Below are 122500 nucleotides of genomic sequence, written 5' to 3' on the forward strand. Positions count from 1 at the left end.
TCGTCTTACAAGCTGTTAAATACCATGATTACATACACACAATGCAGTGTACCAGTGGTAAACAATAAACAGGCAGATGCGGTGGTTAGAGCAGACGCTCCTATAACATTCGCCGTCTGCATTTTTTTACTACAGGTAGTGCAGACAGGCAGTGGTTATCGTTCCTAGCGCAGCTAACAGCAGACTCACTTGCAATTATCGTTCCTAGAGTAGCTAACAGCAGACTGACTTGCAAAATTGCCTCTACATAAATTGTGAGCTAACGCTCACAACTAAAAAAACAATAGTATTTATATCAGTAAAGTTGAGTCTTTTCTTGAACCATTTTGCATATATAAGTATTTGGAATGTTTGCAGTGATTTGCATTCATACATGATTCAGCAATTCACTTGAATCATGTGGCAAATCTCGTTCAAAATAGTATCGTATCAACGTCAGTTAAAAGATTCAGGGAGTCACACCTGACAGAAATATCACTTTAACTAGCTTATAATAATTACCACTTAAAAAATAAAGATGTATTTACTAATACAATACTTTTGTGGTGTAAGTTTTACATGCTTTATCAGCATATAAAAAGATTCGTTTCTGTCATGTTTTTGTCTAAGTTCTGATGGCTCATATTGTTCGGTGCTGGGAGCCGTTACATCCAACATCGTATGGCAGTTTTAATTTACGACCAAATTTTGGAGACTGAACATACAAAAGCTGTTAATCAATATGCATTCAAAATATAAAACATATGTGAGAAAAAAAGTAAATGAATAGTTATACGAAACAAGAGCTGTCACCATAGGATGGCATATGCCCCCTATAAACGCTTTGATAGAAGCTATGAGCATTTTTCGAAACCTAAACGCAAATTTTAAACCTAAACGCGGACCCTAAGTTCAAGGTCAAGGGGTAAAACTTTGAGTGCGTATGAAAAGGCCTTGCCCATATACACATGCATACCAAATATGAAGGTTATATCTGAAGGGACATGGAAGTTATGAGCATTGTTCGAAACCTAAACGCAGATTTCGAAACCTAAACGCGGACCCTAAGTTCAAGGTCAAGGTCACAGGGGTAAAAACTTTTGTGCGTATAGAAAGGCATTGTCCATGTACACATGCATACCAAATATGAAGGTTATATCTCAAGGGACATACAAGTTATGAGCATTTTTCGAAACCTTAACAAAGATTTCGAAACCTAAACGCGGACCCTAAGTTCAAGGTCAAGGCCACAGGGGATAACATGTGTGTGCGTATGGAAAGGCCTTGTCCATATACACATGCATACCAAATATGAAGGTCACATGTCAAGGGACTTAGAAGTTTTGATCATTTTTCGAAACCTAAACGCAAAGTGTGACGGAAAGACGGACAGACAGACGGACGGACAGTGCGATCACTATATGCCCTCCTTCAGGGGCATAATAATTATAGTATTATTATTTAGTGTTTAGTCAAATTGTTTCTTTGAAACATGTATCGTATTTTAAATGTGTCGTACGATCGTTGATGAAACGGACCCCAGTTTTGGTAATTGTGCTCTCGACTTAAATTCAATATCAACAAAGGTTAATACGGGTTGCTCTCTTGATATTACTTCCGCAGTTTCGAAATGTGTTTATTAACTTCGCCCTAACACCAAAGGTTTTGCTCACGGTAACAGCGAAATTGACGTAATGATTAATAACAACACGTGCTAAATGCTACATTGTTAAATGCCAAACAAGCTACAAGTACAAGTAAATTTCACGAAATAAAACATGCTAATCTGTTAGACTGGGTATGAATAAAACATAATTGTGTTTGACGATTTTAGTAGAGACCAACTACTCATTATTTTCGCGAAAGAAAAGACATACTTATTACGATTCAATTTGATTGGACAGACTATTTATGTTTTTGGCATCGTTAACGTTTTTGTAACAAATATTTGTACTACCTAAAAGAGTACGTCTACATTTACATTAACAACGTTCACTGTATATACAGACTCTTTGACGTTTTCGATTATAAGTATAAAGAATTCGCGAATTTATTCAGGAATCTAAACATAACGTCCCTAATCAGAGGGCCCTTATTCCTTAAAAAGGTTTAAGGTTTTTTCTACTATAAATGTCAGTTTCATGATTATTTTATAAAATAAACGTTCTAAAAGGATATTTCACTGTATGCGGCCTTTGGCCTTTTTTAGAATTTAATATTTTATAGATAAACAAGAGCGTTGCAGTAGCAGTAGTAGAAGACGTAGTAATAGTAGCAGTAGCAGTAGCAGAAGTAATAGTAGTAGAAGAAGAAGTAGTAGTAGTAGCAGTAGTAGCAGTAGCAGCAGTAGTAGTAGTAGAAGTAGTAGTAGAAGTAGTAGAAGAAGAAGTAGTAGTAGCAGTAGCAGCAGCAGCATCAGTAGTAATAGAAGTAGAAGTAGTAGTAATAGACGTAGTAGTAGCAGCGGCGGTGGTGGTGGCGGTGTTGGAAGTTGTATCAGTAGTATTAGTAGAAGTAGTAGTGATAGTTGTAGAAGTAGTAGTAGAAGTAGTAGTAGTAGTAGTAGTAGTAGTAGTAGTAGTAGTAGTAGTAGTAGTAGTAGAAGTAGAAGTAGTAGTAGTAGAAGTAGTAGTAGTAGAAGTAGTAGTAGTAGTAGTAGAAGTAGTAGTAGTAGTAGTAGTAGTACAAGTAGTAGTAGTAGTAGTAGTAGTAGTAGTAGTAGTAGTAGTAGTAGTAGTAGTAATAGTAGTAGAAGTAGTACAAGTAGCAGTTGTTAATAATTAGTAGTAGTAGTAAAAGTTGTTGTTGTGGTAATAAAAGTAGTAGTAGTAGTAGTAGTAGTAGTAGTAGTAGTAGTAGTAGAAGTAGTAGTAGTAGTAGCAGCAGCAGCAGCAGCAGTAGCAGCAGCAGAAGCAGTAGCAGTAGCAGTAGTAGTAGTAGTAGTAGTAGTAGAAGTTGTAGTAGCAGTAGTTGTAGTAGTAGTAGTAGTAGAAGTAGTAGTAGAAGTAGTAGTAGAAGTAGTAGTAGTAGTAGTGGTAGTAGTAGTAGTAGTAGTAGTAGTAGTAGTAGTAGTAGTAGTAGTAGTAGTAGTAGTAGTAGTAGAAGTAGTAGTAGTAGTAGTAGTAGTAGTAGTAGTAGTAGTAGACTAGCATAGTAGTAGTAGTAGTAGTAGTAGTAGTAGTAGTAGTAGTAGTAGTAGTAGTAGTAGTAGTAGTAGTAGTAGTAGTAGTAGTAGTAATAGTAGTAGCAGTGGTAGTAGTCGTAGTAGAAGTAGTAGTACAAGTAGTAGTAATAGTAGTTATAGTAGTAGTAGTTGTTGTTGTTCATCTCGTTTTTCAAAAATGCATAATTATAAGACTGTTTACATGGAAATAAAAAATATATTTAGAAATTAGTTTCACAATATGTCATTAAATTGAATTAATAGGCAAATACTTGCACATTCACACAGGAAATGTTAATACTGTGGGACCATTTGCCAGCAAGGAAAGTGTGGATCTTTTGGAGGAGTGTCTGAAATGCGGACTTTATAATCACTGTGCGTCAAAATGTTTATCTGGCAAATTTAAAACAAACACGCACTCATGAACGTAACAGACCAGTTTACATTTCAAGCCCAGAGAATGACATTGAAGGCTTGACATTAAATAACACTTTTAAAATTCAATCGAAAAAAACTCTCCTTTTAACAGTTTATAATCAATTTATTGCCATGGCAATGGAAACATTTTTTAGGAGATTGATCACTGTTTATCTTCAAAACTAGATACTTAACCAACGGTTTAGCAAAGTTTCTATTTTATATAAACAGGTTTCCACGATGTCTGTATTTGATAGCGCACTTTAAAAATCATTATGTAATGCTAAACAAAACTCCCAGTGAGAGGTATAGGTTATCTTAAATGATTAAGATAATAACAGTTTGAATACGTATGTACGACTTAAAATGCACATGGTGCATTTCTCAGTGTAGAGAAAGTTGTACATATGGATTCAAGCGTTTATATACCCATTAACTATGCTTTTGATCAAATGTAATACAAGTATCATTGTTTCCTTCGGTTTAAGCGAACTGTGTTATGTTAATGTATATATCGGTGGATTTAGTGAAGTTTGTATATGGTATTATTTCTCGTGCATCGCGCATGGCGGTTCTTTAAAGCAACATGAGCAACTTCGTATGTCATTGTTGCAGACTAGCACCATTGTTCAAAATAGCAGGATGATGATGAAACAATAGAGGTGTTCCGGGACTGGGAAGGTTGACCACCCACATATTTTAATTGTTGTGTCACATCTAATGCTTATCAATTCTTTGAAGTTTCGACACTCCGAATATGGTCATGGCATTTCCGGAACTCCAAATTTGGTAAGGGGTATATTTAGAAGTGGTTGCTTGGGCTAATACTAGAATTCGATTGGTCAAAACGATGTAATTTGCATGGTTTTATTTAGAATTAGTTAACGTCCATTCTATACATAGATGGTGACGTCACTACGTTGTTGTCAGTAAGACCGGTGTGTACACAATGGTTTACGTCCGATTGAAACGATGCCCAAGCCCGCAGAACACGTTAAGACTCTGAAACAAGTGGGTCGTGTTTCTCATTAACGAAATATAAAATTTTGGGGGCAAGTCACTGCAATACACACGTCACGTGTACACCTTTATTTCGTCTACATAAACAGTTTCGCCGACGACGACGACATGAACAAGTACTACGTCGACAATGACGTCTACGACGATTTTGGCAACGATGACAAATGCGAAGACTATGACGAATATGACGATTACAAATACGTTCTAATTGACGTTTATGACGGTTATCTGTAATTAACAATGCTAATGAAAAGTATAACAAGAGCACCGCCTTGCGGGTGCAGACCGCTCATCTATTTTCTTTTTAAAGGTGAAGGGACTCTCAATTTCAATCACAAAGGAGGGAGGGGTGGAGTGAAGAGGGATGTATAGTGTGGGGTGTGGACATTTATTACATTATCTTCCAAAAATGCGAAAAAAAAGGGGGGGTGGGATGGGGGGTGGGTGGGGGGGGGGAGGAGATTCTTGGGTGTGATGATTGGACGGTATTTCAAAAATAAAATAATAAAAATAAATATTTGTGTTTTTTTAACCGTTTCAAAAGAATTTTTTATGGGGGGTGGGGTGGGGGGGGGGTATAGTGTGAGGGTGTTGAGGTCATTTGTGAGATAATCTTTAAAAAAAAATAGGGGGGGATTCGGCGGGGGAGGGGGGGGGAGGGGGGGAGGGCACGGGGATGGTTTGGGTGGAGTCTATTGTGGTATGTCAGGTAAGAGTAGTTTTGTCAAAATATCAATCAAATCTAATCATAAATAAAGAAGTTATGGCAATTTTAGCAAAATTTAATAATTTGACCTTGAGAGTCAATGTCATTCAAGGTCAAGGTAAAGTTCAACTTGCCAGGTACAGTAACCTCATGATAGCATGAAAGTATTTGAAGTATGAAAGCAATAGCCTTGATACTTTCGAAGTAATGTGGATCGAAACACAAAATTTAACCATATATTCAAAGTTACTAAGTCAAAAAAGGGCCATAATTCCGTAAAAATGACAACCAGAGTTATGCAACTTGTCCTTTTACTGTACCCTTATGATAGTCTGCGAGTGTTCCAAGTATGAAAGCAATATCTATGATACTTTAGGGGTAAAGTGGACCAAAACACAAAACTTAACCAAATTTTCAATTTTCTAAGTATAAAGGGCCCATAATTCCGTCCAAATGCCAGTCAGAGTTACATTACTTTGCCTGCACAGTCCCCTTATGATAGTTAATAAGTGTTGCAAGTATGAAAGCAATAGCTTTGATACTGTAGGAATACAGTGGATCTAAACACAAAACTTTACCAAATTTTCAATTTTCTAAGTATAAAAAGGGCACATAATTCTGTCAAAATGCCAGTCAGAGTTACATAACTTTGCCTGCACAGTCCCCTTATGATAGTTAGTTGGTGTTGCAAGTATGAAAGCAATAGCTTTGATACTTAAGGAATAAAATGGACCTAAACACAAAACTTAACCAAAATTTTCAATTTTGTAAGTATTAAAAGGGCACATAATTCTGTCAAAATGCACGCCAGAGATATCTAACTTTGCCTGCCCAGTCCACCCATGATGGTAAGTGTACCAAGTTTGAATGCAATAGCATTGATACTTTCTGAGAAAAATGGACCTAAACGCAAAACTTAACCGGACGCTGACGCCAACGCTGACGCCAAGGTCATGACAATAGCTCATATTTTTTTTTCAAAAAATAGATGAGCTAATAAGCGACAATATTTCATGCAGAATCTAAAAACATGTGCATAATAATAACATATAATATTATGAAAATTACACAACATTGCTCTCAACTGATACAGTAACACATAATTGAAATGAAAACTATATTACATTCACAAATGACTGTGTGGTTTCCCTTTACCCTTATTACAGAGTTCATTAATCAGACTTAAATAGTTACTCAAACCAAAAATGTATCAATTAATTGTCATACATGCGAAAAACAAAGACACGAATAAGCCTGTGTATTCACGCTGTCTAATCATTATCAGCGTCTTTGTTTCCGCTGCATCATTACTAGAAATTACAAATTAAAAAGCAATCATTGTAGTTCCGAAGATTTATATGTATGCATAGTTGACATTACATGTATTATGTCCAATTGTCGTGAAATGGTGCCTCATATTGTGAAAATAGGGTATATAGCTTCATGTTGTCTATGCTTTTGTAAAGTGCTATTATCGGAATGCAATCAAATCATATTTAATTGTTTACGTTCTATAATACTTCTTTAAATTTGTGTCAATTTACGTTTGCCATTCTCTTTTATCGTGTTATCCTTTTCACGCTAAGTTTCTTTTTATTTGTTTTGTTATAAAAAAAATCATTCTGATGTTGCAATTTTCATTGACTACATGTAAGTTAAGGTTATTTACTATATATTTAATGTATACATTTGATATTTGCATGTACAATGCGTATTTATATACTCCATAACAGTGATTTATATTGATTGTTGTAATTGTTGTTTGGCGAAATAACATAACAGTGGTTTATATTGATTGCTGTAATTGTTGTTTGGCGAAATAAATTAGCATTTTCACATCTTTCTGTTTAAAATCCATTATATACTGTTCACGAACCGGATTTCCAACCACATCCAAACATAAACCAGACTGCAAATTCAGTTACGACGACAACACTTGCTAGTCTAAAGGCTAGACATTTTGGAATTTCACTATCTAAGTAGCTAAAACAAATATCTTGCTGGACGTTCATGTAGCGAAAAACAATTATCAACTAATCAGCCTGCGTGGTAGCACACAATTTTAAGTACATGTATTAGCACGTTTTCTCATGACGCATGGCAAAGAAATCTGCACGTAGATCAATACATAATCAATATATTTATTTGTAATAACAGCCGTACGGCTAGACAGTCCCAATAGGAAAGGCTACACGTACAGAGCCCTACGACTAGCCAATATAGGCAAGTCGTCTGCTGCAGACAGGCAGCGGTAATCGTCCCTTTCAGTGTAAGTTGTGGTTCTTGCCGTACATAAGGCTTCTAAGCACATACTGCTTTGAAAAATATGCTTTGTAAATTTAGCAGGCCGCTAACGCAACCAACTAAAAAACAGCTGTATTTGCTTATGCAGAATTACCAACATAAGTTATCATCCCCCGCCAAAGGTGAAGAGTATTGTTCTGACGTTGTCCGTCTGGCTGTCACATTTTTCCACCCGGATCTAATAAATGAAATTTCATTTAACTTAATAATAAATGCGCATCATAATACTGCGGTGGTGCACGTGTAAATGTTGTTGTAATGACCTGGTAACTCAAGAGTAATGCCCCCTTATTTGACTATATAAAATAACCTTTTTCGTCCAGGGCTGTTAATTAGCAACTAGCACGCCTAAAATTCTGTTTGAATAGCCTTATATAGCGCAAAGGATGTAGCACTATTCAGTGTTAGGAATTTCGGACTACTCTGTATGTTCAAACGACACAAATGGTGGCCCAGTTACAATTACGCGTTAAATTCCATCCCACAGAATTTCAGGGTAAGTACTTGTTCACTAAATCGTCCGGGGAATATATAATTGACTATCGATAAACACAGTTTTGCTTTCAAGATGAGAAAACAAACATTACTGAAATAGTATAGTGTCACCATTAGAGGAAAATCGTTTTATTGTTCAACCACAAATGTTTGCCGTACTCGGTCAGCAGGTCTGGAAATTTCTTTCTTAACGCCTGGATAGGCTGCCCTATTTACAAGTTTGCTATTTTGAATTAAATTTTGTATCGAAAAGCATTGAGCTAAAATGTGCCATTTACAATTTGCAATGAGATTTTTAATGACACTCGTCATGCAAAAATGGGTCTTATTCCATATGCGCCCATCCTATATATAGCCCACTCAGCCTGCGCATCTCTCAGTCTGGTCAGGAGATACATAATGGGACCATAAAACAATAGTGAGTGATTTTATAGCGAACAGCATCACCTCTGACCAGACTGCCCAAATGCACATGTTGGGTTTAAGATAATCTGGCCGAAACGCATAAGACCCATTTTCGCATGATGCGGCTATGAAAGTGTGATTTAAATGTGTCGAAAGAAAACTGTGTTTAAATCATATATTAACATACTCTATATTTGGATAGTGATGAAATATACTCATAATTAGGCATGCGAGGACAAATATGATGTGCACGCCCATAGTATAATTTTTATCTTCCGTACTTACACTAATGTGTGGTTTGACAATGATAACACACATTTCATGCCATGCGATGAATATGCGACTTACAAGTGAAAAAAAAACACAATAGTTAAACTTGTGTGTTCAATTTATTTATTTAGAAACGTAAATTGCAAACTTTTTTCATAACTATAAAAAGGAAAATTCATCAAGCAATTAGCGTGTGCAACAGTGTAGATTACAAGCACATTAGCAATAACAATATTTTTCCGATGTTACACAATTTTAATTTTAGTATCCACATTGTGTCATACATAGTGTCAATAAATATTTAAATAATGAAACATATGATTTCTAATAAAACAATTATATATGTAAAGTACACAATAATGAACACACACAATTAATTTGTAAAAAGCAATGTATATTTACAATTTGATAGATTAAAATTAAAAGAGCATCTGTTATAAGTTAAGCTGCTCTTTGAACAATTTTTTTTGCAAAAGCGGTTAGATTTTTAGATATAATTTTGCCATTACAATATTTTTACATGTAAAACAAGAGCTGTCGGAAGACTGCCACACTCGACTATTCTAAAGTTTATCTAAAAAGGGGCATAACTCTGCAAATAAGCCAATCAGAGTTATGGGACCTGTGTCCATCAGCTTCAATTATCAGAGTGAACAAGTGTGTGAAGTTTTAATCCATTACCTTCAGTAGCTACAAAGATACCAGCTTACACACAAAAGCTAAACACAGGGACGCCGATAAAAGGGCGAGTGCAAAAGCTCAAGTATTCTTTGAATAGTGGAGCTAAAAATAGTGATTTCAGTCTTCACAATGTTTTTTTTTTTTTAATATATATATGTATATAAACAATAAAACGTACATAATGTAAATTTTAATAAAAACAGGACATTTTCCCTTTAACACTGACTCCTATAAACAAAGGTGGAACTTCAGCTGCCAAAGCCGCACAGCATTCTCACCATGTAAACATTATTTGTAAAACAAGAGGTGTACATGTATGTGAAACACTATGCCCCCCAGTAGGTATTTGACCTTTGACCTTGAAGGATTACCTTGACCTTTCACCACTCAAAATGTGCAGCTCCATGAGATACACATGCATGCCAAATATCAAGTTGATATCTTCAATATTGCAAAAGTTATGGCCAATGTTAAAGTCTGACGCAAACCAACAAACCAACAAACAGGGCAAAATCAATACTGGGGGACATAAAAAACTAGATGTTTGTCATTTAATAATACAGTAGTGTGTTTTCTAACATGGAACCCACTAATTTTTCTATTGATAAAAAAACTACATTATTATTGTTGAAGTTAGGCTTCCTGAAAAACTAGTCTGCCGGTCTTGTTTGGTGAAATTTGTCCTAGAAAAACGACTTTTTTCTGAAGTACCTGTCCGTTTTACCAGCAAATTAATTCATCTCAAAAGAAAGCAAAAATCATTGTTTTATGAACACAACAGGTTTTTACCACTCAGAGGCGACTTACTAATGTTAAATATCCAAATAAACACAGGTTTAAATAGTTTTCTTGCAAATTGAAACGATACAAAATATCAATTATATTGAGGACGATGGTCAAAAATATTTCGGACAAGTAATTTTAATACGAAACACACAATGTGTTTTCTTAATTTTCTATCTTGGCTCAAGATTTCATTGCAAGTTGTGTAATGTTTTGCAATAAATAGCCTAGAATTCCATGATTTAACCAAACAATTATAATTTGAGCCATTTTGACATTTGCCATCACTGGTAATTAAATTTAATAAATTGAATGAATGTTTAGAAACAAATAGTTTTCACAGTTATTGAAGTAGAAACTTACACTTGAATTAATTTATCAATTTCATATGACAGTAATTTAAAAAGCGAACAAATACATTGAATCTGATTGCTAAAAAAAAATTGAAATCAGATCTCATGTAAACCATCATAATGATACATGTTTTATTGCATTAAAATACAATTTTAATCAATATTTAATAATTATACCAATGATTTAAGCAATGATGGCCCTATATCACTCACTTAAAACATGTTTTTTTTCTTTCAGATTGGGTCTATTTCAAATTGAACAGCAGAATCATTAGAACATGAATTGTGTCAAGCCAAATATATGACATCTAGGCATTGTGGACTTTTCTAGGGATATATATTTCAATTCTCATGGTGTGGCCTGCTTTGGCTCCAAGCAGACTAACTGAAACTAAATAGATGACCATTACACTATGTTACAAATTTAATGTAAAATTTCTACCCTGCTATTTTGCTAAGTTATGTTGCTATTGTCAAAATCAGGCATATCACCATCAAGCATGGCAAGGAAGGAAAAGTGATCTCTGGCGAAATATAAGATGTGCCGGGTTCTCAATAAGAGCTGGCCGCCGGCCAAATTGGCCGCTTGAAATTTTTGGCCGGTTGAAAATCACTCAGATTCGGAAAATCGGCAATAATTATTGACTTTTCAAAATTTGTGAGTCTTTTCGGTAATTTTGCTCCATTTTTGCTATTAAGCAAAGATGTTGCTTGATTATCTCCCTTAACATGCGTTTTGTGACTGGTTTGAATTTTTGAGACATGATAATGACCTTTGTATCATTATACACGCGGTTCAGTCAAACATTGCATTCCTGGTAACTAAAATGTTATAAATCTCGTTAGCACTAACAGTTGATAGCTTTATTCGACAGTGTATTAGAATTACAACAACAACAATGAAAAGGGGCAGATTGGAATCAGTCAAAAAGCAGTCAAATATTTTGACGTACTTTTCGTCACATGGTGAGTTTTTGTTCCTGATTGCTTGCATTTTTTGTGTTAATGCAAAGTTTTTGTTGTTGTGAAAGTTTGTTTTAATTCAGTTATGTTTCAAACTAGAAGTGTCACACAAAATGTGCATGGTAGACGGACGATCAGGCCTTTTCCTCCATTCCTGTAAGGCTGAATTTCGGCCCCATTCCCAATCCAAGAGCTTTTTTCATTTATCTTTTGTTAGTTAAAAAAGCTAAAATTCATAAAATGCACAAAAAATGCTCAAATTTAAGTGCCTGGTTGACCATTAAAATAGCCATAAAACGGCCCAAAATGCAGGAAATCGTTATTGAGAACCCTGATGTGGAGATTTTCACAGTTTGTATGTTGCTCAGTCCAATCATAAACAAGGGCTGTTTGTAAAACATGAATGCCCCCCATATGGGCTCTCCGTTGTAATGACAGCCATTGTGTGAATATGTTTTTTGTCACTGTGACCTTGACCTTTGACCTAGTGACTGAAAATCATTAGGGGTCATCTGCCAGTCATGATCAATGTACCTATGAAGTTTCATGATCCTAGCCATAAGCGTTCTTGAGTTATCATCCGGAAAACATTTTACTATTTCGGGTCACCGTTACCTTGACCTTTGACCTAGTGACCTGAAAATCAATAGGGGTCATCTGCTAGTCATGATCAATCTACCTATCAAGTTTCATGATCCTAGGCCTAAGCGATCTTGAGTTATCATCCGGAAACCATTTTACTATTTCCGGTCACTGTGACCTTGACCTTTGACCTGGTGACCTAAAAATCAATAGGGGTCATCTGCGAGTCATGATCAATCTACCTATCAAGTTTCATGATCCTAGGCCTAAGGGTTCTTGAGTTATCATCTGGAAACCATTTTACTATTTCGGGTCACCGTGACCTTGACCTTTGACCTAGTGACCTCAAAATCAATAGGGGTCATCTGCGAGTCATGATCAATGTACCTATGAAGTTTCATGATCCTAGGCCCAAGAGTTCTTGAGTTATCATCCGGAAACCACCTGGTGGACGGACCGACCGACAGACAGACCGACCAACATGTGCAAAGCAATATACCCCTCTTCTTCGAAGGGGGGCATACTTACATTTTATAGTTTAAACATACATGTCAAATTATGTCCGTTAAAAAAAACGTGTTTGACAATTTATGTTTAGATTTTCAACAATGTATATTTTTATGAAGGAGAAAATATCGCAAACGTTTTCCTAGTCAATTTTCCATTTAAAACTGTTCAATGAACAAGAAGGCCTGAAAGGCCCGAAGTCGCTCACCTGAAATTCAAAGGAACTGACCTGTTCTCTGCAGCCCAAGATGTCATTAGAACAAAATGTTCTTACCAACTTTCATGACTAGTGAACACCCTGGCAGCCACGTTTTTCAACAGACCAGAACCATTTTCATACACATCCAAGATATCATTTAAACAAATATACTGACAAAGTTTCAGGAAGATTCATAAGTCCATATAAGGAAAAATGCCCCGCCCACTGGTGGCCATGTTTTTCAAGCAACTGGAACCATTTTTGAACTTGTCCAAAATATCATTGGGACAAATTTTCATGATGATCAAACAATAAATATGGCTTCTAGAGTGTTAACAAGGTTTAACTATAGCTTATATATAAGGAAAAATGCCAGGACCCCTTGGCGGCCATGTTTTTCCACCAAGCGGAACCATTTTTAAACTCATCCAAGATATCATTGGGACTTATCTTCTGACTACGTTTCATGATGATCGGACGATAAAGGTGGCCTCTAGAGTGTTAACAAGGTTAAATACTAAAGCATGATATATAGCCATATAAGGAAAAATGCCCCGCCCCCAGGTGGCCATGTTTTTTAAGCAACCGAAACCATTTTCAAACTCATCCAAGATATCATTAGGACAAATCTTCTGACCAAGTTTCATGAAGACTGGAAAATGTGGCCTCTAGAGTGTTAACAAGTTTTTACTATAGCCATATAAGGAAAAATGCCCCGCCCCCTGGCGGCCATGTTTTTATACCAACCAGCATCATTTTTGAACTCGTCCACGATATTATTGGAATGAATCTTCTGACCCAATTTCAAGAAGATAGGACAATAAATGTGGCCTTTAGAGTGTTAACAAGATTTTACTATAGCCATGTAGAGCCATATAAGGAAAAATGCCCCGACCCTTGGCAGCCATGTTTCTCAAGCAAACGTAACCATTTTCGAACTCATCCAAGATATCATTGACACCAATCTTCTGACCCAATTTCATGAAGATTGGACAATAAATGTGGCCTCTAGAGTGTTCACAAGGTTTTACTATAGCCATATATAGCCATATAAGGAAAAATGCCCCGCCCCTTGGCAGCCATGTTTTTCAAGCAAACGTAACCATTTTCTAACTCATCCAAGATATCATTGAGAACAATCTTCTGACCAAATTTCATGAAGATTAGACAATAAATGTGGCCTCTAGAGTGTTAACAAGGTTTTACTATAGCCATATAAGGAAAACTGCCCCGCCCACTGGTGGCCATTTTTTTCTTCACCGATCTGGACCATTTTTTAACTCGTCTGAGATATCAATAAAACCAATGTTTTGACCAAGTTTCATGATGATTGGGCAAAAATTGTGACTTCTTGAGTGTTCACAAGGTTTTTATCTATAGCCATATAAGGAATACTGCCCCGCCCCCTGGCGGCCATGTTTTTCAACGGACCGGAACCATTTTTGAACTCAACCAACATATCATTTAGACAAACATTTTGACAAAGTTACATGAAGATTGGGCATCAAATGTGACTTCTACAGTGTTCACAAGGTTTTTCTTTTTTTTGACCTAATGACCTAGTTTTTGACCCAACATGACCCAGTTTCGAATTCAGTCGAGGTATCAATGGGACAAATGTTCTGACAAAATTTCCTGAAGATCAGACAATAAATGTGGCCTCTAGAGTGTTTACAAGGCAAAATGTTGACGACGGACAACGCACGACGGACAAAAGGCGATCACAAAAGCTCACCATGAGCACGTTGAGGTAATAAAACAAGAGGGTCATTAAGGACCTATACTGCTCAACTGACCTGTTTTTTGTACAGACAGGACCTATTTTGAAATCAATAGCTGTTATTATCATTAGAACATGATTCAAGCCAAATATCTGACCGCAAAGCTTATTAGAAAAAAGAATGCTTAGCCACCTGTCACTTGATGTTGACAAATGTTTAATTCCTGTAAATTGCATATTCCTGTTTTCAGCTTATGTTCAGCTGACGAATAGGGTATGCAAATAACAGGAATCCACATCTTCTTGTCAACTGTAGAATTATTTTTTCTTATACTTACTAAAGCAAAGCCTTGAATACATTGTACTTATTTCAATGGCAGCCTTCTTCATCACAAGTACCCACCCCTGCGAATTCACTGGTTATCGAATTTGAACAACATTTTCTGGAAGTTTGGTGAAGATTTGATTAAAACTGTATCAGTTACAGAGCAAACAAAGCAAAAACAAGAGGGCCTGAAAGGCCCAAAGTTGCTCACCTGAGATAAAAACAAATGACCTGTTGTTTGCAGCCCAAAATATCAATGGAACAAATGTTCTAACCAAGTTTCATGAAGAATGAACAACAAATGGCCAGCTGACGGCCATGTTTTTCAACAGACCTGAACCATTTTTCAACTCGTCCCAAGATATCATTGGGACAAATCTTCTGACAAAGTTTCATGAAGATCCGACAATAAATGTGGCCGCTACAGTGTTAACAAGGCAAAATTAGGCAAAGATTCATGATGCACAACGGAAGACAGACAAATGACAAAAGGTGATCCCAAAAGTTCACCATGAGCAAAATATATTATGCTCCTAAAGATTGTCACCATGTTTGAAGATGATCAGAGCTCCAGATAAGGTTTTGTGAAATTCTTAAATTACTACCAGATTTTCAAAAAGAATTCTTCACTCTGAAATTTTATTCTTAACGTTACTACTAAGTTTTGGTAAATAATTCTTATTTTTTCTAAATGACCTAAAATAAATAATAATGGTTATTTTCATGCAAAAAAAATCAAAATAAACATACTAGCAACTTTATTTATACGAGTTCAACAGTGTCTTTTCAGTATTATACAATTTTATTTTTCAAATACCTTCATATGCCCAAACTGTGCTTAGATTTCATGCTTGAGATGAATTTTTACATATTTCACAAATAAAACGGGTCTCCCCTTCAATCTTTTCAACGATAAGACACGGGACTTGTCCCTTCCACTCGTTATATGTTTTTTTTGTGTTTAAGTTTGGACCCGCCATGTCGCGTTTTTGTTTAGCTTTTCCGACTGTGTCGGCAACTGAACATACAACATCGTATAAGATCTTTTCTATAATGTCCTTTTAAATATTTAACTTCGGCTCACTTTGCGTACAATATGTTAAACGCATTTTTTTGGACGCTTTGCAGGTTTTTTAGGACGCTCTCTGGGCGCCGCCATTGTTTTTTGACAGATAGACTGTATACGCCGCTTTTATTGGAAAAAATGCGTTTTGTTAAACAAAACCGATAACTATTCTATATAAGCACCGCAAAGATCTTTAATACGCGATAAGAACTCAATAAAAATCTATACGAACCGATGTAAAAATAATATTCTTAACTTGATTTTGTAATTCTTAATGGTACGACAAGATTTTGAAATAAATACGTTACGGACTTGAAAATAATTCGTAATTACGAAAATACGACCCTTATCTGGAGCTCTGATGATATTGTTAAAACTATTTAAGTAAACTAAATCAAGATATGATAACAACATTTGCACTCAGCAAGTGTCATTCAGATTGAACTAAACATGTGACTAAAAGTATTCCCATGTTTCACAATAAACCACTTTAGACACAAAACTACCACATCCCTGAAAGCCTTGTTTATAAACAAACATGAACTATTTTCAGACTCACCTTGTAATTATATTTCCAATTAAAAAATCAATAAATCCGTTTTAAAACACAAATCTTTGATAATGTGGGGTATTGTATTTAGAACAAATTTTATGATGATTAGGCAAAAAATGTGACTTCTAGAGTGTTCACAAGCTTTTTTTACTATATATATATAAGGAAAATAACCCCCCCCCCCCATCCACTAGCGGCCATGCTTTTTTACCAATCCGTCATATCCAGAAAACACATGTTCTGACCAAATTTCATGAAGATTGGACCAAAAATGTGACTACTAGAGTGTTCACATGTTTTCACTATATACATATAGAGAAAAATGCCCCGCCCCCTGGCGGCCATGTTTTTTCACCGATCTGGACCATTTTTTAATTTGTCCAAGATATCAATGAAACCCAATGTTTTGACCAAGTTTCATGATGATTGTGCAAAATTTTGTTCACAAGGTTTCTCTATAGCAATATAAGGAATACTGCCCCGCCCCCTGGGGGCCATGTTTTTAAACGGACCGGAACCATTTTTGAACTTAACCAACATATCATTTAGACAAACATTTTGACAAAGTTACATGAAGATTGGGCATCAAATGTGACTTCTACAGTGTTCACAAGGTGGGTTTTTTTACCTAGTGACCTAGTTTTTGACCCAGCATGACCCAGTTTCAAACTCAGTCGAGGTATCAATGGGACAAATGTTCTGACCAAGTTTCATGAAGATCGGTCACTAAATGTGGCCTCTAGAGTGTTCACAAGGCAAAATGTTGCCGGCGCACGACGGACGACAAACAAAAGGCGATCACAAAAGCTCACCTTTAGCACGTTGTGCTCAGGTGAGCTAAAAAGCTAATTTGACTAATTAAAGGGCCATAACTTTCAAGTGCCTTATGCGATTTGGCTGGTTATCAAACTTGACTCAGGATGTTATTATACCTAAAAACTATTTCCAGAAGTTTGGTGAAGATTGAATAAAAACTGTATCAGTTACAAAGCGGATGAGAATTCACTAGTTATCGAATTTGACCCAAATGTTATACCTAAAAACATTTTTTGGAATGTGACGGACCTACGAACAGACGGACAGTGCAATTATTAAATGCCTCCCTTTGGGGGCATAAAACGATTGGTGAAGATTTAATTAAAACTGTATCAGTTACATGTACAGAGGGGACAAAGTAAAAACAGGCTAATTTGACTAATTGAAGGGCCATATCTCTTAAGTGCCTAAATGCGATTGTGTTGAGTTATCTAACTTGATCCAGTTGTGATACCTTAAAACACTTACAGGAAGTTTGGTGAAGATTAAAAAACAACAAGCCCAAGAGAGCCCTGGGTCGCTCACCTGAAAGACTAAGATGGAAAGAAACAAAAAAGTTCTGACCAAATGTCACCACCCACTGGCGGCCATGTTTTTCCCCTGATCACAACTATTTTCGAACTCATCAGAGATATCCATAAAACCAATCATTTGACAAAATTTCATGATGATTGAGCCAAAAAATATAACTTCTAGAGTGTTCACAAGCTTTTTTTACTATATAAATATAAAGGAAAATCAGCCCCCCCCCCCTCCCCAGCGACCATGTTATTTTAGCGATCCGAACCATTTTCAGACACAACCAATGGATCATTTATACAAACATTATGACAAATTTACATAAAGATTGACCATCAAATATGACCTCTAGTGTTGACCACGCACGACATACACAGGTCTATCACATAAGCTCACTATAAGCACTAAAGTTAATGACAAATAATGACAGAGTTACGCGCCGGACAAGCCTAATCTGGCTGGACGGACGCACGGAGGGACGCACATACACCAAACAGCAAATTGTGATATCTACATGTATGTCGAGCTCACCACAAGTGGGCTTGACAAAAATATGTTTCTAAAGACTCCAGCTAATAGTTTCAGGAAAGATGTTGCTTTTTTTTAAATGCATGATGAATAAAGTGCCATGGCATAAGCTCGGTGGATCTAAAAAATACCCAATATACTTTCTTTATTCAATTACTTTGTACTTTCCACTTACGTCAAAAGCAGAATATTTCCAAACAGAGCTCTTTACATGCTTACAACCGCCCCTGTGCAATTCTGTTTCATATATTGAAAGTACAGGCTTTTGAACTAGTGACTGAAAGTCAGCTATGTAACCAAGTGTTTCATGACAACTCTTAACACCAGTACAAAATTCTGCATGATTTATAACAAGCCAAAGGGCAAAAACTGACGTGCATTTCAAATCCCCCCGTCCATCAAACAAAGACAACTCTGAACTTTCATATAACAAATCATAATGTGGATCATACATAAATACTTTGAATTCTTTTGTAGAAATTCCCACCGTTGGAATCAACCCAGTTCTCTGAATAAAGGAAAACACAATACTTTCTGCAATTATCTGATTTCGGGATTCTTCTAATTCTCCTGTTTTCAATTCAAATGCTGTGCTGCTTTCTTCATGCGAGTCATCTGTGGATTGCACAATTACTGCAACAGGTCCCAAAATGATATCCAGACTCCCATGCCAGACATCCTTGTGACCTATAAATAAACAAGCAAATTTGTTGAATTGATATCCCCCGCCAAATAAGTTTTCTTTATGGATGGGTATAGAACTAAAAGAAAAGGTATAAGTGAAGGGTTGTGCCTTTTGTCAATTATGCTTGTAACTCATTTGTACCTGTGATGGGTTTGCAGACAATAAAATGCAGATAGTATGTTTTTCATGAATCAATTAACATCCATAGTATCATGACAAAAGGAGATATGGCTTGTCATGAGCATTCAGGTTTTTTTCCCACTTTTTGGGAAGATAGCCCATGGCTTTGGAATTGGGAATTTTATCGGCATTTCCATGAAATTGGGAAAATTAATTCATTAGCCTTTTTTTCCACACGAAAAGTCCACTTATTAGGGAAATACTTAATTTGATATAACACTTTATAATCATTAAAATACAAAGAACAAAATCATAAAATACTTTGTTGGATGTAATTGAATTAAAATTGAGATAAAATACGCATAAGACACTTCTTTCTAAAAAAAAAAAAAATGTAAATTTTTTTTTTTTTTTGGAAATTGGGAATTTTTTGCCATATTTGGGAAAAAAGTATACTTTTTGGGATTGGGAACATAGCCGAATTTTGGCTATAAAATCGGGCCAAAAAAAACCTGGCATTTTCTTAAATAGAAATCTTACATACTGAGTTATTGCCCCAAAAAGAAACAACATACAAAAACAAGAGCTGTCAGAAGACAGTGCGCTCGCCTTTTTGAGTGCTTGACAGTAAAACATAAGCCATCATGGGGAAATTGTTAATATTCAATAAGGTCAAGGTAATATAGTCATATTCTAAGTGGAAGTGGATCATAATTGAAACATATTGATCTCTTAAAAAAAGGTATGTTTTAAAGAAGTTGTACTTTATAGACGATTCTGAGTTCAGGTATATTTTCCGCAATCTATTGAACATTTGAAAAGACATAAAACACACTAATAAAATTTTATTTCAAGTTTGATAGCAATAACTTGGGTGGGATGGTTGGACAGTCCTTCAAAAATAAAATAAATAAAATATTTGTGCTTTTTTACCATGTTTACCATGGGGTTTGATGGGTGGGGTGGAGAGGAAGGTATAATGTGGAGGTGTGGTCATTTATTACATGATCTTTACCAAATGTCAAACTTTACCTAGATATTGTCCAGACAAACATCCTGGTCAAGTTTCATCATTATTGAACTAAAACACTTGCGAATGGACTGTTTTTGTTTTTGTAAGATTTGACCTGGTTACCTATATTTTGAGTTGACCCCCCTTACCAAACATAAAAATTTGCTTACAAAAATGAATATGATGACCAAGATTCATAAAATCTGAAACAAAATTGTGACCTCTAGAGTGTTTACAAGGATTTTGTATAATATAATGAACATTTGAACAATCTAAGGGCAATAATTATGGCATTAATTAATTGATTTTGCTCATTATCAAACAGAGCTACAGATAAGGTGCATATTTGCGTAAATACCCAATGTAAAATTGCCGATTACACATATAAAAATTGAACTCTGCGTACCAAAACCCAAATGAAATTGCTGATTACACATATCGTACGAAATACCCGGATTCTTTCTGCTTCGTCCAACCTTCAGTATAACCTTCAGCACAATAATATGTATGGAAGAAAGCGTCTATGTAACTACGTATTATTGTTGTGAAAATGTCAAAACCGCGAGGCCGTAAACAGGAAAATATCGTATCCCAGGCACAAAAAAACAATTTTAAGTTATTTCACCGCGAGCAACACAAAATCAGAAGCGGAAATTATAGTGAAACTAATTTTTGACGATACAGTAGATTTGGCTTAATTGAATAGCCCATTTGTCACGTCAGAATATTCAATTATCTGGAGTATTCAATTACACTGAATCAGTTTATTTCCAATGTTATCACTGTTCATCCGAATTACCGATGATGTTTGTAAATACGCTTCTATGTCACAGCTAACGCATTTCCATTTATTAAATTAATATACGCATTTCCATTTATTAAATAAATATTGTCCATTAAGTAGGTATTATTATCGTATTTCAAAGCTATATTGTTAAATTTAATATATCGCGAAATAAATTTGTTTTGTTCAAATAACGCATAGAAAAGCGCAGATAGTCGTTTGTTATTCATTATACCGCGCATTGAAAATATTCCACTCGTAATATTCACTCACCGGTTACATTACATACTACATTGCAGGCCTTGAAGAATTTTTCCAGAGCCACTCACCTGACAATCCCCTCGCCCGTCACTTAAATCTACTCGCCCTGCATTAAAAAATATATCTATATTTATAGTTTTGATCAACCATAACCTGTTTAACCTACGTTACATAATGACACTAAACTGCAAACAAATTAACTACATTATCTGATGGATTTTATTTGCTTTCTGTACGTTTTATGCACTGTTTCCTTTTCTCAATACTTTCCACTTCTCGTTTTGATGACCTTTCTTTCTGTTCCCTGTCTCCACCAGCTTGCAGATATTTTAAAATAGAACCCTTTTCCATGCTGAGTTTTAATATTTCAGACGAACTTTTACTGAAAGACACGCTTGATTGACAAATGGTTACAATATGGTAATTAAATTTTGGCTAAGGCTTCTGATCACGAATTATTCTGTTTATTAATAATTATTGTTTCTGTTTATTTTTAATATAAGAAGTATTATAATTAACCAGTTATGTGTTATTTTTGTATGGATATTAACATTAAAATGAAATTTTATTCTTCACGGAATAACCAATATATTTATCGGTTTTTTTCACTTTTAATCGATTAGCTAAGAGCACTGACACCTACGAAAAGAGCTCAGCCGATTTTGAGAATTATTTTTACCATGCCAGTGACGTCATTTTTCATTGTCATAACGAAAGTGCAGTTTCTTTGTGTACTTAACCTATTTTTTTGTTCGTTTGAAAAATTGTTCGCAATTTGTACCGATGTGGCAGGAGTTTTGGAACTAAATTTATAATTCTCAACTTGAAAAACAGCACTGGCCCGGTCGGTCGAGTATTAAACAAATTTTACTCGCCCGACCGTCAACTTCACTCGCATATGCGAGTGGTCGAGTGGATTCTTCAAGGCCTGCATTGTGTACATTGGCATATTTGACTTCATATTTGTCAGCAAGGCTGTGATCATTGCATTTTCGTTTGTTCGACATCATGTTAAGATATGATTTACTGGGCTCCGATTTACTGTGACACAGTTGTGCAGGTTTATATACAAGAACTGAGAATATAGTGTAACATTCCATCACTATTTTATTCATATATTTTATTCATCTCCCATCCATATAAGATCAACCTTAGTAAAGATAATACTGGACACACAGGGCTCAACATTAACCTAAAAACCAACTTGCCCTTCCTGGCAAGTACTTAGAAAATCTACTTGCCCTGAACGTAAATCCACTTGCCCAAACATGAAATATAACATTTACTGTAAACCTTATATTTTTTAATAAAGATCAAAATGATACACCACAAAACCGTTTTTTTGTTTGCATATTTAACAAAATGATTACAGCAATTAAAGTCTAAATGTAGATTTGTGCCAATGTTTGATTATTAATGAAATAATTAGTCATTCTCTTCTACGTCTTCATCATTGCTTCTAACGATTAATAATATCTCAGCCATTCAAACTCACTTTTCCATTTTGGTAAAAAATTGTGTTTTCGCTGCAATTTCTACTTGTTGGCACTTTCGGATGATTTTTCTGTGCATTTTTCATTGGATTTTTGCAGACTTACAGTTTCGTGTAAAGCCAAAGCTAAATAAACTAGACATTTCTCGTCTGCTAACAGTACTGTAAACAACACGTGAACCGTAACAAAAATGTCAATTGACGTAAAGAAAAAGATTGTTGAAAATGAATGTCGCAAAATATGAAATATATATATATCGTAGCTATTTGTTGTTGTTTTTATATAGTTATATAATTTTAGTAGTTGTCTTCATGACTGAAAACACCAACAATGTTATTTGTAACTGAATAGTAATGAAAAAGATAAACACAAAAGCATTTGAAAGCCGATGTTTGGAATCCCAAGCCATTTACGGCGTTTCTAAAAATAAGTTTGGAAATGAATGCGCACCATGCGTAGTTAGTTTGGACTGATAAAACAATCGCCGAGGTAAATTCATGCAGGCAATTCGTTCATGATTATTTGTACTATTTAACCAGAGGAACACACGTTTTTCTTTGTTCTTTTTTGCACTTGCCCGTGCGGACAACTAGATTATAAAATAACTTGCCCGAACCCAATTTTTACTTGCCAGGGGCAATCGGACAACCGTTAATTTTGAGCCCTGACACACTTGTATCCTCAATTTTGAAGCATTTGTTAGCAAAACAACAAAAACAATTATTTCCCAATTTTAGTCAAAATGCCGCGAATTTTCCCAATCCAAAGGGACCCGGCCCCATTCCCAAAATTGTGAGAAAAAAAACACTGAATTGTCATTGCCAGGGTTATTAAGTATCACAGCAACAAGGTGGTGGTCTGTATATGGGACAGCTTTTGTAATTCAATGGAGGTCTGGCAGGTTGCTTTTGATAAGTGAGTTAATGGAGATAAAGCTCTAAGCTTATATTAACAAGAGGGCTTGAAAGCCCCAAAGTCGCTCATCTGAGATAACAAGATATTATTGGGAAAAAACTTCTGACCAAGTTTCATGAAGATCGGAAAATAAATGTGGCCTCTAGAGTGTTAACAAGGTTTTACTTTAGCAATATAAGGAAAAATGCCCCGCCCCCTGTCAGCCATGTTTTTTAACCAACCGGCATCATTTTTTAACTCTACCAAGATATTATCGGGATGAATCTTCTGACCAAGTTTCATGAAGATCGGACAGTAAATGTGGCCTCTAGAGTGTTAACAATATTTTCCTATAGCCATTTAAGGAAAAATGCCCCGCCCCTTGGAAGCCATGTTTTTCAAGCAAACATAATTATTTTCGAATCTTCCAAGATATCATTAAGACCAATCTTCTGACCAAATTTCATGAAGATTGGACAATAAATGTGGCCTCTAGAGTGTTAACAAGGTTTTACTAAAGCCATATATAGCCATATAAGGAAAAATGCCCCGCCCCTGGTGGCCATGTTTTTAAAGCAACCAAAATCATTTTCGATCTCATCCAAGATATCATTGTGACAAATCTTCTGACCAAGTTTCATGATGATCAGAAAATAAATGTGACCTCTAGAGTGTTAACAAGGTTTAACTATAGCCATATAAGGAACAAGAATGTCAGTGAAACTGATGTATGCTCCCCGATGATGCGCTTTGTCAATCTATGTGTTAATAACCACCTAAAAAAATCTATTATTAGCCTCGGTGACCTTGACCTTGAACCCAGTGACCTCAAACCTCATCAAAAGGTAGAGGTCCATGCAAAGTACCTACATGCCAATTATGAAGGAAATCGGTAAAGTATTGAAGGCGCTATGAGAAACTGTAACAAAAGTGTGACGGAAAATCTATTATTAGCCTCGGTGACCTTGACCTTGAACCCAGTGACCACAAACCTCATCAAAAGGTAGAGGTCCATGCAAGGTACCTACATGCCAAATATGAAAGAGATTGGTAAAGTATTGAAGGCGCCATGAGAAACTGTAAACAAGAGGGCCAAGATGACCCAAGTTTGCTCACCTGAGAGGAGTCGGTTCATTCAATCTGTACCAAATGTCAAACTTGACCTAGATATTGTCCAGACAAACATCCTGGTCAAGTTTCATCATTATTGAACCAAAACTCTGGCGTATGGAGTGCTATTGTTTTTGTAAGATTTGACCTGGTTACCTATATTTTGAGTTGACCCCCCTTGCCAAACATCAAACTTAATTGCTAACAAAAATAAATATTCTGACCAAGATTCATAAAATCTAAAAAAAAATTGTGACCTCTAGAGTGTTTACAAAGATTTTGTATAATATAATGAAAATTTGGACAATCTAAGGGCAATAATTATGGCATTAATTATGTGATTTTGCTCATAATCAAACTTGACCGAGATCTTTCAGCAACTTTGATAAAGAATGCTTAAGAAATGTGAATGCTAGAGTGTTTACAAACTAAATGTGGACGGACGGCAGACAAAGACCAATCCTTAAAAAACCTCGCCTGAGCAATCAGGTGAGCTAAAAAGTGTGTTTCACCAATCTGAGCAATTTTCCAACTTGTAAGAGAAATCAATAAAACCAATGTATTGACTAAGTTTCACGATGATTAGGCAAAAATGTGACTTCAATAAGTGTTCAATCACAAGGTTTCTCTCTAGTAACATAAAGAAAACTGCCCCACCCCCTTGCGGCCATGTTTTTTTACCAATCTGGACCATTTGGGAACTCATCTGAGATATATATAAAACAAATCTTTTCACCAAGTTTCATGATGATTGGGCAAATAATGTGACTTCTAGAGTGTTCACAAGCTTTTTTTACTATATAAATATAAAAAACTGCCCCCCCCCCCCCAGCAGCCATGTTATTCAACTGACCGGAACCATTTTTGAACTCAACTCTCGTATCAAGGAAAAAAATATGCTGACCAAATTTCATGAAAATTGGGCCAAAAATGTGACTTCTAGAGTGTTCACATGTACATATATAGAAAAATGCCCCGCCAACTAACGACCATGTTTTTTCACCCATCTGGACCATTTTCGAACTCGTCTGACATATCAATACAAGGGCCACATTGGCCCTGAATCGCTCTCCTGAACAAATTTAATAGCCTTAGGCCCAATGGTAATTGACAAGAAACAAATTTTCTTGACCAAATTTTTAGGGGAGCCTTTAAGGATCATCCTTGTAAAAAAAATTGAAAATCCGACGAGCCCTTTCTGACAAGAAGATTTTTTAAGGTATTGACCATATATGGGCATGGCAGCCAGCTGGGTTATGTGACCAAATTTTTTTTTAACAATATTTTTTTTTCGTGACGTAGGAATGCTCCACATGAAATTTGGTTGAAATTGGCTCAATGGTTTAGGAGAATATGATCTGCTCAGGTACGCTAAAAAATTAAACATTGAGATAAAAGGAATTTTTGCTTGTTTTGAAGAGATTCCTCCTTTTTCTCAAAATTGACAAGATATCATCGACTAAACAGGCAACCAAAGTTTGCATAAGGATAAATCCTTTTACCAATCAACATATTTTGGACTGAACAATTTCTCAATTTCCCACAATGATTCAACCCTACCAGAGCAATTTCCTAAGCAAAAATCACCTCCCATTTTAAAGGAAAAATAATTTCTCATCAACAAAACTACAGCATTAATTGATTTCTGGTAGTTAACCCTTTTCCAAATTGAAAGAGGTTGCAGACGACAAATTAAATTATAATGGAATAAGAAGAAACTGATTTAATAGGGTAGGAATAGGGATGGCAACAAATACCGATTTTGGTATTCGAATATTCGGTCATCCTTCCGAACGAATATTCGGATATTCGGTCAACATCTGTTGGAAAAAAATGAACAAAATCAACTTTGTTTACCGTACTATCACTTCATGAATTCTACTTTTGTTTTTACCGGAAGTTCAACAGAAGTGACTAAATATTGAGACAGCGTTGCCGTCGCTAATTCGAAGTTGATTTTGTTGCTTATTTTTTATTAGATGTTGATCAAATATACGTGAATATTTGTTTAAAAGCTTGATCGAACAAAGGAATCGGACTTTTTTTCATTGAGAGGGAGATGGGTAGGGGAATCGGGGAATTGGAAGGTAGGTGGTTTCATTCTTGCGGAAATTGAACGGTTACAGCCACGTCTAGCTTTCAGTGTTAATAACGTCAAAAATTTCAAAACGTTCATATAAATTTGATAATTTTGGATGACTTTTGTTTATTTTGATATAGTGACTGTTTTTAGCTAGATTTAATTGCTAAAATTTAATGACAAAAACTGTTTTTAAACTTTGAATATTGTACAGCAATAATAGAATGAGAAACATAATATTTACAATACTCGTAAGAGGTTGAGAAAATTATTTTCTAAAAGCTTTTTTTATTGGACAACGTGATTGTAACCATACGATACGCATTAACTCAATTTAATGAGAGCAAAAAATAACATTTTGGATTGGAGAACGCGATTTACGTCAATGAAAAAAAATCTTTGACGCAAGTTCTTATTTATTTTTACACCAAGTCTGCTTTTCCTTTACTCATTTAATTTTGATCATTTTCGAGTCATTATATCAAGTGCGGGTCGGTGTTTTAATTGCCGACGCGATTTGCATCATAATTTTGACACAAATTAACTGTCTTTGTTCAATTGAAGTTTCCTAAAGGTAGGCACCGGGTTTTATGACAGGTATACTGTCATCACCATAGCGACGCATTATCGCGCCTACCGGAATAAACACTATGACACAAGAAACAACTTTTTTAAACAATGTTTGAAGCAAATTTCACAAATACGAAGTCTTTGAAATTACTCGATTTTTTAATTTGTTATCTTCAGAATATTCGATTCGGAAAATAGTATTCGGATATTCGGGACCGAATATTCCGATATTCGGATATGTGTTGACATCCCTAGGTAGGAAGCATTGTGATGAAAGGAGAAAATGCTAATTTCAGCAATTTCTCCTTTTATTTCAATGATTTCCACAGTCACAAACATTTGCAGAAAGAATTAACTGTTCCAGAGTTAAGGGTTTATGTGGTCTGCAGCAAAGCCATCAGAAGAGAATCGTGTCAGAGAAACCTGGCCTGTAGCCAGCAAATCCTTTACTCTAATAGCACTATTAATTGGAAAAAAGAGTACACTATAATTATTTCTAAATCTGCCATCTCAAGGAGATAATTCTGGACTTAATAGTCCGATATTGCTCATTTTCGACAGGGCTCGAGTTTTCATTGGTTTTCGAGAATTGGATGAAAAATTTGGACTTTATTGCATTAACACCATTTTCTCAATTCAAGGGGAGGTAATTCTGTACTTCATGGACCAATAATGCTCATTTTTTGTAGGGTTCGTGTCCTCATTGATATAAAGACACTGTGCAAATTTGGAAAGGATCGGACAAAAAATGTGGAAGATTTAAACTTTTCACAAAATAGGCAAAAACAAAACATGCAAAGTTCAACGAGCTCCTGCGGCCATGTTTTTTGACGAATCAAATTTCTTTGAACAACTTTTTCAGGGGAGCCTTCAAAGGTCATCCCTGTGAAATTTTTTGAAAATCTGATGAGCGGTTTCTGACAAGAAGATTTTTTAAGGTTTTTACCATATATGGTCATGGCGGCCATCTTGGTTATGTGATCAAATTTTTTTTAACAATTCTTTTGTCTCATGACCTAGGGATGCTCCACATGAAATTTAGTTGAAATTGGCTCAATGGTTTAGTAGAAGAAGATGTTTACAAATTGTTTACAGACAGACAGACAGACGGCCGGACGCCGGACGGTGAGTGATCACAATAGCTCACCCCGAGCTATCGCTCAGGTGAGCTAAAAACCAATGTTTTGACCAACTTTCATGATTGGGCAAAAATTGTGAATTTAAGAGTGTTTACAATGTTTCTTTATAGCCAAATAAGGAAAACTGCCCCGCCCACTGGTGGCCATGTTTTTCAACGGGCCGGAGCCACTTTTGAACTCAACCAACATATCATTAAGGAAAACATTTTAACCAAATTTAATGAAAATTGGGCCAAAAATGTGACTTCTAGAGTGTTCACATGTTTTTACTATATACATATAGAGAAAAATGCCCCGCCCACTGGCGGCCATGTTTTTTCACCAATCTGGACCATTTTCATACTTGTCCGAGATATCAATAAAACCAATGTTTTGACCAACTTTCATGATGATTGGGCAAAAATTGTGTATTCTAGAGTGTTTACAAGGTTTCTCTATAGCCAAATAAGGAAAACTCCCCCCCCCCCCCGGCAGCCATGTTATTCAACTGACCAGAACCATTTTCGAACTCTACACTCAAATCAAGGAAACAAATGTTCTGACCAAATTTCATGAAAATTGGGCCAAAAATGTGACTTCTAGAGTGTTCACGTTTTCACTATATACATATAGAGAAAAATGCCCCGCCCACTGGCGGCCATGTTTTTTCACCGATCTGGACCATTTTCAAACTCGTCCGAGATACAGGGCTTTATTTAAGCGGACGCCCGCTTGCCCGTGCCGGGTTAAAATCGTCGCGGGCAAGTGATTTTCCAAAGTAGATAGTCCGCCGGGCAAGTCCGTTTCGTATTAGCATAATTGCGGTATTTTTTTCGACTTTTCCCTTTGTATCTATTTATTTTCTTTGGGTCAATATATTTTTTTATCAAGTACAAGTAAAACGAGATTTGATTGGTCGCTTGCGTTGTATAAGCCAATCTAAACGCTCAAAACAAGTTCTACTCGGCAGACGTTTCAACATGGCGGACGGTAGCGTCCAGCCGATCTTTTCATTTAAAGGTCCAGTGCCGATTTTATATCGAAAAATGCTATTTTATAAATATGTATATTCTAAAACGAGTGGTATCATCAAGAGAAATAGCAAAAATATTAAAATACTAAAAACGATGATCTTGTTTTCCGTAAACCGCCCGGGTATTTCCTCCACCTATTTTGGCTGTGACGTCACTTGCACTCAACGCTCATGACACGGAAACTTGTCCATTGTTATTACGGATCGAAGCGTGAACACCTCGCGCTTAATGTCAACATTGACACTCAATATCGTGCTATGTTAATACAGTTCCATTTATACAAGTTTTATAAAAATCGTGTGCTTTTTCTGTGTGTGTGTTTTGCACGACAATCGTTATTCTACTGTTAGTGTTGTTTTTTGTTCGGGTGCAAAAATCGTGCGGAAAGGGAAACAAGGGTCTATTCGGTTTTGACAAGGATGATGTTACTCGTAAGAAATGGATTAATAATATATTATACGCATGTATGTATTAACGGCTTAGTTACAAAAATAAATTACAACCCTGCTCTTATTATTAAGAACAAATAGGTTTATAAGTGGAACAGCGAAATACAAAATGACAAATACATTTTATTTGATAAATAAACAAACAAAGCTACAGCTAAATAACAACAAAGTATCAAACATAACATTCTTGTTCTGATATTGAACTCAACTGAATTACTGTCTATTACACATATTATAAAAAGCCATTTTAATATGGAATTGGAATGGTATTACTTAAAATAGTAATATTATTTACTAACATCATCCATTATGTTATATTGAAATATTCAGATAAAAATGTAAATTGAGGAGGGTTTGTGTAAATTGTAATTATTAGTACAATTTATTGATTTCATAAACAATAACAGCTTGACATTCTCTGTAATGGGTATCCGAACAATCGCTCCCACAGACAATCGATCTAACGCTAAGTTTGACAGGGCGGACGTTCGCTCTTATATAATTTGACACCACGGCCATTGTTTCATACAATTAGATGCAAAACCTTAAAACATAGTATACGCCGATCAAAGGTTAACACCTATAATTAGCCTGTTCTGTTCTTTGTTCTGTTCGGTTAACACCTATAATTAGCCGAAAATTAAATTTACTTTGTGCGTATTATCATAAATACAAGTTGAACAATATTTCAGCTTCTCCAACTTCTCAAACGGTTTATGTAAACAATGTAACGATCTAGAAGATCACTTTCATTTTTTACTCGAATGTCCAGTTTTTAATAGCCTCAGACAACAATATATACATAGACAATGATTGATTTCTAAGTTTCTTATGTTTCAAGAATTCCCATGGCTACCAGTCAAATTGACCCCAGTTACCATTGTTGTGTATTAGTCCATACAGAGTGTCATGGAGTTTATGGCTATTTGGCCGATGACATGTGACTTATCTGTGGATATATCACAGCTGATTATTACAGACACCGCATGATTTTAGATAAGAGATTAGCATAACCCCAATTATATCAACAAACAATCATAAAATGTATTACTATCAGACGAGTGGTTAGCTAACCAAGGGGTGCAGCTCCATGTCATATAAAAGTCCCACTCTGCCCACTTGGGCCTACACCATGCTATTATTTTGATTATCATGTGATTCTAACGGAAGTTGTATTTATCAATGAATTAATATAATTGTTCACACTTAAACTCTTTTATTATAACTGGAAACAATGTTTTAAATTAAAATTCATGTCATTAGAAATACTAACATTCCTTCCCATTCAGAACCGGTGCAAGTATCCGCTCTATTTGTTCATTATTAACCAGTGCTTTGTGTAACCAAGTCATATTCAACAAGCTTGTACTGTAAAATAACAATCAAAAAATTATTTTTCCCCCGACACTAGCATGAAACACAGTTATATGTATTTCTGATCCGTGTTCCCAACACGATGGTTATCTTGAGCATTGACAAAATAAACATCGCTGTCCGAGGCAGAATCATAAAAAATCTGACAAACTGTCGCTTAATTCTGACTCATGCATGCTAGGTTGAACGGAAAACTCATCATAATCTCTATTTTCCATTTTCCATCAATTTTTCTAACTTAAGTTTCGAGAGATAATACATCCGTTTGAGAGATAATTCGTCCGAAGCTTTATAGTGCCGGTTCGTTATTGAGTGCATGTGACGTCACTCCCGGTACGAATGAAAATGTCGAGAACATTGGAATGTGCGAAAAATCGCGACTTTGTTCTATTCGGTCTCGCTTATAACACCGTATTTGAAATGAAGTGAGGTTCGAAATAGTTTAGATATGCACTAAATTCGATAAATAAAGGTGTTTTACGGGATTTTTAAATCGCGGCGCGTGAACTTTAAACATTTTAAATGTTCTGAACCAGACCAAAACAACAATGTCCCTGATTTTAATAACAAGCAAGATAAAATTGTTGGTCGTTACTGTGCTATTCCAATTTTCTTGTATAAAACCACTCAAACTGAAACAATTTCAGAACAGTTACTAGAACTGGATGAAGAAGCATATACTAGTGATAGTGATGTCTATGAACATGAATATAATAACTGTGAAAAGGATTGTTCAGAGTTTGAAAATCATGTTGAATATGCAGACCGTTTAAAACTTGCTAAGAATGCATATGAAGAGTTTCTCACTATTTTAAACTGTGAATAACTTGTTTGTTACATATTCACAGTTACAAATAGTGAGAAACTCTTCATCAAAGACATCAACATGATTTTCAAACTCTGAACAATCATTTTCACAGTACTATTTTAAGCCTTCCCCCTTTTAATCGTATATAGTGACAAGTATACCGTTTTAAAATGTTAATAGTAATAAACTCTTCATATGAATTGTATCCAATAGTGACGATTCAATGAAATAAAACTGTCCAGATTTTGTTTTGTTGACAACTTTATATTATAAAAACGATTATTATTTTATTTTTGATACATTGAATATAGCTGAAATTAAATCTAGCATAATAATTCATGTGTATCAATGCTTTAAAGATCAAATGACAATAAAAAATTGACTTCAAAATAGGGCAACCAATTTTTATTGAGGGCAAGTAGATGTTCAAAGTAACTTGCCCCCCGGGCAAGTGAATGTCAATTTCTTACGTTAACCCCTGAGATATCAATAAAACCAATGTTTTGACCAACTTTCATGATGATTGGGCAAAAATTGTGACTTCTAGTGTGTTTACAAGGTTTCTCTATAGCCAAATAAGGAAAACTGCCCTCCCCCCCCCCCCCTGGCAGCCATGTTATTGAACTAACCGGGACCATTTTCAAACTCAACTCTCATATCAAGTTAACGAATGTTCTGACCAAATTTCATGAAAATTGGGCCAAAAATGTGACCTCTAGAGTGTTCACATGTTTTCACTATATACATATAGAGAATAATGCCCCACCCACTGGCGGCCACGTTGTTTCACCAATCTGGACCATTTTCGAACTCTTCCGAGATATCAATAAAACATGTTTTGACCATTTTTCATGATGATTGGGCAAAAATTGTGACTTCTTGAGTGTTAACAAGGTTTTTCTCTAGCCAAATAAGGAAAACTGCCCCCCCCCCCCCCGGCAGCCATGTTATTCAACTGACCAGAACCATTTTTGAACTCTACTCTCATATCAAGGAAACAAATGTTCTGACCAAATTTAATGAAAATTTGGCCAAAAATATGACTTCTAGAGTGTTCACATGTTTTCACTATATACATATAGAGAAAAATTCCCCGCCCACTGGCGGCCATGTTTTTTCACCGATCTGGACCATTTTCGAACTCGTCAGAGATATCAATAAAACCAATGTTTTGACTAACTTTCATGATGATTGGGCAAAAATTGTGACTTCTAGAGTGTTTACAAGGTTTCTCTATAGCCAAATAAGGAAAACTGCCCCGCCCACTGGCGGCCATGTTTTTCAACGGACCGGAACCACTTTTGAACTCAACCAACATATTATTAAGGTCTAAAAAAAAAGAAGTCTTGTTTCCGGTTACCCAACGGACCCTGTTTTTAACCGCCAACTCAAAAGTTTTTTCTGTTACTAAAATCGCATCCGAATTTTATGTCCGAAATTTACGCAACTTTGGAAAGTGTCTGAAACGTTCATGACTGTTATTTTTGTTAATGTTTTGTTTCATTGACATTTATTCTAGTCAATAAATGCTTTATTCAAAATGCAGTCTTTAGTTTTCAAAGAATATTTATTTGTACAGAAATTTACACATTAGTTTGTTCTGTTACAAAATCCGCATCCGAATTTTATGTCCGAAATTTACGCAACTGCTGAAAGAACATTGCACTTCATTAATTCCAACACCTTCTCTTGGATACAAAGTTTGAGTTTACCATGCAGTATCATTGACTTTTCTTTAAATAATTATGTTCATGGAAGTTGTGTTTTAAAAATCAACAAGAGTTCCGCGGTCGGAGATGACCGCATTGAAGCCGGATTTTTGATTTAAATGACAGGAAAGTACCTTTCGTGTTTTTGTCAATGCAATACTTAAATTACTGAAATATTGTTCAAAGATCAAAATGAAATGTAAGTACTTTTCAAGGCATGAGCAAACCTTGTGTTATGTTTTGAATGCATGCATATACATGAACAACAATAACATTTAAGGTCACAAATATGAACTTGAATTGACAATTAGGAAAGTTTGATCTCAATTTTTTTATTAGCAAATTAGTAACATATTGTTTGAAGTTTCCATCAATTTCATTATCAAATGTAAGAAAATAAACTTAGATGAAATAATACTATTTATTGTTTTGCTTTCACATACCTACACAGAAGACTGTAAGTCCAAGCATAAGAAAGTTATACCATGAAATAAGAATTTTAACATTTTTACATTCAAGGTCACGGTGACCTTGACCTTAAAATGACCAGTGGTCATCTACTAGTTCTGGCCAACCTTCATATCAAGTTTGAAGACTCTAGGTCTAAGCATACCAAAGTATTAACAACTTTAACATATTTACATCCAAGGTCACAGTGACCTCGACCTTCAAATGAATGACCTTGAAATGACCAGTGGTCATCTAAGTGTGCTTGCAAACCTTTACGTCAAGTTTGAGATTCTAGGTCCAAGCATACCAAAGTTACAACAATTTTAACATTTTAACATTTAAGTTCACAGTGACCTTGACCTTCAAATGAATGACATTGAAATGAATGACCTTGAAATGACCAGTGGTCATCTAAGTGTGCTTGCAAACCTTTACGTCAAGTTTGAGATTCTAGGTCCAAGCATACCAAAGTTATAACAATTTTAACATTTTAACATTGAAGGTCACAGTGACCTTGACCTTCAAATGAATGACATTGAAATGAGCAGTGGTGATCTTCTGGTACTGGCCAACCTTTATGTCAAGTTTGAAGACTCTAGGTACAAGCATACCAAAGTTATAACATGGAATAAGAACTTTAACATTTTTACCTACCAAAGTTATAAGAACTTTAACATTTTTACATTCAAGGTCACAGTGACCTTGACCTTAGAATGAATGACCTTGACATGACCAGTGGTCATCTAAGTGTGCTTGCAAACCTTCATGTCAAGTTTGAAGACTCTATGTCCAAGCATACCAAAGTTATAACAATTTTAACATTTTAACATTTAAGGTCACAGTGACCTTGACCTTCAAATGAATGACATTGAAATGACCAGTGGTCATCTTCTAGTACTGGCCAATCTTTATTTCAAGTTTGAAGACTCTAGGTACAAGCATACCAAAGTTATAACATGAAATAAGAACTTTAACATTTTTACATTCAAGGTCACAGTGACCTTGACCTTCAAATAAATGACCTTGAAATGTCCAGTGGTTACTTACTAGTTCTGGCCAACCTTCATGTCAAGTTTCAAGACTCTAGGTCCAAGCATACCAAAGTTATAACAACTTTAACATTTTTACATTCAAGGTCACAGTGACCTTGACCTTCAAATGAATGACCTTGAAATGTCCAGTGGTTACTTACTAGTTCTGGCCAACCTTCATGTCAAGTTTCAAGACTCTAGGTCCAAGCATACCAAAGTTATAACAACTTTAACATTTTTATATTGAAGGTCACAGTGACCTTCACCTTCAAATGAATGACCTTGAAATGACCAGTGGTCATCTGTTAATCCTGGCCAACCTTCATGTCAAGTTTGAAGACTCTAGGTCCAAGCATACCAAAGTTATACCATGAAATAAGAACTTTAACATTTTCGAGCACGCCGCCACACCGCCCGCCCGCCCGCCCCCCCCGCCCGCCCGACAACATCAATCTATAAGCCGAGATTTTTTCGAAAAAAATCCGGCTAATAAGATATTATTAAACTGGTTTAAACACTACAAAAAAGACATGAAATTAACATGTCATCCAAAATATTTTTATCCGGATATATGTCACTTATGACATATTTAAATAAAACCTGACTTTTTCAGTTAATAAGAAAAACATTCATATCACTTTTTCTTACTTCAATTCCTTTGTAAGCAGTCACCATCTGATCTAAAATGGCACTAAATGACAGGGTTTAATCTCATGTTTACAAGATGTTGTTGTTGTTGTTCACAGATACACGGCCGCAGTAATCTTCCCTGGTAAACGTCATATGTTCAGTTTTGTGACCCTCGGGGCAGGGTCAAATTTGAGCCCAGGGGAATAATTTGAACAAATTTAATAGAGGACTATTAGATATCACTACACACCAAATTTAGTAGCCCTAGGCTCTATAATTATGAACAAGAAGATTTTTAAAGTTTGCACAAAATAGGCCTTATTTAAGCATATGTTCATTTTTGTGACCCCCAGGGCAGGGTCAAATTTTTCCCCAAGGGCATAATTTGAACAAACTAGGTAGAAAACTATTAGATGTCACTAAATACCGAATTTGGTAGAAATAGGCCCAATGGTTATGCACAAATAGATTTTTAAAGTTTGCACAAAATGGGCCCAATATAAGCACATGTTCAATTTTGTGACCCCTGGGGAACGATCAAATCTGATCAAAGGGGCTAAATTTGAACAAACTTGGTAGAGGACTATTAGCATATGTTCAATTTTTTGACCCCCGGGGCAAGGTCAAATTTGACCCCAGGGGCATAATTTGAAGAAACTTGGTAGAGGACTATAAGATGTCACTACATACCAAATTTTGTAGCCCTAGACCCAATGGTTATGGACTATAAGATTTTTAAAGTTTCACAAAATAGGCCTTATATAAGCAAATTTTCAATTTTCTGACCCCCCAGGGCAGGGTCAAATTTGACCCCAGGGGCATAATTTGAAGAAACTTGACTTGATCCTGAGTTTATTTGTCATCTGCTGCGGGATTAGTCCCAGTAGTTGGGGTAGGCAGCAGGTGGCTAGAGCGTCTAACCCCTGATTTCCACGCTCCTCTGTTCTGTGGGTCAGTGTCACCCATGCCACAGGTGTGCAGGTCATCCTTAATACAGTCAGACCACGATTTTCTTGGTCTCCCTCTACCTCTAGCACCAGGAATGGCCATCTTCGAGATTGAATTGATGCAAGAGGTGGCACGCTCGACATGCCCATACCACCTCAAGCGTCTGGCTCTCAGTGATGCAGTGACTTCTGGTATCCCTAGTTTGCCATACAGCATGTCAGTGTGGACTCTGTCGTCAGGTTTGATGCTGCAAATCCAGCGGGCCATTGCTCTGTCATTTCTACGAAGTCGTTGTAGATCAGAAGCGGATGGTGCCCACGCTTCACTACCATGTAACATGGCAGAACGGACACAAGCATTGAACACGTTGCCACGGATTTTAAGGGAAACATGCTTCGACGTCAGTATTGGTAGGAGCTTCTTAAACTTTCCCCAGGCAATGCAGCATCGGGTGATGATGGCATGTTCGCAGCCTCCCCCAGCACATAGCGTGTCACCCAGATAGCAGAAGCTGGCCTCAACATCAAGCTGTGAGCCATCAATGACCACCTGGGTAACAGGTCTTCCATCAATTGGGCGTGCTTGGTCCATGCATCTCGGGCAAACGTAGTCCGGGTTGCTGGTGAATCTTCCCTTGATGCCACTGCACTTTTTGTGCACCCACAGTTTGCACTGGGTACACTCAATCGAGTTCACTCCCACTCCACTCCTACATACCGCACAGGGATATGCTCCCGCATCGCGCAGAAGATTCAGTCCAGGGCCGATGATCAAGAGCTTTGTCTTCTTCATATTGACCCTCAGCCCCTTGCTTTCCATTCCATCCTTCCAACCTTTCAATCTGGAGAGACACTCCTCCAGTGAGTCCGCGATCACAGCAAGATCATCAGCATAGAAGAGCTCCCATGGAACCCTGGCGCGAAATTCCCACGACAGAGCCTCAAGCACTAGGATGAAAAGCAGGGGACTAAGAACAGAACCCTGATGCACCCCTACTTCGACTCCAAATTCCTCGCTATATTGTCCGTTGACACGCACAAGGCACCTGGCGCCTGTGTACATACCCTGTATGACACGAACTGCCCATTCCTCAACCCCTAGACTCCTCAGAGCCCACCAGAGGACCTTTCTTGGAACTGTATCAAATGCTTTCTCAAGGTCGACAAAGGCAATATACAGTGGCTTGTTTGCTGCATTGTATTTTTCCTGTAGCTGGCGTATGATGAAGATTGCATCAGTCGTACCTCTACCAGGAACAAAACCAAACTGCATACCATCGATATCGACCATCTCGCGTATGTGGGTGTCAAGTACACGCTCAATCAGTTTCATCGTCTGGTCCGTAAGCTTTAACCCACGGTAATTTCCTCTGTCTAGAGCCTCTCCTTTACCTTTGTAAAGGTTAAGGATGTGGCTCTCCTCCCAGTCCTTGGGGATCACACCATTGCTGAAAACGACCTCAGTCAGCTGTCTCAGCATTTCTGTTCCCTCCTCACCAGCTGCTTTCAACATCTCGGCAATCACACCTGACGGTCCAGCGGCTTTGCCGCATTTCATCTTGCAGAGGGCTTTGCGAATTTGTTCTACTGTGACTGGTGGAGGAGGCCCTTCCACAGGAGCAACTTCAGGAAGTAGCTCACTGGGCCACTCAAACTCAACGTTTAGTAGCTTTGAATAGTGTTCCACCCAGGCTTTCATTTTCTCATCATCACTGAGGGACAGTTCACCCGCATCATTTCGAACACATTTCTCACCAACAACATCTTGGTTTGTCCTGTCCATTTGCTTGGCCAGCTTGAAGATGCCTCCATCGTTTGGAGAGAGGTTCGCGAATTTCTCTTTCTCAGACTTGGACTTGGCTAACCAGACAGCTTGCTTAGAAGCACGTTTAGCCTCGCAATAGGCAGCTTTGGCAACGTTAGCCTCAATGGTACGGCCAGCTTTATCCAGTGCTTTGAATGTTTTGTAGCGGGTTCGCTTCAACTTCACCGCAACTTCAACATCACTGTCCCACCACCAGGTTTCCTTCTTCCACTGGTGGTTTTTGGAGAAACCACAAACTTCTCTTGCTGTTTCAAGAAGGGGGTTCTTTATCCTCATCCAAACCTCTTCAACAGTGTTGGCAAGGTTGACATCGCCAGTAACGACTTTTTCAGTGAAGGCATCACGGAACTTGTCTGCCACAGCCTTATCCCTCAGCTTCCAAGTGTGAATGCGAGGGGTGAATTTGCGTTTGTTTACTTTGGGGATGAAAATAGTGATATCACAAACAACAAGATTATGTTGTTGGACACACTCCTCAGTTGGAATTACCTTCACATTGGTGATTGCTCTGCGATACCTCTTTGGGTAGAGGATATAGTCAATCTGCGTTCTAAGATTTCTCGAGCAGTAGGTGACAAGAGGACTATAAAATGTCACTACATACCAAATTTGGTAGCCCTAGGCCCAATGGTTATGGATGAGAAGATTTTTTAACGTTTTCACAAAATAGGCCTTATATAAGCAAATTTTCAATTTTTTGACCCCCCATGGCAGGGTCAAATTTGACCCCAGGGGCATAATTTGAACAAATTCGAAAGAGGTTCACCCTAGGAACATTCCTGAGAAATTTCATCAGAATTGGACCAGTAGTTTAGGTGAAGATGTTTAAAGAAAAAGTTAATGCACAGACGGATGCACGGATGCAAGGACGCACGCACAACGGACACAGGACCATGACATAAGCCCCGCTGGCCTCTGGCCAGAGGAGCTAAAAATGACCCGCCCATTGGCAGCCATGTTTTACAAGCAAAGGTTACCATTTTCAAACTCATCCAAGATATCATTGGGACAAATCTTCTGACCAAGTTTCATGAAGTTTGAAAAATAAATGTGGACTCTTAGAGTGTTAAAAAGGTTTTACTATAGCCATATAAGGAACAATGCCCATACCCCTGGTGGCCATATTTTTCAATCAACGGCCATCATTTTGGAACTCATACAAGATATTATTGGGATGAATCTTCTGACCAAGTTTCATGAGGATTGGACAATAAATGTGGCCTCTAGAGTGCTAACAAGATTTTACTTTAGCCATATATAGTAGGGATGGCAAAATTATTCGAATATTTGAATATTCGATTGAATGGTCAGCATTCCAATAATAAAAATGATATTTGCATATTCGCGTTTTTTCCAAACGTAATTTCACCAATATTTAATGACCTGCGAACCGGTTACTAAAAAGCAACGAAATCACCTGGGAGTAACATGTTTGCCGTGACGTTCTTCATGTAAAACTGATAACGCGTCCCGTGTCAGTGTTGATTGCACAATCCAATATACACACTTTAAGAAAGGCCCCGACTGTTGTTTGCCAATGGGGTGCCAATTAACGGTTTCAATTGACTGGGGAATAATAATTAAGTTTTGTGATCACAGTATGTACAGCCATTAAAATGTGTGAATTACTCAAATCGCGCAATGCAATATACTTACTATAAGAAAGGGCCCGAACTGTTGTTTGTCAATAAGGTACCAATTACAGGCTTCAATTTACTTGCGAATAATAATTTAGTTTTTGTGATCACAGTTTGAACAGACATTTAAATATGTGAATTACTCAAAAGTAACAGATGATATAAATTAAACAATCATCAAGTAATCATAATTCAAATCTGAAAATGCCACCAGCCGCTTCTGCAGTATGGAATACTTTACACGGTCTGTGGATAAGCAGACCGCAACGTGTAATGTGTGTTAACTTAGTTTAACATATGCGCGGTCTGCTACAAATCTGTGGAATCATTAAAAATTAAAATTCTATGAAACGATGTTTTTCATTCTATTTGTGCGTGACTACAGTATCGGTCATGTATTAGTCGACAGCGATACAATTATTCGATAACAACGTTAATAAACAGCCACGTATTTAGCAAACGGATATAACTTACAAACCAAAGGAAATTAACACATAACAAGGTAAAATCAATCCAGCCGTTTTATGTGAATATTCAAATATTAGATTGAATGAATTTGCGAACATTCGAATACTGATATTGGAATTCGATGCCATCCCTAATATATAGCCATATAAGGAAAAATGCCCCGCCCCTTGGCACCCATGTTTTTCAAGGTTACCATTTTCAACCTCATTCAAGATATCATTGGAACAAATCTTCTGACCACATTTCATGAAGATCAGAAAATAAATGTGGCCTCTAGAGTGTTAACAAGGTTTAACTATAGCCATAAAAGGAAAAATGCCCCGCCACCTGGCCGCCATGTTTTTCAACCAACCGGCGTCATTTTCTAACTCGTCCAAGATATCATTAGGATGAATCTTCTGACCAAGTTTCATTAAGATCGGACAATAAATGTGGCCTCTAGAGTGTTAACAAGATTTTACTATATAGCCATATATAGCCATATAAGGAAAAATGCCCCGCCCCTTGCCAGCCATGTTTTTCAAGCAAATGTTACCATTTTTTAACTCATCCAAGATATCATTGGGACAAATCATCTGAGCAAGTTTCATGAAGATCGGAAAATAAATGTGGCCTCTAGAGTGTTAACAGGGTTTTACTATAGCCATATGAGGAAAAATGCCCCGCCCCCTGGCGGCAATGTTTTTCAACAAACCAGCATCATTTTCAACCTCGTCCAAGATATTATTGGGATGAATCTTCTGACCAAGTTTCATGAAGATTTGACAATAAATGTGGTCTCTAGAGTGTTAACAAGATTTTACTATAGCTATATATTGCCATATTAGGAAAATTGCGCCGCCCCTTGGCAGCCATTCTTTTCAAGCAAACGTAACCATTTTCGATCTCATTCAAGATATCATTGAGACCAATCTTCTGACCAAATTTCATGACGATTGGAAGGACAATAAATGTTGCCTCTATAGAGTTAACAAGGCAAGTGTTGACGGCGCATGACGCACGATGGATGACGGACAAAAGGCGATCACAAAAGCTCACCATGAGCACAACCTCAGGTGAGCTAAAAAGCATTTTTTCAAGACACAAATGGACCTTACTCCGTTATTAACAGATGGTGTACAATGCCATTTGGCGTGCATCATCCTCTTATCCATATATATACTCAAACCAAGTTTCAATGAAATCTGCCAAAGCAATTTCAAGATATGGCCCCGGACACAAAAGTGCCGGAGAGATGGACGTATACTACACTGTATTACTATATCCCCTTCCGTAATTTCATTTTGGCCAGGATAACTAGAGCTTTGTCACAGACGTGACGAAAAACCCCACATGCCGCATTGACAAAGAATATTTTGCATGTTGTCTTCACAAAAAAACAGCAGACACCATGCTCAATGTTTAAAAAGCCCCCGTGAACTAGTTTTTGACCCAGCATGGCCCATGTTCGAACTTGACCTACACATCATCTAGATACAACTTCTGACCAAGTGTGGTGAAGATCGGATGAAAACTTCTTGAATTAGAGAGCCAACATTATGCTGAATGTGTAAAACGTACTAGGTGACCCCGTGACCTAGTTTTTTATCTGGCATGGCCCATGTTCGAACTTGGCCTTAAGACAATCTAGATAAAACTTCTGACCAAGTTTGGTGAAGATGGGATAAAAAAAAAATAGTAAAATTCATTTTTATTATTAAATAATTATCTGCTATCTAATAGCTACTGCCTTCCAAGGTGGGTTTATTCATCCGGAAAATTTCTGTAGCTGGGAGCCACCACCTATATACTCAAATTAGACTAGGTCAGAACATAGTGTAATGTAACCTAGGCTAAAACAATCACATAAAACCTCAATCTTCTTTCAATATATACAACACTATTAGGCAAAGAGCGGGTTGGGAGGTGGGACTCACTGATAGCAGGTAAGTATTTAACAATTATAATGAAATTTACTTTAAAAATTTGTTTTAATGTCATAAATACGTTACCTGCTATCTAATAGCTGAATTTGCAGCTGTGGCGGCAAGGTTCGCATATAGCTCCCCAATCCCCATCACAGCAGAACCCAAATCCAGGGTTATCAGCTAATGATAACAGAACCCATATTCAGGGTTATGAGCTAATCTTTGTTGGTACGGTATTGACTTGACTTAAAAAATGTGCAGCTCCATGAGATACACATGCATGCCAAATATCAAGTTGCTATCTTCAATATTGCAAAATTTGACCTTTGACCTTGACCTTGAAGGATGACCTTGACTTTGACCTTTCACCACTCAAATGTGCAGCTCCATGAGCTACGCATGCATGCCAAATATCGAGTTGACATGTTTTTCCGCTGATCATGACAATTTTCAAACTCGTCCTAGATATCGAATGTTTTGACCAAATTTCATGATGATTGGACAAAATAAATGACCTTAAAATGAGCAGTGGTCATCTGCTGGTGCTGGCTAACCTTCAACCTTGACCTTTATACATCTTAGGTCACAGTGAACTTGACATTCAACTGGATGGCCTTGAAATGACCTGTGGTCATTTGCTGGTGTTGGCAAATCTTCATGACAAGTTAGAAGACTAGGTCAAACCACTAGCATTAAACAATAACTTTAACACTTTAACATTTAAGGTCACTATGACCTTGACCTTCCAATGAATGACCTTGAAATGTCTAGTGGTCATCTGCTGGTGATGACCAACCTTTATGTCAAGTTTGAAGACTCTAGGTCAAAGCATACTGAAGTTATAGAATGAAACAAGGGATGTTTGTAAAACATGCATGCCCCCCATATGGGCTCTAAGTTGTAGTGACAGCCATTTTGTAAATATGTTTTTTGTCACTGTGACCTTGACCTTTGACCTTGTGACCTGAAAATCAATAGGGGTCATCTGCGAGTCATGATCAATGTACCTATGAAGTTTCATGATCCTAGCCATAAGCTTTCCTGAGTTATCATCAGGAAACCATTTTACTATTTCGGGTCACTGTGACCTTGACCTTTCACCTAGTGACCTGAAAATCAATAGGGGTCATCTGCCAGTCATGACCAATGTACCTATCAAGTTTCATGATCCTAGGCATAAGCGTTCTTGAGTTATCATCCGGAAACCATTTTACTATTTCGGGTCACCGTGACCTTGACCTTTGACCTAGTGACCTGAAAATCAATAGGGGTCATCTGCTAGTCATGATCAATCTACCTATCAAGTTTCATGATCCAAGGCATAAGGGTTCTTGAATTATCATCCAGAAACCATTTTACTATTTCGGGTCACCGTGACCTTGACCTTTGACCTAGTGACCTGAAAATCAATAGGGGTCATCTGCTAGTCATGATCAATCTACCTATGAAGTTTCATGATCCTAGGCATAAGCGTTCTTGAATTATCATCCGGAAACCATTTTACTATTTCGGGTCACAGTGACCTTGACCTTTGACCTAGTGACCTCAAAATCAATAGGGGTCATCTGTGAGTCATGATCAATGTACCTATGAAGTTTCATGATCCTAGGCCTAAGCGTTCTTGAGTTATCGTCTGACAACCACCTGGTGGACGGACTGACCGAACGACCGACATGAGCAAAGCAATATACTCCCTCTTCTTCGAAGGGGGGAATAATAAGAACTTTAACATTTTCGAGCACGCACACCCGCCAGCCCTACACCACCAATCTATAAGCCGGATTTTTTTTCCAAAAAACTTCGGCTAAAAATCGTATTTTTTGGTAAGTCATGTTTCTTTATTTTCTCAAAAAAGGGGGGGGGGGGGGCGTTGATTAGGGGAGGGGCGTATATAAGGGAATATATGATATACATATAAGGAAAACACATTTGTCCCCAAGGCGGGGCTTATTTTGACCCCAGGGGCATAATTTGAACAATCTCGGTAGAGGTCTACAAGACGATGTTTCATGCCAAATATCTAAGCTCTAGGCCTGTTGCGGAGAAGAACATTTTTGAAGTTTCACTATATACATATAAAGAAAACACATTTGTCCAAAGGGCGGAGCTAGTTTTGACCCCAGGGTCATAATTTGAACAATCTTGGAATAGGTCTACTAGATGATGTTTCATGCAAAGTATCTACGCTCTATGCCGTGCGGTTTCAGAAAAGATTTTTAAAGTTTTCCTTTCTGTTGCCATGGCAACCAGAGTTATGCATGGAATGCAATTCTTTAAACTTGAGCTTCATGCCAGTAAAATTCCAGCCAAGTTTGAGCAAGATTCGCCCAGCGGTTTAGGAGGAGATGTTGTTAAAATAATTGTGGACGATGGACATTCAAGTATACTAATAGCTCATCATGTCACTACATGACAGATGAGCTAAAAAGGCAATAGTGATGTTCCACATATAAAGCGTGACAAATGGACAAACAATGTGATTACTGTTATGTTCTTGTAAATGCGGCCTTTAAACAAATTATTGCCCTATTGATTTATTTTTTGTAGGACTTATTACCAATGCTGTTGTCTCCAACACAAAGTGGAGTTCGACATCCACAGGGACACTCCGATGTTTTATCAGCATAACCAGAGTCAATCATCATCTCATTTGAAACTGCAAGCTGTCTGAGAACGTGAACACCAAGTATTGCTGCCCAACTGCTTTCTTTGAAGGCTTTAGCTCGTGCACCCTCAATTTTTTTAGAGGTTTCTGTGAAGAAAAGATATGAAACATGTTCATTAACAAAGAGTTAATTATTAAACATGTACATGTATAGTATACCTCACATAAATTTCTTTCTTCTTTGCGTACAGTACAGCTCACGCAAAACCAACCAAGTCCGACATATCAATAAAACCAATATTTTGACCAAGTTTCATGATGATGGCCAAAAAATTTGACTTTAAGAGTGTTCATAAGCTTTTTTACTATATAAATCTTAGGAAAATAACCCCCCCATCCCCCGGCTGTCATGTTACAAAATGGATCAAAACCGTTGTATCCAGGAAAAAAAGGTTCTGACCAAATGTCATGAAGATTGGGCAAAAAATGTGCCTTCTAGACTGTTCACATGTTTTCACTATTTACATATAGAGTAAACTTCCCCACCCCCTGACGGCCATGTTTTTTCATTGATCACGACCATTTTCAAACTCAACCAAGATATTCACTGAAGGCACTGAAGTTGTTTGCTTTTAGAAATGTATTCAACATCAGTCACAGGAGGTGAAATTCTACCATCTAAGTTAGGCCAATCGAGTGGCCACGAAAAATACAAACATTTAACACCAGAAAAGCAGTATAAAAGGACCACAAACTCACAAAATGTATACTTTTCAGTTGTACACTGGTGTAAACAGCAGAAAACAAAAATTTATTTTTTATAATATTTATGTTTGTATTTAATTTAATTTTTCCCAATGAAATTTGGCATACATACACTTTAGTATACAAACAATATGTATGTGTAATTAAGTGATTGTAAGTTATATAGTTATTGACTTACAGAAAAAAGTTTTTTGTTGTCTGTGCTTGAAATTCAAGTTTCCCTGTAAATGCTAAGCACCGGCCACTTGAAAGGTTATGAACTTATCTCAGCCAGTAGCTACATGTAGCGCATGACTCATATCAAGTTTACACTACACTGAATATAATGTCTGACAGATGGCAGGTAACTGATGTGAATTCTCTAAATAATCCACTTCTTTCTATTTATCAATGTAGATGTTTATTGACATTTATCATTTTATGAAATAATGAAACTAATTCCCACAGATGACCCATGTATGGAATGTTTGATGGGTTTGGGAACCATTGTCTGACTAAATCCAACACACATTTTAGCATTGCGAAAATAATAGACTACACTACCCTTCTCAAAATAAATGCACTTTTTAACAAAATACGCTTCAAAAAGTGTATTTTTTCGTCATTTTAATTAAAAAGTGTATTTTTCTGCACTTTTTTCATAATTAAGTGCACTAAAGTGCTTTTTTTTCTGTATTTTCATTATCTTAAAGTGCATTTTACTGTAATTTAAGAGTATCTTCTGAAGACAAAGTGCATCTTTTAATGCAAAAAGTGCATTTGTTTTTAAAGAAGTGCATTTTTTGTGCATATCAGTGTTTATCATACCACCGCATTGATATCTGCCTGATATAACGTTGCCTGATATATATTTTTATATCATGGTCAACAGGAAGCTCTTATATCAGTAAATGTTTGGAGTTGCGTGGAATTTGCAATAAAGTCAACAATTTCTATCAACATGACTCAGGTTCAACAAAACAAACAATTTGATACCAAGAGCGTATATATTTTATTCTAGTTTAAAGTCATAAATCACAAAAACATTTATTTTTTTTAAATCACCACAGTCCGCACTACAGAAGTTAGATGACGTCATCAAGGGGACAATAAATCTTAAATATCAATATAGTAATTGCACTCACAAGTGTTGCACAGAATGTAAAGACAAATGATAACTGTATACAATGTCATGTACTAATCCTCAACTATTTAAACAAACGATTTAACACGCTTATGTCAGTATTGACACCATCATCAAAATGTCAATTTCAATACACATCTCCAAAATGGCGTCTCCAAACTATTGGGTGAAGTTTGTAAATTTGTCGCTGCAGTTCATTCCTGATCTCCAATTCAAGACGTTCATAATTAAATCGGGTGAATGTGATCTTCCCATTCGAAGTGCTAACAACTTTTTTCTCTATACAATGTTTAAAATAAGCGATTATTCGTGTTGTCTTTACGAACGCAGTTGCTACATGTATGTCAATGTGTAAAAGCCGGATCAGCAATATCAGCAGGGATCCATACATTTTAAATATAAACAAGAGCTGTCAGAGGACAGCGCGCTCGACTATTCGAGTGCCTGACAGCATAATGTAACCCCTGCGAAATGTTGTTCATGATTTAATGAACACTTCAAGCCAATCAAGAACTGTTCATGAACAGTTCTTGAAAAGTTCCTGAGCTTGGTTCACCAACTTTTGCACATGAACTGTTCTTAGGAGACGTTCATGAACAGTTTATGAATTATTGTTGAACACTTCAAAGTTCATGAACAGTTCTCCATCTAACCATAAATACTTAGTGATGAACATTTCATGCACAAGTATTTCTAATGACTTTTCTGAGACAGACTTTAAGGATCCATCATGAATAATTCATGAATTCCTTTGTGCTAGATGTTTCATACATATTTTTGAAAGTAATATTGAAATGTTTAGCATACAAATCTTGTAGATTTGTGAAACCTGTGAAGTTAGTATGAATATGCATAGTACTTTCACCACTGTAAGTTAGAGTTCTTGACCTGTTCTAGAGAATTTTAAGAACATTTGTACAAGAACTGTTCAAGAACTGCCTTCAGGAACACTTCAATAACTTTTTAAGGACCTTTCCTGTTCTTGAATTATTCTTAAACTATTCTTGAACACTTTAAGAACTTTTTTGAACAACATGTTTCCTTCTGATGTTCTTAAACAGGTCTACACAATGTTTTTGAATGTATGATGGACTTTTTATGAATCCAATATGTTCTTAAAAGGATCTGTCATTGTTCTTGGAAGACTTAAAAGACACTCAGTTTAAGAACGTTTTAAGGACATCTTATTTCAAGAACAGTTTAAGATGATATCAAGAACTCAATGCACATTGCATTGCTGTTTTTACAAAGAAAGAATATTGTGTGCACAGGAAGTTGAAACGGAAGGCACATGGTTTATGTTATATTTGAAAATGTAAGTCTTTAATAAATTACCGGCTGAACTGATCAGCCATTGGTTCCATTTCAAGTTCTTTGGCACTGTAAGTGTAACCATTTCAGGGAAACCATTGATTAGTAAATGATTCTTGAACTGAAAATGAGACTATTCATAATCTTTTCAATACATGAATTATTCATGAACATATAGTGCAAAGTTGTATTATGAAATTTAAAGAGTATTATCAAACCACTTGTATCTCAGTTATTAGTGTTATATTTAAATTATTGTTATATGTTGCTATCAATATGTTAAGTGCTAATACAAGACTTGTTTCTTCTTACCCTGACCTGTTTGTTGAGCTTTAGTAACACTTATGATAACCTTTGCATAAATTGACAAATTCTTGTTCATGAATAGTTCATGAACACTTCATGCCACCTCAGTTCATGAACTCTTGAAGAACTATTGTTCATGAACTGTTCACTTACAGTTCGTGAACAGAAAATGAGCCATTGAAAAATAGAAGGAAAATGTTCATGAACTGTTCGTGAACAGCAAAACCCTGAAGAATTTTTCAAGAATTGTGTTGTTCATGAACTGTTCAAGAACACTTCATGCCATTGATGTTCATGAATAGTTCATGAACATTTCATGCCATATTGGTTCAAGAATAGTTCATGAACACTTCATGCCACACAGGTTCAAGAATAGTTCATGAACACTTCATGCCATAAGGGTTCAAGAATAGTTCATGAACACTTCATGCCATTAGGTTTCAAGAATATTTCATGAACACTTCATGCCATTAGTGTTCATGAACAGTTCATGAACTAAAATTTCAAGAACTTTTCACAGACGAGGCTCATTTTCTGTTCACGAACTATTCGTGAACAATTCATGAACTCAGTTCACGAACAGTTCATGAACTGTTCACGAATTATTCGTGAACTGCAGAACAACATTTCGCAGGGGTGACGCGCGAAAGTTATGTAGGCATATGTACATGCTACAATGTTCACATTACATGCGTGGCATCAGAGTTGCTAATAATAACCATAAAACCAGTAAAACTGACCTTGTGGCAAAGTGCCAAATTTGGATGCTGCATGTGCTAGTTGATTACACCATAGGCGTAATGATTGACCATTTGAGACAGCATAGAAAAACGGTATGTTTGTCGCATGTCTTCGGTGAAGATGGCAAATGAAATAATTAAATCCGGATTTGAGCCGTCCATGGTTGATTTTGAGATGAATGTAAATTCGATGAGCTAGTTTAAGGCAGGGGAGGCAGGCTTTTTCCGCCCTATGCCACGGGTCCCAAATTCGGCCCCATTACCAATTCAAATCTGGTTGTTTTTTTCCCAATTGAAAAAAAATATTCCCAATTCCAAAAAAAAAAAAAATTTTTTTTTTTTTTAAATTTTAAAATATACAAGTTAACCTGATCCGGTGTAGAAAATAGAAAGTATTGCATAATTAAATTATCTGTTGCCTTGAATTTGTTTAAAAAACTGTAAAATATGTTAATGAAATATTAAAGACTTTCCTTATTTTCATCAAAATCCGGCGCTTCGCGTGATTTTTTTCACCTAAAAAAAGGCCAGGCCTTTTCTCCAAATTCAGATTAAAAAACCTGCACTTATCACACATGTTCATAATATTTTGTAAAATTGTAATAATAAGTTATCAAAATAGTCGTTATTTATCAGTTAACGGCTTCTTTGAAATATAAGAAACACTTTTTACATGCGATAATTTTTCGCAAGTTTGCGAATAATTTGTTTTCCCAAAATGGGGGTTTTCACGACGCGAAATTCCCAAAATTCCAGTGTGGCGTTTTCCCAAAATAGAGCGGAAAAAACCTGGGAGGGGTTTTTTATTTCTGATTTTGACTTTGACCAATATAAGTATCTAGTTTGTATATTACCAGTATGGAGAAAGGCTGCGTCACCTTGTAAAGTGGTTTAAATCTACAATGAATAATTGTATAGCATTAATAATGCCAAATATAGAGGATAAATTAAACCAAATATCACCATTCACCTGAAGAATATACTTGACCAGGGATTAGGTCTCACACTACTAATTACAATGCAAACAATTACATCATTTATCCATAGTTTATACACCTATAACCCAACTGAAGTGGGAAAGTTATCTTTAGATAAGTAATATCATTAAACCTGTCCTGCTTATGGACAAAACAAGTTTTATCAAAGGCAACCCAAATTGGCTACTTTAAATATTAATCTTCAAGTAAGTGGTATCTTACTATAAATGATCCCCTTAAATAAACCTATTGCCAAGGAGGACAATGATAGTCACAGACTTATATTTATTGAGATTTGCTATGCATGCTTTATGATTTAATAATGGCTTATGTCAAAGATAAATAAATGTAAATTCAATTTTATTTATGTCCACCCTTTAAGTAACAATTTTGCTTTAAGAGTTAAGATTTACTAAAAATACATGGGTCTAGTATAAAGTTAAGAATGTTGCAAACTGCAAATTTCAATTATGTGCTGCCCAATTACCCTTTATTTTATTAAAACTTTGATATTTAAAAAAAATGTTTCATGTTGGTTTAATTTTCTTAAGTAATAATGGTCTTCATGAATTTCCTTTCAGTAAGAAGTGCATTTAAGGTTTGTTGAACATAGGGGTAATGGCGCTATATTAACACAAACAAATAGTGACAATCCATGGAAGCTGAAATGTGTTCCTCATCTGACTGGTTTGCTATCAGTGCCAATTTAATGTCACAATCAGCCTCCTGCATGTGATAATCTGAGCAGCAGACTGTAAACTTAATTTGTATGGTTTCATTTTCCACAACTATCCTAGCCTGGTCTAGACGCACTGTAATGAAATGTTTCTTAGCATATGGAATCTTTCTGGGGTTATTTAAGGTTGTGTTGTGAACAACAAGAACCAGATGCTGTTTGTTTGTTCTTCAGATTTTTTTTAGAATTTCCAGTCAACCTTTTCCATGTTGTAATTTTAGGACTTTGGTATTTCTCGTAAAATTTGTTATAATTATAAAATTTAAATGAGTCAGGCTTGGGACAAAACTTGGCTAAAGGCATGTGCGTACAGTGTCCTACCAGATAGGCCTTTGCACTGTTGACACAGCACATTACACTGCTTTTATGCAATTTGTGGTTGAAAATCTGTCACTTTTCAACGAAATTCCACTCAACAATTTATTGACCACTTAATTTGCAGCATTGCATTGTTCAATAATTATACCTTGTTGTGAGATGGAAAACGGATGTTGAGTGTTTTATGTCAAATTAATCTATAATGGCCTGTTGCAGTGATGCAGTAAAAAATTATCCTTACTGACCCACTAAGTTTTTTTTTTTAATCAATATTCTTTGTTTGGAATCATTGTATATTGTTTACGTTGATGAAATTTATAAAAGAAAACATGTAAACGCTACGTGTAATTATATTTTTTGCAAAACCAAAATTGTCTCCATGTGTTGTATGAACGAAACATGACTGAATTGTGGGGTCTTCCCAACAGTGAACATGTCTTGTGTACATGTACATAACATACTTTTCTGCTGTACAGCAGAACATTAATTGCTGTTGTATACACATATATTTTTGTTTATTTTCTGGTACTGCAAGAAGCAAATGTGAAAATTGTATTATATATATGTTGTGAAATTACAAAAAACTTTTATAGTATGTTAAGTTAAATTTAGGTCAGGACATGAAACTTGTTGTAAGATTTAACCCTTTGCATGCTGGGAAATTTGTCGTCTGCTAAAATGGCGTCTGCTGGATTTCTAAAATTAGCATTTTTTTCATTTTTTTTCCAAAGAATACTATCAGAATAGCAAACAGTTTGGATCCTGATGAGACGCCACGTTCTGTGGCGTCTCATCTGGATCCAAACTGTTTGCAAAGGCCTTCAAAATTCAGTTCCAGCACTGAAAGAGTTAAGGGTACTTAAGTCTGACTAGAACAAGTAGATTTAAAAGTAAAGTGAATTTCTTGCTGTGGTTTTTGTTTATTACTCCTGGCAATTTAAACATTGACCTCTTTAGCCAGTACAGTCCTGAATGTCTGTGGTTCCACCCTGTCTGCAGGCAGCCTGTCCTGTCTGCAGTCCACATTGTGGTCAATATTATCTGGGGTGAAATTGCTTTCATCTGTTCAGTATGCAGATTATTGTTTGATTATCTAAGAATCAATTTTTGTTAATTCATAGATCAAACATATTAGTGACTTTGACTGGCCTGGATAAGCTGTCTGCTATTGTTCTCACATTGTAGTCAACTTCATGTGACCTTCTATGACCTTGGTCAGTCTGACCACAGCTGGCGGCTACTGACCAGTGTGACCACTTGGTCAGGTTATCTCCATGTTTGATCAGCCGCTCCTCCTTTCAAGCTGACCAAGTCAGGCCTTCAGCACTATTAATTTTTTTTAAGGCATATATGCTCAATTGTCTACAGGGGATTGACCAGTCTAATGGGTAATATTATGTTGACACTATATGAACCCTTTGTATGCTGGGAAATTTGTCGTCTTCTAAAATGTCGTCTGCTGAATTTTTAAAATTAGCATTTTCTTCGATTTTTTTCAAAGAATACTATCAGAATAGCAAACAGTTTTGATCCTGATGAGACGCCACGTTTTGTGGCGTCTCATCTGGATCCAAACTGTTTGCAAAGGCCTTCAAAATTCGGTTCCAGCACTGAAAGAGTTAGATTATAGTCCAGGGGTCAAGAGAGCGGGCGACTTGTTCCAAGTTGGTTGCATTAAGCAGATCTGGTATCTGAGATCTTTCACAAAGAAATAAACACTGAAATTTTGTGCGTAGGTTACTTACATGCAGACCTTAGCTTGGGATTGTATTGGGGCCAGTCAGGTTAACCCATTTATGCCTAGCGTCTAGAAAAAAGGCCTTGGCAAACAGCGTAGACCCAGATGAGACGCCGCATGATGCAGCGTTTCATCAGGGTCTGCGCTGTTTTCTTAAAGGAGTTTCTGTAAGAAATATTCTAAATACAGAAATAAATATACTAAACATCCCTAATTTTGGAAATAAATTGATCCAATTTTGAAGGATGGCAGAGTCCACTAAGGCATAAATGGGTTAATTTAGTCATTGTAACGAAAAGTAGAAAAATAATTGTCTGTGCACAACTTTAGTTTGGACAGTCTCAGGTTACTGCACATTCAGCAACACCATACGCAATTCATTAAGACGTGTTTTCACAAAGCGGGGCTCATATATATTTTTTAAAAATGTAAGGTATTTCCAGTACAAAATAGAATCCTGATTCACAGTTTTGATAAACATGAATGGTTTCATTCCAGACGACACAGGTGTTACCTATCAGTAGCAATCAAAACCTACTCATGCCTTTGAATGCGTACACAAACGGAAAACACAGTTATCTCCTCTTGAATCAGGTGATTAGGGTTTCAGTTTCTTTTGACATTTTCACTTTTGTCATTTGGGCTATTGAACGGAAATGATTTTTGACATACACATTCCAAGTCTGTCATTGGTTTTCTCATAATGTTTTGCAGATAAGGGAAACTTGCAACCCACCCGGCTGACAAATTGAATTTTTGAATCACGAAATGTGGTATATTGACACAATATTGAATTTTCGGTAATGAATCAGCTATTGACATGGAGGAGATAATAGATTTTAATAATAATGGATTGAGTTTTGTAATAAACTAGAGTTTGCATGGATCGAGAGGGTCTATGAACAAAAATTGAAATGGCGTGTTTGGTTCACTTTGCTCATTTTAAGTTTTCAATCGGGCTTTTTTAAAAATCATATGGTGCTGTGGTTATGTTTGATTGTATCGGAGATAAGAGAGATAAACTCTGGCTTGTTTGGGTGAATAATTATTAGTTTTTCAATGTTTGAATAACTTGAAGCTTCTTTAATGTGTAAGTCATAATTATACTTACTGTTCAGTTAGCCCTGATTAAAATGTCAGCTCTTGGGGGTAACTGATTAACCATGAACAAACATTATTTAAGAGATGGTACTTAAAGTACCTTAAATCTGTAGTTGCCTGTATTAATACAAATAGTTTGATTTGTTTGTGTTTATTGTTAGAGTTAATTTAAAATAAAAGCTGTATTTCATAGAGTTTAACTGACTTTACACCAATTAGATCTTAGAATAATAGTCTATAATAAATTTGTTAACGTTTGAAATTATATGGCTGTATGATTGAAATGCTTAAATTTGTATTGCTGCCATGTCAAAGAAATTAAACAAGTTCAGTTTAAAGCTTCTGTGACACAACAGACAGGAAAATTACATTGCCATGTGTTCAGTCTTATTTCTTTTGTGATTTTCTATACAATGAGCAGTTTCAGACATGCCATTTCTTGTTTCTTGTTCACTAAAAAGCACCACCCTACTGTAAATCTATTAATTTGTGTAGGCTACACAACACTATAATAAAATTGCTGCCTGACTCATTGTCATCATTTCTCCAAACAGGGCTTTGTCATAACTGAGTGAGAGGCATGTAAAAATTGGGGATTATTTGATTTGCATAATGTTATTGTCGTGAGTCACAACACATCTTTGTTGAATTTATGCAAATTTGTAAAAATAAGACTTGTCTGTATTTAACACAATGAAGCTCAGGATCCATTAAAGCGGGTATATACGATTTTTTATATGTGTTTAATTGTAATATATTGATAAAATATGTTACAATAACACAAAATAGGCAAGAAAAATTATACATTAAAGCCGAATTTCATCAAATGGAGCAAAGACAAATTAGCGCCCCGAGCCGATAGTGACGTACATATTTTCCTACAATAACCGAAGCATTCGTCTTTGTGTTAGGATCGGAGATAGTGTTCGTGTGTCGTATGAATAGTTATCGTTGCAGGAATTCAAATAAACCGTTAAACTAAGTTTAGATGCACATCGTACATGTATGGTATACATGCTGGCGAATTCGGCTGTACAGCCGTTTTCAATTTCAGAATTAAATATCTGGCTTATTTCGCATTTTTCGACACATGTTCTTCTTAACTTTTATTTTAATTTATATTGAAATATATATATAATAAGTTTTTTACACAGTTTATATAAATTCATAAATATTTGACAAAATCGTATATACCCGCTTTAATGTAATCTACCGTTCTATAAAACCTTCATTTGTTGCCATTGCTGGAAAGACTAATAAAAGACTTGATTGAATCAGTCTGGTGTAATTATTTATTAATCTTCCTGTAGAATGAATTTTCGATTATCTCTTGGAAATGAGGACTAAAGATGTCCTGTTTTTTTTTCATGATGCACAGAATCATTGGACCTGCATGTTAGTGCAATCTGATATTTTGTCAATAACTGGGTTTGTGAACAAATATTAGATTCCTTTTGAAACTGCAGTCAAGTAAAATTCATTGCAACTGTGCATGCAGTATAGGCAGAAATTATAGATTAACCCACTTAGAAAAACTAATTACAGAAGACTGAAATTCAACAATTTAATGGATTTTGTAAGTAATCAGTGTTTATACAAGAGAGTATGAATTGCTGGTTTCAAATTGGTTGCCATAAACTTTCTGAATTGTTTGATTTGAAATTGTATATGTGAAATCTATCCCATACATGTTTTTGAAGTCTTTATAGTTTTGTTTGAAAACATTTTCAAATAGTATTTTATAAATTTGTTATTTCAGTAGATTTCTTGATTGTCATATACGGCTGTGATGTTTGATACAATTCACAGTGTTGAAAGCGAAGGTTTTGATGAATGTTTTACTTCAATCAGGACCAAACTTTTCTTTCCGCCTTAAATTGCAATCCACACTTCCCTCAAACAAGGAACAGACATTTCACTTTTAACATGAGTTGTATTTGTTACAAGTATGTTTGTTGACCAGATGTACCAAATTTAACACTGAGATATGAAGAAAAGACCACCTTGCCTCATTAAGGTATCTTAAAAAACTCACTGGCCACCCATCATAACAGACCCAGTTAGACCTTGCATAATTGCATGTGTTTTGGAATCTGTTGGCCATTATAATCCACGAAGCTTTATCCATCACTTCAAAGACGGGATCAAAGAATTATTTGGACCAGTTACAGACAGATGTGTGTGCAGTCAGTCATAATGCGCACTTAGAATGTGTGTGTGTTTGATATAAAGAAGCTAAACATGCTAAACAGACACAATAGTTCAAGATTGTTCAACCAAGATGGGGTTTGAACTGTGATAAAATTAGGCATGCTAGTTATTGTGAATCATACTCCTAAAAATCTCAAAAAACTTCAAGACCAACTGATACAATATATTTTTTTAGCAATAAAAACAAAAAGATACAAATTATAATACGTCGGTAACCGTTTTCCAAATGTGAATCTTGGAGGATGTAATTCATTTGAGACTCACTCTGGGAAAACAGGGTTAAATATATTAAGTATTGTCCCAGATTAGCCTGTGCAGTCTTCACAAGGTTATCACAGATGAAATTTTCGGCTCTTATGGTATTGTTCATTTAAAGAAAGTCTCTTCTGACAGCAAATCAGGATAAGGTGGAAAGTGTTGTCCCTGATTAGCCAATGTAAACAGCACAGGTAAATCAGTGGGACAACTCTTTCTCACAAGCAGTAAGACCCATTTTCTCAGAGCTCTGCTAATTTCTATTCACAAACACCTCCATTCCAGATTTAGAGTGTAGTGTGTAGAATTCAGCTGCCTGGGTGAACAGCTGGTGAGGCTTCAATCCCCTGGCATATGGAGGCTGTCTGCCCCCCCCCCCCCCCTCCTCCTCCCCCTCCTGTCATAGATCTTGGGCCTAAGCTTTTTACTCCATCATTTCAAATGCAACCTGATCAAGACATGAAGTTGATCTGTGGAGCATGTAGTGTATCTGGCGCGTGGCTGTGTGGCTGTGTGCAGGATTGAAAGAATTCTCAGGTTTATTCCCCACACTACAGAGTACTACAGAGATATCAGATTCTGAGCTATTTTACACTCTCATTGATTTTTAGTAAACCATATATTTGTCATTACTGTTCACATTAATTACTAGCTTGGAAAAATAAAAAGTAGCATTGTTGTGTTATTGTACTTAATGTTGATACATACACTAGTTAAATACTTCACAAGCTGGCCCTTTGTTTTGGTGATTGAATAAGCTCCAATGCATAGTACCTGTACGCGACATCTTAGATTATGATATTTCAAAGCATTCATTCATCTCAATAACAATACAGTAAGTTTCTTGCATTTCATCTTGCATTTACAATCAACAAAGCTAGCATGGATAATTAATACAATGTATAAGTTTCCATCAATTGAAATATTAATGTTGAAAATTTAGAAGTGAAATGAATTTAGTGCCACGCTAAAATTACTACTAAACAACTTGGACTCTTACATGTTCCTTGTTATAATTGAAGTACAGAATTTGCATTCAACCTCAAAACCTGTTGCGATTGTGGTTATGAAGTATAAATAATAAAATAATTCGCCTCGTCGGTGCAAAAAGGTACCACGTGACACTGAAATAAGAAGGCACAAAAAGTACCTTTTGACACCAATGGGTCTATTATGATATAGCCTTTCTTGTTGTGTATGCTGCATGAAGTGCAGTTAAAGGTTTACCAATGACACTGAGGAAGTGCAGAATAATTGAGGTCAGGGTCAGGTGGTGTGATGATTATGTCAGACAATTTTAGACTTCTTCTGTATAGTGGGTTGCACAACTTTAGTGAATACTTCATGAACAGTTCATGCACAACAAATGGCAACTAAGTCATTTACTAATGGTCATGATTGGTTAAAGCCAAACTTGTATGCAAGCTCGTGATCTCAAGTAAACAACTCTAGACTCTCTATCATAACAGACCTTGGTTAGGCCTTGCATATAATGCAGGGCTTCCGTTAATTACCTGATGCCTGACAACAACCAACATAATAACAACACAAACTGACTTGCATGTATGATGTGAATAACTGGCATAAAGCATGTTTTCACCTACTGTTTTATGAATCCTGTACCCCACTGTTGCTTGTCTGCAAGAAACAGGCCTACCAAGTGGAGATCCCAGCTGTCTTGATTGCAGCTTTCATGGGCTTAAACATGCACACTGCATAATTCAAACTGCAGAGTTGGCACAGAAATACATCAACTCCTCATTTAGAACACATAATCGTGCACTACGCCCCTTCCCTCCCCGAGTATCTGTACACTTACAGGAAAGTTTTTGAAACGCAAGGCTTCATTTTTAGCTGACATTTTATATTTAAAGTAATCAGTTACATGTAAATGGGCTGTGCTCTGTGAAAAAGGGGTTAAATGCATGTGCAGTCTACATTGAATAATCATGGACGACACTTTACGCTGTTATGATGTATTTCGTTTTAAGAAAGTCTCTTCTTAGCAAAAATCAAGTTTAGGCAGAAAGTGTCCTCCCTGATTAGACTGTGCGAACGACACCCGCTAATGGGATGGCACTTCACTCACATGTATTAAACCCCTTTTTCACAGAGCATGGCCTACATGTGTTGATCTGATGATCCTTTCATTTTTGTTAATATCAATGAATACAATTGTTAGGATTATCTCTTGTAATAATAATCTTAATACATGAAAGTATTCTTTCGCTATGTAACCAACTTGAACAATCATTTTATATGTAGTATTGGAAAAATTAAATCCAGAAACATTTATTAAGAAAAAACTTAAATAAATAAGATGAAGTATCAATGTAAAGGTCATGATTCTTTCATAATGCCATACAATATAAGCAAAGAGCTTTGCAAGATTATTATTTTTAATTTTCATTTCAACTGCAGCAATGTACTGACTCAAGTCTCAAGTTCCTCTGTGTACAAAAATAAAATAATCAATCAGATATATACTTGTCAATCTTCTTTTATCATCATGGATGAATTCCCTTTTACATGCCAAACAGCAAAAACAGTACCCTTATTCATTAATCCATTACACCGACTAGAATTTCATCTTCTTTTTGCTCTCTTGAGAATTTATACCCCACCCACAATTAAATGGCAGTAAATCAGTAACGCAGTCTGGTTTATCTACTTCACAAAAACTTGGTGCTGATTAACCTTTGTAGCAGTTGGGAAGAATTTATGATCCAACTTAGAAGTTCGGTCATTGAACTGAACCATTGTTAAGGAATTATCAATATTCCATACACACAACTTTGACATTTTTGTGTGAAAGAAACATGACTTTTTGTGTATTAATTAGTGCAAATGAGCCTTACTTTGGGAAAATAAGACTTAACCCTTTGCATGCTGGGACATTTGTCGTCTGCTGAATTTCTAAAATTAGCATTTTCTTCGAATTTTTTTTCAAAGAATACTATCAGAATAGCAAACAGTTTGGATCCTGATGAGACGCCACGTTCTGTGGCATCTCATCTGGATCCAAACTGTTTGCAAAGGCCTTCAAAATTCGGTTCCCGCACTGAAAGACTTAATGCATCTACATGAAGTGTTGTCTCAGAATTTGCACATGCAACGAGAAAAACACTTTTCTATTAAACAGGATTTTTGCTAAGAAGGAACTTTCTTTAAACAAATAAAAACAGTAAAAAAGGAAAGTGTCCTCCCAGATTAGCCTGTGCAAACTGCATAGGCAAATCTAGGACAGCTCTTTACACACCCGCATTAAGACCAGTTTTCCCAGAACAAGTCACTATTATTCACTGTCATGTCACTGTGTACATGCGCAATGAGCCTACGTGTCTTGACTAACTGATATGCGAGAGCGCTGATTCCTTGTCATGTTTTTGCAAATTTCAGACGTGTGCTTTGTCAAATATAAGATCAAACTATTGAAGTGCAGACAATATCAAACTGTAACAACCTATATAGACTGTAACAAGAAAGACCTTTAGAAAAATGATTGGCAAAAACCATTGATGACTGGCAAAAACCATTGATGACTTTTGTGTATTTTAACACTAAATAAATTTATCCTCAAATTTGAATGAAGATAAGTTCCAGTATTCTTGACAAGGTCACTGTAGTGTCTATTTAGGTCACTTGACACTGAGTCACTGTGAGCACTCAAGAGGTGGTCTACAAATTAACTTAAGTTTAATTAAAGCTTCGTAGCTTATATTTAACCGAGAGCTCCAGATAAGGGTCGTATTTTCGTAATAACGAATTATTTTCAAGTCCGTTACGTATTTATTTTTAAATCTTGTCGTACCATTAAGAATTACAAAATCAAGTTACGAATATTATTTTTACATCGGTTCGTATCGATTTTTATTGAGTTCTTTTCGCGTATTAAAGATCTTTGCGGTGCTTATATAGAATGGTTATCGGGTTTGTTTAACAAAGCGCATTTTTTCAAATAAAAGCGGCGTATACAGTCTATCTGTCAAAAAACAATGGCGGCACCCAGAGAGCGTCCTAAAAAACTGCAAAGCGTCCAAAAACACGCTTTTAACATATTGTACGCAAAGTGAGCCGAAGTTAAATGTTTAGAAAGACATTATAGAAAAGATCCTTTACGATGTTGTATGTTCAGTTGCCGACACAGTCGGAAAAGCTAAACAAAAACGCGACACGACGGGTCCATTAACTTAAACACACAAAAAAAACATTAAACAAGTGGAAGGGACAAGTCCCGTGGCTAATCATTGAAAAGATTGAAGGGGAGACCCGTTTTAAATGTGAAATATGTAAAAATTCATCTAAGGCATGCAATCTAAACACAGTTTGGGCATATGAAGGTATTGGAAAAATAAAATTGTATAATACTGAAAAGACACTGTTGAACTCGTATAAATAAAGTTGCTAGTATGTTTATTTTGAATTTTTTTTGCATGAAAATAACCATTATTATTTAGTTTTAGGTCATTTAGAAAAAATAAGAATTATTTTCCGAAACTTAGTAGTAACGTTAAGAATAAAATTTCAGAGTTAAGAATTCTTTTTGAAAATCTGGTAGTAATTTAAGAATTTCACAAAACCCTATCTGGAGCTCTGTAACCCATTTATGCCTAGTGTTTAGAAAAAAGGCCTTGGCAAAAGCGACTACTAGACCCAGATGAGACGCTGCATGATGCGGCGTCTCATCAGGGTCTGCGCTGTTTGCTTAAAGGAATTTCTGTTAGAAATATTCTAAATATAGAAATAAAAATACTAGACATCCCTAATTTTGGAAATAAATTGATCCAATTTATAACGATGGGAGAGTCCATTAGACATAAATGGGTTAAAAGGGATGTTTTTCGGCGTAAGCTGTATTAAGCCAGCTTTTCACCTTAGCCTGACCTTTGTAAGTGTCCAATAAAATTCCAATAAAATTTCCCGCGGCTAGGTACGAATGAATACACTTCATTTATTCCATTGGCTTATTTGAGTATACCACCAGAACATTGGAAACATATCCGCGTCTTTGTAACACTGTTTTACTGTATGAAACAATTTTATCTCGAATGAAAAGGCTTAATAGATAGAACAGTTTTACACTCAATTCTCGACATCAATACAGTTTGTGCGTACACCTTTTATTTTCAGAGTATTACCAGCGCAAGAGCGTTTATACTTAAAAGGCTATGTTCTCATATTTAGTACTTACTTCCTTATTCCTGTCAACATGTTAACATGTAAAAGTATAAAGAGCAATGGAAGCGAGGCCTCACTTTAAAGCATTGCATTTCAACCCGCGAGGTATATCGGGTCAATTCGCGGACATTCAGAGTTTATATACAGGTCATCACCGGAGTTGGCGGCCAGTATGCTAGACATTTCAATATTACTTTCAAGAATATATATGAAACATCTAGCACAAAGGAATTCATGAATTATTCATGATGGATCCTCAAAGTCTGTCTCCCTGTACGAAAATTCTTTGCAGATTCTGTACTGAGTCTGTACAAAATCTGCCCAGAATCAAGACAGAATTCATTTATTCTGTACAAAGAGGACACAGACCCAAAATCTGCCTGGAAAACTGTACAGATTTCTTAAGCAGAATTACAATAAAGCAGAATTTCATCTGTACATATTACTATACCAAACAGAATTTTTATACTTTTCATTTTTATAAGACAGATTTTTAGCACTCTGCATTTTAGCAAGACAGAATTTAGGTACTTGGCAGTATTAAGCAAGGCAGAATATTGGACTTAGAAAACTATTGAAACAAAATTTCAAAATGGGACTTAGATAATTAAAAAAAAATAGACCTCTGATTCAAGTTGCTAAATGTTTATTATGAGAAACATTTGCCCTATACAAGAAAAACAATATTTATGTTCAGCTCAATTTATACAATAATTGTCATTCATGTATATATTACATGTCATAATATTAAAATATGTGAGAATGTAATGATAATTTACCTTTTAACACTTAAAGTACATGTAGATCTACTATAATAATAAAATATCTTTGAATTAAGGTTCTTACAGTAAACTTGATTTAGGGTTGAATACAAATTGAAAATTGTTTTTCAATTCCCCCTCCCCCCCCCCCCCCCCCCTGACTTATGAAAACTGCTTTGCTTTAATGGTAGTATATATGTATTTCCACTGGGGTTAAATGTTTAGTTTGCCTTCCTCTGACTCTATCTATGAACAATTGTAATGTCAGTGCTTGTATACACCTCTGTAACCAGTTATAGGACAAGGGTAAGGCAGAATTTTCACCAAACACCTTATCAAGAAGGGTGAAATCCATAATTAATTGCTTGACAATTAAACACTGGGGAGCAGGGTAATTTGATATCTGCTTGCCACCAGCCAGAACTGTGGGATGATTACAATTGATAAGAAAGATGAAATGTGCTCCAGTGTTTTAATTTTCTGAGATGATGATATTATTAATTTGCAAATAATCAGATGAGAATGAAACAAATTACACATTAAAGGATAATCTTCTTGCACAAATTGTTGAATTATTCACTATATATATTAAAGACAGTAATCAGGTCATAATTCTTTTTATTTTGTAAAATACAATTTAGCTACATATGAATTAATAATCTATAACTGAATACATATATTTGCAGTTGTAGATTATGACAATTGTATGCAAATGTATTTATGAATAAAGCATAACATTTGAATCTGACTGAACAATAACAGTATTAATTAATTGATAACGAGACTTTAAAAGAAGCCAGTTTATATTTATATTTTTACTGAAAACAAATATGAATTTATTTTACTGAAAACATAGATATGAATAGACATAGATATGAATAATCTCCTTACTCAATATTGGATTGTAATGAGTTCACAGTATATAATGTTACTATTCGCTTCTGTTATATGATACATGTAAAGAAAAAGTATAAAAATGGTAAATATAACCGGTCTTATATTCATAGCAATGACCGTTTGAGAAAATACACCTTCTTTAATATAAGAGTAATAGTTTAAACAGGCTGGGGTGCAATCATTTATTTTAATTTATCTCAAAAGTTGAATGGGTAAAGAAATATTTATCTTAATTGGAAAAAATGAAGTTTGCACATTCCATTGGTGTCTAATTTTATGATTCACTGGTAAATTATTGTTTATTCACTACAATAATTTCAAAATCAGAACCTGACGGAATACGCTAACTTTTAAAAAAAAATTATTTTCTTGATCTGCTTGCAGCTTATACACTACTTTTGTCGTATTTTTAAATACATTTAACTCAAGATTTTGCGCAATTTAGATCAATATATTTACCTCTACATTATCAATCCAGATATTGTAACATTAAGACTATTATAACCATTATTTTATTTTTGTGAAATATTGATAGAAACGTGTTTGAACGCGTAAGTTAGCATAACGTTCATTGTCAGTCAATACCTGATGCCACATGGATTCGAATCCGACATGGGGCAGATTCTTTTTCTCCCTTTTAAAGTGCCCTTTTATTTTCAAACTGATCAGATGGTGTTAGCTTTATGGTAAAATAGTTGTTAAGTGAAATCATTATTGAAAGCTAAACTAACAAAAATGTACATTTTAAAGAAATACTACTATAGCCCGATCGGGATATATTTAGTGATTGAACCCAGTCTGTTAAAAACACATTTTCATAATATTTTTAGTTTCTTAATACTAATTAAACATTCTGCCTCCGATGTATCCATCAAAGAACAGTCTATCAAATATTTGTAGTATCCATTGTTTCTTATTAAACTTTATAATATTTACACCATCCATGTATCCTTCAACGTACAGTTTATCACATTTTTGTAATATCCATGCTTTCGTAATACTTTACACCATTCATGTATCCTTAAAAGTACAGTATATCACATGTTTGGTATATCCATGCTTTTTTTCTCCATTTATGTACCCTTTAATAAAAATACTGTTTATCACATTTTGTAATATCCATGCTTTCTTAACACTATACACCATTTATGTATCCTTTAAAGTACAGTTTATCACATTTTTGTAATATCTGTACTTTCTTCATACTATACAACACTTACGTATCCTTCAAAGTACAGTATATCACACTTTGTAATATCCAGATGTTTCTTAATACTAAACACGATCCACATCTTCTTAAAATTTCAGTTCATCAAACAGAAAAACATTTATTTACACTGAAAGTTCGCTGTGTGTCTACACGTGTCTTGAAAAACGAATTAGCAATCATTTCATCCGACAGAGTAACATTCATAATTATATTATTGTCTTTTTAAATGTATACTAAAAGTGGTCACATATTGTCAAACTCGTCACTCAGTTTTGCATAATGTCTCTGCTATTGATAGCTCCTATTAAAATCCAAGTACGTTGTAACAGACGTTTCCGAATGACGTTCCCTGACACTTATCGATCTGCAAACATCTGAGTAGGATCTAATTTGTTCAGACTCTCTTGGTTCATGTATGCTGACTTTCCTTACTGTTGGGATGGGACATATGGTGTCCCTTTCCCTCTCTGGTGTCCTGGTTCTTGGAATGGGACGTGTGATGTCCCTATCCCTCTCTGACGTCATGGATATTGGGATGGGACGTATGAAGTCCCTTTCCCTTTCTGGCTTCCAGACTTTTTGGGGTTCCTTTACAGTTTGATGTTGATTCATCAGCAATTATCATCATTTCATCTTCTTCTTCCATTTCTTTTGTATGCTTGCCTTCTGACACGAACTGAGGAAGAACACCATCTGTCGAAGACCTTTTCACAAGCCCCCATGTCAGTTGACAGCTGAACATCTGCCAAGCAAGAGATTCTGCTGGTGAACATTCCACTAGAAGCTTGTAGTCGTCTTTCGATAGGTGAATGGAGTCCATACACTTGCACTCACTTGAAAGATCTTCACACGTCTCAGAATGCCATGATTCTGTAACTATGTTGTTACGTGGTAAACCTTTGAATGTCAATGGTAGAGTGCACACCTGAGAGGTTCTATTCATACCAGGGTCAGGATCTTCGTGTGTTGTCAAACGCACCAGATTGTCCATGAAGAACACTAAGTAACAATCTTGAAGACTAACGTTGTGTGTTCTTGCTTTGGTCTCAAAGTGTGTCTGATACGTCAACGGATAGCGATTAATGAATGTTTCAAAGTGTGAAACATTAGGATCAGATGCCATTTTAAGCCATCTTTCTGCAGTTTTGAGGCTATATGTACAACCAAAACTTGATGTAATGTCAAAAACTGTCGTCAGTGAATGGTAGTTTATAAGTAGATCTTCCGAATTAAGCTGCTGAATGACACCATGATAATTCCTATTGAGGAGGGATAGACCAGCATCAAAGAGGGCATACAGCTTTGTTGTCTTTGTTTGAAGATATTCACTTGGTGTTCTGCTTTTCTTTATGCTTCTTTTGTTCACAAACCATGTGGAGAAAAATAACTGGATTTCAATTGGTACATGATGAAGCCATTCTGTCACGACATCGAATGACCGCCAGTCAAGTGCATCTGCAGAGTGATGACATATGCTGCTAAAACACTCTGCACACATCTGAAGATGTGGAACTTCTTGCAAAAGTTCCGGGTCATTGTACTGCAGCTCAGTAACTGTTGCGCCACCAATCACAAATTCTTGAGTTTTGGAATTCAAGTCACGCTGCAACTGAAATCGATGGGAGTTGCCTTCATCACAATATTTGCACTTGTAACTGTCCAAAGTTCCATCTTTCACAAAGACAAATGTAGTTGATTTCAGATTATGCTTTCCTTGAAGTTCAATTGAAAGCAAATTTGCTATTTCTGAAAATGTTTCATTCGAACAAGTCTTCAACTCTACTACAACATGAATATCTCCTTGGTGAACACATGAATTATTGCAGCTGATGCATACACATTTGCCTTTCCCAGACAAGTATTGTTCTAAACAAGCATTTAAAGTTTTATCAAGTTGTATATAAGAATGTGTCACATCATTGTGTACGCAGTTTTGTCCATGGATAGCATCCGCTGCTGACTTTCGCAAATTGTTAGTTTGGATTGTCTGTTCACACTTTTGTTGTGAAACTTCTGCTGTGTTTTTTGAAATTTTAAGACTTTGAAGGAAAACACATTTTTCTTGCAACTCTTCTTCGTATTGTAGGATTGTTTTGCGTCCCCTACCAAAATGGTATTCAAAGTAACAAATCTTTTTCCATTCAAGCTCATTGAAATGACTTTTATAATCAGTGTACAGGGTATAGCTGTGTTTTATATTAACATTTAACAACAGATCTTCACACCATAAATCATACTTTGCTATTTCCTTGTACAGGTCAACAACATTGAATATATTCCTATTTTCTTTTTGTTGAAAGTTAAATACTATGTCTGTTAATTCACTGAGAACAGTTTCGCACACTAAGTATTTGTCAGACAATTTGATTAAATATTTCAACACAGACGAAGCACTGACAATCTTTTTCCCTTTAAATTCAGAAATCCCGGCTTTGTAACTCCTTTAGTCACGAAGTATGTTACTATAATTGACGTTTGGTTCATTTTCACCCCTACTGTTTTGAAGAAAAGTTGAAAGTCTTTCACATTCAATCCAGCAACTACCATTTATTTTTATAAAGGGTAAGTCATTGAGACTTCTTAACATAGGTTTGTCATCCATCTGACATCTGAAAAAAAGAATGCCTTTGTTATCACTTGACTTATAACACAAGATTTAATGGTATTATGCACATGACATTTCTATAAAATAGCTTTTTAAGAATAAAAGAATAAATTATAAAGAACACTTTGAATCACTTCTAATATTGCTAATTGACATTTGCTATAAATACATTGAAATCAATGTGAAATTTGCAAGTTACAATAATAATTACGTAATACCTAAAATTTACCAGAGACGTAGGAGTTAACATTAAAGTTATAAAATATCACAGTCTCTTATCAAACAAATTAACATACGACCAGTGTTTATAATAAAGTCTCAATCAAAGACATCATTAAATGTTCCATTAATAATAGTATTCAAACAAATGTTGGTTTTTAAGATATTTTTTATCTGAAAAGGAGGATAAAACTAAGTTCTATAAAAGACAATTGTTTGTTTTGAGTGAATATGAAATACATCTCGAACAGTAAGAAGTGACAAAAATGCAATATTACCTGAGCCCAAGTGATAATATGGACATTTTCTCACTTCGATGTGAGATAAGTATTTCATGTATTCACGAAAAGCAAACAAATTTTCTGTTTATTTAATGCATTTTAATGACAAATAAAAAGGGTATTTCGACTTTTTGTATTGAAATATATATGCGCACATAGCCAACATTTTAACGTCATACGTAATAATTATATAGCTACCATGATACCTACGTTATTCCCATTTTATACTTGTATTTATGCATTGAATATGCCATTTGGTTGCTTGCTGTCCATATTAATGATGAAATGTTAGGTATTTATTTCAACATGAAATAAAATATTAATGTAAAAATTACTCACCTTCATTATCTGCATCAAAAATGATCTATCATATGGTAAGCCCAAGGTATTCACACAAAAACGCGCTAATACAAATGTTCAAACTCCTTTTTATGTTGAACTTTTTTGACCAATTTTCAAGTTATTTCACTATCACTGTGTACTATGTATCACAAATGAAAATCATACAAAGAAAGTTTACAATTTACTTTTTATAAAGTTCATTTTATGACACCACAATAATCATCATTGGCAAATATACATTGTAGGAAAATACATTCTTTATATCTGAACATTTACACATTAAAAATGCATATAATTACAGTGATTATAATCATGCAGTGTTTCTTTCTAAACAGGAGAGAAAACAATACAATATCTTCAGCCAGAAATAATTTTCTTGATCCTTAAGCTACATTGGGCTTATCAGAGATTTATTGGCTCATAATAAGATAGTAAGCTGACACTGCAGCATTCTTGTGAAGGGCAATTTGTTCTGCAGCAATTCACAATCAGATTTGATTCTATCCTTTACCCTAGTCCTACAACTGTAACAGTTCACTTGAAAATAATCATAAACCCCTAACAAACAAATCCTGCCCGCTTGATACTTGTAATGTGAAACTGGGGCTATCTTTACTGGCTTGCTGGAATGTGTATAATCTCTTCTGATTGGTTGGGAGCCAAATTTGAACGTGTAAACATAGATCCATGCAGGACCTGAAATGTAGTTTCAAAGCAATGTTGGGACTTTTGAAGTTTTAACAATACCTGAAATACTTTGATGGACATTCTTAAACAATTAATTAGAATGTGGAAATCAACATTTTGTGTGTTAACAAGTCTCTAAAAGAGGAATTCAGTGAGTTATGAAGCGGCCCTTTTGGAAATGCATTGAACTGTTAAACAGGTTTGTATTTTTTTCTTTACATTGTTATCTTATAATGTTATGTTTAATTTAATGATATAATTTAACAGTTACAAAGATCTGTTTTGGTGGGTGATTAACATTTTAAATAAATGATGCAACCAATTATCTTTGCAGTAAGTTCACATAAAAGACATAAGTCAGTCAAAGGTATCTCTATCTTACAAAACCAACATATAGTTGTAACAATCAATTGCCTAATCAGTGACCAAATGAAAGGGCAATGTAACCAATACTTAGATTTATTTATGAATAACTACTCTGCCACAAAATGTAAAGCCTTTTTTTCAATTACATATTTACGAAAGCTATGATTGTTATCACTTAAAAGGTGTTGCATTATTTAAGTTGTTATTTTAGTAGATCCCATATGATCACTTAATTCAGATTGGCTAAAAAAGTAATTTTTAAATAGTAAATTGTATTTTTTTTGCTTTCAGCGATTTTCAAAAAAGATTGTGAAGCAACTTACCCATGACAACGACCTCAGAAGTGCAGTCACAGAGTAATGGTGCTGTTATCACTTAAAAGGTGTGAAGCAAAAACTTAATATAATGGGGTTTGTAACTAAATCAACATTACAAATTCTCTTTTTATAAAACACCCTATGAAATGACCTACATCTGAAAAAATGTCAAATTTATTTTATAATGTGAAAAGTAAAATATAAAGAGAAGCAAGTTGGTGAACCATGTTGTGTTATTTAAGTTGTAATTTTAGTAGATCCCATATGATCATTTCATTCAGATTGACTAAACAAAATGATTTAAAAATAGTTATGTGTATTTTTTGCTTTCAGCAACCATCAAAAAAGATTGTGTAGCAACTTTCCCCTGATAACGACCACTGGCTCAGTTAAGTGCAGTCACAGAGTGATGGTACCTCACCAGGGTCTAGTTCAGGCAAATGAAGATGTCTAAAAGTGATTTTCATCTCAATATAATAACTGTAATTTCTTAAAACATAAACTTACTTTATTTACTGTGTTTTTATGTCATATAACAGTGATACAATAATGTGTGTTGTATTTAGGAATTTATTTCTTAACGGGATGTGTAAGAGTAAATTATTTTATTTTATTGACTGTCAGTATTTGTTACTTTCTTATATATATATATATATATAAACATGTCATAATATCATTAAATAAAAATGTTTAATATTTACAGTCTATATATTTTACTTTACATTTTGCTACATTTTTCTGTACAGAATTTTTTGTGTGTACAGATTTTATTTTGTGTACAGATTTTATTTTGCACAGAATCCCATTCTCACATTTTGGTTCACCCCACATTTAATTCTGCCCAGATTTTCTTCTACCCCTTAAAAATTCTGCTTAATTTAAATAATTCGTAAAATCTGTACAGAATTCGTTCTTTGTTTATATTGAAAAAATCTATAAATAGAAATCTGCTTCAACTCATTTTTAATGGACACCAAATATTATCTGCACAGGTTCTATACAGATTTTGTGTATTTTATTCTGCACATAATCTGGTTACAGTCTGCCCAAACTTTTTCGTACAGGACTTGAGTGCATTTTCAGTCATACAAATGATACACTTTATGAAGTGTTGGAAGTGAATTTTGTAAGCGCATTATACACTCAAGTGTACTTTTCATCACTTCAAATTAATATGCTTAAAAATTAACCAAATTTTTAAAAAATCCCAGCATTTTGAAGCCAGCATTCATTCTTTTAATGAAAAGTTTGTGTAAACACATACATAAAAAACAACAAGAGTTCCGCGGTCGGAGATGACCGCATTGAAGCCGGATTTTTGATTTAAATGACAGGAAAGTACCTTTCGTGTTTTTGTCAATGCAATACTTAAATTACTAAAATATTGTTCAAAGGTATAACATGAAATAAGAACTTTAACATTTTTACATTCAAGGTCACAGTGGTTACTTACTAGTTCTGGCCAACCTTCATGTCAAGTTTCAAGACTCTAGGTCCAAGCATACCAAAGTTATAACAACTTTAACATTTTTACATTCAAGGTCACAGTGACCTTGACCTTCAAATGAATGACCTTGAAATGTCCAGTGGTTACTTACTAGTTCTGGCCAACCTTCATGTCAAGTTTCAAGACTCTAGGTCCAAGCATACCAAAGTTATAACAACTTTAACATTTTTATATTGAAGGTCACAGTGACCTTCACCTTCAAATGAATGACCTTGAAATGACCAGTGGTCATCTGTTAATCCTGGCCAACCTTCATGTCAAGTTTGAAGACTCTAGGTCCAAGCATACCAAAGTTATACCATGAAATAAGAACTTTAACATTTTTACATTCAAGGTCACAGTGACCTTGACCTTCAAATGAATGACCTTGAAATGACCAGTGGTTACTAACTAGTTATGGCCAACCTTCATGTCAAGTTTCAAGACTCTAGGTCCAAGCATACCAAAGTTATAACAACTTTAACATTTTTTATATTGAAGGTCACAGTGACCTTGACCTTCAAATGAATGACCTTGAAATGACCAGTGGTCATCTGTTAATCCTGGCCAACCTTCATGTCAAGTTTGAAGACTCTAGGTCCAAGCATACCAAAGTTATACCATGAAATAAGAACTTTAACATTTTTACATTCAAGGTCACAGTGACCTTGACCTTCAAATGAATGACCTTGAAATGACCAGTGGTTACTAACTAGTTATGGCCAACCTTCATGTCAAGTTTCAAGACTCTAGGTCCAAGCATACCAAAGTTATAACAACTTTAACATTTTTTATATTGAAGGTCACAGTGACCTTGACCTTCAAATGAATGACCTTGAAATGACCAGTGGTCATCTGTTAATCCTGGCCAACCTTCATGTCAAGTTTGAAGACTCTAGGTCCAAGCATACCAAAGTTATACCATGAAATAAGAACTTTAACATTTTCGAGCACGCCGCCAACCCGCCCGCCCGCCCGCCCGACAACATCAATCTATAAGCCGAGATTTTTTCTAAAAAAATCCGGCTAAAAAGTACAATTCAATAGATAAGTACACACTTTAATTAGAATGTTTAACCTTAAAAAACAAAAACAAAGGTTACATATCTACATAAAAGAGAGGATTCAAACAGGCTATTGCCTATCTGGAATTAACAACTTAAAATATCAAGCTCATACCAGTGATTTTTCTCCCCTCTGATTACCGGTAACTGATAAACAGCCAAATACAGGTGGTTTCCGCTTCAAAAATATTAAAGTTTTCCCCTCCTTAAACTGAAATGTTTTCCCTATCATTTACTACATTTTTATATATTATATCAATTCCAAATCCCTTTTTAATATGGACAAAAGCAGCACATTTAATTCAATCATATTCTGGATCGTAATATATGATAAATGAACCGTATTCATGAAATTTATATAAATCTATACCTTATTTTTAAGATCTTCCTTTTTTGTTTATTATTGCGCTACATTGTATTTGAGACTGCTTCCATAAATAATAAAGATGTATTTTTTACAGCTTTAAAGATTTTTTTTACAATAGATAACTCAATTTTTTTTATCAATTACAGATTAATTATTGATTTAATATAGAATAGCTTAAATTCTTCCTTTGTCATGTTTAAATGCTACAATTTTCAATCGACCAGTATTGACCAATAATGACCAGTATTGACCAATAATGACCAGTATTGACCGGTTTTAACCGGGTATTGACCGCCGGCCCGGTCAATACTCAATTGACCGGTCAATATGCCAACCCTGTTAACAATAGGTGTTGTTTTAGAATTTGTGAAATTTGATAATAAACAGAAGTTGATGTATATCATGGCCAAATAACCAAATGTAACTGTTTAACAATTTGAATTGAGATGCTTTATTTTCTGATGTTTGATGTATGTTTTTCTTTTCAGATAATGTACATTTGTGTGATTCTATGTTTTAATAAATAAGTCATTAACATTTATGCAGCATACTGTAACATTATGGTTAAAGGGATCTTTTCACGTTTTGGTAAATTGACAAAACTGAAAAAAATTGTTTCAGATTCGCAAATTTTCGTTTTAGTTATGACATTTGTGAGGAAACAGATTATTGAACATTTACCATGCTCTTATATAGCCATTATTATGCATCTTTTGACGATTTAAAAACCTGAAAATTATAAATCGTTGCAACGCGAAACGATTGAATAATTTGGAGAGTTCTGTTGTTGTCGTTTGATTTTGTGAAACTACGAAGATTGCTTATATACACAGTGATTTTTTGTGTTTTTTTTTCTTACAGCCTGTGCCTTTTGGATTGGGAAAATTAGCGCTATAAACCATGAAATTGGGAAAAATAGCGCGATAAACCATGAAATTGGGAAACATTATAAATACGATTATAAAAACAGAATTAAAATTATTAAAGTATGTTTGACAGCATTTTTATATTATAAAGTGCTAATTAAATGTGTTCTTTTAATGAAGACAATGTTAAGTTAATATCCTTCCACATTCATATTGAACTTGCAATAATCTATATAGATTCTTAAATATACCATTTAATCATAACCTCTTTAACAGTAAGAATTTAATTCAGTATTCTTTTAAATTAAATATCATATGGTGAAAACATTAACAAATATTTATAAAAAAACGCTTTAGTGGTCTTGCTATGTCAATGATGTATTAAATAGAGTTAAAATAATTAATTTCATTTCTTTACCTTTCAACATCTTGCACTTCAATACTATTTCAGTGAACTGTAAAGCGTGACAAACATAATAAAGCAGAATATGCATATGAATCTGATTTTACACAGATCCACTAACATATAAATCATATCATGTTTGTCTCTTTCCATTTTCGAACGATACTCATCTTAAATGCATTAACTTTGTGAGTAACGGTAGACTAACTCCAATTTCCCAACACTGATTTCCGTGATGCACATTCACTGTGAAGATTTGTAATAAATATTTGTTGTTTTTATCTTAAACATTGTATTTTGCGTTAAATGACACACACATTAAATTATTCCGTAATAACGATATGATATCCCTTGTTAATTTGAATGTTATTTATCATTTTCGCTGCTCATCGTAAATTTCTTGTCTGCTTGCCGCCATCTTGGGTGTGTGTAAAAACAGGCGTTTACAATCGGGATACATCAACTATCGTCGGTATCCTCCGCAATATAGAGAGAGATGTGGATAGCAACGTAAAATCGTATTCGGCTAAATTCGCGAAAAATACGTAAGTCAGTTGTTGTTCGGCGACGACTCGGCAACTCGATCGGCACTCGTTCAAAATTATTGCTAAATTACATTGTAATCTTATTGGCTTCATTGGGAAAATTTTGTCTTTTTTTGGGAAATTTTAATCAAATTTTTGGGAAAAAACGTCATTTTTTGCAATTGGGAAGCAGCGGAATATCGGCTGTAATTTCTGGCAAAAAAAATCACTGATACAGTATAAAATACGTCTGTTACTGACATACTTGGCAGGATGGCAGAGTGGTCTAATTGGTTTTTACTCCAGAACTCCAGGGGTCACAGACACTGGTTCGAGCCCTGCTGAGGTTTACTTTTTTTTTCTTTTTTTAATTTAATTCTTGATTTTTTACTGGAGCTTTTTAGATCCAGTGTTTACATTTATCAATATAAAGCATTTAATGACACACTTCAAAACATGCCAAAAATCTGTGAAAAGGCCCCTTTAACATTATTATACTATGTTGGTTATCTGGTTTATCCAGTGAAAAAATGTTATTATATAAAAAAAAATACAGCTTAATAAGACTGATGAAATTACTTATTGTTATTAATGTATTAACATACTTCTAAAAGTAATAAACATATAGGCAATGACATTATTTATTAATGTAGTAAGGCTCCTTACATGATTGTCCTTATTAATAAAGACGGAATAACCGGCGGTTTTCACACCGCAATTAAGTGGCGACAACTTTTTTGGTGCTAGTGAAAGCAGGGTCTTCCCCAGGCCATTTAAGCGCCCCTTGCCGGGGTGCTTGAATTTCGAAATCAGAGTCCCCGGAGCGCTTGAAATTTTCCGATCAGTGTATTCTTCAGTAAAAGAAAGTGGAGATTGTCCAAAAAAATCAAGGTTTCCCTATCAGTGTATCAATATTCCCTGTTTTAAAAGAGCACTCGGTACCTAATTTCACAAGTAATCGCCATAAACACCACATGGGGTAATGGATAATCCAGTGATAAGAGAATAGCATGACGCGCGTATCGATTATTCTAGCCACATTACACGGTCATTTAAATGCTGACAAGGATGTATCTGGTAACTTTCCAGTCGTCAAACTGTGAAGTTCATCGTCCAATCGGTTACGCGAATGCTTATGAGGGCGGGGTTAACTATCGACCATTATTTTTGATTGACGTCGGGCATGAAGTAAGAGTTTATCGCAGCTTGATTAGCAAGAAGTTGTACCATTTGAGTAATATAAAACCGGTAATTAGTACAGTACAGAACATTAAAGACGGTTTCGGGCATCATCATCACACCTTTTTACTGTAAACAATTGTTACCTATGACTCATAATTAATACGAGAAATTAATTGCAAGTGGTAAACAATTAATTATTATAGCGAGTAAGTTGTGCGAATGACTCCCGGTTACAATTATGTGACAACAATTTATTTAATTCCAGTACATGTATATTTCAACATGTCCATTTATAGAACTGATTCACCTCGTTTTTCTGACATTTATTCGACACGTAATGCGCTTTAACAAATTTTCGTTGAATTAATTACGCACACTTGTAAATGTTTCGTCCGATTATCGATAGTTACAAGACTGATGATGGCAACCGGCCGTGATCCTCGTGGACAACGTGAATTTCATGCATAATTCCGTTAAAACAGTTATTCGACTCGTAAAGTGTTTAAACAAATTATCGTTGAATTTATAACGCAACGGTTAATATTTGTTGAAATCTCAAATGGAAATAATTAAATTTGTAATCCGAAACCCATTCCCGTAAGTCGATGTTAACGCGTTTTTAATCTGAAACACACTTCCGAATGTAAATGTTACCGCAACATTAAATATTTTTGCTTCAAATTAGCAGTGCAAATTTGTTTTGTGTCGAATCTTTTTCTCAATAAAAAAGAGCGCGAAAATTATGCAGCATGTACAACGTCGCGTCTATTGCATACAAATGGCGTGTATTGAGCGTTTTAACAAGCACACAACAGGTCAGGGGATTGACGCATATTCAGAGGCAGGCAATATTTCATCAAATCTATAAATAGTCACTTAAAAATGGCAAGGTTTGTGTTAAAGAAACAACTGAAAGCTTTTATCGTAAATATTTACCAGAAAGAGATTGATAAAAACGGAATAAACGGGATTATCGGGTAAGAAATAGAAACTTGAAAAATAGTAAGTATACAGTAATAGAGTCGGGTTGAAACGGATGTATTGGGGAATCGTTCGAGTCGGGATTTTACTATCTGTGCGGAAAAGTTTTAAAACAATTAAATATAAAAAAAAAAATATTTTTAAATGACTGGGGGATTTTTTTTGAAGAGTTATAGCGCACCAAATGACGTCTTTTGACGCTGTTTTTCTTTGAGTTATAACGCACCACACAACGTGAATTGACACGTTAAATTAAAAAAAATCAACGTCGGGAGGGCACACCCCTCCCGAACCCACCCCTGATCGGCCCCGGGGCGCCTGAAAAAAATCCTGGGGAAGGCACTGACCTGTAACAGCTAAAAATCAAAGGTATCTTCCTGCTTTCTGCAAAATATTGGTCCTCAAATTTTTTACTTTGGCTTTTGGGCAATGATTTTTTTTCTTTTCCGGTCATGGAAAGGTCAGATAGCGCTAATTTGGACATATCTTTTCCCACATATGCAAATGTTTCATTTGTATAACTTCTGTTATGTTCGTAGTGAAGCGTTAAAATCAACCGATAATTTTCTGTCAACTTTTTACAGAAACACCGATTGCGCAATAATTTGCCTAGCAGGTGCGTGGTTATTGCTACTGTAAATGGTAGTTGCAATAATTCAACTCTCAGCTTTATAACTCAAAGGGTTGCTGAGAGTTGCAATGCGCCATCTATTGTCCAAAGGTGCAAAATATCATCATCACTGCAAAGGCTTAGGAACACTGATACTGCAAAAGCTTATCAACGTTTACCTGTCTAAAGCACAAACTTATGCAAATGGTACCATTAAACCAAGAAATAATTGCTTTTTATTTACGTTGCTATTCACCTGTATGAATATTCTATGCTAATTCTGCACTGAGTCTGTACAAAATCTGCCCAGAATCAAGACAGAATTCATTTATTCTGTACAGAGCGGACACAGACCCAGAATATACCTTGAAATCTGTACAGATTTTCTATGCAGAATTACAATTAAGCAAACTTTTATCTGTAAAGATTATAACACCAGACAGAATTTTAACACTTACAATTTTACAAGACAGATTTTTAGCAAATGCATTTTAGCAAGGCAGAATTTTTGTACTTGGTAAAAAAATAAGGCAAAATGTTTGACTTAGAAAAAATCCTGATACAAAAATTTCAAAATGGGACTTGTATAATTTAAGAAACAGACTTCTGCTTTCAGTTTCAAATTGCTTATTGCAGGAAACATTTCTGTATTCACCGAAAACCAACAGTAATGTTCAATTGAATCAATTCATACAATAGTTAAAATGACCAAAAATATACAGCATATTATTAGGAACAACAAAATACAGCAATATTTTTCATGTCATAAGGAACATTATAGAAAGTTAAAACTTAAACCAACAGGCTTCAAGAAAAATCTACAATGGAGTGAAATAAGGTTTAATATTTTACAAAGTTTTTATTCTTTGCCTATTGTTGGATAAATTGTCCCAAAATACTGAAAATTGCTAGAAGATGTTGCCTGCTGTATCTCGACATTTTAACTGATATCCAAAGATAGAGAGATCCAATTACCCAAGTATATTCAAACACCAGCATCAGGTGTGGTAAATTTACTCTTTCACCACATATAAGTTGGGTAATTGGCTCTCTTTTAATGAAAATATCCATTGGAATGCCAGTGCTTTAACTATACAAAATTTGTGACATGGCAAGAAAAAAAAAACATTATAAAAAGAAACAATTAGGAAATTAAGACATTATAAAAATGTTGTAATATATATGGTTTAAAGATGTTTGGTTTAGTCTACTTTGAAAAGGACAATACACTTGTAAGTGTGTGACAAAATCACAGAGACCACGCCGGGTATGCGAATACTTCGTTGACGGATGGCACTTCACTAACAGAGAACAACAAACGCCACGCGCGAGAGATAAGTTCCTCTGTTTTATTTAAAGTTATATCATAAAGATTAGTTTTTAAGACAAGACACATGGTCGAGTTGATAAATGGTGTATCCTTTTGTATTGGGAATACACAATTTCACGGAAGAATGGTACAGTTTTGCCCAAAAAATAGAAAATTCGATCGGAAAACAGTATAAACTGGATGATCAGTAAACATTTTAACAAAATAAAACTACTTAGAATTATTGCAAGAAATTGTTTGTTATTCCAGCATGTAGAGTAATCACTGTGCTTCAAATACTGAAATTTTGATAGTATTCGATGAAATATAAACAAAGATAGTGCATGTTGTAATAGGTGGCATACATAAAGTTGCAGGCACTTTGTTTACCGATAAAGGGCACTTCAGATTACGGAGACTTTCAACAAAGCGGGCACTCTAATAACTGAGTTTTATCTTCTACCTTAAATGCATTTATTTATATTATGGCTATTCATACGAAACATTTTGAAAATATATTTTTCAAAAATCACATTACTATTAATTTATACTATGTTTATAATAATTGCAATTTTCAAATAAGATAATATTTATTATTAAATAAATGTGTACATAATGAACTTGTTTTTTATTGGTAACTTGAGATTCAGAGAAATGAAAATACAACGGATAATGCGGATCTACACAATCGTGTTTAATTTTACTTATAGCAGGGCTCTAGATAACGGTAGTGAAGGGGTCTTTATGAGGCAAATACACATTTGTTCTTCATAAAATCCTATGTCGGTTGTGCTTATTGGAATCGCATCCTCAAGACGATACTTATGCGTAGCAACAAAATTAAAAAGAGAATGGTAAAACTCCCTTAATTTTGAGTCCTGCTTATAGGGAGCACTTCCCTTTACGCAACGCTAACGTTTGCTCGAAGTGCGATTCACCTGACCCTAAATCACTGTATTGGTTGAGTTTAAAGAAACACGGGTAAAATTAAATCGTAAAAACAACTGATTCTGGAAAAAAGGAATGCGTACATAAAATGTGTAAATGTCATATTATGGAGTCAGTACTTCGTATACCCCCACAAACGAAGTTTAGGGTGCTATATAGGATAGAACTTGTCTGTCGGTCCGTATTAAGTGTCCGCTCTCTCGGTTTTCATCCGATCTTCACCAAACTTGGTCAGAAGTGGTATGTAGATGATGTCTATGTCAAGTTTGAATATTGGTCATGACGGGTCAAAAACTAGGTCACGGGGTCACGTAGTGCGTTTTAAACATTCAGCATTGTGTCCGCTCTCTAATTCAAGTAGTGTTCATCCAATATTTGCCAAACTTGGTCAGAAGTTGTATTAAGATTATGTCTAGGCCAAGTTTGAACATGGGCCATGCCGGGCCAAAAACTAAGTCACGGGGTCACTTGGTGCGTTTTTTAACATTCAGCATGGTGTCCGCTCTCTTATTCAAGTAGTATTCATCAGATATTCACCAAACTTGGTCAGAAGTTGTATCTTGATGATGTATAGGCAAAGTTCAAACATGGGCCATACTGGGTCAAAACTTAGTCATGTGTCTTCAAATGACGCTTCAAGTAGGCTTTCCTAGCATAACTGGCCTCACAAATTCCACACGAGAACCGTTCGCTTGTACACAATTCTTCTTCTAAACTAATGTCCAACAACGAACCTTCGGCGGCATTCATAAGCTCCGATTCACTCATCCTGTAAAAAATAATTGTGTCACTTAAATGCAACTTCAAATGCAGCATGTGTTGTGTTTATATTAAAAACAAAGACGGATATGCATAACTTTTTACACAACTGTCGTGTGATTAAATCGACCCCGCCCGTTCTTTTATTGCTATTTTCGTTTACTGGCATTGAGCCAAAAAGTACCTTCATTTGGACATAAAGATAAATGCTTTAGATCAACCGTTTAGAACGTAATTTAAAATATATGGTCATATAGATTTTACTCATTAAACATATCCAATTTGTTTAACATTTATCTTTCACATTTATACCAAATCATAATCATATTTCAAAGGGATAAGAACATGCTTCGGTAATTCGTTTTTTATTTGCGTACTAAGTACATACATTTTTATGTATTGCCTGCTTACTTTAACAGTATTCCACAGCGAATTCTGCATTTTTAATTCACAAAAAACGAGTGTGTTATATCTGGAAAAAAGTGTCTAGATTTCGGGAAACGAAGTGCCATTGTTTTTTAGATGATCGGTAAACGAAGTGCAGATAAAAAATGTGCATGCGACTCTTAAAACATTTGAATTTTCTCAAATACATTAGTAAACTAAAATGTAACATGTTGTAACATTACTGGATATATTGATCTTTTATTTCGAATAGTAAGCACGTTCTTGATTTATTTCCAAGTATGTTTATTTTGTTAAAATATGTACTGATCATTTAATTCATGCTGATTATCAATGAAATTTTATCGTTTTTTTTTAATAATTCACCGTTTTTCCGCGAATTTCTTTCTTCGCAATACGATGTGCTATACCATTAATCACCCAAACAATGTTCGGTGTCTAAAAACCAAATAAACAGAACATAAATACAAAAAAGCTGAAGAACTCACCTCTCGCGCGTGGCTTTTGTTGTTCTCTGTTAATGAAGTGCCATCCGTCAACGAAGTATTCGCATACCCGGCGTGGAGACTTGACATGTCAAGTTTTCAAGCGAAAATCAAAATGTTCAATGAAATGGGGCGCAGAAGACTATGAGGGAAGAATCATCATTAATACCAGAGGTATGTTAAAATTTGCTTTTTCTGTCATCAAAATATGTATTTAATCTGTTGTCAGTATTTTACTTTGTTTTTAAATTTGCTTACAAATTGAAACTTAGAAAAATGCTTCAATTTAACGTTTGTTAAGAAATATTCACAGATTTAAATAAAGTTCAACTTCTGTCTTAAAATATAATTTTTAGTTTCAGATAAGGTGAATGAAGTGTTTGATTTATTTTTAAACAGTCATAATACAGAGGGAGACATTAGCACGGTCAAGAGGCCATGGTCTGCTGGCGGGGAACGAGCACGTCATCATTTCTGCCTGCAAAGGTACATTTTGTCTTGGTTTTTTTTCTAGGTATTTAACATAATGAAATAGTGGTAGGCTTTTTATTTAAGTTTATGACCTGGTTTTCGAAGAATATTTAAATTGAGATTATTAGATGCGGATAGGGCGTATCTGGTCAATAACATATTAAGTTTGCCTAGACTCAATTGATGAGCTTGCATTGAGGCCAAGCTTGGGATAGCATATAGAGCCCAAATGTGTCACTAAAAATAAGAAAGCTTACTGCTCAATAACTTCAGCTTGGATGGAGGTATTTGACTCAAATTTTGCGCGTAGCTTAATCCTTTTTACAGCCAGTCTCCCCCTAGCTCTGAATTAAGTAGTGCAGTTGTCTGTTACTGACATAAGTACAAATATGGGATAAAATGCATTTTTTGAGTGTCAAATATAACACTTTTGTGTCCAGAAGCATATTGGCGGGGGATATCAATTCAACAAATTTGCTTGTTAATATTAGAATCAGACAATGGTTTGAAATGCAATTGGATGTTTGTGCTATAAATGAAGTTTGTTGGGATGGCACTTGATGTATGATGTCTTTAATACAGGTATGGCATTAATGTTGTAAATCACAAGAATTTTGAAACAGAGTAGTAAGTAGTTTCACCATGTATCAGTTTTTTAGGAATGATATCAGCGATTTTCCTCCTTCTTTATAAAGTACCGGTAAACGGTACTTTCCCAATCAAGCAAAAATTCCCAAATTCCCAAATCGGCATCTGAAAAAATCCCAATCGACGTCCGAATTTTTTCTCAAAACGACCGAAATTTTCGTAACAAAACCCAACTTTCGGCGAGCGAACAAAGAAAATCGTATAGTTGTGTGTAACCACGCGCTCGATTAATTTGGGGTTTTATTATTCAGCGTGTGCAATCAATAGTGTCGTTACTGTTTCCGGTTCTTTTGTCAGGCAGCCAGCGTACTGTTTTATATCGGTTTGTAACCTTGCCTCTGTGGAAAGGGTGTTCAGTCTAATGAACAATCTTTGCACAAACAATCGGGACCGTCTATCACACGACACATTGACAGCACTAATGATGCTGTGCAGAGAGGTATGCCAGCAACTGATAGATAATCAAACATCAAAGATTGTTGAAATTTTCAAAAAAATGAAAGACAGAGACATTGCTTAACAAGAGATTAAAACAACTTGTAATTGATTTTGTGTGTTCTTTATAATATTTTGTTATTTATTTCAACTTAATTACTTAATGGTCATTATGGCATGCCTGCAAATGATTCTTTTAATGGGTATGTTCAATTAAGTATGAACTGTATGATGTATTCAATAAGACCCAAACTTCATGACGCGATTTTCCCAATTTAAGGATTTCACGACCTGATTTTTTCCCAATTTTGAGGTTTTCACGACTCAATTTTTCCCAATTGGACCGGTACGGGTACTTTTCCCAATTGGACAAGGAAAATCGCTGGATATAATTATGTAATATGTAAACATTTATTTTTTTCTGATAGGTTATGTCCAGATGAGGTGCAAAGACCACAACAAAACAGTGCCAGATGACACCTCCCTCAACAAGGCAGCGACACCAGGGTTCCCGCTGTCGATCGCCATTGGCGCCAATTGCGACAAAATAAAAAATCTGGCGACAAAATTTCGTAAATGGCGATTTTAAAAAAATCGGCATTTTTCTGCGTTCATATTTTCTTAAAATGACAAAAGACGCTGTGTTTACCAGCCGCTTTACGGCAGTCGTAATACTATAGATTTCCATGGTGTAAGCGATACAGCTGTAATCAATGGAGCGTGGTGCTGACTGCCGACTACCGCAAAGTGGAATGTTATGGTGATAATTGCGATTATCTGGGGTGTTGTTGCAAGTTATCTTAATTGGTCGGCAGTTTTATTGCTTCAGAGATAAGGCAATATTGAAATATACCGACTTTGCGCTTAAATGTGAAGTGTTTGTCACAGTGTTCGAAGCAGATTCAAGACCGTTAAATTGACAACAATGACAATCAAAAAGGTAAGTATCGATTGTTTTTAGAAAAATCGGTGTAATTATAGAAAATAGTAAAACATTTTACATCTATTGGTTCTATTTAAACGGTGACATATTGCTGTTTCACTCGTCAAAATGGCAAGTTCAGAGTGTAAAACGACTTTTAGAAAGTGAACATTAGATGCTGCTTATTTTGAGACTCATTCAAAATGCAAACGTTCCCACCGCTATTATTCACCAGCTAACAAACAAAAACCAAACAAAGACAGTTGTTTATCAGAATTTCATTTCCTTCAATATGATTTCCAACACACAATCTATGCTGTGTGAACTCTTTATTTCCTCAACACTTATCAATTCATTCACTACCGAATGTACCTTAAAAAAAAGGTTAACATAGTTTAGCACATGGAAATCAATTTGACATTTGATATACACAAATGCTTATTTTATTTGACTGTTGTGTTAAGGGCTCTATGTAGTAGATCATATGCTAGCACACATTTATATTATTTATATACTTCACATTCATTGATTATTATTAGTATTATATTAATATTATATTTCCCTTTTTGTATTTTCAGAATACCATAAAGCTTCTGAAGCACCAAAACTGTGGCAACATATTCAGGCTGCTAAGAAGGTGTCAATCAACAAGAGTTACAACTGATTGAATGTGCCTTTATTTAATTAACAATGTTAAATGTGTTGTTATTATTAATACTACTGTTATTAAATCAATTCCTTTAACATACTGTAAATGCTCAGTTTTTGTTTGTATTATAATAACATGATCTTCATTGCCCAAATGTAGCCCCAGTGTGGCGACAACTTTTTAAATTTGGCGAAAGTAAGTGGCGACAACTTTTGAAAGCCCAGAGGGAACCCTGCGACACTACACTCCAAATAGAATACTCCAGGAAAAAATTGAAATCAACTTATTAAAAAACAACTTAACCAACTGATGAACTAATTACTTTGTTGCACATTGGAGTGGCATACATTTTTATAGCATCTCTTGTTTAAATTGAGACTCAACATAGGGGGTGTTAAATTGTGATAATCAGATCAACAACAAAAAAATTACTGTCAGTTTATTTCATTATGTATATTTTATTGTTTATATTTTATAATTTCAATAAAAAATGTTTTTTATTGACAGTCTGTATATTTTGCTTTTTCTTCCTGTATACATTTTTTGTACAGAAAATTTTCTGTACAGAATTTAATAGTATACAGATTTTATTCTGTACTGAATTATATATTATCACATTTTGGTTCTCCCCAGATTTAATTCTGCCCAGATTTTTTTCTGCCCCGAAAAAATTCCGCTTAATTTAAATAATTCGTAAAATCTGTACAGAATTCGTTCTTTGTTTATATTGAAAAAATCTATAAATAATAGAAATCTGGTTCAACTCATTTTAAATGGACACCAAATATTTTCTGCCCAGATTCTTTACAGATTTTGTGTATTTTATTCTGTATATAATCTGGTTGCAGTCTGCCCAAATATTTTCGTACAGGCTTGAATTGACAGCAAGAATAGTGTGTTGAAATATCATTGTGTTTTTTAGGTTGCATGCAATGGAAAATGTCCATATGCTGCCATTCAGGTAAACCTAATGTGTTTATGAATTAGTTTATTCATGGCTTTCCTTAATTGGTAACGAACGACGTCTGTTTAGTGATGCGCACAAAATATGTGCGCAGATTTGCTCTTGAGTTTATTAAGGGGTGCATATGGACTCCCAGAGCTGCCAAAGCAAAAATCATCAAAGGCGCTGGGAGAACGTTTATATGGACTAACTGTAAATGGGTACATAAAGGAAAACTTAGTTGCAATAATTGCAACTGGTAACATGATTTACCATGTAAATTTTTCCACCTGGATTCTGGGCCCTAATTTATTGGTAAAATTTGCAACATAAACTATTTTCTGGCATGTCGAATTAACACAAATAGATCGTCAATATATCTATAATGAGCAAACTAAGATAACTTACATGATATGGTGTGCTCGCAGAAGAAAGATTTTAACAAATGTTTCAAACACGTACGTCAACCGTAAATGAAAATGTCAACTTGTTTGCATATGGAACATTTTTTATTAACCAAAAGAAAAATTAAAGGAACGCACGCGGTGTGTTAACAACAACATGTACCAATAAACAGTTAACTTATGCTTTTCTCCGAACATACAATTTATGTTTTTAAGAAAGTTTATTTTCAAATAGTAAACATTTGTTTTAAATGGACAGAAAATTTCTATACAATTTGTTCAAATTTTTATTAATACTTATGTTAATTGTATATGAAAAGCGGTCAGACAACAGACTTTTGGAAGAAACAAAAGGAACGACGACCCTTAGATCAGCCGTAAGGGAATTATAATACAACAACATCTACAGCAGCAACATTTATTAGCTCTAAAGCATACAATTGCTTTAAGCCATATACAAAATAGAAAATAACAAAAGTGTAATGCATAAATTATAAGAATTATGAAAACTTAGGGAATAGATAGAAATTACTGATAAGTAACATAAGTTGTAGGACTTCCAATTGATAATGATTTATTCATCAGACAGCCCTTACGTTAGCTTTTAAAAGTTGGTGGTCCTGACTTCCAAACCTAAAATTGTGGATGTCCCTGACATACATTTTCAGGGCTTCCGCTGTCGTTCGCCAAATTCGCCGTTGGCGAAAATTTCGCAAATTCGGCAAATAAAATTCTCGGTTGGCGAAAATGCTCGGCGAAACGTTTTTAAAATTCGGCGAATAAAATTCTCGGTTGGCGAAAATGCTCGGCGAAACGTTTTTTGCCTGTCAAGTACCATCCCAGATAGTAAACTCTTTAAACCTTCGACTGTGCGTCAATACATCATCGTGTTATTAACCAGAAAATTTGATACGCAGTCTGCAGCAACACCGGTCAGAACCGGTCATCGAAACATAGGAAACTTGCTGGTGCATTGTGTACTGGCAGTGACGTCACCATCTATGTATAGAACGCTTGCTGGTGTGAAATCTAAAGGTGTTATCAAACATTACAGTACAGCCAAAGCGGAACAAACGTATTTCGCGATCCGCGGCGGCAAGGCGTAACGAGTCGATGCCGCGTCAGTCGTTGAAGCCGCGTCAGTATGCGGCGGCAAGTCGCATTTCGCCGCGAAACTTCGCATCTGTCCGCCGAGGCATGCCGCGGTCCGCGACATGATGCCGAGTCGATGCGATCATGAAATCTTTTTTTTTAATTATTAGTTACATGTAGTTAACAAATTTTGAAAGAACAATTTTAATAATAATTAAAATCATAATAAATTTATTGTGCGCGGATTGTATTAGCATATACATGTAAGCATAGTTAATGTGTCTGGCCAATTATTAAGTTTGTTTCCCGCCCGTAGCGTATGTATTTCACACATAAACAAGGTCACATAATTATGTTTTCGCACATACAAGTGGTCAAGGCTCCAGCATATGGTGGATTTATAAATTAATTGCATGTTGATTCCGCTATTATATTTTAGCTGAGAAAATTAGCAGTTTGAAGCCACATCAATAATCAAGACAGTGACGACGTATTTGTAGTTTTGTTAATTATCAGCTTATTATAACTATTGTTTGAATTTGCATATATAAACACGTTTTATTTTGTTCATATTATCGATTAATATCGCTACTAATTACCCGATAATCCCGTATATTCCAGTTTTAAAGCAAATGCTGGTAAATATTTACGATACACAAACATTCTCGATATTTCCTTAAGTATCAAATACATTTGGGCATTTGTTACTATTTATAGAGATGATGAAATAACGTCTAATCGGGGCGTTTTTTTTCTCCACTGAACACGCGATTTACGCCTGACGTGATGTTCATGTATTTATACAACACAAAATACACCTAACCTTTCCAAACGACGTTCTACATGTCTGCATAATTTTCGCGCGCTTTTTATGAAACAAAGGATATTTTAGCACTGTTTATTTGACGCTAGAATTTGCCAAAGGACGCGTTAGCATTCAAATTCGGAAGTGTATTTCGGATTACAAATATAATAATGATAATGGAACGAAACATAAACAGTTGCGCGTAATTAATTCTACGCTACACATACATGTATGTACATGTGGGTGGATATCTTTTCACTCGATCCGCCGCGTACGTTTGCGGCGGATTTACTCCGCGAAAGTACGCGAGGTTTATACAGACTCGGCGTCGTTGCGCGGATCGATGCCGAGTGCAACGGCGAAACGCCGCGTGAACACACGATTCGGCCGCCGCGGACTAATAATCTGGCCGTGGCGTAGCCGCGGATTATGTTTGTGCCGCTTTGGCTGTACTGTATGTCAATACCACGGGCCTGGCAAAAGCATTTAACAAAAAAGTATTTCTTCACAAAAGCACATGAAATCTTGTTTCAACAGGAATTTGAGAGCATTTCTGTTTAATAGTTTCATTATTATAATATTTTGGGAAAGGTAAAGTTTGATTAAGAAACCAACAATTTCGGAAATAAAAAGTATACCATTCACTTGTTGTAATATATTTCGGATAAGTTAAAAATTCGGACATTTAAAGATACGGACATTTATGTGTTGGTTTGTTGTTGATAGTTTGTAAAACTATGTTTTATCATTTTTCAGGCAACTAGAATGGATGATGGCAATTATCTGGGCCTTTCTGTCAAGAAATATGCGTGAAAAACATTCATTTATTTGAGCCTAGAAACATCGACCACTTACAGAAAATGTTTTAACAACAGAAGCTGTCAAAGCTGATGTATATCATATCCAAATGACCAAATATAACTAACAATATGAAGTGAGAGGCTTTGAAAATAAAGCATCTTTAGTCTTGATCAACTGTTATGTTTTGCAAAGATTGAAATATGTGCTCAAGAATGAATATCTTGAATATAATGAAAATGTGCTTATTTTGTAAACAATGTGAACTGAACATGTGCTTATGATGTATGTATAAACTGATATTCTGTTATGTAGAATAAAAGTATGATTATTACATTGATGTATGTATATCTAGATCTATGCATATCTATAAATATTTTTTGTTATAAACTTATATTCTGTTATGTACAATATTTTAAAAGGATGATTATAGTAATAAATATATTTAAGCTTCATATTGTAGTTATTTGTGTTCTTACACCCCTAGACTTTCACGAGGCGGTCCCAAATGCTTGGCTAAAACTTTGGCTACAGTTTCTAAAATTTGGCTACAAAAAAATCCAATTGGCTAAAATGTTGGCTAAAGAAATTTTTTAGCCAGGGGAAGCCCTGCATTTTGAATTCCCACTTTTATTTTAGAATTTTAATATACGTACCTGTTCCAACTCTATCCATTACCCGATAATCCAGTTTTATTAAGATTTCTATTTTCAAAACCAAAATATGGACAATATTGACGTCCGCAAACGTCCGCCATTTTACGCAAGTTGAATTGTGGGATGTGGGAATTCCCATTGAACATGCGTTAATTCCGTTACGCGATTTGAGACCATAGGGCACTATTCATATTAATTAATTATGACAAATCAACGACTGAATTTAAAATGTTACATGTAAATTATGATCGACGGCAAATACTGTATCCGAAAACGACTGTCCGAAAAAAATGTGCAAGTTTTGCACATGAAATAATATGTGCATAGTGTTTGACTGCAGAAAATGAAAACCAATTACTCATCAAATAAGTAATCACATTTATAATTTGGTTAACATATTGCTTTACAATATGCCTATTGCACAACTTTAATTTGCTAACTGACACTTAAAATATTACAAGATGGCGGACATTTGAATCTTAAGATTTTTGAAAAACTAGCGAAGATATTTCGTCAGTTGCAGTTCATGTCTGTACCATCTGCTAACAAATCGGAAATAAAAAAATATAATACAGGGAAAAATCGGTACCGAGCGAAAATTTCCGGAATCCTGATTTACGGGTCGTTCATGGGGATCAATTATGGTGTTTGTCCCCTAATAATGGTCGATAATGATCTATTATTAGAGGTACACGTGGAGTAAGAGCAATTAAAGAAATGCTCAAATTGTTTGTTTGTTTTATTTTAATTAGTTTAAACCTATTTATTTTAGCTTGATTGCATCGAAAGCCATAGGCTTATATAAGCTCTCTCGAGTCCATTTCCTGGGAATAGAACCAGTACTTGGTGTCTTTTGGGGGAGATAGAAGGAACGCTCCCAGTGGGGTTCGAACCCGTGACCTCCTGATCGCTAGACGGACACCATATCCACTATGCCACGGCGATCTTTTAGATATTTTAATTGTTAACGACTTTTGCAGAAAATAACAAGGGACAAAATTGTCACAAAACCAGGTTTTCATTGTGAAAAAAAAATCTGATAAAGGGAGAAAACTCAAACTGAACTTTTGAAATGAACAAACAAAATTAACCCCCTTTGTAAGTTTTTTTTTTAAATCTATTTTTAGTCGTGGCGACCTTGACATTGGAGATATTGACGTGATTCTTTCGTGCGACACACCGTCCCATGATGGTGAACAAATGTGCCAAATGATTTTAGAATCTCACAATGAATGACATAGTTATGGCCAGGACAAGCTCATTTATGGCCATTTTTGACCTTTGAACTCAAAGTGTGACCTTGACCTTGGAGATATCCACGTAATTATTTCGCGCGACACACTGTCCAATGATGGTGAACAAATGTGCCAAATGATTTTAAAATCTGACAATGAACGACATAGTTATGGCCCGGACAAGCTTGTTCCGCCCGCCCGCCAGCCCACCCGCCAGCCAGCCAGCCAGCCCGCCCGCATTCGCCAATCTAATAACCAGTTTTTTCCTTCGGAAAACCTGGTTAAAAATAGTATAAAGAACTTGCTTCAAAAACAAACCATAACTGATGTGTGTTGCGGTTGTGCGTAATTTAAGTCATAACTACAATTAATTGGAATCAAACGTCTTATTTGCATGATTGCTCCCGACCATTTAAAATTTGTTCACATTATTTTTATTTACGGCGACTATAACTTACATGTAACAGTACCAATATTTAATATATTCAGATCCAATATTTATATAGTTTCTTTCATATTTACGGAATTCGCTATATACCTGCAACACATTTTTCTTTAGTCTTTGTGCATGACAGAATACAATCTAATAAACGACCAGTAGTTGGAAGCAAGATTTTCCATGGGTCACAGAATGTTTTTCAATATTTTTTTTTGCTTTCTGTTTATCTTGGTTGTTATTTAATATTATAATATATGACTTACATGAAATGAACTGAGGACAAATACATAAATATTAAAAGAAAAGTTGTGATTTGGTAGCTCCAAAGTAGTGTGGTTTTTTATTTATAACATTTAGAAAGCATATAAAGAGTTTGACACCAACCGCCTGCCGCTGTGCCTGACCAAAGTCCTGGGGAAATGCAAGTATATATATATTATTCGCTTGTTATTCTTGTCTGTTTATCATAACATTCTAATCAGTGACACTAATCAAATGAAAAATCTCTCAAAATCACCTATCACACCAACACATCCGCATTTTGCACAGCACCTCGAACAACACTGATAAAGATCGCACTCACATACAGAACAATTCTTTAAAACGCAAACTTGCCTAACGCATAACACACTTTAACCCATCTCTTTAGTCAACAAAGTCTTTAATACAGACAGCCTCAAGCACTCAACACTCTTGTACTATCGGCACATATAACAGACAGTTAAAGTACTTTTAAAAATATTCTTTTTAACTATTACTTTAATTTTTATTACAATATTAACACACATTATCGAAGATTTATATATGTACACAAGTACAAACAAGTAGACATACATCTATGCTTTATTTTAATATGTATTTCAATATTTACACACATAATCAAAGCTTTACAATATGTACACTAGGAGACATACATCTATACACTTTTATTTTAATATTTATTTCATAATCACACACAGTATCAAGCTTTACAATATGTACACAAGTAGACATACATCTATATACGTTTACATTAATATATATTTCATTACGTTAATTAATTAAATACTTAATTGTATAGCATGAAAAATTAAAATATTTATTAAGTATTCCATACTACAGCCTTACCTCTAAACAACCCCTTTCAGTAATAGCCTTATCTACCACTCGATAATCAGTACCCTCATCAGCTCTGAATGACTTACAGATAAGCTGTTTATTGTAATTTTGGTGGTGAGAAATCAGGGGGTTTTCTGCCTAATTTGGGAAAAGGAGTCTGACCAAATTGTGAATTTTTTATCGACAAAATTGTCCATTTTGGAATTTTTGCTTCCATGAAACAGCTCATTTTCGGAAAACATTGTGAATTTATCATGCTTAAATAAGTCAGGTTTAACAAATAATTTGTTTTTATTTGTTATTTTGACATTTAATGCAGGTAAGCATCAGATGAGTCAGTTTGGTTTGTGTGAATGTGCTGTGAAATGGGGAGAACAGCAGGTTCATGGTGCTGAATCCTCACTCAACCACAGCAGTGCTTGTTGGCATGATACACATCAGCTGGACGAGTTGAAACATTAATAATCTAATAATCATAAGACACTTCTTTCTAAACAAGAGGGCCTCAAAGGCCCAAAGTCGCTCACCTGAGATAACAAGATATTATTGGGACAAATCTTCTGACCAAGTTTCATGAAGATCGGAAAATAAATGTGGCCTCTAGAGTGTTAACAATTAAGGTTTTACTATAGCCCAGGCTTCCTGAAAAGTCCAAAAAAAGTGCCTGTCAACCGGACAGGCTGATGGAAAAGTTAGCCTGTCCGGACAAAAATTCACCTGACCGAACAGCGTGAGTTTACTGAAGAATTAAGTAAAGATTTTATTTTCATAAGATGGCTAAACATAATGAGAACCAACCAACATACCGTACACATACGGCACCAAATATAAAAATGTTTGAAATTTTAAAAACAAACAGATACTGGTTTATTTTCACAAAAGTAACTTTCTCTTTTCTCAATTTTCATAAAATGACTTGTACATGTTGCATGAAATCTGAATATAAATTAAGTTTTTTATTGGTCGTTGCACAAGAATATGAACTGTACACGACACTTGTGTGCAGTCAGTATACAAAACAATAATTGTTTCAATAATGAAGGAACTGAAACAGCGTAACAGTAACGATATAGCGTGTTTAAATTACATTTTATTAAGAGGAAATGTCACTTCCGAATAATTCGTGAGATACCCTGGTACTTTAGTTGAAATTTACAACAAAACTTTTAATGGAAATTAAATGATTTCAATGTTGCACCCGCTACAGAATTTTATTTACAAATAAATACACCCACGCCAATTTTCGCGCGTTTTTTATCAAGGCAAAGAAATTCATTTATTTAATCTAGAAGTTGTAACCGAAAATAGCTGTACACGATGCGTGCCAGTGATTTTTTTGCCCAAAATTACCGACGATATAATTCAGCAGCTTCCCAATAGTTTTTTGTTACAACCTTTGTAATTGGATAGATGGTAATATGTCGGACCAATGAAATTGACGTTTTCGGAAAAACAACAAAGGGAGAGCACTCTTAAGAACAAGTGACGCGTAAGCGTTCTTAATGACAAAAAGGCTCGAAATTCACGAAAAGAGTGATTATAATGGGGTGTTTGTGTTCTTTTGGCAAGTATTAGACTTTTCGGTATTTAGTCATATTTTTTTGGCCTGTCACAAGGACCGGCGATATTAGAAACTCTGCCGGACCGTAAAGAAATTTGCCGGACAAGACCGGCGGTCCGGCCTTTTCAGGAAGCCTGTAGCCATATAAGGAAAACTGCCCCGCCCCCTGGCAGCCATGTTTTCCAACCAACCGGCATCATTTTTGAACTCATCCAAGATATTATCGGGACAAATCTTCTGACCAAGTTTCATGAAGATCGGAAAATAAATGTGGCCTCTAGAGTGTTAACAAGGTTTTACTATAGCCATATAAGGAAAAATTCCCCCCCCTGGTGGCCATGTTTTTCAACCAACCGGCATCATTTTCGAACTCGTCCAAGATATTATCGGGATGAATCTTCTGACCAAGTTTCATGAAGATTGGACAATAAATACGGCCTCTAGAGTGTTAACAAGATTTTACAATAGCCATATTTAGCCATATAAGGAAAAATGCCCTGCCCCTTGGCAGCCATGTTTTTGAAGCAAAGGTTACGATTTTCAAACTCATCCAAGATATCATTGGGACAAATCTTCTGACCAAGTTTCATGAAGATCGGAAAATAAATGTGGCCTCTAGAGTGTTAACAAGGTTTTATATAAAGCCATATAAGGAAAAATGCCCCGCCCCTTGGCAGCCATGTTTTTAAAGCAAACGTAACCATTTTCGAACTCATCCAAGATATCATTGAGACCAATCTTCTGGCCTAGTTTCATGAAGATCGGAAAATAATTGTGGCCTCTAGAGTGTTAACAAGGTTTACTATAGCCATATAAGAAAAATGCCCCGCCCCCTGGCGGCCATGTTTTTCAACCAACCCGCATCATTTTCGAACTCGTCCAAGATATTATTGAAATAAATCTTCTGACCAAGTTTTATAAAGATCAAACAATAAATGTGGCCTCTAGAGTGTTCACAAGATTTTACTATAGCCATATAAGGAAAAATGCCCCGCCACTTGGCAGCCATGTTTTTAAAGCAAACGTAACCATTTTCAAACTCATCCAAGATATCATTGAGACCAATCTTTTGGCCTAGTTTCATGAAGATCGGAAAATAATTGTGGCCTCTGGAGTGTTAACAAGGTTTACTATAGCCATATTAGGAAAAATGCCCCGCCCCCTGGTGGCCATGTTTTTCCACCAACCGGCATCATTTTATAACTCGTCCAAGATATTATTGGAATGAATCTTCAGACCAAGTTTTATGAAGATCAAACAATAAATGGGGCCTTTAGAGTGTTCACAAGATTTTACTATAGCCACATATAGCCATATAAGGAAAAATGCCCCGCCCCTTGGCAGCCATGTTTTTCAAGCAAACGTAACCATTTTCAAACACCTCCAAGATATCATTGAGACCAATCCTCTGACCAAATTTCATGAAGATCGTACAATTAATGTGGTCTCTGGAGTGTTCACAAGGCAAATGTTGATGACGCACGACACACAACGGACAAAAGGCGATCACAAAAGCTCACCATGAGCACGTTGTGCTCAGGTGAGCTAAAAAAAATTTTTTTTGGGAAATTGGAAATTTTTGTTATAATTTTGGTTTGGGATCAGGTCCGTTTGCATTGGGAATGCCTCCGTTTTCAGGAGGCGCAGACAGTGTTGAAAAAACCCTGGAAATAGCAGTAACTTACCGGTTTCGCATGACAAAAACGCATGAATTCACTATGCGCATGTAGTCTGCAGCACACATATATTGATAATGATAACCTATTCTTAATTTAGTCAATTTATATACATAACTAAGAAACTTTGATCTATTATACTGCATGCAACAAACATCGCCTAATTTTTGTTTTAATTTTCTTTAATTTAACTTACACCTGGACTTGGATTATAAAAGTAAAACTGTTTAATTACCAGCTAAATCAACTTTGATTGAATCGCGGGCGGTATACAACACTCTTTACAACATTATCCGTGTTGTGACCAGCGCCCTCACACTACTTTGGGGGAAGGGGTCCGCAGCCCTTAGGAGGGGGAATTTTCGCGGCGTTTCCCTTTTTGGGGAATTTTTTTACTTACTCTCTCATTATTACATTTGTACATGTTTGCATTATATTCATTGCATTTTTCATAATTTAGTATGTTTGCAAAGATTAAATTGAAATAGAATTACGATATAATAATCATGAGACACATCTTTCAATTTAAAAAAAAAAATATATAATTTTTTATTTTTTTTAGGGGGAATTTTTCCCCCCAAAAGGGGAAAAAAGTATACTTTTCAGGTGGGGGACTGCCGTCGAATTTCAGCGGCAGATTTAATAGATTGAGGGCCCTGGTGACAAACATTAAAGTATCACCGATTAATTATCATACCAATTAAGTTAAATTGATTAATGTTTTCCCATTTTAATTATTGATTTTTGTATATATGACCTTTCACACCTCTTACACACACATTTATTTAACCCGTGAAAAACACCGACCACAAGTGTAAAAGAGCCATTAAATGTGACAACCGTATATTCAGATTATTAAAAAGGACATAATTTACATTATTAATACTTATAAACTACTTATAAACCAATGATCATATTACATCCTTCATCTACTATATATTTTTTGGGGGGTGCGAGTTGACTTCAAAAAGTGCGAGTTGGCCAGAAATGCCATGCCAGTTGACCAAAAAACGTGTGAGTTTACTACCGTGTGAGTTGAATTAGGTACGAGTTGATCGGCACGTGTAATAACAGTATTTTGTTTTTGGCAACAGGTTTGAACAAATTACTTCCATTTTGAGTATTTTGGCGTTAAATTAGTCCCAAAAATGAATACGAAATACTTCCACAACGAATGGATACACGTTCAGCCTCGGTCTGGAATTCTGCGAGTCCAGTGTTTTTTTTCACCTATAGGGGAATGGTGGCATGGCCCGTCCAAAGGGGAAAAACGCGCCGTTTTTTAGGAAAAGGGGATAATTACAAATTCACTCTTTTTTATGTAATGATTTTATTATATGAATACACATGTATGTATGAATGCAATATTCACAGCTGAATGTCTCTGTCCTTTTTCTTAAATATATATCAATGATTGTTTCAACATTATAGTTTCAGACAGTTCAGCCGTTATGCACAGTCTCAGTTTTCCTAGCCAATATCAGTCTAATTGGAATTTTTTTAATCGATATAATGGCAAATTTTAGCATTTTTTATCAATAAAATGGAGCAAATTGGAATGTTTTTATCAACAAATGTCGACACAATATAGATACATCAGGCCTTTCCCTGGCCATTTCGGGAATAAATGAAATTCATGTGAAAAGTGACCACTGATTTGGGAACAACTAATTTATTTAACTCTTTATGATAATTCAAAATCATATTAATATTATATTTATATACTTTGTTAGTTGTTTATGAAATAAATATGAGATATATGTATCATAAGACAGTTCTTTCTAAAAAAATATATATTTTTTTTTTTTTAACTTCTGGAGGGGATTTTTTTTAAATATATACTATTTTTTGAGGGGAATGGGGCCAAATAGCGGCCCCGAAATTGCCATAAAAAACACTGGAGTCACGCGACATCACCCTCTCATCAATTTTGGCTGATTGTGAAAATGTTCTATTGCCTCATCAAAGAAATGTGCACGTGTTAATCCCTTTGTCAATGTACCGCAGAGTACATAACAGGGTGGTATACTTGCTAAGCATGTAAGAACACCCGACACTACATCCAGTTTTTTCCGGATAATCAGTTCAATTAGTATACAGCGCAATAACTGTTTCTACAATGCCGTATCTAAAAGCACGGACTCTGCTACTTATCCGATCGCAGCGAGAATACAGTAATAAGAATGTGTCCTAATTCAAACTACACTGTTATACGCAATACAATTTCAACTGCTACCATAAGACCAGATAATCAGACACTACGGTGAAAACAGTTGGTGCAGTGTAACCTAATTACCTTTTTTTTCTCTTTGCTCTAATCAAGGCTTCCTGAAAAGGCCGGACCGCCGGTCTTGTCCGGCAAAATTCTTTACGGTCCGGCGAAGTTTCTAATATTGCCGGTCCTTGTGACAGGCCCAACAAAATATGACTAAATACCGAAAAGTTTAATACTTGCCAAAAGAACGATTTAACCCAATTGGAATCGCTCTTTTCGTGAATTTCGAGCCTTTTTGTCATTAAGAACACTAACGCGTTACTAGTTCTTAAGAGTACTCTCCCTGTGTTGTTGTTTTTCGAAAACGTCAATTTCATTGTTCCGACATATAACCATCTATCCAATTACAAAGGTTGTAACAAAAAACTACACATGAAAAAAATGCTTATACAAATGATCGAAATTGTCAAATTTGAAGTTGTAATCATCATATATAAGCAATGTTTTTCTTTATGTATCGTCAGAACGTATGAAATAACACGGAAATGTGCTTATATCAGTGTAATATCGCATAATGCCAAGCCCATTATCATTTTATTTTTGATAATATAAAACAGATTGTACGGAGAATATATGAGTATATTTTTTACAAGTTGACTACATAATTACATATTATATTGAATGAATCCCATATTTTACAATTAAAGTGTGTTACAATTGCATAAGAACACATGATTTGATGTTATATGTTCCAAAATCAATTACTTATAGTTGTCCAATACTTATACACAGGCTGCACATTGCAATAAATATGAGTTAAACTTTACTAAATTCTTCAGTTATAAACTCACGCTGTTTGGTCAGGTGAATTTTTGTCCGGACAGGCTTACTTTTCCATCAGCCTGTCCGGTTGACAGGCACTGTTTGGGACTTTTCAGGAAGCCTGCTAATCAACAATTCACAACTTCCGCCATAAAACAATTTGTTATCAAGTTTATGTTTTGAGCATTTCTCAACAAAATACATGCAAATTGATGTCGATTGCACCAGGTATTGTGTTTGTAACAATGTATTAGGTTGATTGAACTCGATTTTATAGACATACTTGTGACAGATTTTTTTACATAGTTTTTGCCTTTGCAAAGTGGAACTATTAGCTGTACGTATGTACTCATAAAAGCTCAGAGCATTCAAGAAGAACTAAAGGAAAACTTACCCTCTATATTTTCCAAAAATGTGATCAGTCTGTCGAAAGCGGCTATCTGGTTTTCTGTCATTTTATTGTCAATGTCACCATCCTTTTCCAAAAATTTGGTAATAACCTCAAAGTCAAATAAATCAGGAAGCAATACGATTAACCGTTTGTTTTCATCGACATCGTCGAGATTTCTCTGTGTCTTACACCAAGCCTTTGAAAAGCTACACGCGTACGCACCGTTACAATGAAGGATTTTTACAAAGCAAAAGGTTATCCACTGATCCGTCCTAAGATTGTCCATCGCAGTTAAAATTTCATTTTTAAATTTCATCAAGCGACTGTGTATTTGACTAAAAGTTCTTCCCCTTTTCAGGCGTTTTTGTGGTGGATTTTCCGCCATTTTTCTGCACATAGAATGAAAAAATTCTCACTCATAAAAATGGCAGTCTCGTTGAGGCTATATACCACCAATAGTTGTTATTCGGAACTCTCCGGTCTGGGTTTTTCCGATATTTGAGCACGCGCGGTAGGTACAAACAAAGGCTGGCGCGAAAATTTAAACCGATAACTTACATTTGAGAAGTTCGCTATATTTTCCATTGAAACGTCGTAATGCCAACAAAAAGATGCAGTTGGGGAACGTGCAATAGTGACAGCCGTTATTGCCACAAACCGCATATGACTGGTGTACCGTTTTTACCCTTTCAAAAGCCAAATGTGGACATGGAAAGATGTTTACACTGGATTAAACTAAGTGCGCGTCATCACTCGACCTTATCAGCGGAAAAGATTGGGAAACACCATTATATTTGTTCAAAAGTTTGTAATCTTTTATAAAATCCATGTGCATTCATTTTTTATTTGTATAAAATTTATACTGATCGCATTTTACTTGTATGAAAACGGTGTAACACGATAAGACTGCATGAACATGTAATAATATTGACTCCATTTGCTTTGCACTTGCACTTATTTAGCCTATATTACAATGAACAAACCATTTTGTTGGATTCTCAATGCAACGCTTGTTTACATGGCACAAATAACCCTACCGTGTTATTTTGAAGTGCATCAGTCTTTGCAAAATTCTTAATGTGACAGTTATGCATTTTGAATCGTATCTCGTCGTTGATCGGTGGGTATTAAAGCAAAATATTGGGATATGGAGGAAATGAAGATTGCATGCCAGCCAATTTGAATAATCGCGGCAGACACACATTTTTAAGGGGGGTATGTCTAAACGATATTACAGTACTGTACGATTAAATACCAGTTTACTACCAGTACAAATAAGCGGAACCACATTAATGGTATTTTACTAATTTTATTATTTTGGATGTTGAATGCTGTAAACAGTGGTCGGAGTCTTGGTCGCAAGAAATACACACCATATCCCTTTTAAGGGGTCATTTTTTTATTGTAGATTTGAACTTCTCTTTTTTTAATTCTTCGGACAATGTGTAGTCAGCTGCGTACCATGACAACAGGCAACTACGAGCCTGAAAGTTAACCGTTATTCTAACCACACTCGAAACGAATAAAGAACAGATTCCAGTTCATTGGACGCGTAAGTTGATTAATGAAGATATCATAACAGCTGTCAAACGGTCGTAAAAATTATTGTTGCATCATGATGAAAATATTGCATATTCAAGCTTTCGTCAAAGATATTTTATCAAAATCATTATAATAAATTTATCATCGATGATAGTTATTTGAAACAAATGTCTATTATATATTTCTATAACAAGGTATTATTTATAGAGTTGTAATAGATGAATGTTATGGGTAGGTCCGTTTCTCAAAAATTAGGAATTGACTGCGTTTTTAACTTCGAAGACATCGCCCTAAAATGCATTTCAGACGCATTTAGGTAATGTGCAGATTGGGAGGGCCGTTCGCGCTGTAAGCGAGTACATGTGTACATTACATTACAATAACAATCAATGCATTTACTAGTGTTTACCGTTATGAAGAAGATGATTTTTGTAAGTTCCTACTATATACATTTTAGAAAAACACAAGTTTTATCAGTATTGGTCCAGAGGTTTAAGAGGATTTATTGTTGAAGTAAAAATGTTCGCACACGCGCACAACAGTTGACGATAGACGACAAATATTGTTTGTTTTTTTGCAAATTAGCAAGCTGGTACCATCTATATTCCAAACACCCAAACCAAGCTGATAAATCAGGCATTTCAATTCGTCTTTGAAAAAACATTAATACAACCAATGAACTCAGTTTTGAGTGATAAATATTTTTAACAGCTAACTGTGATTGTAAAAGCAACTTTGCACACCCCACCTCTTATCTGCACATGAACATGTACTTTTAATAGCGAGCTCGCTGAGCCGCCGTAGGCGGCTCGACAGCTCGCATTACGTTAACACGTGTATTGGACTGTAGATCTACACAGGTTGTTGTTTTGAAAAGTTTGGTATCTTCGCGCGCAACCGAACCTGATATCCGAAACCGGAACTGGAAATTTTGGAAGTAAATAACCAGCGTCTCCTGATTGATCATAATGATAAAATAGAAAAAAAGATCAAATTTACGGCTTTTAAATATTTTAAAATTCTTCTCTCTATTTATTATTATTGTTACTATATTTCGAATAAAGCATCAGCATTCTTCGTGTAAAACATTTGTCTTCATTCAGGGACTTCCCCGTTCGATGACGTCATCACAAAATGTATCCAAGTAACGAATGACGTCACCGTTTTGTGTGTACATAGCAAGTGTCAACACCGACCGCTACTCGCACTTTTTATTAAAAATGATGACAAAACAAGTAAGTGCTATTATTTATTGGACGATTGCCATTGAGGAACAAACACGCGATTGGTTCGGCATGTACTCAGGTACCAAACTTTTTCAAACAACAATCTGCACAGTCAAATACTCGATTTCATAATCATTTCACATAGTGTTTTTCTTTCACTGTCTAAGCCATGCATTACATTTAAATTTAAAGGTGGTAAATCACATTTGAGTATCATTTCAACATGACCAAACTTTATTATCTGATATTGTAGATATCCAAGGTGCCTGAACCACGTGACTTTTTCGGCTATGTGTGGGACAATCGGATGTAAACAAAACGTCGCTTCAGGTAACCTTTTTGATAATTTCATCATTATTTCAAAACCATTTTCAAAAAAACAAAGACGAGTGCCCGGTCATTGTCAAAAGACACAACTTTGGTAAGTTTGCGCTAAATTAATTAAGTAATTTTTCAAAAAAGTGCAACCGCGTGCTTGAAAACACACGAAGTGAAATGCTATGTTTGGTATATTTTTTATTCGATCAACAAAAACGTAGATTACAATATTGTCGAGGGTTTAAAAAATAGGGCGGACATTGTAATTCTTCATAGAGAAGCTACATACATTGTATATTTGCGCAAATGCATCTGATTCGGAGTGTGTGTATGAAAATGTAATGATGCTATGTGTGGGACAAATTTTTTAAATGCTATGTGTGGTATACAAACTAAACTAGAGAATCGAAAGATTGACATTAACGTCAATTACAGTTAAAGTCTGTCTGAATAACAAAAGTTGGTCAATAAACATTGTTGTTAGTGTTTTGCGCGCCTTAACTATGATAATCCTACGTTCATGTAACTATAAATTATCATGATTGTCGATAACTTATATTCATATTTTGTTTACTTTTAGAATGCCTTTGTTTGCGAACAGTGTGGCAGAGAGGTCAAAACACGGTCGGGGATCTCCTAACACAAAGCCACCCACGCACGGACAGGAAAAAAGTTCCGTTGGGCAAACTTTTTCTTGTTTGTTTCTATAAAATTTATTGTTACAAAATGTTGAATTTTCAGTGAATTGTTACTGCCGACTAATGCACTTGTTTAATACACAAAATCGTAAGGATTGTTTGTGCAAGATGTCATGTGAATATTATTGCAACAAAACTACAATAAGTGTTAGTTGTGTGTTTTTTAGCAGGAATGTGTAGGCATTTTTGACTGTAACGAATTTAATAAATAAGCATAAAGAGATCATAAGCATTTTTAAACAAATAGACACTAGGATCAATGACATTTTTTTCTGGAAAATCATGTATTTGTATGTAAATCCTATTGAGCTATCTGATATATCACACATGCTATTTTTTAAGTTTAACAGTTTATATCAGTTGTATTTTGTTCTTTTCAGGGAGATTAAAGTATTTTTGGAAGCACCTTCAAGAGACGTACTGATATCTTGATCAATGAAAAGTTGTCATATACAAACATGTATAGTAAATGTTCCAAAGTTTAAATGACTGTTTGATTTATTACCAGATGGTGCAAGTATTGCAGGGAAAGAAAACAATCAAAGTAAACATTACATAAAAATTTGACATTTCAACAAATTGAACAACATTATATGATTTAATGTTAATTACTTGGTGCAGTGGTAACAAGATCTTGCAGCGCCCTTTCATGACCGGGGCGAATGAGTATTTTCATTAAACATCTCAAACTATTGTCAGTTATTCAGCTTTCATTTGAATTTGAGTAAATTAAGTATTGATGCAATTCAATATGTTTGTTGGCATAATGACCCCCACAAGTCAAGACGTTTTGGCGATGATCATTTGTTATGACTTAATTGAAGCATTCATATGTTTGAATAGCAAGATTTGCAAATTCATAAATTGACTGATTACAATTTCTTTGTGAATACTAATGTACTTCTTTATGTATTTGGCGCTTTAATTTCTATTGTTACATGTGCATGCTAGTTATAAAGTAATGGTATTATTAATGACGTGTTTATTTTGATATACTGAAGATATTCATGGAGATTATATTGGAATAGACCACAAACAAGCATTATTGGATTCGAAGATGTTCAAATGGAGATGATATTGGAATAGACCACAAACACGCATCATTGGATTTAAATTATTTGTTATGAAACACCTGTTTTATTAACACACATTATCAGATTTTATATTCATCTAATCAATTTTAGTAATAACATAGATACAAAACCGATAAATATACACACATATCAATACACACACTTTGTTTTGCTTATGCAAAAATACATGTTAAATGGTATGTTTGCGTAGTTAGTTGAAATAGCTTTCCATAAACATCACAGAATGAAGCGGGGTCCCTGTCTCTGTCACCGTGGTTTTGATTTTTAACTTGCCACATATCACCTTCCGTGTGGTTTGATGGTGTTCATGTAGTTCTTACACAGCTTCGAACCTTAAAAGCGTTACAGATCTGTCGACTAATCCTTTTCAAGTCTGAAAAACAAAAGAAGTAAAACCCATTTTAAAGCATGTGCTCTTATTTATTTTCTTTGTCATTCATTAAAAAATGGACCAAATTCAATAATCAGGCAGAAATATCAATCATTATAATTATTTAAAGACAATAAATAAAACAAAGAAATATTATATTTCAACATAACATGTATGCTTTAATAAGAATTAAGTTCAGTTAAACATAAATTGGTTAATCATTACACGATTACTTCAGTATTCAATAATGTAACATTTGGTTAATTTGATATATTTTCAGGACAGACTAAAGTTTATGTTCTAGATTCTTACAAAACTGTGTTCAGATTAAATGCAGAATTCTTGTATACCACACATAGCATTTAAAAAATGTATCCAACACATAGCAGTATAACATTTATATACACACACTCCGAATAAGATGTATTTGCGCAAACATACAATGTAAGTAGCTTCTCTATGAAGAATTACAATGTCCGCCCTATTTTTAAACCCTCGACAATATTATAATCAATGTTTTTGTTGATTGAACAAAAAATATACCACACATAGCATTTCACATCATGTGTTTTCAAACACGCGGTTGCACTTTTTGGAAAAAAATACTTAATTAATTTTGCGCAAACTTAACAAAGTTGTGCCTTTTTACAATGACCGGGCACTCGTCTTTGTTTTGTTTTTTAAATGGTTTTGAAATAATGAAGAAATTATCAAAAAGGTTACCTGAAGCGACGTTTTGTTTACATCCGATTGTCCCACACATAGCCGAAAAAGTCACGTGGTTCAGGCACCGTGATATCTATTCTCTTCTATTGCAAAAAATACAAGAATTTAGCTTACTTGTTATGCCTCACAAAATGGCATGATTCAAACAAATATTGCTACCTTTGACAATATCTCATAGTGAGGGAGATAGTGCTCTTATTGACATCTGGGCTAATCTTTCTGGTAAAGAACATTCTAAATTAATTATTTGATAATTACTACAAATACTAATAGTGCAATGTTTATAGATACTATAAAATGTGATTGATTCAAGCAATCAAAAGATGTGATCAAATGTGATTAACCATATTTAAAACATAAATTCAAATAAGATATAAATAACTTTGAGGTGGGTAACATGACAGTCGCTACCTTTAGTACAGTGGCTGACTTGACATTCTATACCTTGAGTACGGTGGGTGACGTGATAGTCGCTACCTTGAGTACGGTGGGTGACGTGACAGTCGCTAACTAAAATGACTTTTAAACAGTAGTTAGGAATATACAAATTAATTTAATCCTAGTATTTTGGTACTTAAAAAATATATACTTACAAGTGTAAAATTATCAAAGTGTTATATCAATGGTATTAAATAATATGTTTTGGTGGGTGACATAATTATCGCTGACCTACCTTGCATTTATTCCTCAATTATGGTAATTTGAAATTACTTTGACTTTAAATGCTCACAAAGGAAAATAAAACAAAAATGCTGCCTGGCCCTTGTGAAATCTAAGTACAGTATGCAACATGGAGAAATCATTGCTGATGCCAGTGAAAATTATAATTGAGAAGGTAGCAGCAGTTGGCTGTTCTAAATTTTTACATTGTAGGTTCTAGTTGATTGTTTAGTGTTTTAAGGAGGAAATGCCAAGGACATACATAATAGATTATTATATAGCTCCTTGGTATATACCAATCTTTGTTTGCTGCACAATTTGTTTATCACGGTTTTTCAATAAATAGGAACACCAGGGGTGTACAATTGATTTTTTTTTAAATATTTACGCATGCGTTTTTGATATGTTTATTGAGGAGCCATATCCATCACACACGTACATGCGAAGTTTTACATGCATATCTATTATACTTTTTTTTATATATGATGGTTTGTTTGTGCCCATGTATATTATTCAACAGAGCCTACTCTAAATGTCTGTTACTTTGTTTTATTGTCAAATATGCAGAATATAAACGACTGTATAATGTACAGAGGATTTTACAATAAAAGTACCTCATTCTGAAGATGCCTATCTGTTTGTAGAGACCGTCAGTGAAGTGTTTCTTTTTTATCTCACGAAAATTTCAATGATCAAATGAAGAAAGAAAAATTGTGTTGTCTCATTTTTTTAAATATGTACTGAACACAAGTTTTGTATTTTGTATAAAACGTGTTGTGTTGATTTCGATATAATGTTAATTACAAAATAATCATATTTATGACTTAGGTCAACCACTAATTACATATGTTTATTCGTTCTGTTTCCTATATAAGTGCACTTCAATAAATTTAAACGACACTATAGAATAACGGAAATTTAATAAACATTGAAAAATGTATTGTGTGAAGCAAACATTAAACAATAGCCGATACAGAGCTTTCGCGCTAAACATGCAGAAATGGATGATAATGGCATTATCTATACATAATATTTCTTAAGTGTGACATATATTACTTGTGAAAAATAGTGTTAACTGAGCATTTAGACCACACAAACTGTTCCTTTGCAGATTTACAATATTAACATAATATAATTTAGGCACACACATAAGTGCTAGCATTCTTTATAAACCATTGCAATGAAATAAACACAATGGAAGTATAAATCCCAATCTCCCAACATGCCTGAAACGTTATATATGTTACAAGTCACGGATATTTTATCGTCACGGACATTTCTGCGATCGCATATACCAGAGGGGGTAATCACGTGATAGTCAAGATGACGACGTCCATACCGAGACAATTATTTTTCGCCGTTTTATACCCTTTATTACCTCTGTTTATTTTTTAAATGACGCTCACTTTCCAGCCATATCAGTAAAAGGTGATTAGCGTATATTTCGTATTTAAATTCGCTAAATATCTCGACTTGACTCCCCGCAAATTTTCTTAATGGAGCCCTAATTAGGTCATCCCGCTAAGAAATTTCGCACCGAGTAAAGTCGAAATGTAGAGCGAATATTACTATGAAATAGTAGCCAGTAACTTTCTTCCTAATATGGCTGGAAAATGAGCGGCATAAAAAAAAATACAAGTAATAAAGGGTATAAAACGACGAAAAATACCTGCCTCGGCATGGACGTCGCCATCTTGTTTGTCACGTGATTACCCCCTCTGATATACTATTCAACTTCTTTGACTTTAGCCCATTATTGTGTGGGTATATTCATTTATACCAGTAAACCGAAAGTTTAATTTATTATAAGCACTATTGCTAAATCTAATACTGTTCATAAAGGTTCTGAATATTCACGCGAGTGTTGTTTCCAATTGAAACATTCTGTTTGACTTCCCCGTAGCAATTGGTGCTGCAATAGTTTACATTTACATATTTACATATTTGTTTTCGAAGAAAATGCATTGTTTAAAACCAACAGTATCACAGAGGTTACTTATATGTGGATGGTATAATGTAATTAATATGAGAAGGCGACAGTAACGGACATTTAAATTAGATGTTTTGTTAAATCACTTTTGCTAACTATTTGATCTGAAATGCCAAACTACGATTAATTTTTATTTTATATGAATGGGTTTATAATGTATAACAAGGATAGCCCGTGTTTTATATCGTCAATGTGTCGTTATTACCTGGCGACAGGCATTGTTCCTATTTATTGAAAAACCGTGTATAGTTTCATGTGTTACGCAATATTCACCTTCGATATATCTTCTCTTCAGGTATACATAATTATCGAAGTATAGGTCACTTTATGGTTTAGATAATTACTTATTAAAATATTAGAGTTATTTAGTTACAAGGAATGTTCTGTTACTCTTATCCGCAGTTGGTATTCAAACCATATATATTTTACCAGATTTGTGCAAAATAAGGTGATTTTATCTCAACTATACACAGTCGGCAAATTAATTAGCATCATTTTTACAAACAGAAGCTTTTGTGGGCTTTTCAAACATTAACTCATTTGAGCTTTTGAACTGACAATATACTGTTCTAAATCATAACAAAATATAAATTAAATGTAATTCTTTGTAAAATTTTCTTAAGCAAGGTATCATGCTATTATACAACATTGCAGTTTACCTATATATTTTTTAAAAGGTCAGATAGCTTAATTGGAAGAGGAACCCAGGCCAATATCATATGATCAATATCATCAGATTGCTCATGGATGGATTCGGGTTCGAATGCCGATTTACGAAATCGTAATCCTGTCGTAGCGAATTATTTTTTTCCTATCGAAGTTAACACTTATGAATGACAAACACACAATCCGAAATAGATCTACGTTTATGATTCGTTCGATGCTTTAAAATATTTAAAAAAAAACAGGGTTAAAACCACCGCGTCAAAATTGTTGTCCCTAAAATACTGAGAGAAACTAGATCTATCTATCTAGATAGTATGTTTTATCTGAGAAATGACGTCACACTAGATACGTCATACATTGCGTAATCAAGTAAATGAAAATTATAAATACGGAAAGCTGGTTCGGTAATATATTTTAAAGAAGACAAAAAGGATGATATATAATATAACGATAACATTCATGATGCGTCCCAATAAATTTCAAAGGTCAAATATTAGAACATGTTAATCGGCGCGTAGGAATACATACTTACGGTTAGATCACGGTCACGTGATGTACTGCAGGATATCAACTAGTTTATCCGACCCTGCTTTATTTGGTCAATGTTTGCAACAGAGGCAGGAAAAATACATATTCTGGGTTATTAACTAACATTCATAACCAATTGGCACAACTTTGTCCCTTCTATCTTTCGTATAGTAGATATAGGAGTTTCGCTGAACATCTTTGAGCCCGGTACAAATTTTAGGGACCATGTCTACTTGGCTTGTGCTAATATATTTTATTTAGAACTTGCGCTCTGTTGGTTTTTCCGCTTTCTGAGCGCCTGCGGGACGTGTAAAAACATTGTAATGTAGACATTAATATTACCGGGATCTGATTAACGTTCACATTAATTTTCAGACATTAAGTATTTCAAAACACACCTTTAAGTTAGGTCAAAGACAAGGGTTGTACTCTATGCAGGGAAGTTGAAGACGGTAGTCAGTTGCTCTGGTGAACTACTTTTTGTCACTTAACAATTTTCAAAAGACGTGTATCTGTTTATACATGTTCCTTATTTTGCTTTGTTTTTGGTAGATTTTTTTTTATTATTGCTTGTTGTAAATTTTGAATGTTCAGATGTGTTACCTACTTTTTAACCAAGTTTTGAACTACTATTTTTTATGTAACCACTGTTAATATTTTATGCACTTATATGTATATGTAGTTGTATCGTTTTGGATGTTACAGTTTTGATTTGAATAAAACCCTCAAAACAGACAAAAAAATAAAATAAAACATTTTCAAAAGGATTGGACAGAACTTATTATTTTTCCATGATCCTGTCACTGGTATTTAATATGAAATGGAGTCTTACAATACAAATAATGAGGAGGAAATCACAGACCAACCGACAATAAACAAGAAGGCCAAAATGGACATATGTCGCTCACCTGTTGAACATCGCTCTTTTTGGCATCTATATTCAGATTCGACTTCCATTGTGTCTAGGTCACCGCAAAAGTGTATGTACTTGTATCAAAACGAGCGATTTTGGCTAATTTTCTTTATTAAGTGTCACCAAGAACAGTCACGTGAAGTTTTAAAGAAAATAAATGGCATAGTGTAAGAAGTCGTTTAAAGGCATTTCTATTTTTAGCTCTGATGGCCATCTTGTTCAGTGGTGCAGAACGATTTTAGCCATTTGTTTAAAGGTCATCCAAGAATCATTCCTGTGCAGTTTGGTCAAGATCCAATAATTGGTTAAGAATGAGATGTCATTAAAGTGAAATATCTTTTTTTAGCTCTTGTTGCTTAATTAAGCATTGGAGCGGAACTGCTATTTTAATGAGAAAAGAGGATCATCAACTGATCATTCCTGTAAAGTTTAATCCAAATCCAGTCATTGGTTTAGGATGGAATGTCGATTAAGTGCTCCTGTGACCTACTAGTATAATGCATGTTAACGGAACTAGTTATGTAACTTTGTAGAGTACCATCCGCGGATCATTCCTGTGAAGTTTGGTCAAGAGCCATGCATTGGTTAAATAGGAGATGTCGATTAAGTGGAAAATCATTTGTTTAGCTTATGTGACCTACTTAATCAGCGGAGCGGAACGATTTATATAACTTTTGTAGATGATTATCCACTGATCATTCCTGAAAATTTAATCAAAATCCAGTCAGCAGCTTCAGAGGACATGCTGTTTAAAGCAAATGTTGACGACGGACGGACGACGGACATCAGACCATCCTAAAAGCTCACCTTGAGCACTTCGTGCTCAGGAGAATAAAAAGCATGATTATTCTCTTAACAAAGCGCTGACCGCAGTTTTACTCCAATTTTTTGCATTGCAGCTTTCTGTTTTCATGTAATTTGTCGCTTCTCTCACAAAGACTAGCTAAAATGTAGTACGCATTGCTTGTCTGAAAACATTTCCAGGGAGGCATAATATTTGTTTACACGTGTGAATCCTCTGGTCTGGTCCAAGTTTAAGGTACAGCATGCCAACGGATTTAACCGATTTAAACCACCAATGCTTTCTGTAATATTAATTATGTTATTTTTAACATTAAATTTTTTATTAAGCGTTTAGGATAGACATGTAATGTTTTAGACTTATTTCTGAACATGTATGTTAACAATATTAAAAATATTGCGATATCTTACGTTTTTTGTTACCGTTTTCGTAAATGTATAACTATGAATGATGATGGATTTTTTCATAGAATAAAATTATTTGTCCAACGAAAAGAAGCCTTTAATATAGATGTGCGCTTCAAACAGCATTAAGTGAAGTATCTGAAAGCGTTCATTATTGTCGTCGGCATAATCTAAGTTAAATTCATATAAAGAAATAAATCTATAACGAAAACATTTTGGCAACATAATGTTCAGACCTGAAATAGCACATCACTATTTAAATAGTTGTACAATTAAAATCCAATATGCTTAGTTGAAATAGTTCATTGATTTTTATATTGCGTCATATTAATACTGAACTAGCTTTGCATAAACATATATCCTTTTCTTTGACATATGTTTTCTCTTAAAACACATGTGTAAACACAGATGATGGCATTGTCAACAATCTAGTTCATGATTATTCATACTTAGTCTGATAGCTTTATTATTATTTATTTTATATAAATTTCCAAAATTAGGTTGCATTTTCCCACGTGTGAAATTTTTGTTTAGTTTGATTCATTCGGATTTAATGCAGGAAAAAGGATCATAATTTGTGTTTTCATTTTATTATATTAAGGGCTTGTATGTGTGTTTTTCAGCATTACGGGGAATTTTAAACAAAGCGCTTAAAAAACATATTCCTGGGATTGCATAACTTTTGTTTACATGTGTATACCCTGTTATCCATTCAGGACCATGTTTTATATTCAGCACGACTATAACGTTTTCTCAATATGTGTTCGTTACATAAGAGTAAAGCTCTATTTGCTTCAGCGTTTATTTATGATATAAATAAAATGTTTTAAAGTACCCGTATTTACTGACCATGTACGTTAGCACAATTCCGAAAATTGTGATTTATTTTATATATTTTATTACCGTTTTCGTGAATGTATAATTATGTACCATGATGGGTTGAAATATTTTATTTATTTTTATGTTTCGTTATATTAATACTGATATAACTTTGCATAAAAATAAGTCCTTTTCTTAAAAAATTGCTTTCTCTTATAATCACATGTGTAAACACAGATGTTGGGAAAATAGCATTGGCAACAATCTAGTTGATAAAACATTGTATAATTATATCTGATTACCCATTCTTAGACGGATAGCTTTATTATCATGTATTTTTATATACATTTTCCGAATTAGGTTGCATTTGCTACAGTCTGAAACGTATGGTTGGTTTAATTCACTCAGACTTGCTGGAAGAAAAAAGTACCAATAAGAAAGTTTTGAGTTGTCATGTTATTATATTAAGGGTTTGTTGCAGCAATGTGATCAAAATTTTAGATCGTGATAATTTCTTACATGCATTTATATTGTTTTCTACTAAAACAGTATTATGTCGAAGTATATGAACGCATTCTGTTGATGGGGTCAACTTAAATATTTTCATATACAATTAACAATACATAGTTAATGTAGATTTTATGTTGTACTTTTTATATAGAAAAAACGTCAACGCTTATTTTAAATTGACCTGATTCATCACCTATATTTTCTGGATAAATGTTAACTTCATAACATTGACACTCTCATTTGTACGAAAAACTGATTTTAATATCGCCATATAATTATGTAATATGCATACAGTGTACGCCTGAATACGCATCTATGGTAGTCAAATAAAACGCATGTAGAAAAATATACATTAAACCATAATAGTTTAATTATTTCGCTTGCATGGACAAACTTATTCTTTCTGTATGTGTATGTCTAGAATTAGGTGGAATTTTGATCAAAGCGCTTTTTAAAACATATTCCTGGGGTTGCATAATTTGTTTTTGCTCGCGTATACCCTGTAATCCTTTCAGGACCATGTTTAATGTTCATGCCTTTAACGTGTTTTAAATATGCGATCATTATATAAGAGTAAAACTCTATATGCTCCAGCCTTTATTTAGGATAGAAATATTATGTTTTAAAGTACATGTAGTTTCTGATCATGGGCGTTAACACAATTCAACTGTTGTGATATCTTTTACCGGTATATATTTTATAAGCGTTTTTGTAAATGTATATTTACGTACCATACTGGGTTTCAGCATAGCATACAAGTTACTTGTCCAACGAAAAGGAGCCTGTACTATGGATTTGCCCTTAAATCAGCATTTAGTCGAAGTACCTGAACGCTTTCATTTTTGTCGTCGGATAATTTAAGTTCAATTTATATAAAGAAGTAGTCTAAAACAATGATTTTGGCAACAAAATCGTTCACGCCGAGGGGCTATGTCACTTTTGAAGGGCCCAAATGGGCAAAGTCTTCAAAAAAAACATGAAATTAAGAATATAATTTGAACATATAATACTGGTATAAACTGGAAATATCTCACGGGAAATGTATTTATGTATTTTGAAATAAAAATTATTTTAGAAATTTGTGTACATATTGATGTCATAACTTTGAGGTTCAATGCCACTGTAATGAAGGTAAACAAGGTGAAACTTCAGCTGCCATAGCGGCACAGCATTCCCATCATCAACCGCGCCTGGTGCTTTATTTACGGCCTATGACCAATTGCCGATCAGCACAGCATAGAACATAACAAAACAACACACATAACAAAGGCCGTTGAATAAAGCTGGTGTCACCGCATTGGAACGGTCAATGCTAAGCATTTGGGGGTTTGAACCGGTTTTAGAGCGCTCAACCTCACATTTGGCCCAGCGATATTCAAAACACACATACGTGTAAATAAACATTTACCTGATAGGATTGTTACACAAATTAAAAGGCAATAAAAGAGAACTACAAATGTTCAATTTAATTACAAATTAATTACTCTTATGGTAAGAAGAAACCAGAACAACAGCGCTACAATTTTCTGAGGCACGATGCAATGAACGAACAAGTATCAATTACATCCCATCTTTTGAAAAAAAAAAGCTTTCAAGAAATAACCTCATATAGTTAATTATTCAGAGCATCGTCGCACATGGTCAGGAAGAAGATGCAATTATGGGTGTAAAGAGCCAAATTGTGCACCTTGGTTGTGTATATTAATAGAACCGAAATATAAAGTAAGGAAAATAAGTATAACTTATATGATATTTACCACCTAAAAAAAATTCCTTTACAAGCAGTAAAATATGTACTGAAAAGAGAGGGGATTGTTGATAATCATATAAAACTTAAAGACATTTAGAAAGTAAACAATGTATAATTATACAAATAAAAAATCATAAAAACAAAAACATCCAGACTGAGAAGTATATAAATGAATGCTAGCTAGTCGAAGTCAGCAACTCATTGTACATGGAAAGTTCTTTAAGTGTTTAAGTGTCCGAGTGTCGTATTTTAACACTTTTATCCGCAACAGGCCAAAGGCGCTGTCTCATATTGTTCGCTCGTATGACCCGTCATTCATTAGTTCGATTTGTACTTCGTGTTTTATTTCTTTTTAAACATTCTTATGATTTGTTTCGACCAAATTTCTCTTTTGTCGTTTTTAATATTTGGTTTATTGTACAAATATGTATCAGCATGAGGTATATGTAAAATACAAACAATTTTTATTTAAAATGGGAATCAATTGTCTTGTTGACATCAACAAGCTTTATAATAATGTATTTTTGCATACATTTTAAGAATTCGGTTGCATTTTCCACAGTCTGAACTGTTATGTTTGGTTTCATTCTTTGGGACTTGCTGGAAGAAAAAAATATCAATAAAAAAGTTTTGTGTTGTCATGTTATTATATTAAGGGCTTGTTGCAGAAATGTGATCACAGTATTAGAATCTGATAATTTTATTAGGAATTTTTATTGTTTTCTACTAAAAGTATGTTATTTAGGATAGAAATGTTATGTATTAAAGAACATGTAATTTCTGATAGTGGACGTTAACAAATTCAAAAGTTGTGATATCTTTTATATATTTTATTACCGTTTTTGTGAATGTATATTTACGTACCCTGCTGGGTTTCAGCATAGCATACAAGTACTTGTCCAACGAAAAGAAGGCTGCGCTATGGGTTTGCCCTTAAATCAGCATTAAGTCGAAGTACCTTAAAGCTTTAATGTTTGTCGTCGGATAATTTAAGTTCAATTTATATAAAGAAATAAGTCTATAACAATGATTTTGGCAACAAAAACGTTGACGACTTTAATAGTATATCACCATTTAAACAGATGCAAAATTTAAATCCAACTGCTAAGATGAACTAGTTTTTTTGTTTCGTCATATTAATACTGAATGAACTTTGCATTAAAACCATTTTCTTTAACAAATGCTTTCTCTTATAATCACATGTGTAAACACAGATGTTGGGAAAGTAGCATTGCCAACAATCTAGTTCATAATATTATCTGATTATTCATACTTACACGGATAGCTTTATTTTTATTTATTTTATATACATTTTCAGAATAAGGTTGCATTTTCAACATTGTGAAATGTTATGGTTGGTGTTTAGTTGTGAGCTTTAGCTCACAACTAATGTAGAGAGGCAGTTTTGCAATTCAGTCTGCTTTAGCTAGGCTATGAACGATAACTGCAAGTAAGTCTGCTGTAAGCTATGCTATGAACGATAACCACTTCCTGCCTGCACTACCTGCATTGACATTATGCAGAAGACGAATGTTAGGAGCGTCTGCGCTACTACTGCAGTGTGTGTATTTAATCAATAGTGTTTAACAGCTTGTAAGACGACATTGGCAAGTCTAGTGTTTATCATTGAAATCTGTACATATTGGCTGCTTTCAGAGAAAACGGGCCTTAATGCATGTCAAATATGATAAGCCTGTACACATTGAGCCTGTGTAATTCGCACAAGCTAATCAAGGACGACACTTTCTGATTGTATGGTGTTTTTCGTTTAAAGACAGTATCTGGTACTGGGATGACAATTAATGCATATGCAAAAAGCCCTGTTTTCCCAAAATGAAGCTTAAATTATCTTTTTTATTTATGTTATAAAAATACCCATCTCAACCTGTGCTTTAAGACACACTCTTTATAAATTGAATAGGGTGTATTCATTTCAAACTTGCGATATAAAATGCTATAACATAATTTTGAAAACTGAGTTGCGTCTAAGATTATACAACAGCGAACAACTTCAGTGCCACTAGCGATTTGATATTCACACGGACTTGCTGGAAGAAAAGAACGTATCAATAAAAAGTTTTGTGTTGCCATGTTATTATATTAAGGGCGTGTTGCAGCCATGTGATCAAAGTTTTAGCTTCTGTTATTTTCTTTCATACATTTAGTTTGTTTTCTACCAAAACAGTATTATGTCGAAGTATATAAACGCATTCTCTTGATGGTGTCAAATTAAATATCTATATCTATATAAAATTTAATGATATACAAAATGAAGATGTTATGATGTATTTTAATACCAAAAAAAAACGTTAACATATTAACGTATATTGTAAATTGACTTGACTCACTACTTATTTGTTCTGGTTAATATTAAACTTATATCATTGAAACTCTCATTTGTACGAAATAATATGATATCGCCTTATTGTTATGTAAGAATTATATGCAAACAGTGTACGCCTGAATAAACATATATGGTAGACAAATAAAAACGCATAAAGGAATATATACATTTTACCATAATAGTTGAATTATTTTGCATGCATGGACAAGCTGATAATTTCTATGCGTGTGTATTTCCATCATTACGGGGAATTTTTAAACAAAGCGTTTAAAACATATTCATGGGGTTGCATAACGTTTGTTTACACGTGTTACCACTGGAATCCATTCAGGACTATGTTTATGTTCAGCATGTCTATAACGTTTTCTAAATATATATTCGATATATAAGAGTATAACTCTAGTTGCCCGAGCGTTTATTTAGGATATAAATGTTATGTTTAAAGCACCTGTAATTACTGATCATGTGCCTTAACACAATGACGAAAATTGTAATATCTTTTATATATTTTATTACCGTTGATAATTATATACCATGATATATTTCAGCATAGCATACAGGTATTTGTCCAACGAAAAGAAGACTACAATGGGTTTGCCCTTAAATGATCATTAAGTCGAAGTACCTGAACGCTTTCATTTTTGTCGTCGGATAATTTAAGTTCATGGACAAACTGATACTTTCTATGTGTGTGAATTTTCAGCATAATGGGGAATTCCTAACTAAGCGCTTTTCTAAACATATTTCGAGAATTATATGATTGTTGTTTACACGTATATAAACTGTAATTCATTCGGGACCATGTTTTGTGTACAGCATGCCTACATAACTTTTACTACCTATGTGTTCATTGTTACGGTTAAATCTGAAGTTGCTCCTGCGTTTTATAGGATAGAAATGTTGATCTTACGTTTAAAATTGTTAAATTGTTAATACTAAATTTACGTTTTAAATTCTGAGCATGTATGTCAACAAAATTTCAGAAGTTGTGATATTTTTATACATATTTTAACCGTTTTCTTAAATGTTTAATTATGTGCCGTGTTGGATTTTAGCATAGTATACGAGTATTTGTCCAATGAAAAGGAGCCTGACTGTACTATAGGTATGCCCATATGTAAGTTTTTAGTCAAAGACCCTGAAAGCTTCCATTTATTTGACGTCTCGATAATGCAGGGTTCATTTAAATATAGAAATAAATATATAACAGCCATTTTGGCAATACAACTGAACACATATTACACGTATACACACATATGTTGCGAGAATAGCATTGTCAACAATCAAAATAAGATCTGAATTAGCCAAAAGAAGGTTCTCATAACGAAGATTAAAATATTTATAAACTTCGCTCATTCAGACATTTTTGTTCTTAATTTTCAAACGGGTTATTGACGAGAAGCATTTTTGAAGAACAGATAAAGACATGTTTTAAATTTCGCTGAAAAAATGGTAATACAAAAAAAACGAGTATGCTCTAACTTTTGTATATTTTTAAACAACTATTGACAATTATAAGACCAATTTTCGTTTTAAATGGTAAAAATAAACTTTTTAGCACAATCAATCTGTAATATGACCAACAACACAACTAAAACGACCAAAGAATTAGTTTGACTCATACTATAATTGTTGTTATATAATGTTGACGCTGTAATACAATTTTAATATTCGAATTTGAATTCAATGACTATATACCGTTAAAATTGGTAAGCACAGCAAGATCAAAATCAGCGTTAAGGTGCTGAGCTTCTTAAGTCTGTAATTGCTACCATTAACTGCGTAGCAGTTTCCGGTTTAGAAAAGAAAACTAAGTGTTTTTGGACAAGTCGAAATTTTGAAATGTATTTCTTATATATTAAACAACAAAACAACGAAATGTAAAATGTACAGACATCTGCAGCGTTCGAAACTTGTTCTTTACAGGGTCCAACCGAAAACATATATTATTGGTTTAGAAGAATAAAATCCACATATTTTAAAATGCGCCCTAAGGCTGGATTTCATAACCACATACATACTTTTTTTAAAGAAAAATCATGAAAAATGCATGTTTTATTGTAAAACGTCTTCAAATGTATCAATATACTTGCTATATCATGCTCTACAAGCATACTAATTTTTAAAGCGGAATAGTTAACAGGTAATTAATAATTAATTAAGAGAATTAAGTCACCTTCGCCATAATGGTCGAGGTCGACTTAACTCTGCAAAATTGAATTTCGGCTTCGCCCAACGGTCGCGATAGTATTTATATATATATATATATATATATATATATATATATATATATATATACTCTTAAATTGATTGACTAGCGTAAAATTCCGTATAATTCGTATTCAAAAATTATTATTCAAATAGTGTACACGAGTCAGTAGCCATGAGTATTAAAATATTTCAATTTTGATTATTTGTTATAACGCACATGTGTAAATTTAACGGTTCTTTATTCATGTATTGTTTGTTTTGATGATTTGTGATGAGCTATGACAAAGCATTCATTGTGACATTTCAAATGAAATGAAGGAATCGAATGTATGGTATTGAAGAAGTACAATGCATGGCATTGAAGAAACAAAACATATCGTATTTCATCACATACCGTACAGAAAATATAATCCAATATTTAATTAACAATTTTAAGGTTATGCGGAGAAGTTTTATAGTAAAAGTCACCGCGCAGCTGACAGGTACGGCACAACAATGGATAAAGCTGTTATTGATCTGGCAGTGGGAAGCTTGTACACTAATGTCAAGGTAATATGCAATATCTGTAAACATGCACAAAACGGCTTCTTGAAAGTGTGGTACCTTATAGCAAAATAGTGTATTCGTCAGTCAATTTAATTAATATATTTTAATATCGCACGGATGTCATAGTTTATCAGTAATTCTTGAGCATATATGCATATTACCATTTTAAAACTAAAGCCGCAAAATGGTCAACAAATGTGCCAAACACTCAGTATGCGCTTTGTTAGTATCACACACTCAGTAATGTATATCTTTTTTTTTCTTGTGAAGTGTTTATTGATCTGTGATGATATTCCAATAATAATATGTGCAGGGAAACTTCAAAGAGGGCTTCATAAAATGCAGCGCAGCTCTTCGCATACTACTACGTGGTGGAAAGTCGCTTCAGCTAGCAACTGCTTATCAGCGAATCGGATATAACTTGTTGCATCAGGATGAAAACGAAGAAGCTATCAAGTAAATTATTATTGATACATATGATATTTTAAATCATATAAGCAGTAAATATTCCATTGCAAACATCTAGCGATCACATATTAGGTGTTAGTGAAGTATGTTTTTTTCAAGGCGTAGGAGATATTAATATATTTTTATCCATAGCTAAACAACGAATTTCTGGTATGTTTTTGCAAACTTGGTCAAATGAAATGGAAAACACGACCAGAGGTAGAAGTTATAGACTTTTTAGTAGCTTTAAGTTCCAACCATATTTAAATGAAGTAAATATTTCAAAATTTAGAATGGCGTTAACTCGTTTTAAAGTATCTGTCCATAGACTTGAAGTGGAAGCAAGGAGATGGCACAAGCCTGAAAAGATAAAAATAGAACATGCAAACGCTGTAACGTCCTTGAGGATTAATTTCATTTTTTACTTGAATGCCCAACATTTATTTATTTACGTAGGATATACATAAATAAATACTATTGGAAGAACACAAACATGATCAAGTTTATTGACCTCTTACAGACTGACAATGAAAAAAATGTACGAAATCTATCTATTTTTGTTTTTAAAGCTTTTAAATTAAGAGCTGACTTATATTATCAATAGTTTTTCTCCAAGTTCTTTCAATTATTTATCTAATTTAAATATAAAAAATACAATATACGATAAAGTGTATACGAATTTGTTGTATTAAGATTTTGATCTACGTTCAGTTAAAAATTCTGTACGCCATTGACCATTTGTGAATATATTGTGTTGTAATATGTGTTTACTCATGGGCTTAAAGCCTAATGTATGTTAAATAAACTCTATCAAACTCTATTACATTCAAGCTTTCATCGCAAAAATAACTTGGTCGTGGATACTTGTACTCAAAGGGGCCGTTCAACAGGTAAAGCGTCGTATCGACGCGAAACGATATTTTGGGAAACTACGAGGATTGCTTATATAGCTCAAAAATACATCCTCTACAAACATGAGCGTGGATGGTCGAGTGGTCTAGGCGGATAGCTTTTTACTCCAGGACTCCAGGAATCCAGGGGCTAGTGGTTCGAGCTTTGTTGAGGTTTACTTGTTTTTCTTTTTTAAATTGTATTTTTTTACTGGATATTTTTAGTTCAAATGTTTAAATTTATCAATATATAGCATTTAAAGTATTTAATGACAAGCTTCAATACATGCAAAAATCTGTTGGACGGCCCTTTACTATAGTAAGCGTGCTGTTCTTCTTGACGTATATTCTTGACGAAAACTATTATGTATGTGTTGCTTCATATGTTCATATCAATACTGGCATTTACAGTAATTTCAAGAAGTCCTTGGCTATATCGAGCGTCTCCGGGAAGCAATTCAATTTAATTGCTATACAATCGCTGAACAGTTTAGGAACCGCACTAGCGAAGTTAGTATGTCCTGCATTAAACATGAAATGATGCATAGACGTAGTTTTTGACACACCGAAAAATATAGGTAAGTCTTTTGTCTCCTGTTTATTGGTCTGTTCTAAGTGATCAACCGTGGACACAATATGAACAACAGTTTTTGGGATTTGTATATTTAAATTAAATTAATTATTTGATACAACGATCTAGTGTTGTGGCAGGGCCACCTTTCTTCTGCAATCTAAATTTCAGTTTAAATTTTAATCATAACCAACTGCGTAATTATTACAAATATTCACCATAAAATATGTCTTCACAATTACTATATCAGGGTGCTGACAGAAAATGTACATAACACTATCAAAGCCGAAGAAAAGTATAGCGCGCTGTCGTAGGGCAGCTTTTGGTGTGGATTAAATTATTATATATTAAACAGGCAGATTCAAAGAAGCCGAGAAATACTACTTCTCTTCTCTCCACAAAAGTCGAATTACTCTAGGACATCATCATCCCAATGTTGGGACGGCGTTGAACAATATTGGACGCATGTACCACCAAAAACATGACGAAACGACGGCAATGAAGTATTTGCAAGAAGGACTTGAAATAAAGAAAAAGTCTAAGGCCGCTGATTTATCACAAATTGATTCTTTGATTAATATTGCGAACACTTACATTGGCGTTGGCGAACTTGCTAAAGCAACACAGGCTCTGGAAGAATCTGAGGTAATTGTATCAAGGCAATATTTTCCTCCACTGTCTGAAATTGCTACCATAAATGATACGTGGGGCACAGTGTATTTAAAACAGGGACAATTGGACAAAGCAGCAGACATGTTTGATAAAGCAGCACAGGAACGAGGGACTATGACATATGGTGGAACACCTCACGTGGAAAGCTTGGTCGATGTGATAAAAGTTGCCGCCAAGAAAGGCGACTATCGAAAATGTATACAAATTGGAAAGCAAGTGTTATTATTCAGTGATAATGTCCTGAAGCAACGTCCTCAAACCATTGTTATAAGTGACTGCTACGAATGCCTTGCTAATGCTTACGAAAAAACAGGCAATCTATCCAAGGCAAAAGTTACGTTGGAAAGTTTAAAGTTGGAGTTAACACGACTCGGAAGTCTTCACGATTGCGACTCAAATAACTATCAACTCTTGGAAATACAGAAACGTTTGAAGTATATCGAGCATACTTTACAATCAGACACATTCACTAATGACAATTAGAGGCAAAGACTTGTTTAAGAGAGACTTTATTTAGACAAAATAATATATAAGCAACACAATACATAACTTTCAATGATAGATTTGATAAAGTTTCGAAACTTTAATTCGACAGAATTGTGAAGAAATCTCGACGCTTATGCTTCGTCTCTCTTCTGTCAGATAGACGCGCTGATACTACGGTGCAAACTAATGACACTGAAACGGTGCAACGGTATATAGAGAAAATTATATGTCCCGTTAATTACTACACTATTGACCCGCTATTGTTTTCATACTAAACAGGATTAAATATTATGCAACACAAATTTAAGTAAAATAGTAGAAACAAACTACAAATTGATAAAGTATTTTTGCATAAATCACGAGTTCACATGATTTCAGCCATTGTGTTATACATGTAAATAAAACGTGATGCAAACAAAGTCAAATGCCCGGTTAAAGTTCTTTTATAGAAAAAGTAAATATTTGGATCTTCGCACTAGGGAAACTTTGCTCGTGTCCCTGGTACAATGTCATTTTGATTATTTTTGTTCTTTTCGGTACCCTAGTTTGACTCAATATTGGAAAACTAGGCTTCAGACTTCCCAAAATAAATTGATCACATTTGTCCTAAATATGCATAGCAGGTCTCATGTTGGTATTGAACAATTTAAGTCACTGAACTGGTTACCTGTTTCTAAGAGAGTAGATCAATTAACTCTATGTCATCTTCATAAGATAAAGTCAGACACATGTCCTTAATATCTTAAGGAGCATGTTGTACCCTTGAATTTGGCCATGACCGATGTACCATATCTAGAGTGTCTGCACTCCCTTTGACCAGTTCACTTGATAGAAGTTATAGTTTTTGTGACACTGGGAGATTTTCTTTA

At 34.8% G+C, this 122500-nt stretch overlaps 2 protein-coding genes and 4 long non-coding RNA genes across 8 annotated transcripts; 3 read left to right on the forward strand and 3 right to left on the reverse strand.

Moving 5' to 3' along the window:
* Positions 1–8859: 8859 nt before the first annotated feature.
* Positions 8860–98825, reverse strand: LOC127863211 (uncharacterized). Its single transcript, XM_052402597.1, has 3 exons — positions 98452–98825; positions 45308–45502; positions 8860–19041 (listed from the first exon to the last, which is right to left on the reverse strand). Exons 1-3 carry the CDS (start codon positions 98762–98764, stop codon positions 18500–18502), a joined length of 1050 nt encoding a protein of 349 aa, XP_052258557.1. The 5' UTR covers positions 98765–98825; the 3' UTR covers positions 8860–18499.
* LOC127863212 (uncharacterized) lies at positions 64196–68555 on the reverse strand. Its single transcript, XM_052402598.1, has 2 exons — positions 68427–68555; positions 64196–67591 (listed from the first exon to the last, which is right to left on the reverse strand). The coding sequence occupies exon 2, from the start codon at positions 66478–66480 to the stop codon at positions 65488–65490; it is 993 nt and encodes a 330-aa protein (XP_052258558.1). The 5' UTR covers positions 66481–67591; positions 68427–68555; the 3' UTR covers positions 64196–65487.
* LOC127863215 (uncharacterized) lies at positions 69181–70430 on the forward strand. The gene is made up of 3 exons (XR_008041000.1): positions 69181–69315; positions 69774–69864; positions 70133–70430. It is a non-coding gene; the product is annotated as an uncharacterized LOC127863215 (long non-coding RNA).
* Positions 81252–84419, forward strand: LOC127863214 (uncharacterized). Of its 2 annotated transcripts, XR_008040998.1 has the most exons (4): positions 81252–81362; positions 81588–81674; positions 83171–83682; positions 84243–84419. It is a non-coding gene; the product is annotated as an uncharacterized LOC127863214 (long non-coding RNA). The 2 variants fall into 2 exon arrangements; XR_008040999.1 differs by lacking the exons at positions 81252–81362; positions 81588–81674 and adding an exon at positions 82588–82746.
* Positions 98826–99031: 206 nt separating the features above from the next.
* On the forward strand, positions 99032–103206 carry LOC127863213 (uncharacterized). Of its 2 annotated transcripts, none has more exons than XR_008040996.1 (4): positions 99032–99252; positions 101094–101295; positions 101470–101546; positions 102115–103206. It is a non-coding gene; the product is annotated as an uncharacterized LOC127863213 (long non-coding RNA). The 2 variants fall into 2 exon arrangements; XR_008040997.1 differs by lacking the exon at positions 99032–99252 and adding an exon at positions 100912–100927.
* Positions 102640–104742, reverse strand: LOC127863216 (uncharacterized). Its single transcript, XR_008041001.1, has 2 exons — positions 104420–104742; positions 102640–103699 (listed from the first exon to the last, which is right to left on the reverse strand). It is a non-coding gene; the product is annotated as an uncharacterized LOC127863216 (long non-coding RNA).
* Positions 104743–122500: the final 17758 nt, after the last annotated feature.

The sequence above is a fragment of the Dreissena polymorpha genome, unplaced genomic scaffold (genome assembly GCF_020536995.1).
Source record: "Dreissena polymorpha isolate Duluth1 unplaced genomic scaffold, UMN_Dpol_1.0 chrUn002, whole genome shotgun sequence".
Taxonomy (NCBI): domain Eukaryota; kingdom Metazoa; phylum Mollusca; class Bivalvia; order Myida; family Dreissenidae; genus Dreissena; species Dreissena polymorpha.

Excerpts from the sequence above, each read along its gene's own strand:
- LOC127863212 (XM_052402598.1), bottom strand. The coding sequence starts at position 66,480 with ATGTGTGCAGAGTGTTTTAGCAGCATATGTCATCACTCTGCAGATGCA.
- LOC127863211 (XM_052402597.1), bottom strand. The coding sequence starts at position 98,764 with ATGAAATTTAAAAATGAAATTTTAACTGCGATGGACAATCTTAGGACG. Across the intron at positions 45,503-98,451 it reads ATTTTTGGAAAATATAGAGG|AAACCTCTAAAAAAATTGAG; the intron begins GTAAGTTTTCCT and ends TTTTCTTCACAG. Across the intron at positions 19,042-45,307 it reads TGTTGGAGACAACAGCATTG|GTCACAAGGATGTCTGGCAT; the intron begins GTAATAAGTCCT and ends GTTTATTTATAG.